This window comes from Thamnophis sirtalis, unplaced genomic scaffold (genome assembly GCF_051295495.1).
Source record: "Thamnophis sirtalis isolate CommonGarterSnake01/CBP01778 unplaced genomic scaffold, rThaSir2_p1.2 scaffold_3, whole genome shotgun sequence".
Lineage (NCBI taxonomy): Eukaryota > Metazoa > Chordata > Lepidosauria > Squamata > Natricidae > Thamnophis > Thamnophis sirtalis.
Window position 1 is genome coordinate 30,667,611 of NW_028261383.1, and position 143,543 is coordinate 30,811,153.

The 143,543-nt window shown below is 44.0% G+C and overlaps 3 protein-coding genes and 1 non-coding gene across 9 annotated transcripts in view; 2 read left to right on the forward strand and 2 right to left on the reverse strand.

Annotated features, from left to right (window-relative positions):
- The first annotated feature begins 16,997 nt into the window (after positions 1-16,997).
- Positions 16,998-17,104, forward strand: LOC148047822 (U6 spliceosomal RNA). Its single transcript, XR_015696192.1, has one exon. It is a non-coding gene; the product is annotated as a U6 spliceosomal RNA (small nuclear RNA).
- Positions 17,105-18,600: 1,496 nt separating this feature from the next.
- On the forward strand, positions 18,601-40,944 carry SAPCD1 (suppressor APC domain containing 1). 2 transcript variants are annotated; one of them, XM_087708499.1, is made up of 6 exons: positions 18,607-19,359; positions 30,212-30,342; positions 34,142-34,279; positions 36,887-36,988; positions 38,223-38,330; positions 40,806-40,944. In XM_087708499.1, exons 1-6 carry the CDS (start codon positions 18,960-18,962, stop codon positions 40,926-40,928), a joined length of 1,002 nt encoding a protein of 333 aa, XP_087564625.1. In that variant the 5' UTR covers positions 18,607-18,959; the 3' UTR covers positions 40,929-40,944. The 2 variants fall into 2 exon arrangements, with proteins under 2 accessions (XP_087564626.1, XP_087564625.1); XM_087708500.1 differs by lacking the exon at positions 36,887-36,988 and having other exon boundaries at positions 18,601-19,359.
- Positions 40,945-46,562: 5,618 nt separating this feature from the next.
- VWA7 (von Willebrand factor A domain containing 7) lies at positions 46,563-92,572 on the reverse strand. Of its 4 annotated transcripts, none has more exons than XM_087708503.1 (17): positions 92,378-92,572; positions 82,025-82,285; positions 78,003-78,284; positions 74,711-74,807; positions 72,417-72,530; positions 71,165-71,360; positions 68,856-69,025; positions 66,367-66,479; positions 65,840-65,956; positions 64,973-65,152; positions 63,225-63,402; positions 59,272-59,424; positions 58,195-58,287; positions 56,010-56,290; positions 52,539-52,675; positions 51,519-51,687; positions 46,563-50,290 (listed from the first exon to the last, which is right to left on the reverse strand). In XM_087708503.1, exons 2-17 carry the CDS (start codon positions 82,262-82,264, stop codon positions 49,850-49,852), a joined length of 2,961 nt encoding a protein of 986 aa, XP_087564629.1. In that variant the 5' UTR covers positions 82,265-82,285; positions 92,378-92,572; the 3' UTR covers positions 46,563-49,849. The 4 variants fall into 4 exon arrangements, with proteins under 4 accessions (XP_087564629.1, XP_087564628.1, XP_087564630.1 ...); XM_087708502.1 differs by having other exon boundaries at positions 92,349-92,572; XM_087708504.1 differs by lacking the exon at positions 92,378-92,572 and adding an exon at positions 92,060-92,265.
- Positions 92,573-100,533: 7,961 nt separating this feature from the next.
- VARS1 (valyl-tRNA synthetase 1) overlaps positions 100,534-143,543 on the reverse strand; it is a 53,497-nt gene continuing 10,487 nt past the window's right edge. For both annotated transcript variants that reach the window (XM_087708506.1, XM_087708507.1), the window contains exons 6-31: positions 143,062-143,146; positions 140,630-140,730; positions 138,145-138,272; positions 135,680-135,844; positions 132,158-132,239; positions 130,128-130,247; positions 129,935-130,043; positions 129,754-129,842; positions 128,859-128,949; positions 126,783-126,907; positions 124,455-124,558; positions 122,884-123,042; positions 122,042-122,132; positions 120,667-120,772; positions 117,757-117,827; positions 117,547-117,672; positions 116,274-116,378; positions 114,343-114,411; positions 112,887-112,965; positions 112,658-112,785; positions 110,939-111,094; positions 108,398-108,607; positions 107,008-107,119; positions 103,834-104,009; positions 103,482-103,631; positions 100,534-100,764 (exon numbers count right to left, since the gene is read on the reverse strand). In XM_087708506.1, coding sequence (XP_087564632.1) covers positions 100,696-100,764; positions 103,482-103,631; positions 103,834-104,009; positions 107,008-107,119; positions 108,398-108,607; positions 110,939-111,094; positions 112,658-112,785; positions 112,887-112,965; positions 114,343-114,411; positions 116,274-116,378; positions 117,547-117,672; positions 117,757-117,827; positions 120,667-120,772; positions 122,042-122,132; positions 122,884-123,042; positions 124,455-124,558; positions 126,783-126,907; positions 128,859-128,949; positions 129,754-129,842; positions 129,935-130,043; positions 130,128-130,247; positions 132,158-132,239; positions 135,680-135,844; positions 138,145-138,272; positions 140,630-140,730; positions 143,062-143,146 — 3,006 coding nt within the window. In that variant the 3' untranslated portion in view covers positions 100,534-100,695. The remainder of the gene's footprint in view (positions 100,765-103,481; positions 103,632-103,833; positions 104,010-107,007; positions 107,120-108,397; positions 108,608-110,938; positions 111,095-112,657; positions 112,786-112,886; positions 112,966-114,342; positions 114,412-116,273; positions 116,379-117,546; positions 117,673-117,756; positions 117,828-120,666; positions 120,773-122,041; positions 122,133-122,883; positions 123,043-124,454; positions 124,559-126,782; positions 126,908-128,858; positions 128,950-129,753; positions 129,843-129,934; positions 130,044-130,127; positions 130,248-132,157; positions 132,240-135,679; positions 135,845-138,144; positions 138,273-140,629; positions 140,731-143,061; positions 143,147-143,543) is intronic.

Sequence of the window (143,543 nt, forward strand, 5' to 3'; positions counted from 1 at the left end):
CGGCTTTTCTTGGACGCGGCGAGGTGGTGGCTGAGCAATTATTTGCGAGCCTTGTAGGGGCCGCAGATGACCTGGGCTTTTGCCCCAGGATGATGGTGCTTGTGGTCAAACTGGTCTCTCTCTCTCTCTCTCTCTCTCTCTCTCTCTCTCTGTCCCTCCCTCATTTGCTCCTTCCTTCTTCCCTTTTTCTATTTCTCTCTTTCCTCTTTCTTTCCTTCTTTCTTTCTTTCTTTTTCTTTCTTTCTCTTTCTTTTGCTTTCTCTCTTTTTTCCTCTTTCTCTTTTCTCTTTTTCCCTCTCCTCTTTCTCGTTCTCTCTGTTTAGCTTTCTTCCTTTTTCCCTCTTTCCTTCTGTTTTCCTTTCTTTCTCCCTCTTTTTCTCACTTGCATCTTTCTCTCCTTTTCTCTATTGTTTCTCTCTTTTTCCCTCCCTTTCCTCTTTCTTTCTTTAGCTTTCTCCCTTTTCCCTTCTTTCTCTTTCTTTCTTTCTCCCTCTTTTTCTCTTAACTCTTTCATCTTTCTCTCCTTTTCCCTTTCTCCCTTTCCTTTTCCCCTTTCGCTTTCACTCTTTTCCCCTCTTTCCATTTTCTTTCTCTCTTTAGTGTTCTCTTTTTCCCTGTTTCTCTTTTTCTTTCTTTCTCCCTTTCTCTTTCCTCTATCTTTTTCTTTTTTTCCTTCACTTTATCTCTTTATCTCTGACTCTCCCTCTTTTTTTTCTCCTTACATCTATTTTTATGAAATATTTTAGCACCAACAATAAGAACTAATACAATTTACAGCAGAACAAGGAAAACAAAAAGAAAAGAACTCAAAGTGCAATAAGAAAAAGAAGAGAAGAGAGCAAAAAAGAGAACAGTATGAAGAAGTGGCCTGAGATATTCTTCGCAATAATTATAAGTAGAATTATACTTTAAATTATTCTCACCAAAGTTAACATTCTGGTTTTTTCAATCTATCCTGTCTAATCATCCAAACCATAAATTGCAAATTCATTTTTTTTTTCATTTTTGTGCATAAGGGGCTTTAGTTACCAAAAACAAAAATGTACAGTGTGTGTGTATGTATGTATGTATGTATGTATGTATGTGTGTGTGTGTGTGTATGTATATATATATATATACACACACACACACACACACATACATACATACACATACACATTTGTCCACCTGGGCACGTTCTGTCAATTTGACCCGCCAATGCTCCATGGGAGGCAATGCCAAAACTTTCCCGTCAAACAGGTTTCTTAAAACACTGGCAACAAGACTCAAACCTGCCAGACCTGTTTTGCTATGGGTGATGATGGATATGCCTGTAAAAGAAGAGAGCCAAGAATCCTGTTTCCAATTTTGGAAGGGTTTCATGCAGAAAGACCCACCTGGAGGCTTGTCTAGCTTGGACTCAAAAGGCCAGTTGCTAGTTGTAAATAGAAGCTAGTAGGCCAGTACACAGGACTAGAAACTTACCTGTTTTGTCCTGATCCACACTGCATATACAGTAGTTCTCAACATACAACTGCTTGATTAAGCGACCATTCAAAGTTATGTCCTCCCCCCCCCAAAGGTACAGTACTTATGACCTTGTTCTGAAGTTCTGAAACAGCCTCCCCCCCCCCATGGTCATGTGACTACATTTAGGAAACTTACCAATTGGTTTGCATTGACGGGCATTTGCAGCATCTCATGGTCACATGACTAAGATTAATGACATTGCTGAAAACCAGCATTTAGTTCTGGTTTTTGGCAAACCAGTTTATTTAACAACTGTGGCATTTGCTTAACAAATGCTGCAAAATGTCATAAAATCCGGCCAGTTGCATGATGATCTGCTTTAAAAAACCCACAACTTATGACCATAATGAGCAACCTCCATTAGGTTGGAGTGGAGTGGAGTGGGGCATGACAGACTACCTGTATACTGATGGGTCACAGTCCCAATTCCAATACAGCTGAGGTTGTACTTTCTTAGAAAACCTTGTAGCTATTATAATGTAACTTCCATTAACCATTTTAGAATAATAGAGTGGAGTGGAGTGGAATGGAATGGAATGGAATGGAATGGAATAGAATAGAATAGAATTCTTTATTGGCCAAGTGTGATTGGGCACAAAAGGAATTTGTCTTCAGTGCATAAGATCTTGTCCATAAAAGCTATAAGTGATAAATTATGCTTTGAAAAATAGATTTATATATCTATCTACATGGGTTCCACCACAAAACCACGTTCGACTAAAGCGCGCTCGACGAAACCGCGTAGCTGACGTCATCAACAGGGCGACAACAGTGCTGAGACAGAAGCACGCTGCAAACACTAAACCTAAAATTAACCCCTAAACCTAACCCCCCTAAACCTAACTCTAAACCTAACTCTTAACCTAACCCTAAACCTAACCCTAAACCTAACCCTAACCCTTAACCTAACCCTAACCCTAACCCTAACCCTTAATCTAACCCTAAACCTAACCCTTACCTTAAGTTGAATCGGCTTGCTTTCAAAGCGCTATTTAAAGCGCCCTTCTTTCTCCGTGCTCGCTGTTGTTGTTGCCCTGTTGATGACGTCAGCGACGCGGTTTAATCGGGCGCGGCTTAGTCGAGCGCAGTTTTGTCGTGCCACGATCTACATGAGAGGATTTCGTAATGATCTGCATCCGATAATAAAGTATTTTCCCAAATGTCTCCTCAAATGAACTTGATATGACACTAAACTCAGACTACAATAAAATGTCATTTCTTCTTGAACATATCCAGTTTACAGAATGCAGTTTGATGTTGCATTGTCACTAAGGGCCTATTTCTGAATAATTAGCCAGTCTCCGTTAAATGAAACATTAACCTTCAAAAGCCATCTACTTTCTATTTTTAAAAATCCCACAGACCATTGAAAAAAAACAAGCATATTTAGTTACGAATTTTCTGTAGTGTCTAGCCAGGTTTTCTATTGGACTTTTATTTCAATTTTCCTTTTCTCCCACTCATCACTTGGGGGATGGATGTCTTCTATTATTCTATTTCGTTGCATCATCATTGTCAAAGTTGTTACGACTTCCATTCTGTCTGCAGGACAAGAATGGAGAAAATGTAAACATGCAGTTGCATTCAGCAGAATAAGGAAGTGCAAATGGAAGGAAACAGAAGACTTGAGGTCAAAGGAAATACGGCTTCACAGATGTGCAGGATTTGAACTATGGCTGTCTAGACGTTCTATACCTACTTTCCACCCTGCTCGGAGGCTACCATCACTTGGTTATGATGCTGTACTAGCAGTACAATAAAGATTTAGTTCCTAGAGTGGCTTATCTAAGGTAACCTAGTGGTGAAGATGCTCGCCTCCCACTCAGAAAGTTGAGAGTTCAGTCCTAGGTAGTGGCAGATATTTTTCTCCTAGGGCACAAAGAAAATATATATGCTGTGAACTCCATGTGGTGTCAGGAAGGGGATCCAGCCAGAAAATGCTCAGTTCCATCCAGTCATCCTGACTCTATCCTGAATTAAGGGATTACAGGTTCGAAAAAAAGGGAGTTAGTCTCTGGAAAATTAGTCCCTGGTTGGTTACATATAACTATTTCAGTATTTGAGGGGCTGCCACAAAGAGGAGGGGGTCAAATTATTCTCCAAAGCACCAGGAAACAGGACAAGAAACAATGGTTGAAAACTGATCAGAGAGAGAAGCAACCTGGAATTAAGGAGACATTTCTTAACAGTGAGGACAATTAACCAGTGGAACAGCTTGTCTCCAAAAATCGTGGGCGCTCCGTCACTGAAAAATTTTAAGAAGAGACTGGACAGTCACTTGTCTGAAAAGGGATAGGAATTCCCGCTTCAGCAGAGGGCTGGACTAGAAGTTGATAAAATGGACTGTGGTTTAACAAAGGCTTATAGGATCTTTAGGTTTTAAGGAACAAGATAAGATTCTGTGCTACTTTATTGCAAAAAGCTTAGCCCTCTAGGGGAAAAAATGTGTTATTCTTGCTACTGAATTATCTGAGTGTGTTAGGACAGGAAGAGGTCAGTTTTCAGGCAAGGGGCCCACCAAGAATTTGAACAGCCTGGCAGCTTCAGACAGAAAAGCTGCCATGGGAGATATTATTGTTTAGAATGGCCATTTGTCAGAAAGCTAACTTAAGTCACCCTGAATGCTACTTTGTGGAACACAAACTTTGAAATTAAGCTGCCAATATTATGCCCCCTAAACATATTTTATTAAAAGAAAACTTTTAAAACGCACATCCAGTCTGGGTAGACCAAGGGACGTGTCTGGAGGAACATTGGCATCGGTATAATCTACCCCTAGACTACGCCATAAATCGTTTGTATAAATAAACTTTTAATGCTTTTCCTACACGAAACATGTACATTTGACTTGGATCAGCTTGTCCAGGAGAATGAGTTCTTTATGCTTGCTCCTGATATGGGTGTCTGTCTTACTCAGAGATCTCACATGTTTCTGAGAGAATTAGAGTTTTCATTAGAAGTTAATTAGCCCAGCCTTCAAGCACTTGGTGGCTCAGTGGCTAAGATGCTAAGCTAGTTGATCAGAAAGGTCAGCAGTTCGGTGGTTTGAATCCCTAGCGCCGTTTAATGGAGCGAGCTCCCATTACTTGTCCCAGCTTCTGCCAGCCTAGCAGTTCGAAAGAATGTAAAAATGCAAGTAGAAAAATAGGAACCACCTTTGTTGGGAAGGTAACAGCGTTCCGTATGCCTTCGATGTTTAGTCATGCCGGCCACATGGCCATGGAGACGTCTTCAGACAGCGCTGGCTCTTCGGCTTTGAAACAGAGATGAGCACTGCCCCCTAGAATCGGGAATGACTAGCACATATTTGTGAGGGGAACCGTTATTTTTACCTTTAGCCCAGCATTTATCTCTACTATGTTGATTCCTGCTGACTGTAACTCCATGCAGTTGTTTTGGCAACATTTTTCAGAAGTGATTTGCTATTGATTTCTCACTAGAGCTAAGAAGGAGTGATGGGTCCAAAGTCAGCTATGTGCCTAAGGGGGGATCAGAATTCACATTTTCCCTTTAAAAAAAACAAAAACCTGATGCATTTAAACCACTGCACGGAACAGCTTCTAATTAATGCCTTTACCATTCCTGAAATGGCTCTCTTGCAGCTTCTACGTAGGAACCACTTGGGATTATGGCTGAGGCACCAAGCTAGAAACTGGGCGACAGTGAGTTCCAGCCCTGCCTTAGACACAAAAGCAGCTGGGTGACCTTGGGCCAGTCTCTTTCTTTCAGCTCCAGAAGAAGGGCAAGGGCAGAGCACTTTCCAAAAAATTTGTCAAGAAAAGTGCAAGGACAAATCCAGGCAATTGTAGGAAGTAGGGGTGGGATTCAAAATTTTTAGCAATCGGTTCTCTGACTGGCTGCTGGGTGGGCGTGGCCAACTCTGTCTCCTGCACCACGGGGGGTTAGGGTTAGTGTTTTCACCCTCCTGAGCAGGGGTGGGTTCATGCCAGTTCTAACCTCTTCTATAGAAGAGGTTCCACAAATCTACAGTGCCGCTTAGAACCGGTTCCAGCTCCCTCTCCCCACCCGTCCGCACATCATCAAGATGAAGATCGAGAGGAGGAATTCTGGGAGTTGAAGTCCACAAGTCTTAAAGCTGTCAAGTTTGAACAGCCCTGGGGGGTTTTTTCTAAAGGGTTAGGGGTGCAAGGGTCATGTAACTCAGTGTTTTTCAACCTTTTTTGTGCAAAGGCACACTTTTTTCATGAAAAAAATCACGAGGCACACCACCATTAGAAAATGTTAAAAAAATTTAACTCTGTGCCTATATTGACTATATATAAAGTGTTTTTCCCATGGCACACCTTACACTATGTCACGGCACACTAGTGTGCCACGGCACAGTGGTTGAAAAACACTGATGTAACTGGACAACTTTAAAACTTGCGTGCTTCAAATGCCAGAGTTTGTGAGCCAACATTTTGTTTGCTAAGCAAGAGCGTTGTTAAGTGAGTTTCACCACATTTTACAAGTTGGCCACACCCACCCAGTCACATGACTGCCAAGCCACTTCCACCCGGTGACATGGCTGGCAAGCCACTCCCACAAAGCAGGCCACACCTACAGAAGAGGTTCTAAAAAAAAGTGAAACCCACCACTGTTCCTGAGGCTCTGGGACTTTCCTTGAGCCTCCAGGAGGGCGAAAATGTCCTCCCCGGATGGGCTATGGGGGCCCATTTCCAGATTTCCGAACTTTAAGGAGGCCAATTTTTTGCCCTCGCAGAGCCTCCGTGTGAGTCCTGCACTTACCTGGCATCCAAAACGGGCTGTGTGGAGACTCCTGGGAGGGGAGGGGTGGGTGCAGACAACCAGTTCTTGCAACCAGATGTAAAATTAGCATCGAACCGGCTGAATCCCACTATTTATGGACCCTTTGAGGTTCCAGATGGAGCTTGGGGTTATTCCTGATACTCTCGCCCACAGTCCGGTAGAGACTCTGGCTGCCGCCTGGCATTCGGCAGCATCGGAGACCCTCGACCGGATTGCGCCACTACGGCCCCTCCGAGGCGGCGGATCCCGGAGGCCTCCTTGGTTCACCGAGGAGCTCCGGGAGAGGGAAGCGCCGGAGGAGACGCCTAGAGCACTTGTGGAGGTCCGATAAATCCGAACCGAACCGAGCACTCTTAACACCTGCACCAAGGATTACATCAGGGCACTTAGGGCAGCAAAGAGATCTTATATTGCCACCTTGGTTGCGTCCGCCGAGTCTCGTCCAGCCGCCCTGTTTAGGATAACCCGCTCCCTCTTAAATAAGAGGGATACGGGGGACCCCTTGCAGGGTAGGGCTGAGGATTATGCCCAGTTCTTGGCGGACAAAGTTGCTCGGTTTCGGTCGGATTTGGACTCCACCTTTGCAGAGCCAGCCGAGGCACGAGAGGACGATTTGGTTGACCATCGCTGGGTTGAGTTTCAGGATGTTACTTCCGGGGACGTGGACAAGGCCATGAGGGCTGTGAGTGCCTCCACCTGTGTACTGGACCCGTGTCCCTCCTGGCTGGTTGCTAACAGCAGGGAGGTGACACGGGGCTGGATCCAAGCGGTTATTACCGCCTCGCTTCGGGAGGGGCACTTCCCCGCCGCACTTAAAACGGCGGTGGTGAGACCCCTCCTGAAGAAACCATCTTTGGATCCAGCCGTACTTTAACAACTATCGTCCAGTCTCCAACCTCCCCTTTATTGGGAAGGTTGTTGAGAAGGTGGTGGCCTACCAGCTCCAGCGGTCCTTGGAGGAAGCCGATTACCTGGACCCCTTCCAGTCCGGCTTCAGACCTGGTTACAGCACAGAAACCGCTTTGGTCGCATTGACCGATGATCTCTGGAGAGCCAGGGATGGAGGCTATGCTCCATCTTGGTTCTCCTCGACCTCTCGGCGGCTTTCGATACCATCGACCATGGTATCCTTCTGCGACGACTGCGGGAGGTGGGGGTGGGAGGCACTGTCTTACAGTGGTTCTCCTCCTACCTCTCGGACAGGTCGCAGTCGGTGTTGGTCGGGGGTCAGAGATCGACCACGAGGCCCCTATCATATGGGTGCCGCAGGGGTCGGTCCTGTCCCCCCGTACTATTTAACATCTACATGAAACCGCTGGGCGAGATCATTCGGAGGCACGGATAAGATACCACCAATATGCGGACGATACGCAGCTGTATCTGTCCGCCCCGTGCCAACTCAATGAAGCGGTGGACGTGATGAACCGGGGTCTTGAAGCCGTTAGGGACTGGATGCGGGCTAACAAGCTTGTACTCAACCCAGAAAAGACCGAGTGGCTGTTGTGTTTCCCTCCCAAAAATTTGGCTAGTATTCCAACGATCAGGCTGGGGGGTCAAAATTTACACCCCTCAGACAGGGTCCGCAACTTGGGAGTCCTCCTGGATCCACAGCTGACTTTTGATCACCACCTGTCGGCTGTGACCAGGGGGCATTTGCCCAGGTTCGCCTGGTGCGCCAGTTGCGACCCTACCTGAATCGGGAGGCTCTCACAACAGTCACTCGCGCCCTCGTGACCTCTAGGCTGGAATACTGCAACGTGCTCTACATGGGGCTGCCCTTGAAGAGCATTCGGCGGCTTCAGCTAGTCCAGAATGCGGCCGCGCGAGTGATTGTGGGTGCACCTCGGTTCGCCCACATAACACCTATCCTCCGCGAGCTGCACTGGCTACCTGTTGGCCTCCGTGTGCACTTCAAGGTGCTTCTTACTACCTATAAAGCCCTTCATGGTAGTGGATCTGCGTACTTGGGAGACCGCCTTCTGCCAATTACCTCCTCCCGACCCATAAGATCCCACAGATTAGGCCTCCTCCGAGTGCCATCTGCCAGCCAGTGTCGGCTGGCAACTACGCGGAGGAGAGCCTTTTCTGTAGCAGCTCCGACCCTCTGGAACGATCTCCCCGTGGAGATTCGTACCCTCACCACCCTTCAGACCTTCCGCACAGCCCTCAAGATCTGGCTATCCCGCCAGGCCTGGGGGTAAAGACTATAGTTTGCCCCCGCCCGAATGTTGAATGAATGTTGTTTGATCTTAACTATATATTGTATTTTTATGTTATTGTATGTCTTCCCCTCCCATAAGTTGTTAGCCGCCCTGAGTCCCCTCAGGGAAAAGGGCGGCCTATAAATAAACGCAACTGAACAACTGAACTGAACTGAATTGGTAGGGAGCCAGCATTGATGCAAACACATACACACAAACATGCACACACACACACACACAACCTACAGGAATAGTTGAGAGAGCCAATGAACATGTACCGAGTGCATTTTCCTCCTTGTAGAGTTAGCCTTCCTCCACATACTAAAGTGGAGACAGATATGAATGATGCTATAAAAGTTAACAACTCAGCAAGATTCATTAGGGTACTGAAATATATTTCTTTTTTATTTGTTTGTCACATTTATTTGAAAATATCCTATTGTCCCCTTCTTGCCATGAGGTTGATCTGGGTGATTTACAAAAAAAAAAAGGTTAAATAATAAATGAATGGATAAAATGAATGGTGACAAAAATGTAAAATAGTAAAGGAATAAAACAATAAAAAATGGAAGTACAATCATGTAAAATTAAAAACCTGAGTGGAAGGGGAGCAGGAAGCACAGGGGAAAGGTAGGGTCAATTAATTGTGGTCATATGTAATACATACAATAGGTACATATTACATGCATTCAGTGGTGGGATTCAAATTTTTTTACTACCAGTTCTGTTGGTGTGGCTTAGTGGGCGTGGCAGGGGAAGGATACTGCAAAATCCCCATTCCCTCCCAATCAGCTGGGACTCAGGAGGCAGAGACTTAGCAATAGCAGTTAGACTTATATACCGCTTCATAGGGCTTTCAGCCCTCTCTAAGCGGTTTACAGAGTCAGCATATCGCCCCCACAGTCTGGGTCCTCATTTTACCCACCTCGGAAGGATGGAAGGCTGAGTCAACCCTGAGCCGGTGAGATTTGAACCACCGAACTGCAGATAACAGTCAGCTGAAGTAGCCTGCAGTACTGCACTCTAACCACTGCACCACCTTGGCTCTTGATGGGGACTTGATGGGGTGGGGGCCAGTCAGAGGTGATATTTACCGGTTCTCCAAACCACACTCAAAATTTCAGCTACCAGTTCTCCGGAACTGGTCAAAACCTGCTGAATAGCACCTCTGCGTGCATTATATAAGGTCACATAGAAGGAAAAAAAAGATCTGAACTCCAGCAGATTCTGTTCTGAGTTAAATTAACCCTCTTGATGCCCTGATCAAAGTCAGAAACACTCAGAAAGAGCCAGGCCTGGACTGGGAACATAAAAACCCCTCTATGCCATCCGATGAATGGAAGACTCATGGCCAGCCGCCACAACCTTTTAAAAACAACCCATCATTCATCCCTAGGCTTTTGCAGGAGAAAGGAGAAACGTGGAGAGGAACAGCAAGAACAACAACCGAAATAGCCAAGCAATTGAACATGGCGCGGTTGCCAGGGGTGATATTCACTTACTTTCCCTACCGGTTTGCAAATGTCCACACATGCGTTTTGGGCTTCTGTGCATGTGCTTTGATCGTGCATGGGGCTTGCACGCATGCGTGCAGCTTGAAAACAGGACGGTATAAAACCAGGGCGGGGGTGGGTGGGCCCCCATGCAATTGCCACTATTGGTTTGGGTGAACAGGTCCGAACCAGCTGAATACCACTTGTGTGCGGCTCCCTCAAAACGTCCTACTACAGGTAGTCATGTAGTGGACCTTACAACAGTTCATTTAGTGGCCATTCAAAGTTACAGCAGCATTGAAAAATGTGACTTACGACCACTGTTCACAGTTACGACCTTTGCAGCAGCCCCATGATCCTGTGATCAAAATTCAGATTTGCTTGGCAACTGGTTCATGTTTATGACCGTTGCTGTGTCCCAAGGTCATGTGAGCCCCTTTTGCGACCTTCTGACAAGCAAGGTTCAATGGGGACGCCAGGTTCATTTTACAACTTGGTTATTAACTTATCAATTGCAGGGATTCACTTAACGACGGCGGCAAGAAAAGTTGTACAATAGGGCAAAACTCACTTAACAACAGAAACGTTGGGCTCAGTCTTGGTCATAAGCCAAGGAATAGTAGCAGGTGCCAGATATGGAAGGAATATTATCATTGGAATTAAACTTTTCTGACATATTCTCCTACCGGATAATCCATGAAAAGAAGGATTATGGGGAGACATGATAGCAGTGTTCCAATATCTCAGGGGTTGCCACAAAGAAGAGGGAGTCAAACTATTCTCCAAGGCACCTGAGGGTAGAACAAGAAGCAATGGGTGGAAACTAATCAAGAGAGAAGCAACATAGAACTGAGGAGAAATTTCCTGACAGTGGGAACAATGAATCAGTGGAACAATTTGCCTCCAGAAGTTGTGAATGCCCCAACACTGGAAGTTTTTAAGAAGAGGTTGGATATCCATTTGTCTGAAGTGATGTAGGGTTTCTTGTCTAAGCAGGGGGTTGGATTAGAAGACCTCCAAGGTCCATTGCAACTCTGTTATTCTATTCTATTATATTCTATTCTAATCCCTCATATTTTTTTCCTGGGCACACCATTGTCTTAAGGTTGAAACATTTAACTTTATAAAGCACTTACATTTATACTACACTGTATCTGATCATTCTTGACCATGGTGACAAGCTAGACAAAAGGAGGAAACAGAAATCGTTGCAACACTGTTGCTTTGAGGGCTCATAAACTAGATAGAGATAGATAAATAGATAGATGGATGGATGGATGGATGGATGGATGGATGGATGGATGGATGGATGGATGGGTGATAGATAGATGATAGATAGATGATAGATAGACAATAGATAGATAGATATACAGTAGATGGATGGATGGATGGATGGATGGATGGATGGATGGATAAGTATAGGTATAGGTATAGGTATAGGTATAGGTATAGGTATAGGTATAGGTATAGGTATAGGTATAGGTATAGGTATAGATATATAGATATAGATATATACTAGCTGATAACCCAGCATTTGGGGGGTATTTATTTATAGGGGGAAAATGTCTGGACCAAACGTAATTTCTAATGTTGGATTTTCCCCCTTACCAAAGGAAGCCTCCTTGTGGAGTATTGTGAAGCCATTACTATGGCAACTCCACTGCGCTGTACAGTAGGAGCCACTTTACAGCAGTACAGTAGAAGCCATTTGAAGGCACGACAGGCTGTATCTTAACAGAACACCCCCTCCCCGAGGGGTGCTAGGGGTGTCTTACCCCTATAGTATTTGTCTCCAGAGAGTAAGTCATCTGTGTACCAAGTTTGGTTGAAATTGCTTGAGGTGTTCCAGAGTTATGCTGGAACATACACACCCACAAACACACACACACACACACAGGGGAGGAGGGAGGGAGGGAGGGAGGGAGGGAGGGAGGGAGGGAGAGAGAGAGAGAGAGAGAGAGAGAGAGAGCTATTTTTATATACAGCATATAGATGTATATTTTTTTGTTTTAAAAATGTACATTGTTTTTAAAAATGTACATTGGCAGAAATTGCAGCCACTGGCCTTGTAACAGCTGGCAGGAAACATCTGCAACCTAGTTCCCTCCAGATGTGCTGGGCTGTAATTTCCACAGTTCTTAGGCAGCCGATAAAATCATCTTGCCAGGCAAAGCAGTTTGCCCATATAAAGCTCAAGACAACCAACCCATCCTAAGCGGGCAGTGCCCAAAATAATATGGTTGTTACCAGGGGGGGTATGACAAACCTCATCTGTTGCCTTTTGCTCAGCCTGGAAGGGCTGGAAGGGGGGGGGAGAGAATGTGAGATCTGACACAGATCACACACACACACACACACACACACACACACACACACACACACACACACACACACATGGCAGCCCTTCTGGTTCCAACACCATAAAAGGCCATAACAGTCACCAGACACTGGTTTTAATACAAAGCGTACTCCATAGCTCTCTCAAGGAGGAAGTCATGTGCTTCCTCTGACTGGCTCCTTTTCACAGCTTTAGCACGCTGCTTCGGACCAGATGTTGCTTTCAAAAGCAGATCATTGTAATTCTTGGGGAGCAATTCTCTAGCCATTAGAGGCCAAGCCTCTAGGTCAGGGGTGTGGGCCGGATCCAACCCCCAGACCTTGAGTTTGACACCCCTGTTCTGGGAGCAGAGCCGGTGAATTGGTTGTATTATAGAAACGTAGACACCTAAGTGAGTTCCTCCAGTAAGATAACCTGAGGACTTACTTGTCCATGTGAGATTCTGGTGTATTTCTCCCAGGGTTTTCTTTGTATTTATGTTTGTTTTAAGTGGTTGTTTGAGACTGTTCAAATTGTTGGTTTTGTTGCTCACCGCCCAGAATCATGTGAGATGGAGGGCTCTGTAAATCTGATAAGTCAATAAAAACAGAAATAAATGGGAACAGTCAGCTCACCAACTTGAGTTAGATAAAGATGCTAGCTCACTTTCAACATTCTGCTAAGTTACAGCTTAAATAAGTAACCCTTTAGACTTGTCTGCAGAGATACAAATAGAATACTTTACTGGTCTAGTGTGATTAGCGACACAAGGAATTTGTGCATAAACGCTCAGTGTGCACACAAAACAACAAAGTAATCATAATCATAATCATAATAATGAAGGATAATAATCCTAATAATGATGCTAATAGAGAAGGTAATGAAAGGAGATGAGAAGGATTAAAGTAATAGGTAAAGCTAAAGGTTTCCCTTGCACATATGTGCTAGTCGTTCCCAACTCTAGGGGGTGGTGCTCATCTCCGTTTCAAAGCCGAAGAGCCAGCGCTGTCCAAAGACGTCTCCATGGTCATGGGGTCGGCATGGCTAAACGCCAAAGGCACACGGAACGCTGTTACCTTCCCACCAAAGGTGGTTCCTATTTTTCTACTCGCATTTTTTACGTGCTTTCCAACTGCTAGGTTAGTAGAAGCTGGGACAAGTAAACGGGAGCTCACTCCATTATGTCAGGCTAGGGATTCAAACCACCGAACTGCCAACCTTTCTGATTGGCAACCTCAGCGTCTTAGCCACTGAGCCACCACGTCCCTCATAAAAGTAAAACATCGTTACTAAATGGACAAATATACTTAGACAAAAGACAGAATGTGTCACAATGTGATTTTCAATTTCCAACTTACTTACAAGTTCTTCCTGGGTCTCTTAGCCAAGAACGAAGCAAGTCTGATTTTTATAAAATATTTTTTTAAATCCCACTTTTATTACTTTTTATAAGTAACTCATGCAGTGAGCATATTTAATATTCCTTCCTCCTCCTATTTTCCCCCACAGCTACAATCCCTGTGATGTGGGTTTGGCTAAGAGAGAATGACTGGCTGTCTCTCATTCCTAAAGTGGGACTAGAACTCACCATCTACTGGATTCTAGCCTGCTATCTTAACCACTAGGTTGTACTCCTAACTAGGGCATACAAAACCTTTGCCAGACCAATTCCTGAATACAGCTCATCTGCCTGGAGTCCACACTGTATACATCGGACATTAATACGATCAAGCGGATCTAGAGGTATTTCACGAGAAGAGTACTCCACTCTTCTGCTCCCGATCCCTTATGCCACCAGGCTTAAAACTTTGGGCTTGGATAACCTGGAACTACTTCTGACCTGAGCATAGTACACTAAATTATCTGCTACAATGTCCTACCTGTCAATGACTATCTCAGCTTCAACCTCAATAAGGGGAAACAATCGATACAAACTCAAGGTAAACCACACCAAACTCAATTGCAGAAAATACAACTTCAGTCCCAGAGTGGTCAACGCCTGGAATGCTCTACCTGACTCCGTTGTTACAGCCTCAAACCCCCACGGCTTCTACCCTAAACTGTCTACTGTGAACCTCACCCCATTCCTAAGAGGTCCTGTAAGGGGGGGGGGGGGTTTACTGTCCCCATTTATTTGCATTCATTTCTTTTGTTCATGTCCATGTTTATATTTATGCCCGTGACAAACAAATAAATAAATAAACTGCTTCTCCCAGTTGAACTTTGCTGAAAGGTGCTGATGGAACCCATCAAATTTGGCTAGACACTGCCACCTTCTGAGAGAACTTAGCTAATTTTATTTACTTTCAAAGATAGTAAAAATTGGACTTGTCTGGATTCTCTTTAACCTACATACTGTATTTTTCGGGGTATAAGACGCACCTGAGTATAAGACGCATCAAGATTTTGAAGAGGTAAATTTTTAAAAAAAGTTTTTGCACTCTGCAGGCCTCCCAAACCCTCTGCACGCCTCATGCAGAAAGTTTGAGAGGCCTGCAAAGTGCTCCTGGGGGCTGGGGAGGGCAAAAACGAGCAAAAACCAGTCCATTTTTCACAAAAATGGGCCTGATTTTTTTTGGAGGGGGGGGGGTTTGCAAAAAACAAGGCATGCATAGGCTTTGGGAAGCTTGTAGAGTGCTTCTGGGGACTGGGGCAAAAAATGAGCAAAAAACAGCTCATTTTTCATTTGTTTTTGCCCTCCCCAGCCCCCAGGAGCACTTTGCAGGCCTCCCAACCCCTCTGCACGTCCATTTTGGTGAAGGGGGCGGGGTTTCAGGGGCCAAAAATGCTGTATTCAGTGTATAAGGCGCACCCAGGTTTTCTCCCTCTTTTGGGGGGGCAAAAAGGTGTGTCTTATACTTTGAAAAATATGGCACCTTGAAAACTCACTTTTCGTATATTAGTACAGTATAAAACTATTTGCTTTCTTTCTGCATGCACTTCCCACCTCCCAAGAGAGTTGTCGGTTTTATTTAAGGAAGGAGAGATTCATGTGAAAGCAGAAAATTGCATTTTCAGAACTGGGTGATTAATGTTTACATCATTGTATCATCAACATCATGAAAGGTAAAAGGTAAAGGTTCCCTCACACATATGTGCTCGTCATTCTGAAGGTGCACGGAACGCTGTTACCTTCCCACCAAAGGTGGTTCCTATTTTTTTAAATTGAAAATTTTTAAAAACAAGCTTTTACAAATATTTGCTTCCCTCCCCCCACCCTCCCCCCCAAACCCCCCAACCTTCCCTTCCCCCAGACTTTCCAGAACCAATACAAGGTATAAATCTTTAACAAAAACATACCTAAATAAGCTTAAAAAGAAAAAAAGTTAATAACATCTTTCACTTGAGCTTTAACTCCTCCTTGCTAGGCTAACTCTAAACAGTTTATATCATTCTTAATTTCTTTAATCATAAGCTATCTGAAATTTTCTTAGTTCTTAGCTGCTACCTTCCCACCAAAGGTGGTTCCTATTTTTCTACTTGCATTTTTTACGTGCTTTCGAACTGCTAGGTTGGCAAAAGCTGGGACAAGTAACGGGAGCTCACTCTGTTACGCGGTGCTAGGGATTCGAACTGCTGACCTTTCTGATCGACAAGCTCAGCATCTTAGCCACTGAGCCACCATGTCCCACTATCAACATCATTACTATAATCATTTAAATCTACATGCAGCCTGTCTCCCAGTGACTCAAGCCTTTTTCCTCCTTTCCATCCTACAGTAAAGCACTTCGAAGCCATAGTAGCATCCAATGGAGACACACTGAGGCTCTCTCAACTTTCTTCCTCATTTCATCCTATGAATTAAGGCTTCCTCAGTTTGGGTTTGGTATGTTGTGTGAACTTGGTCATTGTGATTCAAACGAAGGGATCGCTTTGGGCAGAGCATCCCAAAATGTGACAAAGATGCCAGGGACCCACCACAGACTCTACAACTTCAACACTTTAAGTCATCTTCTCCCTTGCCTTCTGCATTATTATTTTTTTAAAAAATAAAACTATCTACAGTAGTGAGAGAAAGTATTCTGGAAACAGGAAACTCTGCAGATAATTTTGTGAACGTGGTTAGGCTTGATAAGGAATTTCCTGATGTAGATTTGGAGATGACAGTTTGGGAAGGAGCAGCAGTGTTCCAATATTTATGGGGCTACCACAAAAAAGAGGAGGGCCAGCACTATTTTCCAAATCACCAAAGCAGGTCAAGAAACAATGGAGGGGAAACTACCTTAATCAAAGAGAGAAGCAATCTCAAACTAAGGAAAATTTCCTAACAGTGAGGACAATCAACCAATGGGATAGTTTGCCTTCAGAAGTTGTGGGGGCTTCATCACTGCAGACTCTTAAGAGACTGGACAGCCACTTGTCTCAAATGGTATATATAAAGTCTCCTGCGTAAACAGGAGCTTAGACTAGAAGACCTCCAAGGTCCCTTCCAGCTCTATTCTGATTACATCAATCTAAGGAAAAGAAGAAGTATGGTGACATCACAGCAGCGTTCCAATATTTCAGGGGCTGCCACGAAGAAGAGGGGGACAACTTATTTTCCAAAACATCAGACGACAAGAAGCAATGGATGGAAAATAACCAAGGAAAGAAGCAACCTGGAACTAAGAGGAAATTTCCTAACAGTGAGGACAATTAACCAGTAGTACAGCTTTACTTTCAGAAGTTGTGGGTGCTTCATCACTGGAGGCTTTTAAGAAGAGACTGGTGCTCGCTTCGGCAGCACATATACTAAAATTGGAACGATACAGAGAAGATTAGCATGGCCCCTGCACAAGGATGACACGCAAATTCGTGAAGCGTTCCATATTTTTTGGACTTGTAAAAAAGGTTAAAGCATTTTGGATAAAAATATGGTGGATTATGCAAAATGTTCTTTAAAAAAAGGATAAAGTTTACCCCTCAGTTATTCCTGTTAGGTATAACCACTGATTGTACTGTTATAGAGACTAACTTGATTTTGTACTTAATAACGGCAGCGAGACTGTTGGTGGTGCAATACTGGAAGAAGGAAGATTTGCCTACTATTCAAGAATGGACATTAAAAGCAACAAACTTAGCAGAGATGGCTAAAATATCAGCATATCTTAAGGACCATTCAGATGAGAAATATAAACTGGAGTGCAGAAGATGGATTGATTATATTCAAGATAAATATGGGACTAAGAAATTCCAGATAGTTTTTGACTGAAAAAGCGAGGAATGATATAATCTGTTTAGAATTAGCCTAACAAAAGAGGAGTTAAAGCTCAAATGAAAGATGATACTAACTTTCTTTAAGTTTATTTTAGAACATCTTTGTTAAAGATTTATACCCTGTATTTGTTCTGGGAAGTGGGGGGGGGGGAGGATGGGGGGGTGGGCTTGGGAGGGGAGGGTGGGGGAGGGGAGGTAAATATTTGTAAAAGCCTTTTTAAAAAAAAATTCAATAAAAAAAGAAGAGACTGGACAGCCAGTTGTCTAAAACGAGGATCTCCAACCTTGGCAACTTTAAACCTAGCCAACTTCAACTACCAGAATTCCCCAGCAAAGCGATGCTGGCTGGGGAATTCTGGGAGTTGAAGTCCTCCAGGCTTAAAGTTGCCAAGGTTGGAGACCCCTGGTCTAAAATGATATAGGCTCTTCTGCTTGAGCAGGGGTTGGACTAGAAGACCTCCAAGGCCCCTTCCACCTCCATTATTCTGTATTCTGTAAATCAGAGAAAAGAGAGAAGAGGAAAAGAAGAAAGAGGCTACAATTCGGTTAACAACTTCCAACAACAGAAGGCGAAGGAAATAGGTAAACCCAACAACGGAAAGAGGGAATGAAATAGGGAGAGGAGAGGAGAAAGGGAGAGGGAAAGAAGAAAGGGAAAAGGAGAGGAAGAACTGGAGGGGAAGTAAGAGTAGGAGAGAGGGTAGGAAAGGGAAGGAGTGGTGGAGAGGAAGGGGAAGTATGGAAGGAAAAGGAAAGAAGAAAGAGAGAAGGAGAGAAGAAGGGAGGGAAGGAAGAAGAAGTACGGTCGTTGTAAAATAAGACGGGCGACCTAGATGGCAGAAAAGCAATCTCGATTATAATTTTAAACGTAGGGAGAGAAAAATTGCTATAAATGTTAAAAGATAACAAACGTTATTAATAATAGCTACGAGATTGTATATTTGGGGATGTATGTAGAAGAAATAACATTTTTAAAACAAACTTTTTTTTTTTAAAAAGGAGAAAACTCTCCCCCACCCCTTCCCTCCCCGGTCACTCCAGAGAGACAGGAATCCACCTCATTAGCAGAGCTGCTAATCGTCTGGCATCCAGGGTGATTATCCGAGAGGATCACATGACTCAATCCCATCAGATCTTTCGACTGGGTCAAACCAGAGATCTTCCACTTCTGGCTGCCGGGGCCGGACAGGGAAAAAGAGAGGGAGAAGCGAAGGAGGGGAGCTTTGGTTGCCCGCTTCTTCTGCCCTGACCAACCCGCTCGCCGGCGTCCTTCCCACGGAGCTCCGTTAACTCTGATTCTTTGGCCGGGCAGAATTATTGCACCCCCCCCCCCAAAAAAAAGAGCTTTCCACAGCTTCATTCCCAGAACTTCCAACTTTCTTTCGCCCCTGCCAGCGGGCTGCTTAACCCCTCGCTCCAAATCTAAGCCCCCGTCCCCGCCTTTCGGGAGACACCACCACCCCGGCCATTCCGATGACTTCTGGGGGGCTGGCGACCCCTTCTCTTCCCCCCATCGCAGAAGACCCTCCTCCCAGTGGCCCCCGCCTGCCTCGCCCCTTCCTCCAGAGCCTCCGGATCCTCTTCGAAATCTTGGACGATCAACGCCAAGGGACCGTCCACATCTCGGAAATCGAGAGCCGCTGGGGTCGGGGCGGCTCTGGGGTGGCCCCGTCAGGAGACCACCAGGAGATCCCAGCCGGGGTCTTGCAAGCCCTTCAGCGGGTGGCGGAGCCGTGCGGGGGCTTTTTAAGTTTCCCCCGCCTAGTGGCCGGGTTGAGAATCGCCCTCCTCCAAGCCGAAGGGGAAGGAGCCGCGGAGGCGGAGGCGGAGGGAGGACGCGGAGCTGCCCAGGTGAAGAAGACGAGTCGGACACGTAAGTGGGGCGGGGGGAGGAGGAGAAGGAAGAAGAGGAGGAGGGCAGGATTGGAATGATGGGGTTTGGGAATCGGGGTGGTTGAGGGGGCCTTCGTTTTTTGCAAGAGAAGCAAAATCAAGCAAGAGAAATTCTTTAGAGATTGGTGGTCCCAAAGGTGCATTTTTTTTCAAGAGGCAACTGGACTTTCTGTTTTTTTTTCCTTTTGAAGACGTTTCGCTTCTCATCCAAGAAGCTTCTTCAGCTCTGATAGGATGGAAGGGAATGGGAGGATTAATATTCCTAGCAGAGAGCTGGTCATTTGCAGTCTTTTAGAGGGTCCTTGAAGCACCTGGAAGCTTGCTGATCAGAAAGGTCGGCAGTTCAGCAGTTCGAATCCCTAGTGGTGCGTAACGGAGTGATCTCCCGTTACTTGTCCCAGCTTCTGCCAACCTAGCAGTTGGAAAGCATGTAAAAATGTGAGTAGAAAAATAGGGACCACCTTTGGTGGGAAGGTAACAGCGTTTTGCACGCCTTTTGGTATTTAGTCATGCTGGCCACATGACCACGGAGACTTCTTTGGACAGTGCTGGCTCTTCGGCTTTGAAACGGAGATGAGCACTACCCCCTAGAGTCAGGAACGACTAGCACATATGTGCGAGGGGAACCTTTACTTTTACCTAAAGCACTTTATCTGTGTCCTTTAGCTATACAAATTGGAATGAACACCCTTTAAAATAGTGTGAGTAGGAATGGATTTCCAGAGAAAAAAAAATTGCATACTACAGGAACCATTTGCACCACTCAGGTGACCCTGAGGACACAAATAAACCTCCAAGTGGTCTCAATGACTCTCTAAAAGGATGCAAATGACCAGCTGTCTGCAAGGAGTATAAATCCTTCCAATCCCCTCCATCCAATCAGAGCTGAAGAAACTTCTTGGATGAGAAGGGAAAGTCTTCAAAAGAATAAACGAAGAAAGTTCAGTTGCTTCCAGAAAAAGCATCTTTGGGACAAGCAAGAGAAATGATAAATCTCGAGGTGGCCACCAACATCCAGAGATGGAGTGGCAAAGGATCAAAGGAGGACTGGACTACAGATAGTTCTTGACTTACAACCTTTCCTTTAATGACCGTTTGAAGTTACAAAGGCAGTGAAAAAAGTGACTTTGGATCATTTTTTACACTTAGGACCATTGGTGCCTCCCCATGGCTACATGATCAAAATTAGGATGCTTGTCAACTGACTGATATTTATGACGGTTACAGTGTTCCGGGGTCACGTAATCACCTTTTGCCACCTTCTGACAATGGAGAAGCCAGATTCACTTAACAACCAGGTTAATTTAACAACGGTAGTGATTCCCTCAACGACTGTGGCAAGAAAGGTTGTAAAACGGGGCAAAACTCACTTAAAAATGATCTTGCTTAGCAACAGAAATGTCATATGGTCATAAGTCAAGGATTACCGGTATTTAATTTTTAAATTCATCCTGCAATTTTAGAATTCTAGATTAAATCTGGAAATAAGTGAGATAAGAAGAGACACATAAGAAAAATCCTTCCCCCCCCCCAACTTATGGGGGACTCTTCCTAAAATGCTTGTTTTATGGATTCTTCTGTTTCATCTTTGGATCTTTGTTCAAACCTCGTTTCGAAAATTGTGCTGGGCTTTTGCCATCCAGCCTGGGAAAATGCTCTAACCCAGATTGCGCAGAAGGATTTCCGCTGGAAGAGTTTAAGAGGGAAAGTGTTCCCGTTTTCTCTGCGGGAAATTAATTTAGATTGCCTTCTGTTTCTTTCCAATTTGCTGGATCAATAGGCCTGCAGTTGAAAATTGGGAAGCTGACATCTGAGATTAGGGACTGGCAGAATGGATGAGTGCCATGCCTTTAAATAACAGGAAAGTAGGCCAGAAAAAAATGGCTAATTAAAACAAAAAAGCCTTGAGCTGGAAGAGTTTATTTTGTGGAGTGCCATCGGATCAGGCAAAAAAAGGAGAAAAGAATACAGAGCAATTTGGACTGCATGACTATGGAGATTCTCAGTCATCCAGGTCATGGTTGCCCCAAAGGTGCTTTTTCAAAAGGCAACTGGGTTTTCTTGGTTTTTTCCTTGATCCGAAGAAGCTTCTTGGATAAGAAGCAAAATTTCTTTAAAGAAAAACAGTTGTGTTTTGAAAAAGCACTTTTGCGAAAATTTGGATTGCAGAAAATCCAGCAGGTGACTTTTTTTTACAGCAAGGGAAATCTATATATATATATATAAGCCAAATACCATTCATTCATCATGAAATCTCCAGAACCATAAAGCCTAAAAACATGAAATTTGGCATCCATGTTCCTCTTGAATTCTAGGTGCTTGCTAAGAAAGGATTTTTCGAAATAACCATCAGATCATCAGTATTTCTTATACAGTATTTCTTATAGTATTATATATTAACACGCATCAATGCTAAGGAGTTAGACATTCTACTCCCCCTCCCCACCTGAAAGGACCTCTGTTCCTACTGCCAGTTGCCTTATATGGGCATGGCATGGCAGCGTGTGACTCATTCAACCTGCGAGCTGGGAATTTAGACATTCTACTCCCCCTCCCCATCTGAAAAGAACACTGTTCCAACTGCCATTTGCCTTAGTTTCACATTCTACATTAATTTTCAAGCTTTAAGTGTCAATTTATCAAGCCTGATTGTAACTACTTATTAATTTTCAAGCTTTAAGTGTCAATTTATCAAGCCTGATCACATAGTTTCTTAGCGGAGCACGGGTATCCAGCTAGTAATATTCTACTGGGGTCCTTTGAAAATGGGCAAATGCAATTCAGATAGTCCTCAATTTACAACAGCATGTTTAGTGACTGTTCCAAGTAACAATGCTCCTGGAAAAAGTGACTTATGACCGTGTTTCACACTTATGTCCATTCCAGTTTTCCCTGTGGTCATGTGATGCTTGGCAGTTGGTTCATATTTATGACAGTCCCGGGATTATGTGATCACCGTCTGAGACTTTCCGACAAGCAAAGTCAATGGGGAAGCCAGATTCACTTAACAACCACCTTACTAACTTAACAACTGCAGGAATTCATTTAACAACGGAAGCAAGAAAGGTTGTAAAAAATGGAGCAAAATTCACGTAATGACTTTTTTCACACTTACAACCATTGCAGCATCCCCGCATAGCAATTGGTTCATACTTATGACCATTGCTGTGTCCAAGGACCATGTGATCCCCTTTTGCAACCTTCTGACAAGCAAAGTCAATGGAGAAAGCCAGGTTCACTTAACAACTGTATTACTAATTTAGCAATTGCAGGGATTCAGTTAACAACTATAGCAAGAAAGGTCATAAAATGGGGCAAAACTCATTTAACAAATGTCTCACTTAGTGACAGAAATTTTGAGCTCCGTTGTGGTCATAAGTCAAGGACCACCTGTCTTGGCACCCAAACCATAGTAAGTAACCATTTAAAATGAGCCAGTTTCATTCACGCAATAAGGCCAATCAGTGTACAATGAGTTCTTTGATTTTAATCTTTCTTTAAACCATAAAAGTACTCTTTAAATAAATCAGAAGATTTAAAAGTCAGAAAGTGTGATCATCATTACAGGTAGTCCTTGACTTACAACCACAATTGAGCCACAAATATCCTTTGCTAAGCAATGCAGTTTTAAAGTGAGCTTTGCCCCATTTTACAACTATTTTTTTGCTATGCTTGTTAAGTGAATCCCTGCAGCTGTTAAGTGAATCAAGCAGTCATAAGTATTCATCAGTTGCCAAGTGCCCCAGTTTTGATCCTGTGATCATGGGGAGGCTGTAATGGTCGTAAGTGCCAAAATTGGCCATAAGACACTGCCACTGCAACTTTGAATGGTCAGTGAACGAATGTTGAGGACATTTTTATATTTAAATCTTCATGGAAAACGATATCTTGGAGTTGGCCAGCAGTGCATAACACAGGCACAAAACTGTTACTGTCGCTCCCCTCCCTCTGTGGTCTGTTTCAAGTTATTTTCCTTGACTTTCCTCCAAATTAAAAGGAATAAAACTAGCACAGACATGTCAATCACGTGGCCCACGGGCTGGATCCAGTGCGTGATAGGCCGCGGAGTTGCCCTGGAGATGGCAAGGGACCAGCCCCTGCCATCCTGGGCCTGGCCACGCCCACCCAGTCAACTGTGTTGACTAAGCCACGCCCACCCCATCTCCCCAAGGACAAGCAAAACCGTGACGTGGCCCACGATGGGATTGTATTTGACACTCCTGAACTAGCAGATTTCACATGCCTTCAGGTTGTCTCCAGGTTAAGAACAGAGGGGGGGGGGGAACTGCGCCATTGTGAGTGCAGCTCAGGATGACTTTGGCTTGCATCCATAGCAGCAGTGGCGGGATCACCGGTTCGGTGATTGCGTGCTTCACTCCGCATGCGTGCACAATTTTAACAAAACATACCTTCCACATTACTTCTGGGGAGTAACACAGCTGAGGCGCGGCAATCCTCTCTGTCACACGAATCAGTTGAGAGGATATAGGTAAGTAAAGTGCAGGGGCGGGCGGGCACACCTGATCGTTGGAGCAAACTGGTTCGCTCCCCAGCTGATTGTCGGAGCTACCGGTTCGGTCGAACCAGCTGAATCCCACGGCTGCATAGCAGGCTATGAACCAGATAAAGTCATTGTCATGGGGACATGTCAGAAAGAAGGCCCTTTGGGCGAGGTGGAAAACGGGGGAAAGGCCTGTGATAGGATAAGAGAAGGGAAGACTTTTCAGATGGAGAGATAAGGAGGAAAAGACAAATAGTACAAAGAATAAATCAACCAGCCAAAAAGGGAACAAAAACACCACCAGCAATCACCACACAGATGAGCATAAATTAACTCCAAGATTAACATCAGGCCCAGAGGTGGTATTCAGAAGGTTCTGACCAGTTCTGGAGAACCAGTAGCGGAAATTTTGAGTAGTTTGGAGAACCGGGAAATACCACCTCTGACTGGCCCCGCCCCATCTATTCTCTGCCTCCTGAGTCCCAGCTGATCGGAGGGAATGGGGATTTTACAGTATCCTTCCCCTGCCACACCTACCAAGCCACGCCCACCAATCCATGCCACGCCCAGAGAACCAGTAGTAAAAAATATTGAATCCCACCACTGATCAGGCCAACAATCAAAAAGTAAACAATACCCCAATCAATGAACTGCCAAACAAATAAACAGTCCAAACAAAGAACTTGTAAAACTACCTTCACCAACATTGATAGGGTAACCCATTAGAATATAAACTGAGAGGAAATCCCACTCCTTACTAGCCTTGATGCTGTTACCTAGTTTGGTAATGAAAGGACTGTAAGAAAACAAGGAAGCCCAGAGAACACCGAGGACCCCTCATTCCAACTCTGAGCTACAAATACTCTCCTTTTACTAAGACAAATACTAGCTAGGGATGTGATGGTCTAACTTTCCTTCTCATACTACCAAAGCCTTTTCTCCTCCACCCGGCATCAACATGACCCCAACAAGCCGACAACATACGGCCAGGGATTGAGTGCACCTAAACCGGGCTCCCTAGACTGTAGAGATAATCAATCCTCTTACCAGATGCTCTGATCCAACTCCCAGCCGCCCAAGGATAAGGAGCTTTCCTTAATGGGCCATGCAGAGACCGGAGGCCGGCAGGGTGGGAGTGGGATTAGAAAACTGCAGAATTAACAACAAGGGGGGGGGGGCTCTCCTTTCTCTCCCAATTCTCCATTCCTTCTGGTCAGCAGATGGGCTTCCTTTATTCTGCACTTTCTCCATTGGACACCCCCTTTGCCACTTCCTTATGCTGGACTGGATTTGTGAAAGAAAGATCAATACTGTCATCTTTCTTTCCTTCCTTCTTTCCTTCCTTCCTTCCTTCCTTCCTTCCTTCTCAATTACTCCTTTCCTTATCCAAGAATAGATTTGTTAAAGAAAGATCAACACCATAATCTATCTATCTTCCTCCCTTCCTTCCTTCTTTCCTTTCTTCCTTCCTTCCTTCCTTCTCAATGACTTCTTTCCTTTTCCAGGAATGGATTTGTTAAAGAAAGATTTACACTGTAATCTTCCTTCCTTCCCTCCTTCCTTCCTTCCCAATTACTACCTTCCTTATCCAGGATTTTGATTTGTGAAAGAAAAATCAATACCATAATCTTCCTTCCTTCCTTCCTTCCTTCCTTCCTTCCTTCCTTCCTTCCTTCCTTCCTTCCTAACTTCTCAATTACTTCTTTCCTTATCCAGGAATTGGATTTGTTAAAGAAAGATCAACACTGTAATCTTCCTTCCTTCCTTCCTTCCTTCCTTCCTTCCTTCCTTCCTTCCTTCCTTCCTTCCTTCCTTCCTTCCCAATTACTACCTTCCTTATCCAGGATTTGGATTTGTGAAAGAAAGATCAACTCCATAATCTTTCTTCCTTCCTGCCTTCCAGCCTTTCTTTTCTCTTTATTAGTTGTGTTTGTATATCACCCCTTCATTGTCTTTGCAAAATGATTTGCAAGCAATGTAGCTACAGAGGAAACATAAAGAAAAATAAATAAATAAAAAGAGCACAGAAAACAGACAGCATAAAACCGTCAATGAGATTCCGATCGGAACTATGTGTGCCTGAGTTTTTGCAAGCAAAACAACCCAACACATTACTTCCTCCAATTGGTTAAAGCATAATTTCTACCATCCCAGCGAGTCTTTAGCTAAGCAGGATGGAGACGACATAAGCAACAGATGGGGAACGGTTGAAAGTAGCTCATGATATATGGGATTGACCTACACTGTTTCTGGAAGTCCAATTTATCTGTCTGATAAATATTATTGTTTTGAAGCTGGGCTCCAATTCCATTCTTTTGGACTTCTCATTTCTGGTTTAGGAGCTGTATCTAAATCTGTTTTTCCTTGTGTTATGGACAATACTTGGATAATGGAAATGCACACAGTTAAATCAACTATTTTTGCTGATTTATCATTTTTAAGTTGAGAGGAGGTAAATCACTGGGAGCCTAGGGTGTCATCCTCTTTTGAACTGATTGGAATTTTAATTTAAATAAAATCTAATGCTGGATTTGTCCTTGCCTCACTCACTTTTGGGAATGTGATCCCTGGGTAGGGCTTTCAAACATCCAAGAGGGAATTTGATCTATGCCAATTATTTGGTTGGGAGTAATGGAGCTTGTATTTAACAGAATAACAGAGTTGGAAGAGACCTTGGAGGTCTTCTAGTCCAACCCCCTGCTCAGGCAGGAAACCCTATACCATTTCAGACAAATGATTGTCTAATCCCTTGTTTAAAACTTCCAGTGTTGGGGCATTCACAACTTCTGGAGGCAAGTGGTCCCACTGATTAATTGTTGTAACTGCCAGTCAATTTCTTCTTAGTTCTAGGTTGCTTCTCTCCTTAATTAGTTTCCATCCATTGCTTCTTTTGATGCATCTGGAAGGCATCTTAGATTGGGGCTCATAAGAAAAGTTTACCATGATATTTTTGGATTATATTGGTGGATTGTGAATTGCCACCCCAACCTTTCTGGGGTTCAGGAAAAAAATATATTATTAAACTGGACAGAGAAATGGACAAAGTTAGTATAGGTAGTCCTTGACTTAATTGAGCCCAAAATTTATGTTGCTCAGTGAGACATTTGTTACGTGAGTTTTGACCCATTTTACGATCTTTCTAGCCACGGTTGTTAAGTGAATCATTGCAGTTGTTAAGCTAGTAACATGGCTGTTAAGTGAATCCATCTTCCGCATTGAGTTTGCTCGTCACAAGTGGTCGCAAAATGGGATCACGTGATCTCAGGACACTGCAACCGTCATAAATATGAACCAGTTGCCAAGAATCTGAATTTTGATTACGTAACCTTGGGGATGCAATGGTCGTAAGTGTGAAAAATGGTCATAAGTCACTTTTTTCGGTGCCGTTGCAACTTCAAACGCTCACTAAATGAAATGTTATAAGTCAAGGGCTACCTGTAGTTTCCTCCTAGCGGTCTCATTGCCTCGGCCTGGCTAGCCAGAAGCCTGATTTGCGTTTATTTTTCCAACTGTCAGTTCCCCTTAATTGAATTCGCGGAGGAAGGGAGCCTGATTCTTCGCACGACTTTGACCCAAGAAGATTTGCCCAAATGCCTGCCAGGATGAATTAAGTCAAGAGCGGGAAGCAGCAAAGCAGAGCGCGCTTCCGATTGGGCAAGGGATTTAAGAGGCCTGTCAGCCTCGCAGAGAATATCCCGTTGGCAACGATGGAAGGGCTTCGGTAGGCCTTCCGGCCGACAGCTGATCCCTCAGCTGCGGTCTGTGCAGTGAGGAGACGGTGGCTGCGGCTTCAAGCATTTGGCAACGAGCCTCAGGCGTCCTTCCATCTGTCGAGCTGACCCAGAGTTGCTTCGTCGAGCAGCTGCCGCACGATCCGTGGCTGATGGCTGGCATCCCCCCCCCAATCCCATGCCCAGGAGGCCTTGTGTATTGAGGGGTGACCTGGGTGGCCTTCCCCGTTTCACGCACCTGTGCCCCTTCATTTTGTGGGCCCTTGCACCATACGTAACTAACGTATCTTTGTGCACCAACTCAGGAAGCTCAAACTGCCCAAGGAGCTGCTGATTCAGTTCTACAGTGACCAAGCTCAAATTACAAATTATAAACAACCAAGCTTAAATTATCCCACTTTGGATACATTATGTGAAGGCCCGGCTCTCTAGAGAAGTAGAATAAAAGAGCAGAGTTGGAAGGGACCTTGGAAGTCTTCTAGTCCAATCTCCTGCTTAGACAGGAAACCGTACACCACTTCAGACAAATGGTTATCCAGCATCTTCTTAAAAACTTCCAGTGTTGGGGCATTCACAACTTCTGGAGGCAAGCTGTTCCACTGATTAATTGTTCTAGTTGTCAGGAAATTTCTCCTTAGTTCTAAATTGCTTCTCCCCTTGATTAGTTTCCACCCATTGCTTCTTGTCCTGCCTTCAGATGCTTTGGAGAATAGCTTCATTTCCTTTAATGATGGAAAAGGTGGAAAGAGAGAGAAAAGGATGACCATTATCAACTAGCAGTAGGGAGATCATTGGAAGATTTGAAGGACCAGTTGAGGGACAGATCATCATGGAGAAAAGTGATGTAGTTGCTAGGAAGTGGCACTGACTTGATGACACGTAGTCAATCTATCGATCTTAAATAAGATAATAAACAGGAGATCACGAAGCAATGAAGAATCTTCATGTATGTGATGAACAGCTTTTTACTCATTAATTCTGTCTGTAGGAGATCAGCAATGAATCTCATCAGGACCAAGGCACCTCTAGCTCAGTTAATCAATTATTAGCCCTTGTAACTAGCAGCTTTAATTAAAGGGCTAATTAGATATCAAAAAGGACCTCAGCACCCTTTTTACCAGCTCTGTAATTGTATCTTTAATGTCAGGGTTGTTGGGAGAAGTGAGGATTCCCTTCTATTTTTTTTCATGCCCATTCTCATTCTATTTCACATTGGCTTTTGAAATGAATTTTGTGAAATATTTATTTTGGTATGAGAACATGTAGTGGTATGTGATTCTGAAGAAGCTCCTTGGATGAGAAGAAAAACATTTTCAAAGGCAACCCCCCCCCCAAAAAAGAAAGTCCAGTTGCCTTTTGGGGGGAAAAACACCTTTGGGACAACCATTATATGGATGACTGAGAATCTCTATACATACTCAATATATAGGAGGTTGCAGGAACTGAGTATGTTTAGTTTAATGAAAAGAAGGACTAGGGGAGACATGATAGCAGTGTTCCAATACCTCAGGGGTTGCCACAAAGAAGAAGGGGTCAATCTGTTTTCCAAAGCACCTGAGGGCAGGACAAGAAGCAATGGATGGAAACTAATCCAGGAAAGAAACAACTTAGAACTGAGGAGAAATTTCCTTACAGAACAACTTGCCTCCAGAAATTGTGAATGCTCCAACACAGAAGAGCCGAGGTGGCACAATGGTTACATGCAGCACTGCAGGCTACTTCAGCTGACTGCAGTTCTGCAGTTCGGCTGTTCAAATCTCACCTGCTCAAGGTTAACTCAGCCTTCCATCCTTCTGAGGTGGGTAAAATGAGGACCCGGATTGTTGTTGGGGGCAATATGCTGATTCTGTAAACTGCTTAGAGAGGGCTGAAAGCCCTATGAAGCGGTATATAAGTCTAACTGCTATTGCTATTGCTATATTGGAAGTTTTAAAGAAGAAATTGGGCAATCATTTGTCTGAAATAGTGTTTCCTGCCTAAGCAGGGGGTTCGACTAGAAGACCTCCAAGGTCCCTTTCAATTCTGTTATTCTATTCTATTCTATTCTATATATCTCACCAGGTTTCCTCAACTGGCTACTGAGGAAAAGAAAGATAATTGTGTTTAGCAAAATCCCATTTGAGGGTGTTTGGGCAGGACAAAAAAAAAGGGGATGCATGAGGTCCACTCAAGATTTTGGTTTCCTGACAAGAAAGATGATAGGAGTGAAGAAGGCTGGCTTGGTCCAAATCCACCACCTCAATGTGCCACTTAGAATCTCCAGAAACCTATTGGAAGTTGCAGCTTTCAGGAAGAGAACAGTCCGTGCTAGTTTTATTGAATTAAATGTCTCAGGCACTGGATCCTGTCAACAAGAACAAAACAACAGATTAAGAAATTTCATTTAGAAGAAGTCTGTTGCATCTCAGAATTTGTGTTTTTAATGCCTTCCAACCTGTACCAGCGCCTATGTTTTTGTAAAATCATCTGGCAAAAATATAACCAAATGATTCATAGTTGAAGGGAAGAGGGGAAATCTAAATAAAAAAGGCCTCCAGTAACCTTTTCTCTCTCTCTCTCTCTCTCTCTTTATCTCTCTCTCTCTCTCTCTCTCTCTCTAGGAGAATCTGATGGGAAAGGAGTCACTCGATCCAGGAGCACAAACAGCTTCTTGTCCCAAAGTGGACGGTGCAGGATGATCCCAAAGGAATCACGTAGACACACCATTTCTGGTGCCGTGGAATATGAAATGGTAGGAGGATCCAGAGAATGATTCCATGGGGCTAACTAAAAGTTTAGTTTCCTCTCCTTTTCCTTTTCCTTCCCTTTTTCCTCTCCTCTTCCTTCCCTTCCTTTCTTCCTCTCCTCTTTTCTCCTTTTCCTCCCCTTCCTTCTTCCTCTCCTCTTCCTTCCCCTCCTTTCTTCTTCTCCTCTCCTTTTCCTTCCCCTTTTCCTCTCATCGCCTTTTCTTTTTCCTTTTCCATCCCTTCTTCTCCTCTCCTCTCCTTTTCCTTCCATTCCCTTCTTTCTCTCCTCTCCTCTATTTTATTTTATTTGGAGTTTTTTTTCCTCTTCCTTTCCCTTCCCTTCTCTTCTTCCCCTCATTTTCCTTTTCGTTCCCTTCCCTTCTTCCCCTCCTTTCCTCCCCTCTCTCCCCTTAAGAAATACAAATTACTTTTATGCATGGCACAACAAAATCACGCATACTCAGATACACCTGTATGCTCTGCTCTCTTAAAGGTTTCTAAGTTAATACTTCAACAAGCCACAAGGACAGGGAAATAGAAATTGTGTAATTTGGGCTGATCTGAAGTGCAGTCCTCTTGCATTGCCACCTTTCCCCAAACCTTTCTCCATCCCGTTCTCGCGAGCCATTGTCCCTGTCCCACTTGGGTTTGAAAAAAAATATATACGGGATAAAATGCTCTGAATAAATCCACTCCATCAGCGCCTGCTGATTCAGTATCAGAAGTCTGGTGGCAAAGTTTTTAGACATTCAAAGAAGTTAATCCTCACCCTGCTGCTCACCTCTTCCATTTCCGAGCTCACGTGGGCAGCTGAAAAGGCTGGGCTTAGAGGTCCTATTATCCGGGGCAAGTGAAGCTTGAAGTCTAAGCTGGCCTGCTTTGAGAACTGCTGAGTTCAGCGGAGTGGGGCCAAAACCCGAATTTTCCAGACATTGAGTATATACACCCTCTACCGGGGCAGGGGAAGGGTCACGGGGTGGGAAAGGAACACAGAATAAAGCAGAGGGTTATGAGTTGGGGAAAAGGAGGAAAAAAAGAACAGGCAGCACAAATCAATGGAGAAGAAGAGCGCAGATGGAGAAGCCAGTGGGAAAAGCAGAGCAGAGGGGGCAAAAGCTAGAGAGAAAGCCACCAGGAGTAGGGCGTGAAAGTGTGGCTACAGATGAAGAGGCAGCAGGGGTTGGTTTTGGGGCCGCTAAAGAAGGAAAGGGATAGACAGATGGAAGGAAAAAGGGGGGTTAGAGGGGGAGAAAGTCAAGGGGAGGCTAGGAAGGGGTGGTGGTTTAAAAGTGGGCACGGAAGTTATCTGTTGAAAGAAGGAGGGCTAGCAGGATTTAAGAAGGAGAAGGGTGATGGTGGAGTGGTCCGAAGGAGCTGATGGGTGGGTTGCAGGAGAAACAGGAGGAGGAGGAGTTGTCCATGTGGGTTTTACACCCCTGAGTAGTGTGATGGTTGCAGCTGGAAATCTAAGCAGACCAAAGAAGTGGTTTACAGAATCCTAGAATTGGGAGGGACCTCAGAAATGATTTAGCCCAACATTCCAGCTCAGCGGAAGGTCTACCAGAATGTCTATGACAGCTGACCAGCCAGCCAACTGAAAGACCTTCAAGCTCACCACTCCATAGGTCAGCCAGTTGCTTTGGCTGGCAGCTGGCACAGTCGGGATCTTCCAGTTTGAAGTCCAAAGTAAGGGTTCTCTGCGTTTCTCCTGCCTGCCACCCCGGGGCCAGCATGGCAGTTCAAGGAGGCTACACCATCCTCATCATCCCGCTGGGAACGGCCCTCAGCAATCTCCACGCCTTGCGCTTCTTTCTCTGGGTAAGCTTAGGGATTCATGCATTCGTCCATCCGGCATGTGCCTTAAACAATATTTATTTGCTGTGGAGTTCTGGAACGACAGGTACGCAGCAGGTGAAATGAGGAGGACATTGCTTTTTCTCCATAGAAGTCCTTAAGTGCTGGAAGTGTCTTCATTGATATTGTGCTCATGCCTAGCAGGCACCAAGCTCTGTCTTGGAAGCTTCCTCGAGAGTTGTATTTTCTCGATCTTCTGGAGAGAGGCTGAGCTGGTTCCTCTTGGTATAGATTTGTGTTTGTGTGTGCATTTGTCTCTGTGTGTTCATGCTCATGTAGACTTAATTATTAGTTTCTTCAGTACTGCTAACATTGCCAACAATTGTTTAGTTTGGTAATTATGGTTCTCCAGTGTTTATTGTGGATGTTGATGCCATTGCAAGCTACTCTCAAAGCTGATTTTGATAGAATTCCATGTGCAGTTTTACCACGCTGTAGAATTTTACTTTAAAAGTAAAAATAAAATAAAATACCGGAGGTTCAAATTAGCTGTTCAACCAACTGAGCTTCTTCCAAAGAGCCAAAACCCTTCGAATCTGCTTCTGGGTATGAAGAGGAGAAACATTGGGGTTTTTTTTGTTGTTGTCATGGGTAGACAGAATGAGGTTATGAGGTCGAGCGTCTTCTGTAACTATAATACAATAGAAGAGTTGGAAGGGACCTTGGAGGTCTTCTAGTCCAACCCCCTGCTTAGGCAGGAAACCCTATACCATTTCAGACAAATGGCTATCCAACATCTTCTTAAAGATTTCCAGTGTTGGAGTATTCAAAACCTCTGGAGGCAAGTTTTTCCACTGATTAATTTTTTTAACTGTCAGGAAATTTCTCCTCAGTTCTAAGTTGCTTCTCTCCTTGATTAGTTTCCATCCATTGCTTCTTGTTCTACCCTCAGGTGCCTTGGAGAATGGTTTGACTCCCTCTTCTTTGAGGCAACCCCTGAGATATTGGAAGACTGCTATCATGTCTCCCCTAGTCCTTCTTTTCATTAAACTAGACATACCTAGTTCCTGCAGCCGTTCCTCATATGTTTTAGTCTCCAGTCCCCTAATCATCTTTGTTGCTCTTCTCTGCACTCTTTCTAGAGTCTCCACATCAGATGGGAGCTTATCCAAGAAAGATCCATTCTAGAATTAAAGAGAAATTTCCTGTCAGGGAGGACAATTAATCAGTGGAATGGCTTGCCTCCAGAAGTTGTGGGTGCTTCAACCCTGGAGGTTTTCAAGAAGAGATTGGACAGCATTTGTCCAGAGTGGTCTCCTGCTTGAGCTGGGGGTTGGATTAGAAGACCTCCAAGGTTCCTTCCAACTCTGTTGTTGTGGCTATCAGCCCCTTTTGTGTCTCAGATTAAGTACACCGCCCCCTTGGTGCTTTCAGTCCTTGGAACTGTGGGCTGAGCATTAACTCTTCTGAATTCAAATCCATCTGCTCCTAAATTATGGATCTTGGGGGAGATGACTTAATACTGTAGGTCTCTTTTCAGAGGATCTTGTGTCTAGTTAAAAGTGCTCAGGGGTCATTGTAAAAAAATTCTCCTGGGAGTCAAAGAAGCAGCAAGCTGCACTGATTAGTTTCTCTTTCTTTTCCTTCCTTTCTCGCTCCCTCCCTACTCTTTCTTTCTCTCTTTCTTTTCCTTCCTTATTATCTTTTTCTTTCCCTTCCTTCCTTCTTTCCTTTCTTTCTATCCTTTTCCTTCCTTTCTCTCTCTTTTTCCCTCCTCCCTTCCTCTTTCTCCTTCCTCCCTTCCTCTCTCTTTCCTTCCTTCCTTCCTCTCTCTCTCCTTCCTTCCTTTCTCTTTTTTCCTTCCTTCCTTTTCCTTCCTTCCTTCCTCTTTCTTTCTTTCTTTCTTTCTTTCTTTCTTTCTTTCTTTCTCTTTCTTTCTTTCTTTCTTTCTTTCTTTCTTTCTTTCTTATCTTCCTTCCTCCCTGCCTCTGTCTCTGTTTCTCTCTGTAGATGAAGCAGATGCAGCAGCTGGAACGAGAACGGGATGCCTTGTTGCAAGGCCTGGAAATGGTTAACCAGGTACGCGACTGGTTACAGTGCCACCTGCTGGAAGCTCAAAAACGCCAGAAGCACATGGGAGCCCAGGCGGTAAGTCAGGACGGGCAGCCTTTTTGTCTGCCACGACTGTGGTGGGTCTTCAGGCACAAGCTGAGCATCGCAAGCAGGGCTCCAATAAAGAACACGTGGTTGCCGGGCCAAGTGCGGCCTGATGCAGCTCTAAGGTGGATGATTGCCAACCCCCCTGTGAGTAATAACAAAAACACACAGAAATTGGCTTTGTACAAACATACCCTAAACTTTGCAGGTTTTGCACTTCCTAAAAGCTTGTCTTTGTATTTACTTGTGGAGTCAGCGAACTCCTGATTGACTGCAATATGTCATACGGTCTAGTACAGGTAGTCCTCGACTTACGACCACAACCGAGCCTCAAATCTCCGAGACATTTGCTAAGTGAATCTGGCCTAATTTTACAACCTTTCTTGCCACAGTTGTTATATGAATCACTGCAGTTGTTAAGTTAGTAACCTGGTTGTTAAGTGAATCTGGCTTCCCCGTTGACTTTTGCTTGTCAGAAGGTCGCTAAAAGAGGATCGCGTGACCCCCTGCAGCCGTCATCAGTCTGAGTCAGATGCCGAGCGCCTGAATTTTGATCGCGTGACCACTGGGATGTCGCAATGGTCGTAAGCTTGAAAAAACAGTCCTAAGTCACTTTGTTTTGTTTCCCGTTAACATTTTAATTGAGTTACAAGGTAAAATAAGATACAAAAGAAAATGGGAAAACAATGAGGAGAAAGTGTGTGTGTGGGGGTGCAGGGGAGAAAAGTGAGGAAGGATTAAGATAAAGAAAAAGAAACATTGACTTCCGACGCTCTCTCTTGTAGTAAAACAAGGCATTAATAAGGGACGCAGTGGCTCAGTGGCTAAGACGTTGAGCTTGTCGATCAGAAAGGTGGGCATTCGACGGTTCGAATCTCTAGCGCTGCGTAACGGAGTGAGCTCCCGTTACTTGTCCCAGCTTCTGCCAACCTAGCAGTTCAAAAGCAAATAAAAATGCAAGTAAAAAAATAGGAACCACCTTTGGTGGGAAGGTAACAGCGTTCCGTGCGCCTTTGGCATTTAGTCATGTCGGCTACAGGATCACGGAGACATCTTCGGACAGCGCTGGCTCTTCTGCTTTGAAACAGAGATGAGCACTGCCCACTAGAGTCGGGAATGACTAGCACATATATGCAAGGAGAAGCTTTACCTTTACCTAAGGCATTCACATCAAATCACAACTTTTTGGTTTCTTCCATAATAATAATAAACTACAGATACTAAATGAACTGTTGCAAATTGAGGTCTACCTGTAGTTAAGGCAATAGGCCAGAAACCCAGAGTTAGTGAGTTCAAATTCCACCTTAGCCACGAAAGCCAGCTGGGTGACCTTGGGCCAGTCCCCCTCGCTCAACTCAACCCAACTCAAAGGGTTATTGTTGTGAGGAAAATAGGAGGAGGAAAGAGTATATTAGATGTGCTCACAATGTTGAGTTACCCATGTTACGGGGTCTTTCGGGCCTCAAAATATGCCCTAGGCGCAGTGTTTCTCAACCTTGGCAATTTGAAGATGTCCTGACTTCAACTCCCAGAATTCCCCAGCCAGCGAATGCTGGCTGGGGAATTCTGGGAGTTGAAGTCCGGACATCTTCAAGTTGCCAAGGTTGAGAAACACTGCGCCTAGGATTTTTTGTTGGAGGGGGGATGCAGGGGTGAAATCCTCCCGGTTCAGCGCAGTTTGGCAGAACTGGTAGGGATGATTGTCCTTTGTTCTGCGAACCGGTAGTAAAAAAAAAAACAACTTCCGAGGATCGCGCAGCTAGATGAATACATAAACGAATAAATGAAGTGTTATAATACATCTGGACAGCATTGGGTGGCTAACGAATCCAAATAAAAAATAAAGTGATTTTTTTAAAAGGTAGAAAACCATTAATGCGATTTGCCTAAAGCAAACTATTATACTAAAGTATTATCAGCGTTATTTATGCTAAGAGTCCTTTACTGAATACCTAATCTTATTGTCGCTTCTTATTGTGGGGGAAAGCAACTGCGCCAAAGTGGAATCCGAAATTAAAACAGGAAGGGAATATGCAATTAAATCACAAGTAATTATATGTAACTAAGTCTTCCGACTTCCATGGTAGATAGCTAGTCCTTGACTTACAACAGTTCATTTAGGGACCATTCAAAGTTACAGCATCACTGAAACAAGTGACTTATGGCCATTTCTCACACTTAATGACCTTTGTAGCATCCCCATGATCATCTGATCGGAATTCAGAGGCTTGGCAACTGGTTCATACTTACGTCCGTCCCAAAGTCATGTGATCCCCTTTTGCGACCTTCTGAGAAGCAAAGTCAATGGGGAAACCAGATTCGCTTAACGACCATGTCACTAATTTATCAATCGCAGCGGTTCACTTAACAACTATGGCAGGAAAGGTCGTAAAGCGGGGAAATGCTCACTTAAGAAATGTCTCACTCAACAACATAGATTTTGGACTCAATTATGGTCATAAGTTTGAGGACTACCTGTCGCGGTTGACGTCTGAACTGCAAAAATTCTCTTTTTCCTTATTTCTTGAACTGGAATGTTTGGGATGCACATGGGATTTCCAGTTTTGAGACTTGTTGCTCTGTTTTGCACAACTGCAGAATGAGTGTCGAGAGTCTTACTCTAAGCAGAGCTGCTTGCTGCTGGCCAAGATCCAGGAAGTCAACCTGTGCTTGAAAAATTTACTCACTTCTTCTGGAAAGGTCAGTAGGCCTGAAGGGGTGGGATTAGAGAAGACAGAATACAGGTAGTCCTCAACTTACAACTGTTTGTTTAGTGTAGTGTTTCTCAACCTTGGCAACTTGAAGATGCCCGGACTTCAACTCCCAGAATTCCACAGCCAGCATTCGCTGGCTGTGGAATTCTGGGAGTTGAAGTCCGGGCATCTTCAAGTTGCCATGGTTGAGAAACACTGGTTTAGTGGCTGTTCAAAGTTGAAAAAAAAGGAACTTATGACCGTTTTCCCCACTTAACCATTACAGCATCTCCACAGTCATGTGATCAACATTCAGAGGCTTGGCAACTGGTTCATATTTATGACGGTTGTTGCAGTCCCATTTTGGGACCATCTGGCAGGCAATCAAGGGAGCCAGAGTCATTTAACAATCGTATTACGCACTTAAGAACTGCAGCGCTTCACTTAACAGCCAGGGCAAGAAAGGTAGTAAAATGAGGCAAAACTCACTTGACAAACGTCTCACTTAGCAACATAAATTTTGGGCTCAATTGCAGTCGTAAGTCGAGGACTACCTGTAACAGATTTGGGAGGGCTTTGGAGGTCTTCTAGTCCAATCCCCTGCTCAAGGCAGGAGACCTTATACTATCCAGGCCGAATGGTTGTTAGCAATAGCAATAGCAGTAGACTTATATACCGCTTCATAGGGCTTTCAGCCCTCTCTAAGCGGTTTACAGAGTCAGCCTATTGCCCCCAACAATCCGGGTCCTCATTTTACCCACCTCGGAAGGATGGAAGGCTGAGTCAACCTTGAGCTGGTGAGATTTGAACCGCCGAACTGCAGATAGCAGTCAGCTGAAGTGGTTGCAGTACTGCACTCTAACCACTGCGCCACCTCGGCTCAGTGTTTTTGAAAAACTTCAGTGATGAAGCACTCACAACTTCTGGAGGCCATTTGAAGTTACGAATTCGCTGAATGAGTAACTTTATGAGTGGTCCTTGCATTTATGACCCGTGCAATGTCCCAAGCTGTCCATCTTTCCAGCCAACTCTGGATGGCTCTCAATGACATTTTAATTGTACCACGTTCTTAGAACGTTTCGCAAATGTGTGGATGAATAGGGTCGTGGTTTCTCCTGAATAGATATTTGTGGTCAGAATTTGGCCAGCAAAATAGCACTTCTTCATATTAGAGACAAGCGTGGCGATGAGTCACACATAAATTGTGTTTTCCCCCCCCCCCACAACCCTTTTCTTTGCAGAATGAAGTGCCACTCAAAAATTGGGGGGTTCCCTGTTCCTCTCCAGAAAATCCATTTCACCAGCAAGCCATTGTTGTGCTAAAGGAGCAGAACCATCTGTTGACCAAGGTAAACTACCAAGTGTCAGGATTCCAAGTAACACCCACTCACCCCCCAACGAAAGAAGACTCCGAGGCTTGAGTTCCATTTTATTAGAGATGTCATATTGGCACATCTGGGAAAACCCGAATCTGAAAGTTTCCAGGTTTTCCCCACCCAAATGAAACTCCAACCCCTGCCCATCACCACATGATCCAATCAGGCACTGTCCAAAACTGGAGATGCCTCCCAGTCACACCATCGGCAGCTGCAGGGAAAGATGACCTTGACTCTCTGAGAAAAGAATGTTGTTATGACTATATATCTCCCCTACTCCATATAATCCCCCCTCCTATTTCCCCACAGCAGAAAATGTGGCAGGCCTGAAAGCCCAATGCAAAAGATGGCTTCCAAGCCTGACACCAAGGCTGGCTGATCTCCTTTAGATGGAAAAGGGGATATTTGATTTAAATTGTATTTGTAATGTGTCTATGGAGATTCCCAGTCATCCAGATCATGGTTGTTCCAAAGATGCTTTTTTTCAAAAGGCAACTGAACTTCCTTGTTTTTTTCCCCTTTGAAAATGTTTCCCTTCTTAGCCAAGAAGCTTCTTCAGTTCAGTTTAGTGAAGAAGCTTCTTGGATGAGAAAGTGAAGTGTTTTCAAGGTTAAAAAAAATGAGGGTGACCAGTTGCCTTTCAGAAGAAGCACCTTTGGGTGCCAGATTGATCTACTAGAAATGGAATCCAGGACTGTCCCACAAAGAAAGTGTACCTGTGGGTTTTAGGGTGTACATTGGTACAATATTAAAAGGAATTCACCTGACCCAGTAATTCACTTTTGAGGGTTTGACAATTAAGAATAATTCTTCTCTGGTAAATGAACAAGGACTTTTTGGTGTGCTGTGTGAACAAATCTAACAATAGAAGAACTGCTATGGATCATTATTTTTATTATTTTATTTTATTATTTTATTTATATTTTTATTTTATTTTATTTTATTATTTTATTATTTTATTTTATTATTTTATTATTTTATTTTATTATTTTATTATTTTATTTTATTATTTTATTTTATTATTTTATTTTATTATTTTATTTTATTATTTTATTTTATTATTTTATTTTATTATTTTATTTTATTATTTTATTTTATTATTTTATTTTATTATTTTTTTAAAAATTATTTATTTATTTTATTATTTATTTTATTTATTTATTTATTTATTTTATTATTTTTATTTATTTATTTATTTTATTATTATTTTATTTAATTTGTTTTATTTTTATTTTATTTTATTTTATTTGGAATGTTTGGTTGTTGCTTATTTCTCCCTAAGAGAAAATAGTACTTTTCCACCATCTGGAACGGTCAGGAGAAATAAAATTTTAACCCACTGAGAAATCTTTGATGGACTGCAATACTAAGGAATCTGTCAATAGCAGGTAGAATTTAATATCTCCCTTTGTCATAACTGCTCCTTGGGAATCATTTATAGGTTCAGTTCAGACAATCTATTCTTCTCCTGTAATATGATTTGCCTTTGGAATATAAATTGGTCATCTTAAGTTTGAACCACTCATCTGGCTATCCTGCATTTTGTATTGGAATCCATGATAGGGGTGTGGTGTGTTTGTGTGTGTGTGTGTGTTTGTGTGTGTGCGCGCGCGCGCGCTTGAACATGGGTAGTTCATGGGTAACAATTAATTTGCTGTAAAATTAGTGGCTGTAAGTCAAGGACTACCTATAGCCAATAATAAACCAAAAGATTCTGATTGTTTGCAGTATTTAAGAATTCAGCTTGCATCTATGACGTGAAATTGTTTTATGAGGTCCTCTGGCAAGATATTTTTTTAAAAAAATATAATCTTTATATAAAAACACAAATGGTTGCATGAGCCTCAATGGGGCCTCCTGATGTAGTTGAAAAGAGAAATAGAAATAGCACTTATGTACTGTTTTACATTTACCTCCCTAAGCGGTTTACAGAGTCAGCCTTTTGCCCCCAACAATCTGGGTCCTCATTTTGCTGACCTCAGAAGGATGGAAGGCTTGAGCCTGGTGAGAATCAATCTGCCAAATTGCAGTAAGCCGGCAGTCAGCAGAAGTTGCCTGCAGAGCTGCATTCTAACCACTGCGCCACCAACATGCAACAAAGGTTGCGCTCCATTCTCTTTCCCCTCTCATGCATCCTGGTATGAAAACATAGTAGAGAGTGGACAGTTTGTGGCCCTCCAGAAGCTACTGAACTGCCATTCCCATCCTCCTCACACCAGCCGTGTAAGATTGATGGGAGTTGGAGTACATCAATTCTGGAAGGACCAATGCTTGTCCTTCTTTGGTTGCTCAGTAACATGGCCCCAAAGGAGGCCGAGGGAACCTCTTGAATTGGGAAGTAAGCAACCACAAGCTCCTTCCAAGAGCAGGAAGGCTCCGAGGATGTCAGATGGATGGAAGAAATGATGCTACTTATGTCATAATCATTGATGTCTACTTGGTTAACAGGAGGTGTCCCAAAAATGCCATCGCATTGCACAATTGGAAGAAGAAAAGGCATCCCTTTACAAGCAGCTGAAGGAGAGCTGGGGTTATAAACTTCCCAGCCACAAGGAGTTCACCTTCATCTGACCAGAAGCTCAAGGATGGGTGACCATAAACTCTTCTGCTTCACAGTTGGCCGTGCTTGGGACATCACTTTCTTTGGGGACTCCAAACGACGGCCCACGTCAAGTCTTTTGTTAGGAAAGAGGCCAACAGCGTTCCTGTCTGTCCTCTAGGGCTAGGTTTGTTGGAGAAACATCTCGAGATGGTTGGTGATTGTTAGAATGGAAAAGGTGAACACGAGGCTCTTTTGAGGTTCATTGAAAAAATAACCGGTGGAAGGGAATGGATCAGGAGATGGACCAGAGGGCAAACAAGGCAAAGCTCACAAGTGCTTGCTTTTTTGCCTCCCTTTGTTCCAACATGTTTCAGATTCTTACTTCGGCTATGAGGTTGAAAACCTTCTCTTACAACAACTTCAGGACTTTGAATCCTGTAGCTCTGGACCACAGATTCGGGAGCCCAGAATTCACATCATGGCAGTACATTTCCCCCCTAGGATACCTGTGTTGAAGTAACTGCCCTCTGTATTATTATTATTATTTTTCCAACCCAGAAAAAGAGCACATACCTATCAAAGGCCTTTTCATTCAGAGACCAAATACGTTGGTGATCTCCTAGGTTAACACATTTTGCAATCTCTCCTTTGATATAACCTGCAAATATTGAGCCGTAGTTCTGTTGTTCAGTTTTGTATTTATACCGGAGTGGGGCTGAGTGACTACAGTATTACTTTCCTGTAGCTAAGGGAAATGAAACCAAGAGATATTTATGGCAGAAAAAGAACGATGAAGTATGGCCTACAGTCTGCATTTAGCTGTATTTCCTTTCCACATTTTGGAATATTGTTTCTGTAATCCAAATAGCAATAGCACTTATACACCATAAATAAGTACTTAAGTAATTGCACTTATTTACCACAAATAAGTGCTATTGTAATATAATAAAGCACTTCACAGTGCTTTTACGGCCCTCTCAAAGTGGTTTACAGAGTCAGCCTCTTGCCCCCAACAATCTGGCTCCTCATTTTACCCACCTCGGAAGGATGGAAGGCTGAGTCAATCTTGAGCCTGTGAGATTTGAGCTGCCGAACTGCAGCTAGCAGCCAGCTGAATTAGCCTGCAGTGCTGCACTCTAACCACTGCGCCACCTCGGCTCTTACATCTAGATCAGTATTTTTTACACTTGGCAGTTTTAAGTTGGGTGGATTTTAACCCAGCGTGTTGGCTGGGGAATTCTGGGAGTTGAAGCCCATCTTAAAGGTGCTGAAGTTGAGAAACACTGTTCTAGATCAATCCTGCACTTGTGGGTATGGTGCCAAGGTGGCGCAGTGGTTAAATGCAGCACTGCAGGCTACTGCTAGATCAGCAGGTCAGCGGTTCAAATCTCACCGGCTCAGGGTTGACTCAGCCTTCCATCCTTCCGAGGTGGGTAAAATGAGGACCCAGATTGTTGGGGGCAATATGCTGACTCTCTGTAAACCGCTTAGAGAGGCCTGAAAGGCCTATGAAGCGGTATATAAGTCTACTGCTATTGCTATTGCTATTTACATTTTCTTTACATTTTCTTTCTGTTTTCCTGATTCCATTTGATACTTTTTCTATTCCTTTCTTCCTTCTTTTGTTCTTGAAACAATAGTGACATCCCCAATTAATAGGATCAAATATAAACTGACAGGTAGAAGTTCCCCAACCTCACCTGAACACCGTAAGCACCTGGAGGGGAAGGATCAGTCAGATTAGCCAGTGTTGGATGGACGAAATCTTTGATTTTTCATTAGTGGTCTTCTTGTTTTCAAATTGTTGGGAGACAGAGGTATCCTTCGTAGGAAAGAGCATTTGCAAGAGTCAGAATCCTAACTCCGACCTACAATTAGCAACGCTGGTTTTATAACTAACAGGAGAGAGTTACAGATAGTCCTCAACTTACGACTACCACTGAGCCCAAATTTTTCTGTTGCTAAGTGAGATATTGGTTGAGTTTTGGCCCCATTCTATCACCTTTCTTGCCACAGTTGTTAAGGGTTGTTAAGTTAGTAGCACGGTTGTTAAGTGAATCTGGCTTTCCCGTTGACTTTGCTTGGCAGACGGTCGCAAAAGGGGATCATCTGACCCTGTGGGACACTGGGACGGTCATAAATAGGAACCAAAATTTGATCATGTGCCGCTGCAATGGTCGTAAGTGTGAAAACGGTCATAAGGCATTTTCAGTGCCGTTGTAACTTTGAATGGTCACTAAATGAACTGTTGTAAGTCGAGAACTACCTGTATTTCAAGAAATACAATGCAGAGATAGGCTGAGCCCAATATCTGGTTAGCTGCATCCTGCCAGGAGGAGAATTGGAAAATTTATGCTCCAGAGGCCTGTGCTAGAAACCGGGGCAAAACGAAGTGATCTCACATTAACAGCACTTTAGGTGAAGTGAGGGACGAGGTGGCTCAATGGCTAAGACGCTGAGCTTGTGGTTCAGAAAGGTTGGCAGTTCGGCGGTTCGAATCCCTAGTGCTGTGTAACAAAGTGAGCTCCCGTTACTTGTCCCAGCTTCTGCCAACCTAGCAGTTCAAAAGCACGTAAAAATGCAAGTAGAAAAACAGGAACCACCTTTGGTGGGAAGGTAACAGCGTTCCGTGCGCCTTCGGCATTTAGTCATGCCGTCCACATGACCACGGAGATGTCTTCGGACAGCACTGGCTCTTCGGCTTTGAAACGGAGATGAGCACCGCCCCCTAGAGTCGGGAACGACTAGCACATATCTGCGAGTGGAAACTTTACCCTTACCTTTTAGGTGAAGTGGAGCACACGATGGATCACTAAATATCTATGTCCCACTGCTCCCTTGGGGGTCTCAGAAGTGCTAACAAGTGACTCTTTCTGTTGGATTTGACCTCTGATCTCAATGCCAAGGCAGTGAACCACAATTCTACATACTAGATCTTTCACTTGTTTTGAAGTGCAATTCGACTCTCCTTGACTCAGCCAAAAATCTTCCTGACATGTTTGGGGTCCCTACGATCAGTTCCCAGCCTGACTCCATCGACTCTCCTGGTTTTTCTGTAGTTACTTGAGTTGCCTACAGCATAATGGGCAAGGGTCTCACCAATCGGACGCTGGCCAGTGGCCTTTGGATGCTGTCTAAATACGACAGCGAGAAAGACTATTTAATTCTGGTAGTGTGAAGGGCAATTGAAGGTTTTCTCCCTCATGGGCAGGTGATCAAATCATAGGGACGCTGAAGAGCTAAATAGTTACCAGTGCTTATTCTGCTGTGCAAGAAGGACTCTAGATCCGTGATTGCGAACCTATGGCACGCCTGGCACACAGAGCTCTCTCTGCGGGCATATCAGCCATCACCCGAGCCCAACTCCACTGCACATGCGCCCGCCACCTCCCACTGGCCATCTGGTCTTCAGCTCTCTGCTGCGCATGGGGCGGATGCGGGGGACGCGCACACACATGTGCGGGGTGCTCACATTGTATTTTGGGGCCGAAAATGGGAAAGGGTGTGTGTGGAGGAGCTCAGGAGAGGGTTGTGCACGCATGCGCAGGGCGCAAGGGGCGCGTGCAATGCATTGTGGGTGCACGCTTTTGGCCCACAATGGCAAAAAGGTTAGCCATCACTGCTATAGATTCTTTCTGTGGCAAATCATGGGGAATTCCTGGTGCATGGAATTAATTGTTGACAATTGGAGAGCCGCCTGTCAACGATGCCTTTTAAGCCGGGGTTCCTCGCTGTGCAAGGTGACTTGAGATCCTGAAGAGAGGTAATTATTTGACTATTGATTCTACGTTCTGCACCACTGGCACCTGTCTCACTTCTCAGGCCCAACGCATGGAGCGAGTCATTTTAAAATCAATCCTTGGTAAACTTTCTAGTTGATTTCTCCTTCATTAGTTGCTGCCAACTCCCTGCTGGCTTAAATAAAAAAGCGCACGAGGAAAAATCGCAAACCCGTTCACAGAGTACAATATCGTATTACAGGTAGTCCTCGGCTTACGACGACAACCGAGCCCTGAATTTCTGTTGTTAAGCGAGACATCGGTAAAGCCGAATTTTGCCCCATTTTATGGAACTTGCTTGCCTCAGTGTTTAAGTGAACCACTGCGGTTGTTAAGTTAGTCACACGGTCGTTAAGTGAATCTGGCTTCCCCATCGATTTTGCTTGTCAAGGAGGTCGCAAAAGGGGATCACGCGATCCCAGGATACTGCAACGGTTGCTAAGCGTGAGTCAGTTGCCAAGGGGCTGGATTTTGATCATGCGACCACAGAGATGCCACACGGTTGTAAGTGTGAAAAGTAGTCATAAGTCACATTTTTCAGTGCCATTGTAACATTGAATGATCACTAAATGAACTGTTTTAAGTCGAGGATTACCTGTATTAGTGCTTTCTCCTTTTCCTTCCACCAGGTCCCCTAATTATTGAGCTGTTATTACCTTCTTTTTAAAAATAATGTTGTATTTATTCTGAGGTAAACCTCTTGAAATGTGTTGAAGCGAAGGTGTCATTAAAACATTAACGTATCTGACTGTCTTTGAACTGGTTCTTAGGGCTGTGTAAGGAACAATGTGTTCTGACTGAGGCTTCTCAAGAGCATGAAACAAACTCCTGGTCCCAACGAAAAACCCTTTTATTAATTGACTGTGAATTCTGCTCATTCACATCCACAAAGTCTTTCAAGGGAGGATTTACAGTTACAGACCTTATCTGGCTTGGAGAGCTGCCAGGCCGATATCTGCAGGAATCTCAGAGAGTCACGAACCAATTAAGCGACCTAATTGTCTCCTGCAAACTCCACTCCCTTTTTGCTCCTCTTTTATTTCCTCTGGGAGGGGCCATTCACTGTCCACCTGTGGCCTTACTCCCAAGTCAACCCTTGTTCCTTAGCTGTTCCCTTCGTCTGGCAACTCTGTGCATGCACACATTGGGAACAGGCTCCAGCTGTTCATCTGCCTCACTGATGTCTGACTCCGAAGGCAGCTGATAACTGGCATACAACTCTGGCCTCTTCTCTGCCTCCGACACAGAGCCCTCATCAGAGCCTTCCCCAGACTTCAGGACTGGCCCATGTTCCTCCTCAACCTCCTCACTGTCCGAATCTGCTGCACAGCTCCGCTAGCCGCTGGCGGCCACAACACAATGGGTGATGACAAAGACATGTGTTCTCTCATGCAAACTTCCCTTCTTGTACCATATCCATTATCGGACGTTGGCGATTATGTTAGCGATCCTATTTTTATCAACAGCCACATGAAAAAATGCTGCTGAGTTTTGTCCAAAGCAGTAACTTAGGTTTTGAAGCCCTGATGTTCTTCTTCTGCCTGGATCTCGTTTCCCTTCAATCTTTCCTTGGAAGATTAAGTGAAGGATGCCGTATTTTCCAGGTGTTGCTTCACATGTCCAAAATATTCTGTCGCTTTTTAATAATTTTGACGATTTCCCTTGGCTTTCCCAGGTGGCTTATCACCTCCTCATTTCCGATTTTGTCAACCCAATTTATACGTAGCAGCTGCCTGTAAAACCAGATTTCAAATGTTTCTAGTCCCTTCAAGTGGCTTTCTGTCAGAGACCAACTCTCCACTCCGTAGAGTACGTTAGAAAAGATGTAGCATCTTCCCTGTTCGCTGGCAGAACAATAAATATGAAAGAAGCCAATGCTTTGCCTTGAATTGAGATTCACTTTATTGAGCTCAAATTTCCAAAATGCCGCTTACATAAATCTCTATTTTCAATACTCGCAAAAGGTGCCTGCCATAGACAGCACAACCAAAACAGAACATCTGGAAATAAAAAAATAATTTGCATACAAATATAAAGAGATTTGTCAGTAGGCAAAATATATATATATATAGATCAGCTTTATTAGGAAAGGCTTCAAGGAATGGGAATAGATTTGTGCAAACAGGCATCAGATGGAGACTACATAAACACCCAGATTAAGGCTTAAAAAGTCCAGAATAGGATCAGGTCTAAGGCTTTCTTTTTTTATTCAGAGCTGTAGAAAGAAATTCAGGGTAAACACTTTCCCCAAATTCTACTTCCAGGGGGACTGCCTGTGGAGAAACAGGTACCGTATTTTTTGGATTATAAAACACACCAGAGTATAAGACGCACCATGACTTTGAAGAGGTAAATTTAAACACAAAAGTTTTTGCGCTGCAGGCCTCCAAAACCCTCTGCACGCTTCATTTTTTGCAAAAAAAGGGGGGGCATGCAGAGCTTTGGGAGGCTTGTAGAGTGCTCATGGGGGCTGGGGGGACAAAAACGGCCCGGTGTTTGCTCATTTTTGCCCTCCCCAGCCCCCAGGAGCACTCTGCAAGCCTCCCAAACCCTCTGCATCTCCATTTTTGCAAAGGGGGTGGGGTTTCGGTAGGCCAAAAATGCTGTATTCAGTGTGTAAGACGCACCCAGGTTTTCACCCTCTTTCTTGGGGGGGGAGGTGCGTCATATACTCCGAAAAATATGGTAGTTCTTGATTTACAACTGGTTGTTTAGTGACTTAAAAATTATGATGGACATACTCTGGAATACTTAGGACCCAGATTTGAAGTTTGTCTGGTCCAGTGTATGAAATCCTCTTACTTTTGCTACCAGTTTGCAACGAAGAGCACACACACAAACAGACTGGTTTGCTCGCATGCGGCACTTCTGCGCTTCTGCCCATGCGCAGAACCTCTGCACATGCACAGAGCGTCCATTATAACATCTGAGCAAGTGGGTGGAGCGTCCTCCCGCTGCCACCACTACCAGTTTGCCTGAACTGGGTCGAACCAGCAGAATACCACCTCTGGTTCTGGTCACATAACTTTGGGCGCTTTATAAGTGTTTGCAACATCCATGTGAACACACTTTACGAAAACCAGCGCTTAACTTTCAGTTTTTGCCAAACTATGCTCATCGCAAAGCCTGGGTTTGCTTCACGACTGCTGCAAAAAAAAAGATTGCAAAATCTTTTTTTTGCAAACATTTCTGACTATAATGGATAGGCTCCATTAGGGCCGACTAGCAAGGACGATCTGTAAACATTAAGGAATCTGACCTGGAAAAGCTTCCTGAATTAAATTAGCAAGGTCTTTTGGCTATTCCAAAGATAACAAAAAATAAAAAAGCAAGAGGAATTTTAGTTCAGAAGCAGTTTGGAGCAGCCATGGAAAGGTGGGGGGAGTTAGATTGCGAAAGCCTCTGGAGCACAATTATCCCAGTCCAGGTCTAAGAAGAAACTTATGAAAGGCGTTCTAGCACTTAATTCCTAGCACCAGCAACACAGAAGAGGCCTGAATTCAGGCCTCTTCTGTCCCCTAGAATCCTCTTGGATCTACTTCTCTATATAAAAAAACTGGAAGGTTACCACTAGTAGCACTTAAGTGTTAGCCTTAGCACTTAGACACATATTTTACAATCCAAACCATTCTCTCTTCAATATTAAAACATTCTCTTCCTAAAGGATACTTCAAAGTGGCATTCTAGATACTTTGAATTAATGCTCTCTATACTTCAGAGAATGTTGGTTGCCTACGTAAAAACCCTGTAAATGTTATATATACCTATCTGTTCACAGTTTAATCATTACAGTGTCATTGACTTACCTGTAAGCATTTCTATATCAAAAGCATAATCACTATGGAGTAAAACTGAGATGAATCTCCATTTAGGCATGGTGTGTACAAGGAATTATCCACCCGCTTTCCAGAACATGCTGTGGTGGTTGAACTTCTACCTTCTAATGAGCCTCGGTGACACAGTGCTTAGAATGCAGTACTGCTGCCTGCAGTTTGGCAGTTCAAATCTCACCAGGTATCAAGGTTGACTCAGCCTTCCATCCTTCCGAGGTGGGTAAAATGAGGACCCAACATTGTTGGGGGCAATAGGCTGACTCTGTAAAACCGCTTAGAGAGGGCCGTAAAGCACTGTGAAGCGGTATATAAGTCTAAGTGCTATTGCTACTGCTATTCTATGAGCCTTCATTTCAAATTTCCCCACATTTTCCCTTGTGCCTTTCAGTTATGTTCCCTTCATGCTCAGAGGAAATGTTGGATTTCCAACACATCTCAAAGAGACCAGGTTGGGGAAGGCTGTTTTAGCAGAAGCGGCTCCAAAACAAAATTAATCCCACTTCTAGGGAGTTAAGAGCAAGGAGGGGGAACAGGCAGCATGTTCCTGTGATCAGAAAGGAGTAAATATCTACAACTGAAGACCAGAGACATTTGGAGAAGCTGAAAGAATTGCAGCAGACTCCATGCACCGGTGGCAGAATCACCTGGGATGGAATGATGCCAAGAGATGGGGTCAGCATGCTTAGCCTGTAGGACTAGCAACCCCAAAACTAGTACTGCCCATCAAAGCATGTGGTTACTAGCAGCAAGACTGTGGGTTCAGGCCCCACATAGGCCTTTGGACAATCCCTCTTGGGAAATCACATCCTAGGTCTAAAGCCCATCGTCTGCATATAGATACTATCCTACCATGTCCAGTTAAAAAAATTTTTTTCAAGGAGTCCATCTCACACTAGAGAGCAAGCTCATAGTTAGAAAACACCACCAGATAGATGAACAGTCCTGGCTACCCGGTCAAAAGCCACAAGTTTATGTTAATGGATGTTCTGCCCCTTTAAAGAAAAAAAAATCTTGTTCTCTCTCTAATTCAGCTCTTCAAATCAGGTAGGAGAATTTTAGTGACTTTCCCTTTCCACTGGCCAGGCTTTCCAATGTGACATCTTACAATGGTCCTTTGAGGACTTCCTTCCTTCCTTCCTTCCTTCCTTCCTTCCTTCCTTCCTTCCTTCCTTCCTTCCTTCCTTCCTTCCTTCCTTCCTTCCTCACCCAATGTTAGATTTTGCTCTCCTGCTCATCCCATCCTCTCTTTTTAACTTCACTCTCCAATAAGGTAAAATACCACCATTTGCCAGCAGAGGGCAGCCAAAACACCAAGAACTGCTCCCATAAATGGCCGCCTTATGGTCCTACCCACACAATGACCAACGAGATTGTTGAGATCCACCACCAGATGGTGGCAGAAGGAGCAACAGCCGTATCATCAGCATCAGCAGCGTCTGCCACCATCCTAGAATCATCTGGAGGTGTGGTTACGGTCTTGCCAGGAAGGACAGGAGGCATTACTTCAACTTGGCATCGGTATTTCTCCCCAAGAAGGTTGGTGACCACCAGTTCCGCCTGCTGTGAGCAGCAATCTGAGGTGTAAGTGACTACTTCCACCAGCCCGTGGGCTTGGTGAGGAAGCACCAGACCATTTTCCACCTGCACGGAGTGAATACCGGCTTTGTCCCAGATCTGCAAGGTGGCTGTCCATCTTTGGCTGTGACAAGGGGACTGTGGTGGACCACAGGAATTCTCTGAAGATGTAACATTGCATACTGGGGATGAGATGGTCTCCACCTATGATTAAAGAACAAAAGGGACAAGTTGCAATAGATCAGGGGCGTCAAACTCAAGGCCCGAGGGATGCTTAGATCTGGCCTGTGGGGCTAACCTGGGAATAGCAAAGGCGGTCGTGGATAAACCCCCCCCCCTTCCATTTTCGCTGGCAGAGACCTAGTAAAGCAAACTAAAAACCAAACAAAAGGAGAAATGTTTCCCCTTTTCCATTTGAGCATGGAAAAAGAGACAGGAAAGGAGAAAGGGAAAGAGGAAAGAAAAAGAAGAAAAGATGGGAAGAGATCAGGAGCAGAAAAATAAGGAAAGAGGGAAAGGAAGAAGAAATTAGAATCAAGAGGGAAGGAAAAACAAGAAAAGGATGGATGGAATGGAGGGAGGAGATTATAATGAGAGTGAGGGAGGGTCTGAAGGAAATACTGCCTTAGCACTTGTCCACCACAGATGCCAACATGAGTGATGCTGAACTGGCCATGTCCCCTGGCCACACCCATCCCAGCCCCACAAGGTTAAACACAATCCTGATGCGGCCTTCAATGAAACCGAGTTTGACACCCCTGCGACTGGCAAGTGTTCATGAATAGTCAATTGATTTAAGTATTGTAGTCTTAAATAATACACCTGGGAAAAGCAGATGCAGGTTTATTGCATCATTCGAAGCCAGGTGCCCATATGATTAAAAAAAACATTGCTACTTTACAGCATTGCTTAAGAATGCATGCAGCCCAGTGAGGTATCCTGTGAATTCCCCTAGGCTCCAAATCCTAGATGTTTATAAAAAGTGAGCAGATGTTCATCAACCTTTCCCAACTTGTTGCCCTCCAGATGTAGTGGGTTCTAGTTCCAGAAGAACCCCTTGTGTGTTTAATTCAAGACGTCAAGAAGGATCCACTCACTTAGAGTGGGACCCACCACTTAATTCATTTAGCTAGCTGCGAGAGTCAAGAAACACCCAAACGGCACAGATCAAGCATGTCCTAACAAGATGGATATTCTCCATCTCTTTTCTGATGTTGCCAAAGGCAGCAGATTCTGAGAACAGGCAAACATCTCACTGTCCTTAAGAACAGAGCTAAACTTCTATAGCAGACTCTATAATCTTCGCTGCTCAAGGCAGAGTACTACATGAAAAGGCTCTCCTATCTGATCCCATCAAATTGTTTTCGGTAGAAATGAAGGACCTCTCTCAAACCATCCAAGTAGCTCTCGTCTTCAACGTGGCGTGACTCACCGGAGGTTGAGGCATCACCAGAAGATCGATATGGGCAAAATCGGGATCTGCAGAGGAGTTGAGAGAGCTGGCCTGCAAGGTTATCGTAATCAGTGACCCAGGTAGAGCAGAATCAGGAATATTCAGGAATATCTGCCCTGTCCCTGTTTGGTTGAAGCCTAATTGTAGTCTGTAAGAAAGACAAGTTGAAAATGACAATCCTGTTTACATTAAAAACAGGGGAGGTAACTTGATTGGACCTAATGCTGGCTGCCTCCACAGACCACCTGAAACATTCCCCCAAACCTTCTGTATCTGCAAATGATTGAATCTGGAGACACCTGCCTGAAAAGCAACAGTAGTAACTGTGAAAGGGATCTTGGAGTCCTAGTGGACAACCATTTAAATATGAGCCAGCCGTGTGCAGCAGCTGCCAAAAAAGCCCACACAGTTCTAGGCTGCATAAACAGAGGGATAGAATCAAGATCATGTGAAGTGTTAATACCACTTTATAATGCCTTGGTAAGGCCAGACTTGGAATACTGCATTCAGTTTTGGTCGCCACGATGTAGAAAATAAGTGGAGACTCTAGAAAGAGTGCAGAGAAGAGCAACAAAGAGGATTAGGGGACCGGAGGATAAAACATATAAAGAACTCATTGCTGGAATTGGATATCTCTAGAAAACAAGGACTAGGGGTGACATGATAGCAGTGTTCCAATACTTAAGGGACTGCCACAAAGAAGAGAGAGTCAAGCTATTCTCTTCATAATAGAAGACTGCTATCATGTCTCCCCTAATCCTTCTTTTCATTAAACTAGACCCAATTCCAGCAACCGTTCTTCATATGTATTATTAGTTCCACCAAGGAAATGCAGATAGAGTTTTGCAGATACTTCTATTTTATTCTTGTCTACAGAGTAATTTTGAAACATAAACGGTTTTGACTCTAGGCACGCAAGCAGGAAATACTGCATATCAAGCCTCGACATAAGCAAAATACCTTCTAATGTTGCTTAGCGTGAACACTTAGAAAAATTACCTGGCATTAGAGATGTCGGCTGGAATCCGGGGAAGGCTGATCACTTTTAGTCCATAATATTTAGGTGTACCTGGATTTGTGACCTTCCAGGAGATGGAAACATGTCTTCCTGGGAACACGGGAGTCTCCCTGCTCAGCTGGAACAAATCAGGGTTTAAGTTACAGAACTAAGTTAGAGAGAGACTGTAGGAAATTAGCACCCACCCCTCTCCTAGAAAAATGAAATATTTTAGGAAATATTAAAAGGGCAGAATATTTCCCCTAAAAGGGAGGCAGAAACTCAGCCTCTCCCACCTTTGTCAATGGTTTATTAAGGCCTGAGCCAGCCTATTCTACATAACAAAGATCTACCTCCTTCAAGCAGAGCCATAATAGGAATCCCAAAGCCATTTCATTACATCATCACCCAGCAAGGCTCAACCAAAGCTGGGACTCAGGACAAGCTATAGACGTGCCCCTGCATGGCCCCATGGGAGTCTGATAACCAATCAGAATACAAGCTCAAATTCAAAAACCCAAAGAGGGCATAAAACTTGGCGCTCTCAGCATCTCCTCCCTTTCTCCCCCAGGACTTCAAGCCATGTGATCTTATTCATCAATAAACCTTCTTTCCAATCAACTTCCATGAATCCAATGTTGTTTTCCCCATTTGGAACTGAACCCAGATGGACATTTCTTCCAACAAGACACCACAAAAGGAATTGCCATGAAAAGATAATTCCTTAAGTATCTGCTGATAGATTTGTTAGCAGGTCAGTTTCAAAACATAAGAGATCTCAGATGAACATTAAATTAGCTAGGAAGGCCGATCAGGGACCGATTTGAGGGAGGAGATTTAAAAACTCATATTAGATGGTAGGAGAAAAATATTCGCCCAGTCCTGAAGAGGAAATACCTCAAAAAGTGGAGAAAGGGAAAAGCAGCATGAAAAACACAGAAAGTCATGTCAGAGGTTCTGTACTGAGAAGGGACAGAATTGGAGAGCAAAAAGGCAAAAACTGACATGATTGTTTAAATATATTTCTCTTGTCCTTTGTTAAGGAGCTGCTTTTTTATTTGTGGCAATCATGTGGGGTCAGTAGCATTTGCTGGTAGAAGAAACATATCTAGAAAAAGTTGTTAGGAATATAATCTAATGGTTGGGTTGGCAATATATAAATCATGTAACAATGCTATATCTGTTTCTTTAAATCATACTGTAAAATGTGATTGGTTGCTATTTTCCTCAATCGGTCATAAGAGAGAGCCAGAATGACAGTTAGCGCTCTGTTTGCTAGATGCTGGGCTGATCTGATCTGAGTGTTTTGGAAGCTGGCTGTTAGAAAGTGCCGTGAGCTATTGTAAGTTTTGCAACTGCTAGCAAACTTTGATTTCTGAACTGATTATATGATACTGGACTATGTTATTTGGATTATCCCTTAACTGAAAGACGTTAATGACTGACTGTCTTATCCGCGTATGACTTGGACTGTTTGATGGACTCTGATATACCTCTATTTCCAGAAAGTAAAAGCCTATTTAAACTGCATTGTCTCTGTATGCTGATTTGTGTGTTCTCCAACACAACTCTCACAACGCTTCTCTGAAAGCACTCGCCCTCCCAACGGGGAGCTTACCTAACAAAAGTCATTTTGAAACTCCCCACCACTTCCAAGGGACTGAAAAAGGTAAAGGTCCCCTTTGCCATATGTGCTAGTCGTTCCCAACTCTAGGGGGTGGTGCTCATCTCCATTTTAAAGCTAAGGAGCCAGCGCTGTCGCAGGACGTCTCCGTGGTCATGTGGCCAGCATGACTAAATGCCAAAGATGCATGGAACACTGTTACCTTCCCACCAAAGATGGTCCCCATTTTTCTTTTTTTTTCTCCTTAAAGTTTGTTTGTTTGTTTGTTTGTTTATTAATACAGCTTTACACATATTATAGAAACAAAGTGTTGATCAGATCTTCCCTTTTACATCCTCTCATTTACATAATCCATTTTACATCATAACTTGGTTTTCACTTTCAGCCAAATTATTTTCTTCCATCATTTTCCATTTTTTGTACTCATTTTTTTCTTACTACATAAACAATATCTTCAATTGCCCCCTCAAAAATTGCACTAAATTATCGTATCATATTTCTCTATTGGTCTATTTTACTATAAACAATATATATCTTCTAGTTACGTTCTGACATAGAGAGCATTTCTTTCAATTTTTTTCTACAATTAACAATGTATTATACTTTCTTTATTTCTTAATTAGTTGCATAACAATACCAATCATGCTACTATTCCCCTTAATCTACAAATACAACCCTTTCCCCCCTTCTTCCTCTTTTATCCATCTTCTCTTGGGCTCTCACGAATTCTACTTTTAATCATTTTTCTTCTTCTCCCCCTATCTCCTAACTCCCCCCCCCTCTGTTTTTATGGTTGTAGTATCTTTTCTTCAGTGTTTTCGTTCTTATTATTCTGGTCTCTTTCCCCAAGGTTTTCCCTATTTTCCTCCCCTTCTTACTATCTTGTGGTTTCTTTTTGGGGGGCTATCTTCCCCTTTGTCTGCTTTTACTTTGTAACTATAAATCCCAGTAAAATCATCTGTCTGCATTTTATTTTACAATTTTCTTTCTTTCTAAGGTGGTCCCTATTTTTCTACTTGCATTTTTACATGCTTTCGAACTGCTAGGTTGGCAGAAGCTGGGACAAGTAACGGGAGCTCAGTCCATTAAGTGGCACTAGGGATTCGAACCTCCAAACGGCTGGCCTTTCTGATCGACAAGCTCAGCATCTTAGCCACTAAGTCACCGCGTCCCTCTTCTAAAGGACTGACTTAATTTAGTTCTTCAACTCTGTCTCCATTCTGACGGGTTTGGGTGCCAAAGATTTGCTACAAGGAAATTATTCATACATAGCCACATGGGATAGAAAACGTGGGTGTATGTGTTTGTGTGTGTTTGTGTATTCCTTGATTTATGACCTTAATTGAGTCTGCAATTATGGTTGAAAATCAAGACAATTTTTAAGTGGGGCATCAAATGACCATGCCCAATTTTACAACTTTTTTGTAACAATCATTAAGCAAACACTTCAGTTGTAATGTTATTCCATTGTTAGCTATGAAGCATTTTTTGCTGGAAACTGGAAGTAAACACCAGTTTCTGGAAAAAAAGTCATAAATTCCAGTCAAGTAACTGCGGGATGCTGCACATGGCCATAAGTGTGGGCACCCAAAATGCAGTCATGTAACCACTGGGGAGCATGGCCATTGGAACTCTGAACTCCTTTGGTGGTGGTGGGGTGTCCATCATAACTTCTTTAAGTCCTACGTCAAGGGCTATACATCTACACACACACCTATTAAAAATGTTAACTTCCAAGGAACAGAATGCCTATAGTACAACAACGGCAGGAGAAAGGAGAAACCTGTAAAATACAGCTGTAAAATACAGGTAGGCACTCCAAATCTTCCACCTCTAACTTTCATCTTACCTCTAGGAGGGATCCTGTGACAGTTGCAACTTGAGGAGCAGATCTCTCCAACTTCTGGCCCTCACCGTCCATTCCATGTACCACGATGGAAAAGCTGTTGGTGGTTAATAGAGTCGGAGGCAGCTTGGCCACAAACAGGTCCATCCGACCGTCTCTTCTCTGTAGTTTTAACTCCCCAAGGCTGCCTGTTCTTGCTTCTAAGTTCACCGACTGTAGCTGAACAGAGCCTGACTTGGTCTGGTTCAGACCAATTGCCATGACAACCAGGTAGATAGGCAAACCTGTTGGGAAGCAAATGATAATTGTACCAGGCATCCAATCTCTAAAGGACCTGGTGTGGCCTGGTTCCTTTCATCCTCAACCAAGGAACGTGTGTGTGTTTGTGTGCGTGTGTGTATAGATAGTTTTAAGGAACAACTGGATGTCATCTTGCAGGATCCAATCTGTGTCGGTCACTAGGGCCAGAGGTTTTGTTTTTGAGCTTTTGGACTTGTGCTGGAACCCATCTATAACACAGGATCTTATTTTTGGGGAAGCACAGGTACTTGCATCGTTAAACATATGCTCTGAGAATTTCTATGGAGGAGCTATCTCGACTCTCATTCTCCCAAACAATCTAAACTTTGCTGTCTCTTGGTCCTCTGGAATGCAGGTCCTCCCTCCTGGGAATCCAAATTTCATTCTACCACAATCAGCTATGATTGCCAAATATGTAAGGGAAGCAGTGGTCAAATTCAAAACTTTTTACTACCAGTTCTGTGGGTGTGGCTTGGTGGGCGTGGCAGGGGAAGGATACTGCAAAATCTCCATTCCCACCCCACTCCAGAGGTGGCATTTGCCGGTACTCCAAACTACTCAAATTTTCTGCTACTGGTTCTCCGAACTACTCAATTTTTTCACTATCAGTTCTCCAAACTACTCGAAATTTCTGCGGCCGGTTCTCTGAACTACTCAATTTTTCCGCTACCAGTTCTCCAAACTACTCAAAATTTCTGCTACCGGTTCTCTGAACTACTCAAATTTTCCACTGCCGGTTCTCCAAACTACTCAAATTTTCCGCTACCGGTTCTCCAAACTACTCAAAATTTCTGCTATCGGTTCTCCAAACTACTCAAAATTTCTGCTACTGGTTCTCCAAACTACTCAAATTTTCCACTGCCGGTTCTCCAAACTACTCAAAATTTCTGCTACCGATTCTCCGAACTACTCAAATTTTCCACTACCGGTTCTCCAAACTACTCAAAATTTCTGCTACCGGTTCTCTGAACTACTCAAATTTTCCACTGCCGGTTCTCCAAACTACTCAAAATTTCTGCTACCGGTTCTCCGAACTACTCAAATTTTCCGCTACCGTTTCTCCAAACTACTCAAAATTTCTGCTACCAGTTCTCCAAACTACTCAAATTTTCTGCTACCAGTTCTCCAAACTACTCAAAATTTCTGCTGCCGGTTCTCCAAACTACTCAAAATTTCTGCTACCGGTTCTCCGAACTACTCAATTTTTCCACTGCCAGTTCTCCAAACTACTCAAAAGTTCAGCTACCAGTTCTCCAAACTACTCAAAATTTCTGCTGCCGGTTCTCCGAACTTCTCAAAATTTCTGCTACCAGTTATCCAAACTATTCAAAATTTCTGCTGCTCGTTCTCCAAACTACTCAAAATTTCTGCTGCCGGTTCTCCGAACTACTCAAAATTTCTGCTACCAGTTCTCCAAACTATTCAAAATTTCTGCTGCCGGTTCTCCAAACTACTCAAAATTTCTGCTGCCAGTTCTCCGAACTACTCAAAATTTCCGCTACCAGTTCTCCAAACTACTCAAAATTTCTGCTACCAGTTCTCCAAACTATTCAAAATTTGTGCTGCTGGTTCTCCAAACTACTCAAAATTTTTGCTGCCGGTTCTTCGAACTACTCAAAATTTCCACTACCAGTTCTCCAAACTACTCAAAATTTCTGCTACCGGTTCTCCAAACTACTCAATTTTTCCACTGCCAGTTCTCCAAACTACTCAAAATTTCTGCTGCCGGTTCTCCAAACTACTCAAAAGTTCCGCTACCGGTTCTCCAGAACCTGTTAGAATCTGCTGGATTTCACCCCTGAATGGAAGGCTACCAATAGATAAGAGCTCTCTGACTTATGTAAGAGCAAACGTGGATCTTTTGAACAGAAACCCTCTCCATACTTACCTTCAACAGGAGGACTATCCAGCATGAATAACCCTGGATGACGTCCATCAACAGGAACAGCAAAATAATACAAGAAATCGAGGGTGCTCCGACCTGTCAAAACATTTGCATAGCTTAAAACAGATCCAGTAGAGCCCTGGTGGTGCAGTGGTTAGAATGCAGTATTGCAAGTAAACTCCGCCCCACAGCCTGGAGTCAGATCCTGATGGAGCTCAAATTAACTCAGTCTTCCATCCTTCTGAGGTCAGTAAAATGAGGACCCAGATTGTTGGGGGTTAATGTGCTGACATTATAAATCGCCCAGTGTGCTATAAAGCACTGTGGGGTGGTAGATACAGTAAGTCTAAATGCTACTGCTATTGCCATGACCAGCAAAGGACTAGGGCCGTGATGGCGAACTTGTGGCACGCGGAGCCATGCCACCTGATATGCACAGCGTTGTCCTTTCCTCTTCCGGGTGTCTGGCACGCATGCACGTGGGAGATAAGTGTGGCCTTCACGCATGCAGCAGTGCCAGAAACTGAAAGAGCTGGTCTTCTGGTTTCCGGTGTGCACATGTGCAATGGCTGATAGTCATGTGCGTATGCATACCAGAAACTGGAAGACCAGCCATTCGGTACACATGTGCATGCCTGAAACCGGGAGTTCATTTCCTGGCACACGAATGACCCCATGCCACCTCCTCTTCCGGGATGTGGCCCTGACGAGCGTACAACACGCATGTGTGCATGCTCCCTTTTCAGTGCCAAAAAGGTTTGCCATCACTAGACTAGGGAGTGTGACTTTTTTACAGACAGGAAATGATACTTTTTCTCCATTGATTTTTTTCTTAGAACACAGAACATGATTTCCCCGTTACATACCAGGACTATTCAATTGCCCTACCTTTTTTCACCCCCCCCAACCCTTAATTTTTTGAATTGACTTGTTAAATGAACTTGGCCACAAAGAATGACAAAAGACTACTGCAGCTTTATATTGGTGGAGACAACCCACACCCTGAAATCAGTGTCCCTGTGCTTAATGGAAAGACTGGTTCCGCTGAGCAAAGAGCCCAGTTTAAAATCCATTTCTCACCTTGAATGTGTACCAAATAATGCCCTTTGGACCAAAGTTTCAAAGTCCATTCACCAGGATGGACAGGAGCAGAAAGGAATGCTCTATAAATTCCACCAATGTGCTCGATCTTGGCTAAGGGACCGTGAATTGTCGTACCAGTTTGGAATCTATCTGTACGAAAAAGGATGGGAAGAACATCGGTGATATTTAAGAATAAACTCAAGTATAGGTAAAAGGAAAAGATAAAGGTTACCTTCACACATATGTGCTAGTCGCTCCCGACTGTAGGGGGTGGTGCTCAGCTCCATTTCAAAGCCGAAGAGCCAGCACTGTCTGAAGACATCTCTGTGGTCATGTGGCTGACATGACTAAACACTGAAGGAGCACGGAATGCTGTTACCTTCCCACCAAAGGTGGTCCCTATTTTTCTACTTGCATTTTTTTTACATGCTTTCGAACTGTTGGGTTGGCAGAAACTGGGACAAGTAATGGAAGCTCACTCCGTTACGCGGTGCTAGGGATTCGAACCGGCGAACTGCCGAACTTTCTGATCGACAAGCTCAGCATCCTAGCCACTGAACCACTTCGTCCCCAAGTATAGGTAGTACTCGCTTAACAACTGCTCACTTAGTGACCATTAGACGTTTTGATGGACCCTCCAAAAGCAATCTCATTTCAAAGTTCTGATGAGGGGGGCATCCTCCATCTCACGTTTCACTTTATTGATGGTTGCAACGTTCCACAGTTGTAGTGGAATATAGTCTGGATTCCCAGGAGTATGTAAACCCAGTTCCGGAGGCCTGCATTGGTTACTGGTTGGTTTCCAAGTTAAATTTCAAGCACTGGTTTCCATCTAATAAAACCTGCCAGACCACTTATACCAGCCAGAACTGGCCCGATCAATTAGATCAATTAGAAAGTAACTACCACATGTTCCTCATTTCTGAGACCATTAAAAAAAGATTCAACTTAGGGCTAAGGAGAAATTTCCTGGCTATGAAGGACAATAAATCAGTGGAACGGCTTGCCTCTGGAAATTGTGGGTGCGCCATCGCTGGAGGCTTTTAAAAAGGGACTGGACAGCCACTTGTCTGAAATGGTATAGGGCAGTGATGGCTAACCTATGGCATCCGTGCCAGGGATGGGACAGGGAGGCCTCTATGTGGGCACGTGCACCATCAACAGCTGCTCTTCTGGTTTCCCAAATGCATATGCACGCTGGCCAGCTGGTCTTCGTTGGTGCCAGAGTGCTGGAAAATGGCCTAAAAACAGCCAAAACTCGGGCTGTTTTCAGGCCGTTTTCCAGCACTCTGGCACCCATGAAGACCAGTTTGCACCTGCGAAGAGTATTACAAATATGGCCTGAAAATGGCCCAAAAAACAGCCTAAAAATGCCCGAAAAACAGTCTGAAAACAGCTCAGAAAATGGCCCCCAAAACAGCCAAAAGACAGGCATGTCCGTGCTGGCCAGATGGTTTCCGGGTTTCTGCCACGCAAAAAATTTAGCCACCAAATGTACAACCTAAATATTGAAGATGTGGTTCTCTCGATGCTACATATTTTCATATATGGTGGACTTGTCAAAAGGTTAAGGCATTTTGGATAAAAATGTGGTGGATTATGCAAAATATCTTTAAAAGAAGGATAAAGTTTACTCCTCAGTTATTTTTACTAGGTATATGTACTGACTTTACAGCGGTAGAGACTAATTTGGTTCTACACCTAATAACGGCAGCAAGACTGTTGGTGGCGCAATACTGGAAGAAGGAAGACTTGCCTACAACTCAAGAATGGACATTGAAAGTTACAAACCTAGCCGAGATGGCTAAAATATCGGCATATCTTAAAGATCATTCAAATGAGAGATATAAATGAGACTGGAAAAAATGGATTGACTATATACAAAACAAATATGGGACTAAGAAATTACAGATAGCCTATGCTTAAGATTAGGAACAATCTAAACTGCTCAAAGTTAGTGTAACAGAAAGAAGCTGAGTTCAATGCAGAGATGTTATTAATTTCCTTTTTTTAAATTTCCTTTGTCTTAATATATTTTAGACTGTGTTTGTTAAAAATCTATACCGTGTACGGGCTCTGGGAAGTCGGGGGGGAAGGGAGGTGGGATGTTAGGGGGGAGGAGGGGAGGAGGGGATATATAGTATGTGTTAGATTTTAAAGTAACGTGACTGCACTTGTATACTGTTGCTCTTTAATTCCACTGTAAAAATAGGATAAGCTGAATATATTAATAGATAGTAGAAATACACCGAAGGGAGGAGTAGAGGGATAGAAGAAAGAGGGGTAGAGAGGGTGGGAGAGAGGACTGGAGGGAGGGTGAGAAGGAAGGGAGGGAGTGTAACGGGAGAGGGGAGTGGTAGAGGGGGAGGGGAAGTAGGGTGGAGGGGAATGATGGACGGAAGATGGAAAGTTGGAGGGGGGCGAAAGAAAGGGTGTATGGAGGGTCGAAGAGGTACATTGGGTCTTTATTTTGGGGGGTTTTGTTGACAAGAGGAATGGCTGTTTTTATTGTTTAATGTTATATGACCCCGGTTATGCACAGTATATATGTGACTGTATGAAAATGAAAATGGAAAATAAAAAACACATTTACAAGGAAAAGTTTAGCCATCACTGCACCATAAGTGGCTGTCCAGTCTCTTCTTAAAAGCCTCCGGTGTTGGAGCCTTTCCCTTAATTGACATGGTCTCATTTTTATCTCCAATTCTTAAATTATCCTTATGTTTTTCTTCCGTTGTTCGGTATTACAATTTTTGATCCCGGCTGTCCGTTTTCTTAACTGTGCTGTGAATATTTAAACTGTGTTATTTATTCTAAGTAATTTACCAGGAGTATTTTTTAAAAAATTCGGATGAATACTAATAAACATTCATTTGTTAGATACTATATAGGAAGTCCTTGATTTATGATGATAATGGAGCCTGCTCATTATGGTTGTAAGTCACAAGGGTCATAAAACAGATCACCCACTTAACCGACTAAATCTTTTGACCTTTCGGCAATTGTAAAGCCTTTTTTTGCTCCAGTCAAAAAATGAATCCTGTAATCATTATGCAAACTTATTTTCTTTTTGCCATGGTCTGGTTTTGCCACAAACTGGAAGTAAATGCCAAAATGTGGTCATGTGACTGTGGGATGATGCAAACCAGCATAAATGTGAGCCAATTGTCAAGCACCCTACATGTGATCATGTGATCATGGAGTATGTGTGGCCACTGGGACTTTGAATCTGATTTGTAAGTAATTTTTTTCAGGGTCTATATCCTAAGTTTAAATGTTTGCTAAGCAACAGGTCATTTAGTAGATGACACCTTATAATTCACATTTTTGTACAGGACTTTAGGTGAAATCTGAATGAAAAGAAGGACTAGGTGACACGATAGCAGTGTTCCAATATCTCAGGGGTTGCCACAAAGAAGAAGGAGAGAAGCTATTCTCCAAGGCACCTGAGGGCAGGACAAGAGGCAATGGGTGGAAACTAATCAAGGAGAGAAGCAACTTAGAACTGAGGAGAAATTTCCTGACAGTTAGAACAATTAATCAGTGGCACAGCTTGCCTCCAGAAGTTGTGAATGCCCCAACACTGGAAATCTTTAAGAAGATGTTGGATAGCCATTTGTCTGGAATGCTGTAGGATTTCCTGCCTAAGCAAGGGGTTGGACTAGAAGACCTCCAAGGTCCCTTCCAATTATTCTACTCTATCTTTTTTATTTTCCTCCCAACCATCCTGTGAGACAAAAATGATTGCCAAAGGCCCCTGTGGAGTTTCTACAAGTGAAAGTAGGCTATATTCTGATCTCCTCAACTGTTAATCCAGCGTTGTAACCATACACTCATTCCCACGAAGTTAAGAAAAAGAAACATTTTGCAAAGTATAAAAGTGGTTTGTAACAAGTTCAAAACTTAAAACATGAAAGCAAATCGGTATAAGAGGGAATATAGATGGCTACCTGTAGGGTCCCTTATTTCAAAGAACTCCACGGAGCCTTGGATGGTCACCACCACGTGGTCCACCAAACTGTCAATCCAGAACTGGTGGTTTGCCAATTGGGGAGCCTGCTTCTTTGTCCTCCGTTGAGTCCCTTTAGGTCTCAGGATGTTTCCTTTGTGGTAGCGAAAGAGAGTCACCTAGAAAAATATCACACACGTAGTCCTTGACTTACAACAGTCCAGTGGTGGGTTTCACATTTTTTAAGAACCGCTTCTGTGGGTGTGGCCTGCTTTGTGGGAGTGGCTTGCTGGTCATGTGACTAGGTGGGAGTGGCTTGCCAGCCATGTGACTGGGTGGGAGTGGCCAACTTGTAAAATGTGGTGAAACTCACTTTACAAAGCTCTTGCTTAGCAACCAAAATGTTGGCTCAGAAACTCTGGCATTTGAAGCACACAAGTCTTAAAGCTGTCAAGTTACAAGACCCTTGCACCCCTAACCCTTTAGAAAAAGAACCCCAGGGGTGTTCAAACTTGACAGCTTTAAGACTTGTGGATTTCAACTCCCAGAATTCCTCCTCTCGCTCTTCATCTTGATGATGTGCAGATGGCGGGGGGAGGGGGGGGAGGGAGCTGGAACCGGTTCTAAACGACACTGTAGATTTGTGGAACCTCTTCTATAGAAGAGGTTAGAACTGGCAGGAACCCACTCCTGCAACAGTCCATACCTGGAATCCTGCACCCAGTTTTGGTCACCACATTACAAAAAAGATGTTGAGACTTTGGGAAAAGTGCAAAGAAGAGCAACTAAGATGATTAAAGGCCTGGAGAACACAACATTTATGAAGAGGGTTAGATTAGATTAACAGAGTTGGAAGGGACCTTGTAGGTCATCTAGTCCAACCACCCACCCATGCAGGAGACCCTACACCATTTCTGACAAATGGCAGCCCAGTCTCTCCTTGAAAGCCTCCAGTGATGAGGCTCCCACAATTTTCGAAGGCAAAGCTGTTCCATTGGTTGATTGTTCTCACTGTCAGAAAGTTCCTCCTAATTTCCAGGTTGAATCTCTCCTTGATCACTTTCCATCCATTATTCCTTGTCTGGCCTTCAGGTGCCTTGGAAAATAGGTTGACCTCTTCCTCTCTGTGATATCCCATCAAATATTGGAACACTGCTATCATGTCACCCCTAGTCCTTCTCTTCACTAGACTAGCCAGGCCCAGTTCCTGCAACCATTCTTCATATGTTTTAGTCTCCAGTCCCCTAATCCATTGCTTGTGACTGATGACTGCTTTTCACCCTTATGACCGTTGCAGCATTCCCATGGTCATGTGATGCTTGGCAACTGGCATGTAATTATGACGGTTACAATGTCCCAGAATCGTGTGATCATCTTTTGCCACCGTCTGACGAGAAAAGTCAATGGGGAAGCCAGATTTGCTTAATAACTGATTTGTTTAGCAACCACAGCAAAAGAAGGTTCTAAAATCACTTAATGACGACCTTGCTTAGTAACAAAAATTGGAGTCCCAATTATGTTTGTTAAGTTCCTGACTAGTGGTGGGTTGCCAATTTTTTTACTACCGGTTCGGGGGGCGCTCCCACACATGCTCACGCATATGCACAGAAGAGTCCGGGCGGGTGGGCGGAGCCTCCTTCCACTGCTACTACCGGTTCGCCTGATCCAGGTCAAAGCGGGAGCAACCCACCTCTGTTCCTGACCTGTATGATCTAAGTATTCATATACACACATGCACCTTGCCATTACCGAAGATAAACTGGATTCGCCAATAATCTCTGCCATCCGCCGGATGTTATCGTTGTCTGTGAATATAATCTGGCCTCCCGAACTCTCAGCCAAGTGAACGTACAAGTCGAATCGGTTTGGGGCAAGCGTTTCCCGCTTCGTTCGAGTCTTGGATGGATCTTCTGTGATTAGGAAGGTCACCTGATATTGAGAAAGAAAGAATCCCAGGCTTAGGATCCAGAATGCAGAATATATTCTAAATTTTCTGCATCGAAAGGGTTCAGAAATGTGGATCGATTTTGCATGAAAATGGTAACGTTGTGTTTGGAAATGGTGGCTGGGGACACAATATATCACACTGGAATAGTTTTTCTTGTTTTTGATTCTCCTCTTGTCATAAGATTTACCTGCAACCTTTCTGCTAGCAGTTCGAGATGACATATGTCTTCTCCTCCAAGTGGTAAATTGCTGGGAGCAGAGGCCAAAGGGTGGGGGCCGGCGGGTGGGTGGGGCTACATTCAGTGTATAAGATGCACCCAAATTTTCACCCTCTTTTAGTGGGGAAAAAGATGTGCCTTATACTCCGAAAAATACGGTAATATAAGACCTGGTCTTATTTTCGGGGAAACACGGTACTTGTGTCCCAATGGTTCATGAAAGTATCTAAGTTGCAACATTTGTGTGATGATACAATCACACACACCATCATTTCCTCCTGCTGCCTTATCCCCCCAAACACCCATTAGCCTGGCTTCTTAGCATCTGACACCCCAGTGCCTGGATGTTAATAGGATGCGGGAAGGAAGAAGCTGGCATATTTTGCACCAGCATACTACACAACTGGAAAGAAATGTCCCCAAAAGGATAAAAGGAAGAGGCCCAGCTGACCTTGCACTTCTTTTCCTGAATTAGGGAGTCCACACTGTTTTTCAGGTGAGCATCTTTAGCAGATGCATCAGTGAAGACAAAGATCTCAGAATAGGGAGGCGAGTTCTGGAGGGCAAGCTAAGTCAAAAAAGAGAGAGAAAGACAAGGAAGATTCATATACGTCCCCTGAGCATGACATTTATTGGAATAGAATAACAGCTGGAAGGGATCTTGGAGGTCTTCTAGTTCAACCCAGTAGGACACTCTATACCATTTCAGACAAGCTCTTGAAAACCTCCAGTGTTGGAGCGCTCACAGCCTCTGGAGGCAAGTTGTTCCACTGATTAATTGTTCTAATTATCAGAAAAGTTCTCCTTAGTTCTAGGTTGCTTCTCTCCTTGATTAGTTCCCACCCATTGTTTATTTTCCTGCCTTCAGGTGCTTTAGAGAATAGGTTGACTCTCTTCTTTGTGGCAGCCCTCCAATATCTAAAGGGCTGCCACAAAGAAGAGATTACAGTATGAAAAGGGTGTTTCATGAATAACTACCTCCAGGGCTGATAGACACATTTCAGGCTCATCTCCACCACCCAACGGGCTGATGGTGTTTAAGACTTCCCAGAATTCTTCAGGGTTACTGGTCTTACTGACTGGTCCAAAACCTAGAAGAGAGAGAGGGAGAGGGAGAAATAGGTGACATGATTAGAAGTTGGGTAGGATAGAAAGAAAATGTTTTTTAACAATAACAGTAGACTTATATACCGCTTCATAGGGCTTTCAGCCCTCTCTAAGCGGTTTACAGAGTCAGCATATTGCCCCCAACAACAATCCGGGTCCTCATTTTACCCACCTCGGAAGGATGGAAGGCTGAGTCAATCCTGAGCCGGTGAGATTTGAACCGCTGAACTGCTGATCTAGCAGTCAGCCTGCAGTGCTGCATTTAACCACTGCGCCACCTTGGCTCTTAGAAAGAGTGACATGATTAAAAGTTAGAATGAGAGAGAGAAATAAGGGAAAAGGGAGAAATTATTGTATACGCTTTTATATAATAAAATAAGAGCAACAGCAAAAGAAAACATGGAATAGTCGAATAATGACAGATTGCAACTTTATATAAACATGTATTACTATTAGAAATATATAAGTTGGTTGAGAAGTAATAACTATGACTAATGCTATTAGTTTTATTTGTACTAGAATGTAGGACACCCTGGTGCCACACTGTTCATGCATTGATATTTGTAAAAATAATAAAAATAAAAAACTTAAATGGGAGGGAGAAAGAGAGAGAGGGAAAGAGATTGAGAATGGAAGAGGGAAAGAAGAGAGGGAGAGAGAAAGAAACAGGGAGAGCAGGAAAGAAAAGGGAGAGAGAGGGAGAGAGAAAGGGAAGGGGAAAGGAGAGAGGGACAGAGAAAGAGAGAGGGCGAGAAAGGGAGACAGAAAGGGAAAGGGAGAGGAAAGGGATAGAGGGGGACCAAAAGAAAGGGGAAAGAAGAGAGAAAGGAGAGAGGGAGAAAGCAAGAAAGAGAGAGGGGGCAGTGAAGGCGAGAAAGAGAGACGGAGGGAGAGAAAGAAGAAGAGAGTGGGGAGGGGGGAGAGTAATGGCCAATTCTCAAAACATCTGATATTATTTCTTAGTATTTTCGTATAGAATTGCTTGGATGCCCTCTGCAGAAAAACACACCTACAAGTACCCAGTACTAGGTGAAAACTTGTTATATTTTCCAAGACATTTTAGAAAACCATTTTAGAATTGCAATACTTATCCTGATGTTTTATGATGATTTATTGCTATTAATATTATTGCCATTGGTGGCGTTACAGTGTTTTTACTGAGAAACACTAAATTAAGAATCTTTCAGGGAAACTCCTCGCCACCATCACCACCACACACACAAATTTTCTCAAATGAGTTTCCCTGAGTTTTTAGATCATTGGGACAGAGCCCTCTTTCTGTTCTTGTTGTTCTTAGTTGCAAAGTCGTGTCCGACCCATCACGACCCCATGGACAACATTCCTCCAGGCCTTCCTGTCCTCTACCATCCTCTGGAGTCCATTTAAGCTCACACCTACTGCTGCGGTGACTCCATCCAGCCACCTCATTCTCTTTTGTCCCCTTCTTCTTTTGCCCTCAATCGTTCCCAGCATTAGGCTCTTCTCCAGTGAGTCCTTCCTTCTCATTAGGTGGCCAAAGTATTTGAGTTTCCTCTTCAGGATCTGGCCTTCTAAAGAGCAGTCAGGATGGATCTCCTTTAGGACTGACCGGTTTGATCGCCTTGCAATCCAAGGGACTCGCAGGAGTCTTCTCCAGTCCAGCACCATAGTTCAAAGGCCTCCATTCTTTGGCACTCAGCCTTTCTTATGGTCCAACTTTCACAGCCATACATTGCAACTCTTTCTGTTCTATGAGCCAAGGTGGCGCAGTGGTTAAATGCAGCACTGCAGGCTACTGCTAGATCAGCAGGTCAGCGGTTCAAATCTCACCGGCTCAGGGTTGACTCAGCCTTCCATCCTTCCGAGGTGGGTAAAATGAGGACCCAGATTGTTGGGGGCAATATGCTGACTCTCTGTAAACCGCTTAGAGAGGCCTGAAAGGCCTATGAAGCGGTATATAAGTCTACTGCTATTGCTATTGCTATTGCTATTGTTCTGCAAACATCCAGAGCTTGTTGATCAGAAATCCCAAATCCTTGCAACAAGAGCCTCATCTCCAAAATCCATCTTCCAGCTGGGAAAGATTTTTTTTTATTTCAGCAAAGACTTTGGTCAAATAGCCAGAAGTTCTGTCAACTTGGTATATACGGTAGGTTGCAATTCCCTATTTTTCTCAAGGTCTCTCATTTTAAGCTTTATTTATTTTGTATTCTTCACTTTTAATTTTGTGTTCTACTCACTTTCATTTTTAACTTTGTATTCTACTTTACTTTGTATTCTACTGTTCTACTTCGTAAAGCTGGGGACAAAGTTAACAAGCAAGCAATAATATAAAAAAAATGAAATTCAAGTAAAAAAAGAGACTGTGTCAATAATCTTACTGGGATCGTGGAAAGGCACCAAGAGGTAAAAATCTGGTTGTTGAGGGGTGCCTTGGCGCCGTTCAATGATCTCCCGTGCCTGAAACTTAGCCGCGCTGATCTCTTCCCCCATACTTCCAGTGGTGTCCACAACAAAGCTCAGGCCTGTGGTTGGGCTGATATCTAGCAACCTTCAAACAAAATTGTGCAAATTGTGATTTAATAAATTATTCTTTAAATTATTCTCTGATGCTAAGAGATAATGTGGTTTATTTGGAGCTGGCTTAGCATGTTATGTATGTTATGTAGGCTTAGCCTGTTAAATAAACTTAGTCCTTCTGGTCTGTAATATAAGAGTTGCAGTTTACCAGGCTATGCAAAAACCACCAATTGTGGCTTAGTGTAATGAACCAGTGTGGAACTCTGGAAACTTACAGAGAGAAGGCCTTCAACTTTTTTCTCAGTGAGGAGATTGGGGAGGAGCATGGGCCAGTCCTGGAGGCTGGGGAAGGCTCGGATGGGGGCTCTGCATCAGAGGCAGAGATGGGGCCAAGGCTGTCTGGCAGTTCTCAGCTGCCTTCGGAGCTAGACAGCAGTGAGGCAGAGGAACAGCTGGAGCCTGTTCCCAGTGTGCGCATGTGCAGAGTTGCCAGAAGAAAAGAACAGCTAAGAAATCAAGATCAATTTGGGAATAAAGCCACAGGTGGGAAGTGAATGGCCCCCTCCCATAGGAAATAAAAGAAGAACGAAAGGGGAGTGGGCTTTTTCAGGAAACAATTTGTTCATTCGTTAATTCATTCATTCGTTTCAGGAGTCTGAAGATCTGTCCGTGAATCCCAGAGACTCTGTGCCAAGTCTTTCCTTGTACTGCACTGCATTTGGAAAATATGGCAGTTTTCCAAGCTAGATAAGGTCTGTCGTCATAAATTCACCTTTGAAAGACTGTTTGCCAGGCCTTTGCTGAACGTGAATGAGATGAATTCACATTTGTTTAATAAAAGAGGTTTTGTCATGACCAGGAATCTGTTTCATGCTTTTTAGGGAAGCCTAAGTCAGAAAACCTCCTTTCTTTTTTTTCTCTCTCTTTTCTCTCTTTCTTTCTTTCTCCTTCCTTTCCTTTCCTCTTTTCTTCTGCTTTTTCCTTTCCTACTTTTTATTAGTTTACATTCATTTTTTCTATGTTTTGTAATAACCCTTAATAAAAATTACATTTTAAAATGGGATGCATGTAATTCGGTGTGTAATTGCTGTGTTCAGCCAATGCTCTCTCTTGACTGTTATCTCTATTGACTTACAGCAACTGTTAAACTGTACAGTGCAAGAGAAGAGATGAGATCTGAAAATGAATATCCTGAAGATCAAGAGAGCCTTGTTTGAGAGTTGCATGGAATTGATGAACAGGGAAATTTTTCAGAGTATTAGGCAGCATGTGGCCTATCATAAAGAATTAACGATTGTCAAGACGACTGAAAATGTGAGTAATTGATGTTTGTTTAAAGAAGCTGAGATGGCTGGATATAAAAAGGACACTTCTGCTTGCTTTGTTATGCGTAAATGAAAATTGAAGTTGACAGGAGAAAGTAATTTGAATGTGATGGGGAAAGGGAGTGTTACGAAACGTGCTTAATGGAACGAGAAGAGAAAGGCTCAAAAATGAATGACTGCTGAAAGAATGCGGATTCATACAAAAGCAAGGATGAAAGAGGAACATTGATGTGGTTCAGTCACATAGAGAAAGCAAATAGAGAATTAAAACACAGAACAAACAGATAAAAGAATAGCCAATGGGTTGCAAGGAAGGAGATGAGAAACATGAGAAACATGATGGAGAAAGGGGTTGGTGAAATCCTCAAAAAGAATGAGATGAAAAATTTAAAGAAAATAAAAAAAGCAATGCATGAATCAGTGTTCAGTAGAAGCAAAGATAATTGGCAAGGATGGAAAGATACGGCAAATGAGGCTGATGAAAAGTAGTTTTAACTATGTTTTCTTCTTCGTTTCATTTGTCCCTGTAATTTCTTTGGCTTGCTGTTCCTTAATTCTTTTCAGCCACTTTACACAATGCTGCTTACCACAAGAGACAGGTATGGTCTTTTAATTTCTTTAGAGTCGCTCTCTTGTAAAATGGTCAGCATATCAATTTATTAATTTATAGGCTTTCTAATCTGCCTTGAGGGGAGTGTAAAATCAACATAAAATGGCCCTATACCTAATTTCAGGACTAATGGTTGGAGATTTCAGAAAAAGGCCCCTGGGACTATCTACGGCCAATCCACATATCCATAGGTGACAGTTAACTGTAAGAACCTTAAAAGAAGAGACCAGATTACCTCATAAATTGCCTGTCCCCTATTTCTCGCCACATCTTCTCCAGGAAGTGTACGGAGGCCTCCTGGGCCAGCCTAGCTGCCTTCTGGTGCAGGTAATGGTGAGGTGAGAAGAACTTGGAGGCGCTGTCCTTATTGATGCCGCCTCGAGGTTCTTGATGGCGGCTCTCATCAAACCTCCCGCCATGACTGCACTTCCCTGAGGAGAAAGGAAGGAGGAAAAAGACTGTCAGCCTAGCATCTTCAACTGCAAAGGTGGAGACGGGTAGAATAATACCATTTGGAGAAGGATGGAATAATACCATCATCATCATCGTCATCATCATCTCCATTTAATGACCTCATTATCCCTTGCGGGGTGGAGTCTGGGCAGCTGAATGGAGCTGTGTGTTTACTGGCCGGATGCCCTTCCTGTGGCCAATGCGGTGTTATATTCAGCAGATATGGAATAACACTATTCCTGTAGAAAACTCTGCTTCTTATTCAACCATTTATATGGGTTTTTTAATATGCTTTTTTTAAAAACCTCTTAGACTTCCTACTAGAATGAGCTGTGTCACAATATCTTTATGGAGGTCTGTTAGCTACAGGTATTCTCTGCTATATAATTTCATCCAGCCTGACCAACCCTTTTTAACAATTCTGCATAAAGGTGCATATTTGTTTTGTGCAAAAATAATAATTATTGCATTAAAAAAAGAGATCAGAGAATTTTTCCCAGGATGGACTGATAAAGGAACTGATTTATTTATGGAGCAATCCAGAAAGCTCTTTTGCTAGAGGCTTCCGTTATTCTATTTTTTTTCCTTCTTCCTCTGTCAGAGAAACAATAATGGACGGCTCCAGACTAAGCTTCAGAGGACAAAAAAAAAAACCTCTACAAATCCTGAAGCAGAAAAGATTCATTCATTTCCCCATCAATTAACTATGAAAAGGCTCAAAAATTCTCCACAGTTCCTCCGCCCCCCCACCCTCACACACACATACAGAGGGCACAAAATACTATAAATAAAGCAGGCAGCTGATGGAGAGAACATCTCAAAGAAACACATTTGGGAGAAAAAACGTTTTTGGAAGCTGTGCCAAAACTCATTCCCCCCTCTTTATAGATTTTAGCATCAACTCTCTAAGGATGCAAGAAGAATACAAATGAGGCTTTCGGCTTTGATAGTATTAAGGGGAAGGGGGGGGGGATCTCCTTGGCTTTCAAACAGAGCCTTTCCCACCCACCCCTCTGTTGGCCACAAAAACATACCAATAGGCTTTTCGGGACGGGAGCCATAGTAACCCGTGGTGAGAACAGCAAGCTTGTCCAAGAGATTTCCTTTGCAGGTCCATTCAGAGCAGTCTTGGCAAGTCCGGAGGCCAGCTGAGAAGGCACAAGAGAAATACTGTGGAGTAAAAAAAGGGGGGTAGGAAAAAAGGCAGTGGAGGTGGGGGGTCTGGAGACCCTCCTCGGTCTCAGGCAAAATGGACTGATGAACGCAGGTTCCGTTTTTCCCTCTCTTTGACTTGGCAAAATCTTGCAATAGCAATAGCATTTTAGACATACATAGCACTCCATAAGTCTTTACAGCACTCTCTGGGTGGTTTACAATGTAGAAGCATTATTTGCATATTCCCCCCCCCCAAAAAAAAAAACTTGGGTCCTCAGTGTACCAACCATGGAAGGATGGGAGGCTGAATAGAACTGGAAGGGACCTTGGATATCTTCTAATCTAACCCTTCCTTAGGCAGGAAACCCTACACCTCTTCAGACAAACAGTTATCCAACATCTTCTTAAAAACTTCCAGTGCTGGAGCATTCACAACTTCTGGAGGCAAGCTGTTCCACTGATTAATTGTTCTGAGTTAACCTTGAGCTTCGTGTCAGGATTGAACTCCAGGCTGTGGCCAGAGGTTGCTTGCAATACCGCACTTCAATTACTGCATCACCAGGCCTCTTTGTGCTGAGACTTTCCCCATGCCAATTTCACAACCCTTTTTTGCCACATTGGTTAAGCGAATCATTGCAGTTGTTAAGTGAAGCATGTAGTTGTTAAGTGAATCCAGCTTTCCCTATTGGCTTACTTGCCAGAAGCAAATGGTTAGACTTAGAATAACTTGTTGATGGTGATCACGTGATCCCAGGATGCTACAACCATTATAACCATTTGTCTGAACCATTTGTCTGAAATGATATAGGATTTCCTACCTGAGCAGCGGGTTGACTAGAAGACCTCCAAGGTCCCTTCCAACTCTGTTATTCTATTCTATTCTATTCTATTCTATTCTATTCTATTCTATTCTATTCTATTCTACTCTACTCTACTCTACTCTACTCTACTCTACTCTACTCTACTCTACTCTACTCTACTCTACTCTACTCTATTCTATATTCTAGTCCAGTCCTTTTTCTATTTCTATTTCAATTCATGCTGGTTGCAAAGCACTTGAATTTTAGAATATAGAATAAGAGAATTGGATGGGATCTTGGAGGTCTTCTAGTCTAACCCCCTGCTCGGGCAAGAAACCATTTACCATTTCAGACAAATGGTTGTCCAATATCTTCTTAAAAACTTCCAGTGTTGGAGCATTCACAACTTCTGGAGGCAAGTTGTTCCACTGGTTAATTGTTCTAACTGTCAGGAAATTTCTCCTTAGTTCTAGGTTGCTTCTCTCCTTGATTAGTTTCCATCCATGGCTTCTTGTCCTGCCTTCAGTTTTGATCACGTGACCTTGGGGATGCTGGACAGTGTTAAGTGTGAGGATTGTTTGTAAGTCCATTTTTTTTTTCAGTGCCATTGTTAACTTCAATCAGTCACTAAATCAAGGATTGCAAATCAAGGATTACCTGTAATTCTCTCGGTTGCTATCTATTTCAATTTTTATAGCTAGCATTCTAACTTTTATTTTAAATATTGTTCACAACCCCAAATCGTTTGTTGATATGGGCAGCTATATAAATTGAGCAAATAAATAAATAAACAGGCTGAACCAGTTAATTCTCTGTGCCATTGTTAACATCAAACGATTGCTAATTTGAATGCTTTTAAGTCCAGGATTATCTGTATTTCTCTCAGCAGCTTTGTATTTCAATTTTTGTAGCTGGGATTCTAATCGTTTTAACTTCTATTTTGAATATTGTTCACCATCCTAAATCATTCAACACTGGAAGCCTTTTAGAAGGTGTTGGATAACCATTTGTCTGAAGTGGTGTAGGGTTTCCTGCCAGAGCAGGGGGTTGAACTGGAAGACCTCCAAGATCCCTTCTGCTATTCTATTCTATTCTATTCTATTCTATTCTATTCTATTCTACTCTACTCTACTCTACTCTACTCTACTCTACTCTACTCTACTCTACTCTACTCTACTCTACTCTACTCTACTCTATTCTTTGGCATGGGCTGCTATATAAATAGACCAAATGAATAAATCAACAGGCTAAATCAATAAATTCTCAGCAGGCTGGAAACAGGCTTCTCTGAGAGTGAATCAGGGCCTGATACCCACTAATAATAATATATCTCATGTGGAGGCAAACTCAGAAAAATTGTACCAAATCCATACCTTCAGCGACAGACTGAATTTGGCGGCCAGGCTGAACCAAGTCAAGGAGTATTCCTTCATATCCCAGTTCTACCCAGTTACTGTGGCTGTAGAAATCCTGGCCGGAGAGAAAGTGGGTGAACAGCTGCTGTATTATGATTTTGTTACATTATGGATTGCGATCCTCCATTTTGATTTAAAAGTTAACAAATTTAAGAGCTTCTTGCTCTTTTTGGTGTGATTTCAGTACAGGCTGTCCCTAAATTACAACTACAAACGGGGCCATAATTACCATCCGCTATTCTAGGCAGTTACTAAGCGAGTAAGGTGAGATTTTACAATCTTTGGTTGATAAGCAAATCACTGCCATTGTTAAATGAATCATATGTCAATAAAAAATTTGATTTCCCCCATTGACATCACATGTCGCAAGCCACCTGGGAATTAACACAGGATCTTGAGATGCTGCAAATATTATAAATGCATGCCAGTTAGTTGCCAAGGGCTCAAATTTTAATCACATGATGTTGGGGATGTTGCAAAAGTTGTCCATGGACCAGTCCTAAATTACTTTTTTTCAGTGCCGTTGTAACTTTGAACAGTCACTAAATGAATGGCTGTAAGTTTTTGCGGAACAGCAAAATTAAAGACTATTTGAAAAAGCAGAAAGATGAGAGTGCATTGATTCATAATAGACAATACCGTATTTTTCAGAGTATAAGATGCACAATTTTCCCTCAAAAAAGAGGCTGAAAAATCTGGGTATGTTTTATACAATGAATCCAGCATTTTTGGCCCTCTGAAACCCCACCACTTTGCAAAAATGGCCGTGCATAGCCTTTAGGAAGCTTCCTGGGGGCTGGGGAGGGCAAAAATGAGCGAAAAACATGGAATTTTTTGCCTCCCCAGCCCCCAGGAGCACTCTATAAGTCTTCTAAAGGCTATGCATGCCCCCTTTTTTTGACAAAAAACAGGCCCGTTTTCATGAAAAACATGCCATTTTTCGGAGGTCTGCAGAATGCAAAAACCTTTAAAAAAATTGCCTCTTCAAAAACCTGATGCATTTTATACTCCGGTGCGTCTTATACTCTGAAAAATACGATATAAGGGAGTTAGTTGAGGGGTGTAATTGGTTATACCCCCAGGCGCAACTGTTAATTCTCGTCTCTCTGGATATTTAATCCCTTAGTCAGGACTGGGGTAGTTGGCATAAAGTTTACAGACATGCCTCAGCAAGTTTAGTCTATTCATTGGATAAGAAAGAAGCCGCAGAGTCACAGATTTATCCATTGGTGGGAGTAGAATTCAAATTCCTTATATAGGTCTAACGACCTAGCTTTAAATTCTACGCTCTTTTCCCACTGCCTTTCCAAGTCAACAGATCCTTGGTCATTTTCCTGACGGCCACGGAAAGTACCACATGGCCCATGGTTCTCTTTCTGGCCAGAGACTGTTCTATCTAACCTCGCAAGCTTCATTTCTTAACACGTACAGGTATCCTCTACCTTACGACCACAGTTGGGACTGGAATTTGGGTCATAGGTTGATGTGGTTGAAAGTGGAGTCAATATGTCACCAGAGATAATTTTGTGATCATTTTTTACCACAGTCGTTAAGCAAAACGCATGATTGTTAAGCGAATCTTGGTTCTCCAATTGTCTTTTTTTTTTTTTACTGAAACCAGCATTTATCATTTATGATCTTTGTAGGTCTGTAAAGCATAAGTAAGATCATAAGCACAGGTGCTGTTTCACTTAGTGACCACTTTGCTTAACCACTGAGTTGCTGGTCCCAACTCAGTTCGTTAAATAAGGACTAACTGTATTTAACCTGTATATCTGGGTACTACATGCTAAGGTATGGTTTTACGACTGTTATGACCAGAGGTGGGTTCCTACCAGTTTGCACCTATTCGGTAGAACCGGTTCGTCAAATCTACCGAACCGATTAGAAGCGGTTCCACCAGTGGACCCGGAAAGCAGGCCACACCTACAGAAGAGGTTCCAAAAATTTTTGAAACCCACCACTGACACACAGACACACACACACACAGACAGACTGACACACACAGAGAGAGAAAGATAAAGAAAGGAATAAATAAATAAATAAATAAATAAATAAGAAAGAAAAAAGAGTGAGAGAGATGAAAGAAAAAAGGGACAGAGAGACAAAAGGAAGGAAGAGAGAGAGAGAGAAAAAACACATGGCCGGCAAGCCACTCCCACCAGGTCACATGGCCGGCAAGCCACTCCCATAAAGGAGGCCACAGAGTAGGTTCCAAAATTTTTTGAAACCCACCACTGGTTATGACTTATGACTATAATGAGTAGGCTGCATTACAACTGCAGTTCAAGGACTATATATAAAAGAATCTTGTCAAGTCGGAAAACACATCTCTTACCTCTGTGATGGCGAACCTGTGGCACACCAGCCGTTGCCCTTTGCTCTTCCGGGTTATGGCCCGCACATACGTGCTGGCAAGTTGGTCTTTGCATGCATGGGAGCACCGGAAACTGGAAGAGCAGCTCCATGGCACACATGTGCATGCCGGAAACTGGAAGCTCAGCTTCCCAGTGCACACATGTGTTTCAGGGAGCTTCTCTTTCAGTTTTTGGCTTCCCTGTGCACATGCGCTTGGGTTTTGGCACTTGGGGCCAAAAAAGTTCACCAACATTATCTTACCCCCTCACTTTTACAGTCCAAGAAACCAAGTGTCCCTTCTGAGATGTTTTCCATGTCCTACTTCCTTCTGTGGGTCGAGATATCTCTTATCTTATCTGCACCTCTTCCTTCTCCCATCTCTCAAGTGTCAACCCTGAAGCTGACCTGACCGGAGCCATCTTGGAGCTTCAGTGTTGCCACACTGGAGTTGAGGGATAGGGAGGGGGGATTAGAGAGAGCTGGGATTTCTAGCCAAAACAAAATACTTTCTCTTGGGAACCAAGGACATTCTCACACCTGGTCAGAGGAAGGAGGAGTGATGTCACCAGGCAACCAGATGGCGCCTTGATTGGACCATGTGACTGATTGTTTGGGGTTGAGAGAAAACTTTCTCTTTTAATTAGGTGAAAACCGCAGGAACCTTCAGAGTCGGTTTTCACCAGATTTGTGCCAATATGATATCTCCAATAAAACTATTCTTTGAGGAATTCATCTGCCTCAGAGTTTTCCTTGCTATGGATCTATTACTTGGAACCCTGATATTAAGCATATTCCCAATGATCATTACATCTATAGAACTGGGGCTACCACCAAGAAGGCTGCCCTCTTCCCTGCTATCTTAATTTCGAATTTAATATATTTTGGTAGATACCTGCAAGGAATGGAGCAGCTGTCCCAGCTTTTTTCGGGCAATGCCATATTGCTCAGAATGCACAGCTTGAAGGATCTCTTTGCGAACGTGCAACAGCCAGCTATTGGCAGAGTGAATGAGCTCCGAATCGAAGTGGAAAATGGGGTCATCCCGGGTCGTATTCCCAAAGTCCATGGCGGCATTGGCGTTGGCCACTTCTGCAATGGCTCCACGGAAACGCTTGGCCGACACCTCAGGACCATAGAAAGCGGCAAAGATGTCATCAGCCAATAGGGTCTTGTCCTGTTGAGGTGGAATCAGAAGTAAAGTCAAACAACATGTTAGATAAGCCCACCCATTCCCCGCCCCACCCCAATAATGTAGAGAAGGAAGAGTGTGTTGAGGGGAAATGAAAAGATAGGTCTCAACTGAAATATATATATATATATATATATATATATATATATTATATTTATGCTGATAAATATATATATATATATATATATATATATATATATATATATATATATATATATATATATATATATATATATATATATATATATATATATATATATATATATATATATATATATATATATATATATATATATATATATATTAGATTTTTTACAACCCCTGGTAAGCCCCAATTATGGGAGGAAGCTAACTGCTTCCATTCTCTGTCCTTCGGCTCGTCACAAGAGTCCATCACAACAGAAACCCAATATTTTTACTGTTGCCTTTGTTATATTTGTGTTTTTTTATTTGTGCTGATAAATAAATAAAGGGAGACTAGTATAGATCTATTTCAAGCTATTTAGCTCTCATCAGCTAGCCATACCTTTATGGTATATATATACATATATATATATATACATACACACACACACACACACACACACACACACACACACACATACATACATACATACATACATATATAAAAATATATAAATATCAAGATATTTAGCTCTCATCAGCTAGCCATACCCTTACTGGGATTCAAACCTGGGCTGTATTACATATTAGGCAGATGTGTTAACCATTAAGCCACAAGGTTCTCCTCCTTTATCAGCTGAGCCAGGGAAATAGGTATGTATTTATCTAAAATAGCTTGAAGTAGATCTATACTAGTCTTCCTTTATTTATTTATCAGCACAAATACAACACAAATGTAACAAAGGCAACAGTAAAAACATTGGGTTTCTGTCTGGATGGTCTCTTGTGACAAGCCAATAGACAGAGAAAGGAAGCAGTAGGCTTCCTCCCATATTTGGGCATACCAGGGGTTGTGACACTAAATACATACATACATACATACATACATACATACATACACACACACACACACACACACACACACACACACACACACACACACACGCATATTTCATCAAGCATGAATTAGATAATAGATATAAGTATAAGCATGATTATGAATACATGAAATAAATACGAATACAAGGGAATATTAGGACAGGAACGGTAGGCTCGCTGGTGTGCTTATGCACGCCCCTTAAAGACCTCTTAGGAATGGAGTGAGGTCAACAGTAGACAATCTAAGGTTAAAGGTTTCTTCCTGTCAATGCCACTTCCCTTCCAATTCTTCAAAGTTTTTTATTTGGCAGGTAGTCCTCGCTCAATGACCGCTTTGATTAGTGACCACTCAAGGTTCCAACAACACTCCAAAATCTTATGGCCCAGATTCAAAGTTCTGACACTGCCCCCTCATGGTCCTTTATGGCCATTTGTGGCATTCTGTGGTCATATGACCTTGATTTACGACTTGTTTTGCTAGGAACTAGCAAAACTACTTCCAGTTTCTGGCAAAAGTTACTCATTACAAACAATGGCTTTGCTTAACAACTGCCATGTTCACTTAATGACTGCCCCATTCATTGAATGACTGTTGCAGAATAGGTCATAAAATCATGTTGGTTGCGTAATTGAAAACATCAGTATCAGCACTAGCAACCTCTGTCACCTACAACAATAAAGGAACTGACCTCAACTGGGAATTGACAATTACGGTAATTGGCAGTAAAAAACAAGTAAGCTGGCCAGACTGACTGTTTTTTGGGGGGTAGGTTTGCTGATAAGCAATGAACAAGATGCAATTTGGAGGTGTTTGAGCAAGATTCCCCCCCACCCCCTTGGTGGCATTGCAACTCAGGTAAATAAAGGAGGGCTTTCTACAATGTCATTTGAGCTACAAGCAATTCTTACTTCCTGATATTAATTCCGAAATAACATATAAGATTACCAGGTTCTGTACGGTGGCGTACAAAATTAGACAAAGACTAATTAAAAGCAAATGAACATGTTTGAGCGGAAAATGGCTCCGTCTCAGCATTACCCATTGGTAATTTTTTTTTTTATTATGCCAGCTGTTGTATTGTACCTTCCTCAGGTTTGTTAGGGGCTCTATAATTCTAGAGTTTAGGTTAATTTCATCTGATAAGAACGATGCTTTTAAGCGTTTTTTTAAGTGCATCATTCCTCATTATTTATTACTGAATGTTCTGGATATTCAAAAACTATTTTCTTCTGGATAGATTAACACTTAAAATTAAAGAGAAGGAAGAAACAGAATATTTTTTAACATGGGATGCGTTTTATCAACGGCTAACTAACAGAAGCACAAGTTAGAATTTTAAAAGCTTAAGAGAATGATTAATTATATAAGGAAGGTATATTGAAATGGATAAGCAAATATTATATGATTATTAATGTTATGAATATTATCACTATTATGATTATTTCTCAAAATTAATTGTACTCAGACAACACACTGTTCATGTGGACATTGATTTTTTTAATGTTTACTAAAAATGTATAAATATCTCTATCTATCTATCTATCTATCTATCTATCTATCTATCTATCTATCTATCTATCTACCTACCTACCTACCTACCTATTTATCTATCTATCTACCTACCTACCTACCTACCTATTTATATATCATCTATCTATCTATCTATCTATCTATCTATCTATCTATCTATCTATCTATCTATCTATCTATCATCTTTCATCTTTCATCTATCTACTTACCTATCTATCTATCTATTTATCTATCATCTATCTACTTACCTACCTACCTATTTATTATCTATCTATCTATCTATCTACCTACCTACCTACCTACCTACCTACCTACCTACCTATTTATCTATCATCTATCTACCTACCTACCTACCTACCTACCTATTTATATATCATCTATCTATCTATCTATCTATCTATCTATCTATCTATCATCTTTCATCTATCTACTTACCTATCTATCTATTTATCTATCATCTATCTACTTACCTACCTACCTATTTATTATCTATCTATCTATCTATCTATCTATCTATCTATCTATCTATCTATCTATCTATCTATCTATCTACCACCTACCTACCTACCTACCTACCTACCTATTTATCTATCATTTATCATCTATCTACTTACCTATCTATCTATTTATCTATCATCTATCATCTATCTACTTACCTACCTATTTATCATCTATCTATCTATCTATCTATCTATCTATCTATCTATCTATCATCTATCTATCTATCTATCTATCTTCTCCTCTTTTTTATTTCGGCTGATTAAAGGCTGCAATAAAGTTATTTGATTTGAATGTCATTGAGGGAACTGAATTGCTATAATTCAGATTTGGACATTTAATGGCCTCCAGGCCACATCCAGCACATTGGCTGTCCCTGTCCCGCCGGCATGAGGTCAATTGGAAATCTGAAAACAAATGTAAATAAGTGAACACTATGTATGCAATACAACTGCACTGCTTTCATTTTGAAGGTGACCACTATTTTTTTCAATTTACGCATGTCCATGTGTGGGGCTCAACGCATCTTCACCGCTCTGTTGGTTCAGCCCTCCTCAACAGTAAAACTCCTCATGTGGTCCCTTGGGAAAATTAATTGTCCACCCCAGCTGTAACCTGTCCCACTTTCCTGCAGATATCTCTGTTCCTTCCACCTCGCGTTCCTTTCAGGTATCCACATCCAGTTCTCTCTCACCTTAAAGTCCTCTTCTTGGATGCGATTCCCCTTGGTAGGGTGAGGTATCTCCAAAAAGAGGCGAAGAGTGATGTTCAGAATTGCATCTTCAGTCATGTCCTGGTGGGTGATGGATCCCCAGGTGAAGCCCATGGTCCGAGACCAGATGTTGGGGAAAAACCCGTGGACTTCTTGCAGTGGCAAATGAACCAACATCAGCATCCACAGGAGATGCCCAAGGCAGTCCAAGGGATGGTCCATATTGGATACATTTATCTGAACCTATAGAAGAAAGAGAATTGCTGTGAGACGAGGTCCTAGTTTCTGTATTGTCATTGTACAGTCAGTTGTGCAGTCCTTCCTTGCTCCCTCAGCCATTGAAGGCCACCCCACCATTGTGGTGAAGAGAAGCAACTTTGGATTTCAACCATAGAAAGGAACAGAGAATGACTGAGCACAGCAGAAGCTTAAAGCTGAGCCCTTCAAAATGGAGGAACGGATGCTGAGGCGCAAAAGGAGATTAAAATGGCCCCAAACGTTATCAGACGTTAGTGAGGCCCTAAAACCCTGGTTAAGTTCCCATGTCCGGGACACTGACTGTGCTGAAGAGCCCCTTTCATGGTTATTTTGCTAACTGGCCAAGTATCTATCTATCTATCTATCTATCTATCTATCTATCTATCTATCTATCTATCTATCTATCTATCTATCTATCTATCTATCTATCTATCTATCTATCATCTATCTTTATTTATTTATTTTGGACATTTCTGTTGTTTTTATTGTTTTAAAAAGCTGTACTAGAGCGTTTAAATTCTAAGCCACTGAATCATTGACTGAGACGGGTGGCTACAGAAATTGAATGAATGAATAAATAAATAAATAAATAAATAAATAAATAAATAAATAAATAAACAAACAAACGTAAGAATGCAGGTAGTCCTCGACTTACAATTTGAGGCTCAATTGAGCCCCAAATTTCTGTTGCTCAGTGAGACATTGGTTAAGCGAATTTGGCCCCGTTTTACGACCTTTCTTGCCACACTTGTTAGTGAATCAACGGCAGTTAAGTTAGTGGCACAGTTGTTAAATTAATCTGGTTCCCCCATTGACTTTGCTTGTCAGAAGGTCGCAAAAAGTGATCTCAAGCCAAGGTGGCGCAGTGGTTAAATGCAGCACTGCAGGCTACTGCTAGATCAGCAGGTCAGCGGTTCAAATCTCACCAGCTCAGGGTTGACTCAGCCTTCCATCCTTCCGAGGTGGGTAAAATGAGGACCCAGATTGTTGGGGGCAATATGCTGACTCTCTGTAAACCGCTTAGAGAGGCCTGAAGGCCTATGAAGCGGTATATAAGTCTACTGCTATTGCTATTGCTATTGCTAATCTCACCTGACCCACAGACCAGGGGTGGGTTCTGGCCGGCTTTCCTGCTAGTTCGCTTCTGCGTGCGATTTCCGTGCATGTTTCAATTAAGCATGCACAGAACTTAAAAACAAGATGACAGCACTGACCAGGGAACCGGTTCGGGGGCGTGGCAGGCCTGGGTCACTGCCAGTTCCAGTGACCCAGGCCACTATGCCACTACCAGTTCGGCTGAACTGGGCCGAACCAGTAGGAATCCACCTCTGCCTGGGACATGGCAACCGACAGTTGCCATAGGTCTGGATTTTGATCATGTGACCATGGAGATGCTGCAACGGTCAGAAGTGTGAAAAACGGTCATATGTCACTTTTTACAGGGCTGCAGTATCTTCAAACAGCCGCCAAAGGAACTGTTGTAAGTCAAGGACTACTCGTATAACTTTTATAAAATATAGCCGCCCAGAGTTGTTTGGAAAAGATTTTGGTTTATTTGGCTTCTGTTATTCTTGCTTTTTTTTTTTAACTACATTTTAATCATGCATACAGAAATAAATACCAATCTTCAGTTATAGTGATGTTAGGCGATGTTCCACAATGATAGGATGCTGGGTTATGCTTTCCTAAGATCCACATGGGGACACGAAAAGGGAAATGCTATTTTTGAATAATCACATCAGACGGTAAGACCAAAAGATCCAAGTGATCTATTTTCTGTGATGGATTGATCATCAAACTCCCTGAATTACAGCCCCCTCAGCGTGTTCATTTCACTGTATATCTCTAGCAGTGGTGGATTTCTACCAGTTTTACTACTGGTTTGCTCATGGGTGCGCATTCTCTCGCATGCGCAGAAGCGCCAGGCGGGTGGGCGGAGCCTCCCACCACTGCCACTACCAATTTGTACGAACCAGGCCGAACTGGGAGCAACCCACCTCTGCTCTCTAGATCCAGTAACATTTTGACATTTTTATTTTGTTCGTTTAAAAATCGTGTGTCCTTCAACAGTTTACCACAATCCCATCAGCAGATATGTTTGCAGGGGGCAATATGTTTGATTAGGTTGATAAGTAACTTTATTGTTGACCGAACTCAGCTATTTTGAGTACACATCTTGACCAATGGCAAACTACAGCAGATATTAGTCCTTAGAGATGACCTTGCTTGAACTTGTTCAAAAACTAAGCAGCATCAGCTTGGCAAGTATTTCAGTGGGAGATTATGCTACAATCCCCAGGCGATTATTATTTTAAAAGAAATCTGCGAAAAAAGACAGTAACAAGAAAACTTCATAAGTACGTTCCCATACTCACTAATACCTGACCTAATCCTAAGGGAGATTTCAATCAGTTGCAGAGCTTTTTGAGCAAATATTTACATTTTTAAAGTAGCTTTTCGTCTGAATCTATGCTACAGAAGCAGAAGGGAAACAAGGAAAATCTTAAGTAGGTGCTTAGATGTATGTGCCTCTCTCCTTACAAGTGACATTTCTAGAGAAATTGGAAAAGAGATGAATGTTTAAAAAACCAATTCCTAGTAAACTATTTAAGAAGACACACCCAGACGTTTTGCAAGATAACAAACCTGAGCATATTTTGCCCATGAATGTACTATATACCAAAATAAAGACTCTGGGCGGCATGAAAAATTAATGGTTGGATGAACTAACTTATACCACTACAATCAAATAACTAGTTTTCAGAGAATGTCTTATTGGTCAGAGTAGAAATATAAAGGATTGTATAGTGGGGAACATTAAAATTCAAAATGCGTATTGAAATCTCCCAGAAGTTCAGGAAACACTTTGCAAAATCATTGGATAAGGGACATTTCATAGGCCTCTTCTACTGGAAAATAATTTATTGTTTGTTCATTTAATTGCATATCCTAGAATTCCCATGCAGTCCCCATCTATGTACAGATCACTCACTGATTTCGCTCCAGCAAATCATCTTACAAACTGCCTTGCATGGGTTTTATATTTATAAACAAGACCTCAAGAGCCTGCAGTCACGTTGTATAATTAATCTGTTTTATGGGACTATGAGTAAGTCCTCTTATTTAAGAATGGAAAACACATCATCGATGAACCATCTTTAGACTTGAATGGTTGAAAGGTTAATTTTAGATGCAACTGGACATCAACTCCTTTGCGAGAATATAATAATTCTAATTGATCATAAGGACTAGATGTTGCACCATCTTATCATAAGGAATTTTATCAACTTTCTAATCTACCAGCATTATCAACTGCTTCAATTCCTCCATATCTTTCTTTATGGCATTCATTTCTCTTAAAAGAACCTCTTTGTTTACAGAATTCCTCATTGGATCAATTGCCACTGAAGTTGAGAAATGTAAGGATTTGTGGAGATTGAGGGAGAAGAGCAGGGAATGACACAAGTAAAGTTAGAAGATATTCCCCTAAAATTAGAAGAAGAACCAACAAGACCAAGTACCTTCCCCCAATTTTTTGGATGTCCCCTTATAACTGTGATGGTGAACCTATGGCATGCGTGCCAGAGGTGGCATGCAATGCTCTCTCTGATAGCATGCGAGCTGTTGCCCCAGTTCAGCTCTGCTGTGCAAGCACGAGCACCCCCCACCAGCCAGCTGGTCTTTGGGTCTCTGCCGCGCATGCACTGGGGATGGGGCATATGTGGGGGCCATGTAGTGGGGTGCACGTGCTTTGGGCACTCAGTCCTGAAAAGGTTAGCCATCACTGCCTTATAATATTTAAACTGGATGCAGGCCAGGCAGGGAGGTAGAGATCAACTCGAGTAGGAGCTAAGTTTCACTTCGACTTGGTCCATATCCCAGTCTTCTAAACCTTCCTAACCATTTTCACCATCCTCTGCCTCAGACTTTCTAATGGTAAGGCTGGCTCATAGTAAGATGAGAAAAGCAACATCCCACAATTGTTAATAGCAGGAGTGAATGATTGTAGGTCACTGAAGAATTTGGAGCCAATTTGGTGCAGTGGTTAAGACGTCAGTCTAGAAACCAGAGGACTGTGAGTTCTAGTCACACTTTAGGCATGAAGGCCACCTGGATGACATTCGGCCAATCTCTCTCGCTCTCTCAGCCCAACCTAACTCACAGGGTGGTTGTTGACAGGAAAGTGGTATCGAGTATGGTTGCTGCTGTTATATATTTATATATATATATGCCAAATACCACTCATTCATCACAAAATCTCCAGAACCGTAAAGCTTACAAACATGAAATTAGGCACATATGTTTCTCTTGGCTTCTAGGTGCTTGCTAAGAAAGGATTTTTCGAAATGTCCATCAGATCATTAGTATTTCTTATACAGTAATTAACGCTCTGATGCTAAGGAGTTCTACTCCCCCTCCTCACCTGAAAAGTTCTCTGTTCCAACTGCCAGTTGCCTCACATTCTGTTACCTTAGTTCAAACTGGCAGAGGTTCCACTCCTTCACTCCGGAGCAGCTTGGGGCTCCTTACATACTAAACGTCGGTACCTCCCCCAAAATGTCTATGCCTTCCACGTATGGAACTGCTTCTGGACTCAAGGTTGTGGGAGCGATATTCCCTTATGTGTTTCAATCACCGACCACCACTGAGCCAATGGATAGAACTGGAGTGAACCGGATTTCTCGTGCATTGCCCGATCACATAGGTTTCTCGCAAAGTACGGGTATCCAGTTAGTAAAGTAATAAAGGCGAAATTAACATAGGAAATCATGCTTATCAGAGGGGGTAAGCCATTGGGTTGAGTTTGGGGGGCCCTTCTGTTTAATTAGCCAATTGGAAGATTAGATTTCTGCCTTCAAGGCCAACTCTGGAGGGAGGTCTGAAGCCCTACCCAGCGTATGACATGCATGTGACCTAAATTGCTACAGGCACCTGCGCCAAATTGAAGCATTTCTGGTCTGTCTGCTTTCTTGCCCTTACCTCCCCTCCCGCTGGACTTAACACATACCAATCTGGGCAACGTAACAAGAAGTGAGCAATAAAATCCAGCCAGAAGCAAATTGTTCTGGAATTGAGCAAGTGCAATGTCAGACAGTGGAAGCTACAGAGAGTCTCCCCGCCTCGCCCCCCCCCATGTCAACAGTTTTATTCCCCAATCTCACAACAACTCTCATTTTTTGTGAGTCTCCGTCTTGAATTTTTTTTTCCTTTCCCTCACTTTGCACAAACTCCCTGCATGTTGACAGTTAAGATCTGGCCTGTTTCTGAGAACTTGGCTGGCAAAGCAGTCAGTTTGGTTGGTTAAGATAACAGCCCCTAGGAGTGAAGGCACATAAGCACGAGTGTGCGCACACAAACACACACACACACACACAAACACGCCAACTGTAAAACTGCAAGGAGCAGCTGATAAAGGGCTCATTCTCTCTCTCTCTCTCTCCTCTCTTCCCCTCTATCCCTTGATACATAGTAGAAAATGCTCCACAACAATGAACCTGATTGTTTGTTTTTCCTTTCTCTCTCTAAAACTTGCAAAACTAGAAGCTGTATGAGAATCTGGAACCATCATCTTGTATACATTGACTGATTTGACAGAATAATAAGACCACAGAGTAACAGAGTTGGAAGGGACCTTGGAACGCTTCTAGTCCAACTGCCTGCTCAAGCAGGAAACCCTACATCAATGATGGCTAACCTTTTTGTCCTCGTGTGCCGAAAGCATGCGCGCGCCCACACCCACAATGCAATGCGTGCACAACACCCTCCCACATGCCCCACCCCTGCGCATGCATGCGCTGCCCTCTGTGCTCCCCCCAGCCCACCCATGAATGTGCGCACGACTCCACCACCCCGTTTTGGGCCTAGCAGACCTCCCTGAAGCCTCCTGGGACCAAAAATGGGCTGTGGGGGTGTGTGCAGTCCCCCTACCCCGTTTGGACCTAGCAGACCTCCCTGAAGCCTCCTGGGAACAAAAATGGGGCATGGGGGCACGCTGCACCCCCTGTGCTCCCCCGCATACGTGCTCATCTCCCACATGCATGGCAGAGACACAAAAATCAGCTGGGCGGCAGGGGGCGCAGGCACATGCATGGTGGAGCTGAGCTGGGCAGAATAATTTGATTCCCTCTTCTTTGTGGCAACCCCTGAGATATTGGAATACTGCTATCATGTCTCCCCTAGTCCTTCTTCTCATTAAACTAGACATATCCAGTTCCTGCAACCGTTCTTCATATGTTTTAGCCTCCAGTCCCCTAATCATCTTTGTTGCTCTTCTCTGCACTTTTTCTAGAGTCTCCACATCTTTTTTACATCATGGTGACCAAAACTGAATGCAGTATTCCAAGGGTGGCCTTACCAAGGCATTATAAAGTGGTATTAACACTTTGTGTGATCTTGATTCTATCCTTCAGTTAATGCAGCCTAGAACAGTGTTGGCTTTTTTGGCCGCTTCAGCACATTGCTGGCTCATATTTAAGTGATTGTTCACTAGGACTACATGACCTCAATCCCCAGTCTGTGCAATCAGGCACAATGGCTGTTTCTCATGTCCCTCTTAGCTTTACCTTATGGTTTAGTATTGCAAACAACTAAGTTCTGTTAGCTCACTAAGCCAAACTCACATTTTGGCTTCTTACAAGCACATTTTCCCTGCAATAAACAATGTGATCAACTCTATACAGGTATTCCTCAACATGACCATAATTGGGATCAGACCTTCTGTTGCCAAGCAAGTTTATTGTTAAACACTCAATTTTATGACTATTTCTGCCAAGGTTAAGTGAATCATTGATATTGTTAAGTGAATTAAGCGGTCGTTAAATGATTCTAGCAACTTCCATTGACTTTGTTTGTTTAGATGCCATTTGGGAAGGTCACAAATGGCAATCACACAACCCTGGGGATGCTGCAACTGTCACAAATACATGCCGGTGGGTTCCGGATCCCGTTGCAACCGATATGCTGCAACAGGGCCGGGCGTCCACCATGTGCACGCGCCCAGCACGCGCCCAGCGCATGCATGCGTACTTACTGCCTGTGATGCTCCAGCTGCTCGGTGGAGCATCGCGCAGGTGCCGTACGCTCCATGCGCGAAAGCCCCGATCGGCTGAAATACAGGCGAGGAGGGCGAGTGGGTGGGTAGGCCCTCTGGAGCACCGTACCGAAATGGTACCTGGTGCTCCCAGCAGGCACTTGTATGCCTGTACCGGGGCGTATCGGTCGTATCCCACTGTGTCAGTTGTTAGTGCCCATATTCTGATCACATGACAGTGGGGATGTTGCAACTGCCATAGGTGTGAGGACTGGTCATACGTCACCTTTTTCAGTGCTGCTGTAACTTCAAGCAGTCACTAAATGAATGATTGTAAGCCGAGAATTGCCTGTAGCAGTCTTTCTCAACCTTGGTGGCTTTACGAGGGAAGGACTACAACCCCTGGAATTCCCATCCACCTTAAAGCCACCAAGGTTGAGAAATATTGCACTAGAGAAGGGGTGTCAAACTCGATTTCATTGAGGGCCGCATCAGGGAACCCGGGGGGGGGGGAGTATCATGTGGACAGGAGGGCCTGACCAGAGTGGGTGTGGCCAGCTCAATGTCAATCATGTCTGGGGCACCTGTAGTGGCCCAAGCCCCTCCTCCCCAGTTCCAATTTCAGTTTGATCGGCTTCCTGCAGAGCTCTGAGAGTGAAAACAGCCGCGTCTCCCACGAATTCTGCTTTCGGTGGCAGAGGGCTGCCGGAGGCCATTGCAGCTGAAAACGGAGCTTGGGGAGGCCACCTACTAAGGCCCCATCCTTAGTAATGTAGACATAAAATTAAATGAACATTGCATATTTTGAAATGCTTTATCATGGGAATGATTTCCAAAGAGACAGATTTCAGCCTCCTAGAGCATCTCCAGGGATTTGCTGCACCAGTTTCGCTAAAATGGCTTTAAGCTGAATATCACCAATATCAAATTTTTAAAAGCTTCAGTCTCATCCACATTCCGTATTTCTACTCATAATTAGCCCATGTAGACTGAATAGGGAGATTACTAAAAAAAAAAAAAAACCCTGTATCATTCCCTCAGAGATGTGAATGTGAATGTTAAAACATAACAAGCTGCAAACAACAAGAAGCTTAGAAAAATGTGGGGAGGGAAGCTATTTAGAACACAGAGTATCAATTTAAACACCAATCTAAAAACAGAGCTGACTTTCAAAATTGGCAAAAATAATTGTAGGAAAGTAGAATCAGCAACGTCGCCGTTAACTCCCTTTTCGCTGGCAGAGGCTCCGCGGGCTGGTCCTTCGCTGTTTCCAGGGCAGCCCTGCCGGCCAGATCTAAGCACCTTGTGGACTGCATCCAGCCTGTAGGCCTTGAGGTTGACTCCATAACACTAGACGCAGAGGTTCCCAAACTTGGCAACTTTAAGATTTGTGGACTTCAACTCCCAGAATTCTCCAGCCAGCTCGAGCTGGCTGGAGAATTCTGGGAGTTGAAGTCCACAAGTCTTAAAGTTGCCAAGTTTGGGAACCACTGAGGGATTATGCATTTTGAACTGCGTTAACTACCATCAATTATCATGAGGAAAATGTCTCAGTGACAGCATTTTCCATTCTGATCCTTTCTTCTGATTACCATTATACAGTACATTAATATGGTATTTGCCGATAAAGTTTCAAAACAATCTATATTTGGCATTACATCTATAGCATTTAATCATCATAATATATTAACTGGAATAGATCCACGTTTGCAAATTCATAATTTGTTGCAAGCGACTTGTTTTGCGTCCCAACCTATAGATAGAAAAATGCCTGCAAGACTAAACTAAATCAAATTCCCAATTCCATGCATGAGTCACTTCGTTAAAAACAGATTACAATCAGCAGAGGCGGGAAATAATTCCAATTAGGTTCTTATGCTTGCAATTTAATCCCTAAAATGGTGGCTTTTGATTACAGAAACACCGTATTATACAACACTATACAACTTTTGGCACCTTAAAGAGGAACAGCCTTTATGGCACAACATTTTGCTTACCCGAGCCAGGATTAGTCAACCTCTTAGAATATAGAATAGAGTTGGAAGGGACCTTGGAGGTCTTCTAGTCCAACCACTTGCTTAGGCAGGAAACCCTACACCACTTCCAACAAATGGTTATCCAACATCTTAAAAACTTCCAGTTTTGGAGCATTCACAACCTCTTTTTAATTGTTTGTCTGTTTGTTTTCAACTGCAACGTTTAACCTAGGGTGTTGTAAGTAAACAGTGCCTCTGACTATAATCAAATAATCAAAGTTTGTCCCTTTCTTGAGATGCAGCTCCTATCACAACTGAACAACCACAACCAAAACACTCAATGCAGCTCTTCCATCTTCCCTGGCTATTTAGACATGCAAACAAGTTGGAAAACAGCAGAAAATGCATCCGATGATATTCTATGGAGTAGCAGCCCAGCCTACTGCACAGCCAAAACTGTTACTGCATAATAAACATGTTGACTACTGTAAAAAGCTTTCCAGGATTTTTTTTTTAAAAGATGACCAGTGCATAAGGTAGGAAAGTGGATAAAATACTAAGTTTGAATTGGCACAGAGGGGCTGAACCCGAAACACAATGCGCTTGGAACTATCTTCCATCCAGAGTCGCTTCAATAGTAAAATGGGTGGCATATTACTTTAATAAATAAATATGTAACAATCAAAGGAAAATGACACTCTGGCTCCTTTTCAGGTGTTTGTGAACAAACGAAGACAGCAGCATGTGAACTACCTTTAGAAGGAGAATAATCCATTCTCAAAGGTCTAAGGGCTCAGGTGCAAAACCACGAACAAGTGTTGCGTTTAAAAGCTCGCTGATTTATACCAAGGCTACCCTTCCGTCACCCTGGAGCGGGCTGGATCTCGACTCTCATCATCCCCAGCCGGCAATCCGGGAAGGCGACTTTAAGCAGGTGCATCCTTCCCACCCGAAGATCTCCCGCTCCCGATCCGCGGGCCCCAAAGGATCCTTCCCTAAGGCCTCCTCCCACCCCAGCTGCAAAGTTCTCGGCCAGACCCACCAGCCAGCTTGGGGTGGGGCAGAAGTCACCTTGAGCGCCCGAGCGCGCCTGCCGCCTCTGCCTTCTCGGCTGCTGCTGCTGCGCTTACGGGCGGCGGCGCTCCTCGGCCGGAGCCTCCGATCTCCCTTACCAGCTGGGAAAATAGCGGGCGAACAGCGCCAGGAGCTCCCCAGGCAGGGAGGTCGCTACAGGAGCCGACTACAATTACAGCACACGTGAGCAGAGGGCGGAGAGGACTCTGCAGGACCTAGGCGCTCTGGCTCTCCTTCCCTCCCTGCCTCCCCCTCCCTCCCTCCCTCCCTCCTCTTCTCCTTCTCTCCTTGCCTCCCTGCCTCTTTCTCTCCCTCTCCCTTTATTTCTCTCCCCCTCTCCCTTTCTTCCTGTCCTCCCTTTCTCTCTCCCCCTCACTCTCTCCCTGCCTTTCTCCCGCTCTCCCTCTTTCCTTCCCTCTATTTATCTCCCTGCCTTTCTCCCTCTCTCCCTGCCTCCCTTCCTCTATTTATCTTCCCCTTCCCCTTTCTCCCCTCCCCCTCTCCTCTATTTCTCTTCCCCTCTTTTCTTCCTGTCCTCCCGTTCTCTCTCCCCCTCCCTCTCTCCCTGCCTTTCTGAGGACCCAGATTGTTGGGGGCAATATGCTGACTCTCTGTAAAACCGCTTAGAGAGGCCTGAAAGGCCTATGAAGCGGTATATAAGTCTACTGCTATTGCTATTGCTATTGCTATTTCTCCCGCTCTCCTTCCTTTCCTCTATTTCTCTCCCTTTCTCCCTTCCCTTCCTCTCTCCCTGCCTTTCTCCCCCTTTCCCTGCCTTTCCCCCCTCTCCCTCTCTCTCTACCTTTCTCCCTCTCTCCCTACCTTTCTCCCCCTCTCCCTCTCTCCCTGCCCTCCTTCCTCTATTTCTCTTCCCCTTCCCCTTTCTCCCCCTCCCGCTCTCCTCTATTTCTCTTCCACTCTTTTCTTCCTGTCCTCCCTTTCTCTCTCCCCCTCGCTCCCTCTCCCTCCCTTTCTCCCCCTTTCGCTCTCTCCCTGCCTCCCTTCCTCTATTTCTCTCCCTTTCTCCCTGTCCTCCCTCTTCCTCCCCCTCCCTCCATCTCCCTCTCTCCATTTCTCCCCTTCCCTCTCTCCCTGCCTTTCTTTAGGTGGGTAAAATGAGGACCCAGATTGTTGTTGGGGGCAATATGCTGACTCTGTAAACCGCTTAGAGAGGGCTGAAAGCTCTATGAAGCGGTATATAAGTCTAACTGCTATTGCTATTGCTATTGCTATTCTTCCACTATTTCTCTTCCCCTCTCCTTTTCTCCCTGTCCTCCCTCTTCCTCCCCCTCCCTCTCTCCATTTCTCCCCTTCCCTCTCTCCCCGCCTCCCTTCCACTATTTCTCTTCCCCTCTCCTTTTCTCCCTGTCCTCCCTCTCCCCTCCCTCCCTTTCTCCCCTTTCTCTCTCTCCCTGCTTCTATTTCTCTCCCTTTCTCCCTGTTCTCCCTCTTTCTCCCCACTCCCTCTCCCTTTCTCCCCCTCCCTCTCTCCCTGCCTTCCTTTATTTCTCTTCTCCTTTCCCTTTCTCCCTGTATCCCTCTTTCTCCCCCCACCTTCCCTCTCTCCAGCCTTCCCCCAGTTTTAATGGCCACTCAGGGTGCAACACCTGCAGGAGTCCCGACGGAGCTTCTCTATCCGCCTTAAATGCACCTGCTGCCGCTCCCCGTCGCCTTGAAGCGCTAACCCCACCGAGTCTGGAGCCGTTTCCTCCCACCCCCTTCGCAGCAAGGCGTCTCTTTCGGGGTTTCCCTGTTAATCCAAAGATCCTCTCCCTCCCCCTCTTCCAAAAGTTATTTCCAAGAACGCGACCACCCACCCGGACCTTCCCCCTCCCCTTTCTGAAGTTTGCGGGCGGGGTGGGGGTGGTGGAGAAAACGCGCGCGCTCCCACACAAACACAGACACGCGCGTCCCTCTGTACATTACACTGGTGGTTATTTTCACCGCGCCTTCAAGGTGCGGCTGTGTCTAACAGGAAAAAGAGTGACCCACACAGACATTTCTTTACAGAGGTTTTTAAGTCTCTCATCTGCCCCCAGAGTCCAGACCTTCCTGGTTCACACAGATGTCGCCTTATCGCAACTTTGATAAGCCCCGGCAGACCACGCATTCATTTCGGATTCCTGCTTTTTAGCCAAGGGAGGAAAACCGAAAGAGGGAATCAATGTATTATTATTTTATTCTGCCTTTATAATTGTTTATAAGGACAATATACTTCCACACAACAACCCTGTAAGGTGGTGTTGGAAAAAATGTCCTTCTGGGTTCAGTTCAGGGGTGGTTCCTGCCAGTTCTAACCTCTTCTAAATCTACAGTGCCATTTAGAACCGGTTCCAGCTCCCTCCCCCTGCCCGTCCACACATCATCAAGATGAAGAGGGAGAGGAGGAATTCTGGGAGTTGAAGTCCACAAGTCTTAAAGCTGTCAAGTTTGAACACCCCTGGGGTTTTTTTTTTCTAAAGGGTTAGGGGTGCAAGGGTCTTGTAACTTGACAGCTTTAAGACTTGCGTGCTTCAAATGCCAGAGTTTCTGAGCCAACATTTTGGTTGCTAAGCAAGAGCGTTGTTAAGTGAGTTTCACCACATTTTACAAGTTGGCCACACCCACCCAGTCACATGACTGCCAAGCCACTCCCACTCAGTCACATGGCTGGCAAGCCACTCCCACAAAGCAGGCCACACCTACAGAAGAGGTTCTAAAAAAAATTGAAACCCACTGCTGGTTCAGTTCCAAGTGGGGAAAAAGACACTGGATTCATGGAAGTTGCTTGGAAATATGGTTTTAATGGTGGACAGGATCACATGGTTTGAAGATGTTGGGTGAAGACGGAAAAAAAAGGGGGAAAGATGCTGAGAGAGCCTGAGTTTTATGCCCTCTCTGGGCTTTTGAAATTGAGCTTGTATTCTGATTGGTTGTCAGACTTCCATGGGGCCACGCAGTCCCAGGCTTGGTTGAGCCTTGCTGGGTGATGTAATCTTCCCAGGTGCCATATGGCAAGATGGGTAGAGGGCAGAGGTGGTATTCAGCAGGTTCTGACCAGTTCTGGAGAACCGGTAGCGGAAATTTTGAGTGGTTCGAAGAACTGGTAAATATCACCTCTGACTGGCCTGGCCCCCATCTATTCTCTGCCTCTCAAGTCCCAGCTGATCAGGAGGAAATGGTGATTTTGCAATATCCTTCTCCTGGAGTGGGGTGGGAATTGAGATTTTACAGTATCCCCCTGCCACACCTACCATGCCACACCCACAGAACTGGTAGTAAAAAATTTGAATCCCACCACTGATAGAGGGCTAATCCTACCTTTGTTGGATCTTGAGGGCATTTGCCTATGAACAGACCTAGCTATCTCTTTATCTCTTAAGTGAGGACATCTGCTCTGGGCTATTGAGGAGGGTGGGGGCTATTAAGAGTGAGTCTGTTTCCTGCCTAAAAACATCTTTCTCCATTTTTCATCCAGGGAGAAATATACTACTCTACCTTTTTAATATTTCCTAAAATATTTCATTTTTCTAGGAGAAGGGTGAGTTCCAACTTCCTACAGTGGGTTGACGAGAGAGTGAGTGAGATTGACGCAGGCACCCACTCAGTTTTTTCATGCCTAAAATGGGACTAGAACTCATGACCTCCTGGTCTAGTTATAGGCCAACATCTTAACCGCTGTTGGAAGAAATGTCCTTCTGGGTTCGGCTCCAAGTGGGGAAAAAGACACTGGAGACATGGAGGCTGCTTGGAAAGATGGTTTTAATGGTGGACAGGACCACATGGCTTGAGCCCTGAACAGAAAAGGGATCACATGCTTCAATGTTGGTGGAGAAGAAGAGAAGAGAAGGACTGAGATGCTGAAAGCCCCTGGTTTTATGCCCTCTCTGGCCTTTGATCTTGAGCTTGTATTCTGATTGGTTGTCAGACTCCCATGGGCCCATGCAGGGGCAACTCTCTAGGCTGCGTTTTGAATCCAGGTTTGGTTGAGTTCTCAGATGCCATGTGGGGAGTTGGGTAAAGGGCCAATATTATCATGCCTTAATCACTCTGGAGCTGAAGGGGAAAACTCTTTATTATGTAAAGTGGACTAGCTCAGGCTTTAATGGCTCATTGACAAAGGGGGATGGGCAGGAAGCTGCAGGCAGCTATTCTGTCTTTTAAAACATGTTTCTTTCTTTTCACATCCAGAGAAATATTCTGCCTTTTCAATATTTCCTAGGATATTTCATTTTTCTGGGAGAGGGCTGGATGATAACTTCCTATACCGCTAGACCAAATTTTCCTGAGCTTCTTACATGGGTATCCAGTCAAAACAAACAAGATGGCAGCAGCCATTCAATGAGCAATCAAACAAACAAAAAAAAATGTTAGAGCTTTGATCACATTATTGAAGCGGTGCTTTCCACCAGACAGTCTGTTTTGCAAAGGGGGTTTCCTGAACCTGCTCCATCCTCGACAGGTCCGTGGACATGACCTCGAGGAAGGAATGGATGAGCCATTAAAGAAGAAAAAAAAATAGGTCTGGGAAAGTGCAGAGAGAGAAAAAGGGCCCTGGGTCCAGACAGCCGTTTGTTTGTTCATCTGCAGTGTGACTAATCCACAGGAGAGAAAAATTGGCCCAGCGGGGAAAAGATGCTTCCACATAATACAGAACAATAAACTAAGTGGAATCTTGGCTCAGGAGAGAGAACTGAGTCATGACAGAAAAGATCACTCCAGGGAAATAGGTGGGAGCAGATTAGACTGGAAAGAAGAATCTCTGTTTTGAACACGAGCAGAGCAATTTAGAACTGCGCCGCCGTCTGTCGGTCTGACTTAAGTGTCGTGCATAAAATTATCTGCTACAGTATCCCACCTGTCAGTGGCTACTTCAGCTTCAACCACAACAATACACCAGCACAAACTCGACTGCAGAAAATACGACTTCAGCAACAGAGTGGTCAACGCCTGGAAGGCACTACCTGACTCTGTGTGGTTTCTTCCCCAAACCCCCATAACTTTAACCTTAGACTGTCTACTGTCGAACTCACCCCATTCGTAAGAGGTCTGTAAGGGGCGTGCATAAACACACCAACGTGCCTACTGTCCCTGTCCTAATATTTGCTTTTATTTCTAGCCATTTCATGTATTCATAATCATGTTTATACTTATATGCTATCTAACACGTGCTTGATGAAATAAATAAATAAATGTGGGAAAATTTAGGATCCAACACTTTGCGGCTACTCAAATAATACATGTTTAGTAGTGCAGAGGTGGGGAGCTATGGCCCCCTTTGTGACTTGTGGACTTCAACTCCCAGAATTCCTGAGCCAGGCATGACTGGCTCAGGGATTCTGGGAGTTGAAGTCCACAAGTCACAAAAGGGGCCATAGTTCCCACACCTGTTTAGTGGGATTATGATTAATCCAGAAATTCTGGGTACTTTGGGAACGAACGTAGAAATACTAAGCTTTTTTAATACCTACGATGGCATCAGGTTTCAAGAACCATGCTTGAAAAGTTCCTTCTGTGTATTACAGCACAGCACAGCCAGCCATGCTGGGTGAGGAATTCTGGGAGTTGAAGTCCACAAGTGGCCAAGTTTGGAGACCTCTGTTCTAATGTAAAAACTTATTTTATATATGTATATGTATTCCTTCCCCTTTTCATTTGATTTCGCCACTATGGATTAGATGCCCTTATTCTATGTTCCAGAGCAATGAACATGAACTGGCATAACAATAGACTTGGCATGTTTACTATATGCCTAGCGAGGCTTAGCTTGGAAGCCTCAACTTCAAACTTACCTTTATTCAAAACCTGAGATAATAATATTGAGATAATCTGCTTCCCCAAAGCCATTCCCCATAAAGGTAAGGATCCTGATCACAGGGAGTTTTCCCAAATACCAGCCCTCTGCCATTTAAACACATTTTTGATCACCTGGTGCATTGAAACATTTTAGCAATGTGATTTAAGACTGATAAGAATTGCTCTGCTGTTGCTATTATTAAACAGCTAAGAGTTGGAAATATTTTCATTAATCAGCTGCAAATGGATCAGCAGATCCATAGAGTTTCAAGAGACTGTGCGATATAATTCAACATTCATAATAAAATAAATAGGGCTGGTTAGAGTTCAAATGAGTGAAGCAGCAGAAAAGCATTCGTAATAACTAAATGTAAACCGCCAGCTACAAGCTCCTCCATTAGCAGTGAAAAGAACTGGATTATAGGAGGGCTTTTAAGATGAAATTCAAAACCTCTGCTATAAATATCTGGCATCTATTGGTCCTAAATGAGAAATAGTTCAGTGGCTGGAATTGTTCCTTTTTCTTCTCCATAAATCTTGCTAGAGAGAACTCCGTCAGAATTGTGCTTGGAAATAATTGCTTTTGGCCTTACCAACAACCCTGAGAATTATGCTGAAGTAGGAAAGGCATGGAATCACATAAAAGTCTTTTTGAAGGATGCTTAGAAACAGATAAATTTACCAGGTGCTAAACACATAGCCTATTTGGTCATATAGTGTTAGGACAAGTGTTAAAAGTGAGTGTGATCTGGAAAGAAAACAGTTGCCTACTGCATGCTTGTCCTAAATCATTTCTGTGACCTGAGTTCTACACTAACTCTGAACCACGGTATTGCAGTGAAAAAGTGGAAATGTTGAAAACTCTGAAATCTCCCAATTTTTGCCCTTTCATAAAACAATATTTTTCACACATCTATATTTGCAGTTGCTATAAATAAAAAAACCGACTCGATGGCACACAGAGGTAACTCTTGACTTACAACTGCAAATGAAGCCCAATATTTCTGTTCTGACCTCGGCTTCCCCAAAAAGCATGAGGCAGAATCCTGGTCCGGACAAAACCCCTTTTATTAAGCGAATGTGAATTCCTCTCATTCACATTCAGTAAGGCTTGGCAAACAGTCCTTCAAAGGAGTATTTATGACTACAGACGTTATCTATCTTGGAAATCTGCCAGGTAAATATTTTCCAAATGAGGTGCTGTGGAAGGAAAGACGGGGCACAGAGTCTCTGAGATTCACGGACAGATCTTCACACTCCTAAAACGAATCTAACGACCGAATAAACAAATTGTTTCCTGCAAAAGCCCACTTCCCTTTCGCTCCTCTTTTATTTCCTATGGGAGGGGCCATTCACCGTCCACCTGTGACTTTACTCCCAAGTCGACCCTGATTTCTGAGTTGTTCTTTTCTTCTGGCAGCTCTGTGCATGCGCACACTGGGAACAGGCTCTAGGTGTTCCTTTGCCTCACTGCTGTCTAACTCCATAGGCACCTGATCACTACCCAGACAGCCTTGGCCCCATCTCTGCCTCTGATGCAGAGCCCTCATTCGAGTCTTGCCCAGCCTCCAGGACTGGCCCATGCTCCTCTCCCCAACCTCCTCACTCTCCGACTCTGCTGCCAGCTTTGTTGTCTGCTGGCAGGCCACAACGATTTCTGTTGTAAGCAAGGCAGTTGTTAAGTGAGATGTGTCCCACTTTACAACCTTTTTTGGCTGCAGTTGTTAAGCAAATTGCTACAATTGTTAAGTGAATCAAGTGGTTGTTAAGTGAATCTGGCTTTCCCCATTGACTTTGTTTGTCAGAGGCCAGCTGGGAAGGTTACAAATGGTGATCGTATGATCCCAGGACACTGCAAACATCGTAATTACATGCCAATTTTCAAGTGCCCAAGTTTTGCTCACGTGCCCTTGGGGCTGCTGAAAGTCATAAGTGTGAAAAATATAAGTCAGCTTTATTAGTGTCGTTGTAACTTTGAAAGGTCACTAAATGAATGGTTGTAAATCAAGGACTACCTGTAATCAATCAATCAATCAATCAATCAACCAACCAACCAACCAATCAATCAATCAATCACAAGGCATCTGTGAAATCTAAAGGACAACTGAGGCTTTCCAATGGAACTTCATCCTTTTCTCACCATTGGCCTAAGTCTAGAGGTCAGGTCAGACAAAGAAAGAGATTTTCAACCTTGGCAGGTTTAAGTTGGATGGACTTTCCGTGGGCAGCCTAGATGGTCTTTATAGCCCCTTCCAACTTCCCAATTTTATGGCTCTATGACTTTATTTAATTCTTGCACCTTGAGAGCAGGATTAAAGGACACACTTTGCTGGAGGCCACTCAGTCTCCTTTCTGCAAACACCAAGGATGATTCAGTCTTTCTAACTGAGCAAAATAGTTTAATGTCTTCACAGAAAATATAACGAACTAAGAACAGCTGAACAGAAACAGGTCCTCTGGCTTTTGCTCTGAAAAGGTTTCTTTCCCAACCCTCAAACCTAGAACAGGCCCATCCGAGCGGCTTCGTATCTCCTTCAACTTCAGATCATCTTCTTGAAATTCTGAACGGCTTCGTCTGCCTTCTGCAGTTCTGTCTCACTTTGTTTCAGCTGGGGAAAAAAAATGTCCAAGACAGATGTGTTGATAAAAGTTGTCCATATGCCCTATCTTGGGTGACTGCAGCCTGTGGCTCCAGAGCCACATGTGGCTCTTTGGGGCCTCTGCTGTGGCTCCCTGTCGGGTGATCCCACCACAAAGAGAGAAGGGGGAGGAAGAGAGAGACAGAGAGAGAGATGGGGAAAGAGTGGGGGGGGGAAGAGAGGCAGAGCGAAAGAAACAAAGGGAGAGAGAGGGAGAGATACACAGAGAGATACAGAAAAAGGGGGGAGAGAAAGAGAGAAATACAGAGAGAGGGGGAAGAGGAGAGAGAGGGAGAGAGAGAGACAGAGACAGTTAGATGTCAAAAGGTTTTTGTGGTTCCAGTTGTTTTTTAACAACCGGTTTTTTGCCCTAATGACCGGCTGGGTAGGCGTGGCTAGGGTGGTCACGTGACTGGGTGGGAGCGAATGACATTGAGTTGGCCACACCCACTCAGGTTTTGTGGCTCCCGGTGTTTTATTTTTTTGTGGAAAATGGTCCAAATGGCTCTTTGAATGTTTAAGGTTACAGACCCTTGCCCTATTTCTTTTTTATGAGCCTAAACATCTGGCTCTGGAACTTGGGGAGCCTCAATTGGGGAGTTCAACTCTGGAGCTGGCTGTTAGATGGACAGCAGACTCCACCCCTCCCCGCCCACCGCACTCACTGCTCTCCATCTATTTTACTAGTCATATCAGTGTATTATTTTTGTTTCTTTTTCCTTATTTAATTTATTGTTCTTTTATTTTACTTTCATTTTATTTAAACTTCTTTTTTATTCCTTCATTTTTTTAAATGGTTGTGAGCTGCCTCGAATAGCCCCATGGTCAGATAAGTAGTAAATAAATTTAATAATAACCATCAGTCAATTGCAAAAGGCAGCTTTACTCTGAACACCTTACATCCTCTAGCACCAGTAATCATCAGCATCTGGCTATCCCAGGTCCTTGGAAAGGACTTGATAGGTGCATACAAATGCCAAATCGAGTCTGAACATCTGGCTGTGTGTGATGAATCAATAGTAGTAGTAGTAGTAGTAGTAGTAGTAGTAATAATAATAATAATAATAATAATAATAATGGGTGGGGCCCGACTAGTAACCAATGCCAAATCCGGTGAAAAAACTGGCCGCTGTGATACAATTGTATAATAATAATAATAATAATAATAATAATAATAATAATAATAATAATAATAATAATAATAATAATAAGCAAGAAACAAAAAGAAAAAAATCACAAAGTACCGGGACCTGCAAATTGAAGTTGAACGACTGTGGAAAAAGAAATTGTGTGTTGTCCCGATTGTAATTGGAGCCCATGGAGCAATACCTAAAGGGCTACCTCACTATTTGGAAATTCTAAATTTATCAGACTTGAACATTCTGATTCTACAAAAAACCACCCTACTTGGAACAGCTTATACCCTCCGAAGTTACCTTAACAGTTCCTAGGTCCTTGGTTAGGACTCGAACTGTTGAGCTACCAACCAGCCCCAAAGGCTGTGAATCTCACCAAAGATGATGATGATGATGACGATGAATATGATGATGATTATTAATGCATTACACTTCTTATTCATGTTATGAAGGGTCTTTTTTGTAATTACCCTCAAGAAATATGCAGAATGGACAATTTATGGCGCTCAAGCCTCTTTTCTGTGGTCTTTCTGTGGCCTTTCATTTAAACAGTGTGGTTTCCTGCCTTTTTTTAGATGAAAAGCATGTACAAAGTAAAACCACCTAAAATAAGCCTCTCAGGTTAAAAGGCAAGTAAAACTCAAAAAACTTTCTAAACTGCTTGTCCCAAAGGTGCTTTTTCAAAAGGTAGCTGGACTTACTCCCCCTCCCCCTTTTGAGGATGTTTTGCTTCTCATCCAAGAAGCTTCTTCAGTTTTAGAAGAAGTTTTGCTTCTCATGTGATTCAGTTCTGAGGAAGCTTTTTGGATGAGAAGCGACATGCCTTCACGGAAAAACATAGTCCAGTTGCCTTTTGAAAAGGCACCTTTGGGACAACCATGACCTGGATGACTGAGAATCTCCACAGACTTCTAAACTCCTTCCCACCATATTCCAAGGAAAGCAAGGGCCACGATGTTAAAAGTCATCACTGACCATCAAAATTGTCCATCTATGACTCAGGATCTTCTGAAGGAAGCAGGAACTTTTCTGGCCCCGAGTCCTGAATGCTACCATCTCCCAAATGGCTAAAATCTCTCGGTGTCTTATGATCATGGAGTTTTCAACATTAACAAAACAAGAAACTATCTTTTGGGACAACTGGTCTCTTGGCACCCACAGGTGATGCAACGGATCAAACATCATCCCCAACCTGATTTATTACAGAGCAAGCCCGCAAATCAGAGGTGGGCTCCTACCAGTTCGGACCGCTTTGGCTGAACTGGTAGTGGTTTGGCGGCCTGGTTCGCTGGAACTGGCAGCAACCTAGGCCTGCCACGCTCCTGAACCGGTTCTCCTATGGGGACGCCATTCTGATTTTCGGTTCTGTGCATGCACAGAAAAATTGTAATTGCACAAATGTGTTTTTTTAAACATTTTGCGCATGCTCAGACCTATTTTTGTGCAAATGCGCATGTGCAGAAAGCGTGCATCAGGCGTGCGTGCGCAAACTTTTAAATGCCGTGAGCAACCCACCCCCCCTGCCCCAAATGCCAATCCTGTACACGTTACCTTGGCTGCGTCCAGTTCTTGGACTTTGGCCGGTACCTTCAGAGCATAATCTTGATTCCCCATACGCTGGCGTAACAGTAGGATTTGTTTCTGCAGCTCCGCCTTTTTCCCGGTCAGTTTCGCTATTTCCTTCTCCGCATCGATCAAGCCCTGCCAAGGAATTCAGAGAGTCGGCAATGCTAGAGTGCTACCTCATGGGTAAGCACTACGAGTTGAGAGTCACTGGTGAGCCACCCACTTCAGGATTCCCTGCCTCGTTTGGAAAAAAAATAAAATCTGTACCCCAAAACTAAGGACCCCACTGGTTCTCCACTGCCGGTCAACATTTTGCAGCCTGTTTATTTTTTAGTACCTTCAGCAGTAGATGGACAATGCATTTGTCAGAGGCTATAGCTACAGCACAGCCAGGGGGAGCAACTTTTCCAGGTTCAAGTACCAAGACTTGCTTGGAGGAGGAAAGAATGCAGATATATTCGGAGCAACAAGTCACAGTCCCCGCCGTCTGAAGATCCAAGCACTGTAGGTAACCTGGGAACAGATGAATAGGAAAGGAGTGTCAAGGAAGCTCAGAGGAAAGTGTGGCCCATTGTCCTGTTTATATGGTCCCCTGCAGCTTCACTGTAGAGAGCAAGGAAGCTCTTGACAGAAATATGCAGCAGCCTAGATCAACAAGGGCACAGTGGCTAAGATGCTGAGCTTGTCAGTCAGAAGGTCGGCAGTTCAGCGGTTCAAATCCCTAGCGCCGTGTAACAGAGTGAGCTCCCATTACTTGTCCCAGCTTCTGCCAACCTAGCAGTTCAAAAGCATGTAAAAATGCAAGTAGAAAAATAGGTACCACCTTTGGTGGGAAAGTAACAGCGTTCCATGCGCCTTTGCCATTTAGTCATGCTGATCACATGACCACAGAGACATCTTTGGACAGTGCTGGCTCTTCAGCTTTGAAATGGACATGAGCACCGCCCCCTCGAGTCAGGAACGACTAGTACATACGTGAGAGGGGAACTTTTACCTTTAGCTATGGTCTAGATCAGAGGTGACCATTTTGGCAACATTCAGACCTATGGACTTCAACTCCCAGAATTCCCCAGCTAGCGCAGCTCCCAGAATTTGAGGTCACACCCACAAATCTAAACGTTGCCAAAATGGGACACCTCTGGTCTATACAAAAGGGCTGAAACATTTTAAAGTTCAGAACTGAACGCTTCCTCATTTACAGCAGTATAACGAGCAGGGAGTTCAGATTTGCAAGAGTCTACTATGATAACCAATAATAATGAAAGCAATCTTAGTCTTCTTAGGGAGTTAATTTTCTTGTCTGGTCATGACTCTAAAGATCAAGAAGAAGCAGCTTGTTTGAGATGGGAAGTTGCATTTTCGGACTCAGTGCTTGATGACTTAAAGGCTACAAAGAGAGTGAGGGAAAAGAAAGTTTGAGAAATAGAGAAGACACTCAAGCTCATGTCTCAAAGAAAAGTGGAAGAAACCGCTACTGGCTTTCTCCAAGTAGACCTTTTAAATTCACCCAGCCATTCGAAAAAGCTCAGATATGAAATAGTTATCCTCCCTAATGGAGAACTGACCCATTCTCTCGAAAAGAAGGAGAATGCAAGGCCCCAAATCAGAAGCTTCTACTTTTCAGGTGTCTTTCTCTTTAGTTAGATGCATCAATTCATGGAATAATTCAACAGAACACAGCATCAAAGAGGCAAATGTAAAGAAACGAACCTTTCTCTCTACTGCATTGGGGTCCAGTGTTTGTCTTTGGACTGTAGTTGTCTGCAACTACAGATGGGCCCCTAGCTCTCTACACAAAAGGTATTAAGCTAGCAGAGGTTTAACAGTAATTTAGCATTTTGGGAGACCATCGAAAATTGTGCTATGGAAAAGTGGCAATTCTGAGCAGCATGTTCTTGCAGGGAGAGAAATATTGATGGCTCCAGACACTGAACTGAGCGTGACCCATCAAAAGGGTGTTCCACAAAAGCGCGGTCGACGAAATCGCGTATGTGACGTCATCACAACGCGACGAAAAAGATTGAAAAATTGAAATAAAAATTAAATTACAGCAAGCCGATTCACATAAAGGTAAGGGTTAGGTTAAGGGTTAGGGTTAGGCTTAGAGCGTTAGCGTTACGTTTAGCGTTAGGTTAAGGGTTAGCGTTAGGTTTTTCGTTACGTTAAGGGTTAGGTTTAGGGTTAGGTTAAGGGTTAGGTTTAGGGTTAGGTTTGGGGGGGTTAGGGTAAGGTTTTAGCTTTATTTTTACATTTTTCTATCTTTTTCGTCGCACTGTGATGACGTCACATACGCGCTTTCGTCGTCCGCGATTTTGTCGTCCGCGGTTTTGTGGTGGAACCGAACTGAGATGTTGTAAACTAGCGGTCCATCTCAAATCTATGAAATCACTAAAATCACCCTTATCTCCCACTATAAAGCTAAGACTAATATTGGGGAAAAGATTTGTTGCTACAGAGATATAGCAATAGCACCTACCCGTGTTTCCCCGAAAATAAGACCTGGTCTTATTTTGTTTTGTGCCCCAAAATAAGCACTAGGACTTATTTTTTTTGCGGGTGTTATTTTCTCCCCCATGTACGGGAGGTCCACTTTTTCTACTTGCATATGGGGTATAGGAGATGACGTGGTGCACCAGTGCTGCTGCCACGGGGTGGGTGGGTGAAGCTGCCCCATGTGCACTGCACCAGCTTATTCAGGGAACCTGCAGCCAGGACACCCTCACCCTGACATCTGCCTCGCCTCCCGGCTGTGGCACCAACACCCCACTTAGCTTCCTGCTCTGTTGCGGCCACGCAGCAACAGAAGTGGACTGGTGGCCGCGTGGGTTCCTGCTGCACTTGGCTGCTGGTGGTGCGAGGCAGGTGTTGGGGGGTGGATGGCCTGGCTGCGAAGGCCCTGAGGCAAGCCAGTGCAGGGCATGTGGGGCAGCTCCACCACCACCCCGCCTCGTGCCACCACGAACAACCAAACTAAATGGGGGGAGGGCAGGCGAGCAGCTGCACAAGATCTTGAGCAGGGCTTATTTTGGGGATAGGACTTATATTAGACATACGGGGGAAAACATGCGAGGTATTTTCAAGATAGGTCTTATTTTGGGGGGAACAAGGTAAATACCGTTTCAAGATGCTTTACAGCCCTCTCTAAGCGGTTTACAGATTCAGAATAGTGCCCCAAACAATCTGGGTCCTCATTTTACTGACCTCAGATAGATGGGAGGTTGAGTCAACCTTGAATCTGGAACTGCCAAACTGCACTCGTCCGGCAGTCAGCAGAAGTAGCCTGCAGTACTACGGCATTCTAACCACTGCGCCACCATGGCTATGAGTCTCCAAGCTAAGTGATTTCCAAAAGTTGGCCTGGTTCGCTAACCCATTTTAATTGTTCAGGCAGGCAACTTTCTCCAAGCTAACGTTTGGCAGGCCTGCAGATTCCAGAATTTCAAGCCAAAGACAGAACCTGGATTCACAGCCTCTGCAGGCATTTGTGAAAAGCCTTCAGTGAAAAACTCACAATCAGCTTTGGTTTTGGTGAGGTTGTAGTCTGCCCGGAGAAAACGCACAGCCTTGATGATGTTTAATACGAAGTCAAAAGTGCGGTCCAATTCTTCATTCCTCCAACGGAACTGGAAAGAAGGCAGAAGCATCAGCGGCTTGATTTAGTTTCCAGTTCAACATCTGACCACAATGAAAACAGACTAAGACAAGAACTTAGTTGGTTTTGAAACATCTGACCACAATGAAAACAGACTAAGACAAGAACGTAGTTGGTTTTGAAACAGGTAGTCCTCCATTTACAGCTGGACATTTTACAATCTTGTCACAGTAGATATATTCATGAACTGGAATAGGGCTTAGTAACAAGGTCAGCCAATGGGAGCTGCAACAGATTGGAGCCTGGGCATGGCTTAGCTCAGTAGCTCTGAGTCTGTGCAAAAGCTGCAAACTAGTCTGTTGCTCGAACTGAAACCAATCTCTCCTCTCTATCGTGTTTCCCCGAAAATAAGACAGGGTCTAAGCCTCGGCCTTATCTTCGGGGAGGTCTTATTATTTTTGGGGTGCAGGAAGCGGCGAGCGTGGTCACCTCATAGCTACTGCTGCGTTGCAATATTTTCAGGGAGGGCTTATTTTTGGGGGAGGGCTTCTTTTAGCGCATGCGCTCACTAGCCCCGATTGGGCTTATTATCCGGGGAGGTCTTATATTCGGGGAAATAGGGTACCACGTTGGAAGAACCACTCTTGGTATTGTATATATGTTTCGCGTGTTATTATGTATATAAAGAGAAGTCAAAGAATCCTGCTGCATCAGTTACCTGTGTGTGCTTTCTGGATTTGATTGCTGCAACAAACTCTGACAGATCCTTGGAAGGTATGACCAGTAGTGGATTCCTAACCGGTTTACTACCGTTTCGCTGAGAGAGGGTGTTTACAGATTCAGTTTACAGATTCAGAATAGTGCCCCAAACAATCTGGGTCCTCATTTTACCCACCTCGGAAGGAAGGAAGGAAGGAAGGCTGAATAAACTTTGAATCTGGTGCGATTTGATCTGCCAAACTGCTGGCAGCGGTCATCAGCAGAAGTAGCCTGCAGTATTGCACTTTAACCACTGCGCCACCGTGGTGCAGATGTTGAGTCTTTATAGAGACTCAACATCTTTTTTATATCATGGCGGCCAGTGGTGGTGACTTTAAGACTGGACATACCCAGTTCCTGCAACCATGCATTGTATGTTCTATCCTCCAGTCCTCTAATTATCTTTCTTCCTCTTCTCTGCACTCTTTCTAGAGACTCAACATCTTTCTGGTATCATGATGACGAGAACAGAGCTCACCATTCCAAGTATGATCTTCCCAAGGCATTGTATGTTGCCAGCCACAAGCTTCAGATTCTCTTACTGACTTACCTGCTCAGTAGTAGGGTAAGGGGTGACACAGATGCTGGGAGGGTCAGAGGAAGGAGACCGCCGGGGCAGCCGCTGGAACAGTTCCTCCGTGACGAAAGGCATGAAAGGACTGAGGAGACGAAGCCCAGCATCCAAGCAGGTGTAAAGAACATTCTGGGCTGTCTGAATTGCAGCCTGGTCCGATCCGGCAAACACAGGCTTTAGGCACTCCTAAGAGGAATTTTTTTAAAAAAAAAAGAATAAAAGTGTAGCAGGTGATCCTTATTCAGCCAAGCAGATAACTTCACTGACTTTTATGTTATGGGTAATCCTTGGCTTATGACCACATGCTAAGAAAGATAGCTGTTAAGTCAGTCATGCTCGATTTTACCAACCTTTTTTGGGGGGGGGGCATGGTTGTTAAGCAAACTATTTGTAGTTGTTACGTGAATTGCATAGACACCCCCCAATTGATAATGCTTGTCAGAAACTGGCTAAGAAGGGAAGCTAATGGGGATCACATGACACCCCCCCCCCCAGTTCATGCAATTGTTGTTAAAGTCCAATTTTGATCCCGTGACCTCTGACGTCACCTTTTCCAGACCGAGAGCCCAAAGTGTACGCATGGGCACCCGAATCCCCCAAACGGAAGGTACATGCGACCGCCGTGCATGTGCCCCACTCCCTGCACATGCATGCATGGCCCCTGCACATGTGCTTACGGCCCCTGTGTATGTCCACCCCCTGCACATGCACACACGCCCCACCTCCTGTGCATGCGTGGCAGAGACCCGATGACCAGCTGGCTAGTGGGAGGCGTGTGCGCATGCATGGCAGAAATGAGCTGGGGTGATGGCTCATGTCATGCCACAGAGAGGGCATTGTTGGCAATGCGTGTCACAGGTTTGCCATCACGGTACTAAATGGATAAATATGGTTTCGGGCATTGACTCAGTAGCAAAATCAGAGCTAGCCTTCAACTAATTAGGAGTTTCCCAAATATAATGTGACAATGAATGAGAGAATCCCCGCTAGTTAGGAATTCTGGGAGGAATGGAAAATAGAATGCAAGGACCTTGGAGGTTTTCTAGTCCAACCCTCTCCTCAAGGCAGGAGACCTTACACCAGGGGTGTCAAACTCGATTTCATCGAGGGCCTTATCAGGATTGTGTTTGACCATGGGTAGCCGAGTGGCTGGGGTGGGCGTGGCCAGCTCGACGTCTTGCAGCCCGCACACGGCAATCCCAAGCTCCGTTTTCACTGGCAGAGGGTTGCAGGAGGCCATTGCAGCTGAAAACGGAGCTTAGGAGGACTGCACGCAGCCCTCCCGAGCTCCCTTTTCGCTGTCAAAGACACCGCAGGCTGGCCCTTTGCTGTTTCCAGGAAGGCCTCATGGACCAGATCTAAGCATCCCGTGGGTCGGGTCTGACCCGCAGGCCTTGAGTTTGACACCCCTGCCTTACATCATCCCAGTCAAATGGTTGTCCAGTCTATTTTCGAAAACCTCCAGGGACGGAGCACTCACAACTCCAGGAGGCGAGCTATTCCATTGATTATTTTTTCTCGCTGTCAAGAAATTTCTCCTTACTTCTAGGTTGGCACTCTCTTTGACAAGCCTTCACCCATTACTTCTTGTCCTGCTCCTCAGATGCAGTTGATCCCATATAGTCCAAGAGACATGGGGAAATTACTCAAGGCCGATGATGACCAACCTATGTCACGCATGTCAAAGGAGACATACCATGAAGTTTTGGGTGACACGCTAGTGTTCGCCAACACCCAACTATTCTCGTAATCACGCCCCATTGTCACATTATTTTCGGGGGCAACAAGCCTGCATGAGAACGGGGTGTGCTCTCACACAGCCTCTGGACTCGCCAAAAATGAGTCTGTTTTACTCATACTTCATTTTTGTAATTATTTGACTATTTTTTAGGTAGATATGTTAAAATATTCATGCCTGGGAGAGACATGGGAACAAAATCAGCCAATGAATAGGCATAGCCAATGGGAGCTTAAACAGATCTGTGTCTGCGCAGAGAATTGAAACAGAAACTTAAACAGTCTGCTGCTCTGAGAAGTAAACTAGCAGTCTATCTGGGCTTGTCTGCTAATGTGAAACTAACTGCTTGTGTTTGCCTGCAATTCTCCTGCCTGGTGTTTACTTGGAAGAAACACCTGTTGGTGTTATACATTTATTCATCTATTTTTATGTATATAAAGAAGTTAATGAATGCAGCTGTATCAGTTATCGGTGTGTGCTTCTGGATTCAAATTTATGCAATAAACTCTGACAAGATATAATTGGACTGTATTTTTTTTTTCAATACATAAATAAGTAAAATTGTTTCTCTTTTGTTTGGAAGGGGCAGTGACACACCAGCTAAGTTAGGCCTTTCCTGACTTTTTAACACACGGAGACCAAAATGTTCACCATCACTGATCAAGGCATTACGCCTTATATGTTGATAGTGCAATATTTGTAATGGGGTGTAATGGAAATATGACGCCTCCCAAGATGAAGGGGGAATGAGAGTTTGGTGGCTCAGGGGCCTCACTCACAAGGTAGACGTCACACAGCTCATACAGCCAGAAATTGTACACGGCGGTGGTGATGCCAGAGAAGTCATAGGCCTGAAATCCCACATCGCATAACTCCACGGCGTGGCTCAGGCGACTCAAGATCCAGAGGTCTACGTGGCTCTCGGAGCCACTGAGCTGCAACAAACAAATCAGATTAGTAAAGAAGGACTTTTGCAAAACCCAGAATAACAAACGCTCTGTACCTTTAAGGAATATTTGTAGTTCAGGGTTGAAACAAAGGGTTTCTTGGGGCTCTGTGAGCTTGCTTGTTTTCTTGCAGACGTTTCATTCAGTGCTAGTCCTGGTGTGTTGATGATGTTTGAGACTAGCACTGATGATGTTACCTAGTTTGGTAACGAAACGTCTGCAAGAAAACAAGCAAGGTCAGAGAGCACCAAGGACCCACTCAATACCATGGATGGTCATTCTATGGAGAATATCTAAGGAAAATTGTCAGGCATATAGGATCAGGACCATAAATTGCAATTCAGAAATACAAGTAAAGGTACCCCTTGCACATATGTGCTATGTTCCCAACTCTAGGGGGAGGTGCCCATCTCCATTTCAAAGCCAAAGAGCCAGTGCTGTCCAAAGATGAGCTTGTGGATCAGAAAGATCGGCAGTGATGGGTAAGATACAAATATGATGTATGCAGAAGAGCCAATAATTGTTTTTTTGTGAGTTGATGGTAAGATGAATTGATGTAAACATATAATAATATAATACGATGTTGGTTATGTAATAGTGTACATGTGGTTATATGTTATGAAAATGAAAAAATAAAAAAACTTTATATGTATAAGAACCGAGACACAGAACAGGACAACGGCATCGCCCTCCTCCCTTACATCAAAGGCACCACAGATAAAATCAACAAAATTCTCCACAAACACAATATCAAGACAGCCTTCAGCACTGACCAAAAAATAGCCAACATCTTAAGAAACCCCAAAGAAAAGATCCAGCTAGAAAACCAAAGAGTCTACGAAATACCATGCAAAATCTGCCCTGCAACATACATAGGACAAACGAACAGGAGAATAAATGCACGCATCGCAGAACACAAGAACACAGTAAGAAAAAAAGAAAAAAATTCCTCCCTTTTCCAGCACCTTAAAGCTACAGCACAAAACAACAACGGACACACAGCTAGCACCAATCTACCAATCATGATACAACCACACAGCCAATCAATCCACTTACTGAAACAAAGCCAGCACTCCACACACTCCCACCAAGATTTATAGAAAGACGGCAGCTCCGACCACTCTTTACTCACACGAACACAAAGCCGAAAACACCAGCCTGAAGATGGCAAATGAGACCTCGCCGAAACGTTGCCAAGACAATCTCAATCCTACACGGGATATCCCGTATAAGATTGAGATTGTCTTGGCAGTTCGAAAGCAGGTAAATAATGGAAGTAGAAAAATAGGGACCACCTTTGGTGGGAAGGTAACAGCATTCCGTGCGCCTTTGGCATTTAGTCATGCCAACCACATGACCAGAGACGTCTTCAGACAGCGCTGGCTCTTTGGCTTTGAAACGGAGATGAGCACCATGACTAGCACCTATGTGCGAGGGGAACTTTACCTTTACCTTAAGGATTCTAAGCTGGCGACATGTTTAACTCCGCCCATCCCAGCATCACCTGCTCGTCTGCATAATGGAAAGGAGAATCTAGAAGAATAGGCTTACCTCTGGGCTGGGGGGTGGTTGGAAGCCCTCCCCAAGACCACGGATGGCAAATCTGGTGGCGTTCCAAAGTTTGTTGCAGAAATACCGGTAGCCCAGAATCCGGTTCACATCCAGGTTTATATCACGGCCTGAAGAGGGAAAAGCAAAAGAGAGAAGCCAACATGAAAGCAAGGTTAAGAATTCTGTCACAACCTTGAGCCGGGCACTCAAGTGGAGGCCGGAAATGTACCTTGAGTTGTGTAAGCACAGAGAGCAAACCGAAGGGCATCCGTCCCGCATTCTGGGATCCCATTGGGGTAATCTGATTTCTGCAAAGCAAGTACCAAGATACCAGTGGTGAAATTCAATTTTTTTTTACAACCGGTTCCGTGGGCGTGGCTTGGTGGGCGTGGCAGGGGAAGGATACTGTGAAATCCCCATCCCCTCCCCTCTCCTGGGGGAAAGGATATTGCAAAATCCTCATTCCCACCCCACTCTGGGGGCCAGCCAGAGGTGACATCTGCCAGTTCTCTGAGCTACTCAAAATTTCCGCTACCGTTTCTCCAGAACCTGTCAGAACCTGCTGAATTTCACCCCTGCAAGATACACATTTGATCTTGTAAGTTTTTTGCTCCAGTTCCAAAGCCTTCTCTCTAAAAATGTATACAGGTAGTTGTCAACTTTCGACAATGGAGCCCAAAATTCCCATTGCTAAGCCAGACAGTTGTTAAAAATTCCCATTGCTAAGCCAGACAGTTGTTAAGAGAGTTTTGCCCCATTTTATGGCCTTAACAATTGCCACAGTTGTTAAGCGAGTCGCTGTGGTTGTTACGCAAGTAACACGGCTGTAAAGTGAATCTGGCTTCCCCATTGACTGTCTTTGTTGGAAGGTTGCAAAAGGTGACGTCATGACCCCGGGACACTGCAACCGTCATAAATATGAGTCAACCTGGGGATGCCGCAATGGTTGTAAATGTGAAAAATGATCACAAGTCATTGTTTCCACTGCTGTCATAACTTTGAACGGTCACTAAATGAATGACTGTCAAGGAGTACTCATACAAACCTTACATTCAAAGCGTCAAACACAAAACAGGAAACTCCATGGATCTCCACCCAAGATGTACAAATAAAATACCGTATTTTTTGGAGTATAAGACACACCAAGATTTTGAAGAGGCAAATTAAAAAAATTTTTTTTTGCACTCTGCAACCTCCTATTTCGCGAAAACGGGCCCATTGTTTTGTCCAAAAAAGGGCACACATAGCCTTTAGGAAGCTTACAGAGTGCTCCTGGGGGCTGGAAGTGAAAAACGAGGAAAATACGGCCCATTTTTCACTCATTTTTGCCCTCCCCAGGCCCCAGGAGCACTCTGGAAGCCTCCATAAGGCTATGCACAGCCATTTTTGCAAAGTGAGTGGGGTTTCAGGAGGCCAAAAATGCTGTATTCAGTGTATAGGATGCACCCAGATTTTCACCCTTCTTTTGTGAGGGAAAAAGGTATGTCTTATACTCTGAAAAATACGGTAATATATTCTGGACGAGTGTGACGTATGAATGCTATTCAAACCTAAAGCTACTGAAGGAAAGAGGGAATATATTCAGAGAGATACCATACTGTGCTACCACCCAATGCAAAGGAAGAACATATGTTTGAGGTCTGTCAACATGAAGCAAAGGTTAAAGACAATAGAAAAATATATACCTGTCCCTTTTTGGCTCGCTCCAGCTCAAGGGGATCCAAGTTGCTGTCTAATAACTGAGCATGTAGACCCTACAGAAACAGAGGAGAGAAAAAATGATGATGTATATTATAGTATAGCTGTGTTACTCTCATTACAGGACACAATTTTCTGCAAGGGGGGTGGGGGTGTTAGCCTGTCAGGCCTGGAAGCCATCTTTTGCATTGGGCCTTCAGGCCTGCCACATTTTCTGCTGTGGAAAAATGGGAGGGGGGATTATATGGCGTATGGGTGATATATAGTCAAAACAACATTCCTTTCTCAGAGAGTCAAGGATACCTTGCCCTGCAGCTGTGATGATGTAACTGGGAGGCATCGCCAGTTTTGGAACGGTGCCTGATTGGACCATGTGATGGACATGTGGGTGCTGGGCAGGGGCTTGGACTTTCATTTGGGTGGGGAAAACTTGGGAGCTTTCGGATTCGGGTTTTCCCAGATGTGCCAATATGGCATCTCTAATAAAATGGAACTCTAAGGAAATTCAAGCCTCGGAGTCTTCTTTCGTTGCGGGTGTTGCTTGGAACCCTGACATTAGCATCATACATCTTTCATAAGATGTGAAGATGTGTATAAGGCTAGGCTAAGAGAAAACTCATTTGCAATCTTTCTCCAATCTGTGGGAGGGGGAGGAGGAGGAGAAGGGGAAGAGGAGGAGAGGGAGGAGGAGAAGGGGAAGGGGAGGAAAAGGAGGAGGGGGAAGGGGAAGGGGAGAAGGGGAAGAGGAGGAGAAGGGGAAGAGGAGGAGAAGGGGAAGAGGAGGAGAGGGAGGAGGAGAAGGGGAAGAGGAGGAGAGGGAGGAGGAGAAGGGGAAGGGGAGGAAAAGGAGGAGGGGGAAGGGGAGAAGGGGGAGGAGGAGAAGGGGAAGAGGAGGAGATGGAGAAGGGGAAGGGGAGGAGGAGAAGGGGGGAGGAGGAGAAGGGGAAGAGGAGGAGATGGAGAAAGGGAAGGGGAGGAGAAGGGGAAGGAGAGGAGGAGAAGGGGAAGAGAAGGAGGAGAAGGAGAGGGGGAGGAGGAAAATAGCAATAGCAGTTAGACTTATATACCGCTTCATAGGGCTTTCAGCCCTCTCTAAGCGGTTTACAGAGTCAGCATATTGCCCCCCACAACAATCCGGGTCCTCATTTTACCCACCTCGGAAGGATGGAAGGCTGAGTCAACCCTGAGCCGGTGAGATTTGAACAGCCGAACTGCAGTCAGCTGAAATAGCCTGCAGTGCTGCATTTAACCACTGCGCCTCCTCGAAGAAGGAAGGAAGGAAGGAAGGAAGGAAGGAAGGAAGGAAGGAAGGAGCAGATGAACCTAGTTGTTTCCCTGTAATGTCCTTATATCCCTGCCCATACTCCTTGCAGCCTTTGAAAGTCAAGCAAAGTAGCCTCAAGAAACCTTCCCATGTCTGTCATACGAACTGTGACAAAAGCTAAAGGCAGCCATATCCTATCCCGGCCCTTGCAGCAACTGAGACAGAGGCCACAACGACTGGAGTGAAAAGTTGAAGCTGTCTGACTCTTAACCGCAGCTGACTACTGCTGCTTTCAGCCCAGCCCAAGCTTCCTCTTTGCAGCCACTCATATGTTTCCCAACTGATCTGACGAAAGAACCAGATTTCCGATTCTCAGGGGAAAGACAGGTCTCCTGACTGCCAACCACAACAGGAATCGAGGGGTCCTTGGGGCTCTCTGAGCTTGGTTATTTTCTTGCAGACGTTTCGTTACCAAGCTGCACTGCACTGAGTGCATTACCTAGTTTGGTAACGAAACGTCTGCAAGAAAACAACCAAGCTCAGAGAGCACCAACGTTTCAACTCTTGAGCTACACATAGTCTCCTCTATCAATGCAACAGGAATCTAAAGCATCTTGCAGCTCCATCTTCTGACAGCCATGAACAATGGGTCACCTCCAGAGTGATGCCAGTGATCACATCCAAGGGATCTATGACATTTCCCAGTGATTTGCTCATCTTCCTGCCGTGGGCATCCCGAATGACAGCATGGAGGTAAACCTGGAAAGGAAATACGGAAAAGTGACACATTTTTAGGTAGGTTGGAAAGGGGCAATGCAGTTTGGAAACCATATATATATATGGTATTTTATTTTATTAATATACTGTGAATTCTGCTCATTCACATCCAGCAAAGTCTTTCAAGGGAGGATTTATAGTCACAGACTTTATCTGTGCCAGGCCGATCTCTGAAAACTTGGCAAGGAGTTTCAGAGTCACGAACCAATTAAGTGAACTAATTGCCTCCTGCAAACTCCACTCCCCTTTTGCTCCTTTTTTATTTCCTCTGGAAGGGGACATTCACTGTCCACCTGTGGCTTTACTCCCAAGTTGACCCTTGTCCTTTAGCTGTTCCCTTCATCTGGCAACTGTGCATGTGCACACTGGGAACAGGCTCCACCTGTCCATCTGCCTCACTTATGTCTGACTCCGAAGGCAGCTGGTAACTAGCATACGGCTCTGGCCCCCTCTCTGCCTCCGACACAGAGCCCTCATCAGAGCTTCCCCAGACTCCAGGACTGGCCCATGTTCCTCCCCAACCTGTCTGAGTCTGTTGCCGGCTCCGCTAGCCACCGGTGGGCCACAACAACAAGAAGTCACAAAGTTTGACTCAAGAATGTTTTGAGACTCATCCCGTAGGTTTACCTGCGTGTCAGTTGACTCAAGGTTTTTGTGTTGCCTCAAGGAAGACTAGTGCCTTGTGATTTAGACCGGACACCCTGTTCTGTTGGGGGTAAAATTGGCCTTCTCGCAATTAGGGATTCCCTGATTTGGCCACAGCCAGAAGGGGCGATGGAAAAGTGGAAGAGAGCTCATACAACCTGGCAGGAACAAACTGCCTGTCAGGTTTCTGAAAGATGCCTTAATTGATTCATGAGCCTTGAGCCAAGTTTCAAAAGAAAACCAGTCATTTATTGGGAGCACCATTTTGGCAATACCGCATTGCAGTCAGATCTGAGCCTCATTTGAATTATAGCTGAACTTTACCCCTGTTCCTTCCCTCCCCTCAGTCTCTGTGTCATAAATCACATTCCCCAATGAGGTGCACCCCTCCCAAGCCTGCTGTAGTGATCTGAGATCCGACTGTAGCTGAAAGTATGTGTGGAAGAGCTCCCCCCGCCACTTTCCTCATCATGGCAACTTTATGAGTTGACAGTCTGCTTCTCACCTCTCTGAAGGGTAGCTTTCCTGTCAGCGTGAGGCCCAACATAACCATACGGGCCACCCAAAAGAACAGAATGTCATGTCCAGTCTCCAGGAGAGTTCCAGGGTAAAAAACCTGAAGATCTTCACCCTTGAAAGAACAAGATGGAAAGGGTGAGCAAGATTTTAAGAGCAAAGAAATGCACGCCAACATCTTCACCTCATGTTCACTTACTGAATTGGGCCACCCAAAGATGGAGAAAGGGAATAGGCCAGAGGAGAACCAGGTGTCCAGGACATCCTCGTCTGGGAGGACATAAGAAAGGCACACAGATTAGAGTCCTATTTGGTTTTCCATGTTTAACTTCTTTTTTTTTTGGCATATTTTTTTTATTTTCAACATGTCAAAATTTCATTTTCAATTAAACAGTGTGTTGTCTGCATATGAATAGTTTGAAAGATAGTAATCATAACGTTTACAACAATATTCATTACACTATTAATTCTATAATAATAAAAATAATAATCACAATATTTACTTTTCTATTTTAACAAATCTCCCTTGTTCCCTTAATCTTTTCTTATATTTCCATGTTTCTAACTTCCGTTTTTGTTATCTAACCATTGCCAACATAAATCCCACATCATAAAATATTCAGCTTGTTCCTTTTCCTTAATTGCAAGTGTTAATCTATTGATTTCTGCACATTCTAATATTTTTTTTAATCACATTTCATCTAAAGGGATCTCTTCACTTTTCCACTGTTGTGCAAATACAATTGTGGCTGCAGGTAATACATGTAGGATCAAATATGTATTCCCCTTATTATAATTACCCAGTAGAATACCCAACAAAAATATTTCTGGTTTTAAATCAGTATATTGCATTATCATTTTTTCCAACCATGTATGTATTTTTGTCCATTTTTATTTATTTATTTATTTTTGCTTTTGTGGATGTCCACCACATATTGTCAGGCATGCAGCCATCTTTTCTTTTGGATCTTTGGCCTGCCATACTTTCTATTATTCTACTATGCATTTTCAATTGTGGGAAAATGGGAGGGGGGGATTGTATGAAGTTAGATGCTATGTAGCCATAACAAAATTCTTTCTAGAAAGCCAAGGTCATCCTTTGTCTTTGCACCTCTGCACCTGGCTGGAACTGGATGGGTGGAACTTAATACGCATAGTACGAACCAGGTATCTTATGACATTTCTAGCATTTAACTGACATATCCTTAAACATCTTTGCCAACCTTGAGGGCAAGAAGTGCCATCTATAAAACATTTTATATAAATTTTCCTGGGGGCTGGGGAGGGCAAAAACGGGATGCATGGGGATTTGGCAGGCCAAAAGCGGGCCCGTTTTTCACAAAAATGGGATCCTCAGAGGGTTTGGGAGGACTGCAGAGTGCTTCTGGTGGCCGTGGAGGGGAAAAACTATTTTATTTCTTGTTTTCCTCTTTGAAATCTTGGTGCGACTTATAGTCCGAAAACTACGGGGTAATTCCTTTTGATAGATTAAAATCACACAGTAGCAGATATGAATTGGCCAAGGGGAGGTGAAGGTTCCTTAACAAATTCAGAACCCAGGAAAAATTTGACTAATCTTAGAAGGCAAGAAGTAAGAGGGAAAGCTGGCATCATCAGGTCAGGAAACTGAACTAGTAGAATTTGATAAACTCTGGAGTTCTTGGTGCTGAGCTTGGTTGTTTGTTTGCAGATATTTCATTACCCAACTAGGTAACATCATCAGTTGCTAGAAGGGAATGGGATTTGCTCTCTATGCATATATACAAGTAGTGTGCCCTGTTAAGCGTTAACGTGAATTTTGTTCTCTTCTTAGTAGTTTAGAAAGAGCTGAGGTGGCGCAGTGGTTACGGTGCAGTACTGCAGGCCACTTCAGCTGACTGTTATTTGCAGTTCAGCGGTTCTAATCTCACCGACTCAAGGTTGACTCAGCCTTCCATCCTTCAGAGGTGGGTGAAATGAGGACCCAGACTGTGGGGGCAATATGCTGACTCTGTAAACCGCTTAGAGAGGGCTGAAAGCCCTATGAAGCGGTATATAAGTCTAACTGCTATCGCTATTGCTATTCTTGATTACATTGTTATTTATTCTCTGAGTTGGTAGTTCCTTGATTGGGGTCTATAGAGATTCTCGGTCATCCAGGTCATGGTTGTCCCAAAGTGGCTTTTTCAGGAGGGAGGCAACTGGACTTTCTTGCTTTTTCTTTTGAAGATGTTTTGCTTCTCATCCAAGAAGCTTCTTCAGCTCTGACTGGGATGGTGGGGAATGGAAGGATTTATATTCCTTGCAGACAGCTGGACGTTTGCATCCTTTTTGAGGGTCGTTGAAGCACTTGGAGATTTATCTGTGTCCTCAGGGTCACCTGAAGGAATTCTCCTGGTTCCTGAAGTCTGCAATTTTGTCCTCTGGAAATCCATTCCTACTCCCACACCATTCAAAGGGGGTTCATCCCAAATAGTATAGCTAAAGGTCTGTAGAGATTCTCAGTCATCCAGGTCATGGTTGTCCCAAAGATGGTTTTTCAGGAGGCAACTGGACTTTCTTGTTTTTTTTCTTCCTTTGAAGACGCTTCTGATCCAAGAAACTTCTTCAGCTTTGACAGGATAGTCAGAGCTGAAGAAGCTTCTTGAATGAGAAGTGAAACATCTTCAAAAACAACAACAAGAAAGTCCAGATGCCTCCACAAAAAAGGACATTTGGGACAATTTTGACTGGGGTATTGTTTACTGCCAGTAAATAATATTATCTATCGTTGGTTGCATATTAATCCCGGTGTTAATCCCTGATTATTTGAGTGTTGATTGATAGAGAAGAGGTGTTTGGGTCTTTTTGTTCATTTTTCACTTAGTGACCACTTTGTTTAACAACTGTGGTCACTAAACGTGGACTACCTATACATTCTTACAGTGCAGTGTTCTTCTACGGAGAGATAATATATGCTGACCTTGAAAGAATTAGGAACAGAATTAGAACTGCTCACCCGCTCTCTTGTAAGAGCACATGTAGTATGGGGTGACCCTTTGTGGTTCAAGGTTGCAATACAGGAAATGTGACGGCAGACCCAGCTTCCTAATTCCCTTGCCCACACGTTTCCCATTTCCGGTCTCCCTACCTTGTTGGAGGGAGATTTTATCCGGGCTGACGTTGAAGACTTTGGCTGCCTTTTCTTTCGCTTCTTCCTTGCTCCGACCACTCACCCAGTATTTGCCATCCACATCCTGCAGAATTTGGGAAGGTAAATGACCCATCAACAAAAAATTTGTTCAACGTTAAATAATGTCAACATTATCCAATAAAATCATCCTTCTGGATTTTCCAAGCTGCACAGAGTCCCAAAAAATTAATATCCATCATAGTTTACTGTTCTTAGTCACCCCAAATAACTTGCTTCAAGGAGAGTCAGTTTGGCCTACAGGTTAAGGCACCAGGCCGGAAACCGGGAGATCATGAGACTGAATCCTGAGTTAGCCATGTGTTGTAGCCCAGCAGGAGCCGTTGGAGCTGCCACCAGACTCCGACAGCGAGGGGCCCTATGAGTCGGCTCTGGAGGATGTGGAGGACCCTGGACAGGGTTCCGACTCCGAGCAGGGCGCAGAGAGACTGGTTGGTCACCAGGTGGCGCCTGAGCCTTGGACCAGTGGGGAGGAGACAAGGGAGAGTGATCCAGAAGCCAGCAGTGAGTTGTTCCTGGATGCACGCCATCGAAGAGCTATTCAGCGTCAGGAACAATTACTCAATTACAGGAGGTAATTGCGCTCAATTGGTGGTCATTAGACTATAAAAAAGACTGCTTGTGACATGCCCCTCTTGCAGAAGTCAACGCATTGACTAAAGAGAACGTAACTAACTTGGCAGGCTAGATTATTGCCAAGGTTTGTCTGACTTGCTGCCAAGGTCCTTATCTGTTTGTTTGCTTGGCTTTCAGCCACCGAGATTTTGGCTTCTTGCTATTAAAAGTACATTCTAGTTAAGCTTGTCTCGGCTGTCATTACTGGACGGAGGAGGGGGTCAGAACAGCCATGAAAACCAGCTGGGTGATTTTGGGCCACTTCCTCTCTCTCAGCCCAACCAACCTCACAGGGTTGTTGTTGTGGGGAAAACAGGAGGAAGAAGGAATATTAAGAATATTCACCATGAATTACAATATTTGTAAAGATACTAGAAGTGAAATATAATTAAATGAGAAAAAGAAATAAATGGTTTATGCATACTTGAGCTAAGTGTATGAAAAATCGGAAATTAAATTAATTTTACAAATATTGACTATTTGATGTTAATTTTTAAGGTCACCTGTTGGAAGTCTAAGTGAAAATGAAGAAAAAAAAATCTTAGCTCTATTCCCCCATTATTACCCTCTCTATGAGTTCAGTGGACATGTAGATGTCTATATTTGCACTTCAGTGTCCCGAAGATTCATTACATTTCTTTTTCTTGGGAATCAGGGCTTTTCTACCAGTTTGTACCCCAAGTGGCCCAGAAAATCCTACCTCTCCCGCTGGCACAGAAGGGTCATCAATAGTCACAAAATATGCTGGAATTCGGTGGCCCCACCAGAGCTGCCGAGAAATACACCAATCCCTATGAAAAAGGAAAGAATTAGCAAAGCTGCAGTCCGAGATTACTCAAAGTTTTAGCAATTTAACAAACACAGATTAAAGGGGAAAAGGAAAAAAAAAAAGTCCAGTAGCACCCAAATAATCAATTCCTTTTACTGCCAACCTGCCTTCCATTGAGGACCTGTACACTGCATGAGTCAAAAAGAGGGCCATGAAAATATTTACAGACCCCTCGCATCCTGGACATAAATTGTTTCAACTCCTACCCTCAAAACGACGCTATAGGGCATTGCACACGAGAACAACTAGCCTTATTTGCATATTGTCCCCAACAATCTGGGTCCTTCATTTAACCTCAGAAGGATGGAAGGCTGAGTCAACCTTGAGCACCATCGGGATCGAACTCCAGGCTACAGGCAGAGATTTTTTCCTGCAATAATTGCACTTTAACCACTGCGCCGCCAATGGCATTGCGGTGATGTATACAAGAGGTGGCGTTTACAATGCAGAAGCTGAAGGTGCTTTCATCCCTCCAATCATTTGATAGACATTCATCGTGTTCCCGTGCATTGCTAAAAATCCACATTTAAAATAAATTTTAAGAAAAAAAAACTTCAACAGCAGCTTTGCTCACTCGCAGTATTAAAGACGAAGCAGCAGGGGAATCCACATGGTTCACTGAGCCAAAAACCAAACAAATCTCAGAATGGGTTAATGGGGGTGCATGAAGTGGTCGGGGTCAGAGCCGTTAGCTGTTTATGCAAGAGCCTCACCTGATATTATCCATCCAAGTGAACCAGGTTTTGAGATGGAAATCTGGCACAATGCGCAGATCGCCCCGGCGCACGGCCTCGGCTGCAGCCTGGGCCATTGTGTCACAGCGCACGTACCACTGAGGCTTCAGGAGGGGTTCTACCACGTCTTTGGAGCGGCTTAAAAGTATCGGGGATTGAAAGTCAAAAATATAAGTTAGCTGAAACCCTCAAAAAACAACAGGTTTAAAACAAGTACCGTATTTTTCAGAGTATACGATGCACTGGAGTATAAGACGCACCAAGATTTTTTTTTCAAAATTTTTTTATTTTGTTTATTCTCTTACATACCATTTTAAGTATACATTCACATCATTGTTATTCTTCTTTACATTTATCATTCTTATACATTTATTATTTCATTTATAATGTACAGTTTGGGTAGCTTTATTTACCATCCCTTCCTCCTTTTGTAACTCCTCGTTTTCCCTTTCTTTTCTCCCTCCCTCCCTTCTCTACTTTCTTCCTTCCTCCTCTCCTTCTCCTCCCTTCTTCCTTTACCTTTCTCCTACTCCTGCTCGCATCAAGATTTTAAAGAGGCAAATTAAAAAAAAAAGTTTTTGCACTCTGCAGACTTCCCAAAAACGGCCCATTTTTCATGAAAATGGGGCCATTTTTTGTAAAAAAAGGGGGGGATCCGTAGCCTTTAGGAGATTTGCAGAGTGCTTGTGGGGGGTGGGAGGGAGGGAAAAACTGCCTGTTTTCCGCTCATTTTTGCCCCCCCCCCACACCCAGGAACACTTCTAAAGGCGATGCATGGCCATTTTGGTGAAGGGGGCGAGGTTTTGGGAGGCCAAAAATGCTGTATTCAGTGTATAAGACACACCCAAATTTTCAGCCTCTTTTGTGAGGGAAAAAGGTGTGTCTTATACTCCGAAAAATATGGTAGTCCTCATTTAGCGATTGGCTTGTTAGTGACAATTCGCCATTGCAACGGTGATGAAAAAGTAACTTTTGTGACCAACTCTTCCATCTGTAATGTCGTAAGCATGGTGACAGTTTCACTTAGTAACTGCTTTGCTACTAGGTAGTTGCCAATCCCAATTATGGTCGCTAAGTGAGGACTACGTGTACACCTGACTATCATGTATGGCCTGATTGCTCGTTACTAACTTCTGCTGCAGAACTCTAGTCTCCTAACGGGGATAGACTCAACAGGCTGGACAGCCATCAATCTGAAATGGTATAGGGTCTCCTGCTTGAGCAGTGGGTTGGACTAGAAGACCTCCAAGATCCCTTCCGGCTCTGTTCTGATTGACTGACATGCAACTTAAGAGTCCAGTAAGAGTCTGAAACCCGCAGCTGTTTCTACCATCCAGAAGATATACAAGACTTCACACCAAAGATTCCTAAAATGGTCATCTAAAAAAAAAAGGGCATCATTTTTCACATGAAGTCTGACCCCCCTAACTGAGAATAGCAGAAATGGTGGGTCTTACTTCAATTCTCAGCCACGCTGGCTGGGAATCCTTGGGACTGGTGGCTTGAATACCTTTTGAGGAAGACTGCCTTACTTTGCAACTGCTGCTCACCTGCACACTGGTACCACCATGGGGTTGTCCTTCACCTCCTTGAAGAGCTTCTTTTCCTTCAGCGCTTCCAGCACTGCTTGGCGGGCTTCAAAGCGCTTCATACCCTGGAAGAAGCAGCAAATAAAAGTGGAACAGTTGGAAAGCACAGAAAGGCCTCCTGACACAAACAAGCTAACAATAAACAACAGTCTAAAAACCACCAAGAAGAAGACTCCTACCCAATAGTGACAGGGCACTATTGTACCGCGATGTTGAACCTACGGCACGGGTGCCAGACATGGCATGCAGAGCCCTCTTTGTGGGCACACATGTCGTTGCCAGCTGCTCTTCTGCTTTCCAACGCGCGCATGCGCATCGGCCGCTGGAGCACAGGAAACCGGCCTGAAAACAGCCAAAAACATTCCCAAAACAGGCCATTTGGGGCCATTTTTCAGGCTGTTTTTCAACGCTTGAGAAAAAACAAAAAACAACATGTAAAAAGCCCAAGGAACGGCCTAAAAATGGCCCCCAAAATGGCCTGAAAACAGCTCCCCTAATGGCCCGGGAAACGGCCTGAAATCGACCCAAAAAACAGACCCCAAACCAGCCCCAAACAGCCAAAAATAAGGCATGCATGCACCGGCCAGCTGGTCTTCAGATTTCCGATGTTCTGGCGGGCGTGAAGACCAGCTGCCCGGCATGCATGCACATGCTGGAAACCCGAAGACCAGCTAGCCGGTGCGTGCGCACATTCCAGTTTGGGCACTTGTTGGCGAAAAGGTTTGCCATCACTACACTAGTATATATAAAGCTAGCAAGCCCTACTCCTTAAGGCAGGGGTGTCAAACTCAAGGCCCATGGCCTGCATCCAGCCTGCAGGGTGCTTAGATCTGGCCTGGAAACAGCAAAGGACCAGCCCGCAGTTCCTCTGCTAGCAAAAATGGGGCTCAGGGAGGGGGGGGCGTCTGTACCATCACCCCTGCACCCCATTTTCAGCCTGGACAGCATCCCGCAGCCCTCTGCCAGCAAAAACAGAGCTCGGGGGGGGGGGCTCCCAGCTCCATTTTTCTGGCAGAGGGATATCAAAACAAACTGAAAGCAAAACAAAAGGAGAGATCCCCCCCCCTTTTGCATTTGAGCATGCAAGAAGGGACAGGAAAGGAGAAAGGAAAAGGGGAAAGACAAAGAAAAAGATGGGAAGAGAGCAAGGAAGGAAAAATAAGGAAGAGGAGAAGGAAGAAGAAAGGAGAAGGAAGAGGGAAGGAAAAAGAAGAAAAGGAAGGAAGGGGATTATAATGAGAGTGATGGAGGGTCTCAGAGAAGTCCGGCCTTAGCACTGGGCTCCATGTCACATCCACCATGCCCCCCCCAACCCCCCCCCCGGCCAAGCACCCACGCCCCTCTGAGGCCAAACACAACTCTGATGTAGTCCGCAATGAAATCCCGTTTGACACCCCTGCCCTAATGGAACGGATGTTGTTTAATTGGGTAATGAAATGTCTGCAAGATAACAACCAAGCTCAGAGAGCACCATGGATCCCATGCTGGGTGGGAAATTCTGGGAGTTGAAGTCCACAGGTCTTAAAGCTGCCAAGGTTGAACTTGCCTGTACGAGTAAACCTACTGTTCCAATTAAGGCTAAATTCCAGTCGATAACAAACAGAGAGACAACCAAAAAGGATGCCTTGAATTCCAGCCTCCCTCCCAACTGCATCCCGACAATACCAAGAAAGATACAGCACTATTTGAGGATACCAGTCTGGCTTTCGACAATGGTTAATCCAAATGTTAACATAGAAAATATTGTTAGGTACAAAGGCATACTGAATGAGAAGGGGGAACTAAAAAAAAAAACAAGAATTGAGCGATCAAGGGATTGTTTTGACACAATATTCACAACTGCAGATCCATTCTAGATTCGAGAAAGACGCAACACTATATGGTTTCTATAAAAAAACCAACAAAATTAGATAAGGTATTAACAGGGATAGAAGAAAATTTGATTACAAAAACTGAAGGGACTGTACAAACTGAACACTACATGGTATGGGATCTATTTTACCAATGGTTAAATAATAAAAATGGAAGTTAGAAATAGGGAAGCAAAATAAAGAAGAAACGTTAAAAGAGATGGGTAGATATAATGACTAGTATGTTGAATATTATGATGTTAATATTGTAGAATTAATATGTGGAATATTATTCATGTTAAAGATTGCAGAATCAATATTAATCTAACGAAGGATGTTGTCATTTTGATTATTGTTTAACAAAGATATTTGCACCCAGACAACACACCGTTCAACCGAAGATGGAATGATTATATTAAAAATAAAAATATTGCAATACCAGGAAGGGTGGAGGAACGTTGATGAGATAGCCGTTCTCGTTCATAATGTTGATGAACTCAAGTCCATGACGCAGGCCAACCTCATAATCGTTCTGATCATGAGCCGGTGTGATCTTTACGGCACCTGGAAGCAGTGAGAAGGGCGAGAAGATTATTTCAGTTCTTGCCGCAGCCCAATATTTCCTGTTAGAACCTGGTTTGTGATCTTTGGAGTTGCTCCGCACCTATGTTGTTGATTCAAAGAAGACCTGAAGATCTAAAGCTGTAGGAGATGACCAGGCTGAGGAGAGGGGGGGGGGGGTGTCAACTGCTTCCTCAGTTTGGAATCTGTTTGCGTTCACAAGAGATCTTAGTCCAGCCCTCCTTGAATTCTATTGATCCTTAAAGGTAAGGTAAGGGTAAAGGTTCCCCTCGCACATATATGCTAGTCGGTCCCGACTCTAGGGGGCGGTGCTCATGTCCGTTTCAAAGCCGAAGAGCCAGCGCACGGAACACTATTACCTTCCCACCAAAGGTGGTCCCTATTTTTCGACTTGCATTTTGTACGTGCTTTTGAACTGCTAGGTAGGCAGAAGTTGGGACAAATAATGGGAGCTCACTCTGTTACGCTGCGCTAGGGATTCAAACCGCCAAACTTTCTGATTGACAAGCTCAGTGTCTTAGGCACTGAGCCACCGTGTCCCATGAGCCTTATCTACAACCACTTTGCTTTGACCATTAGTAGTTCAGATTCTTGTAGAGAATGTAGGCATACAATTAAACCTATATTCATTTGAACTAACCCTAACCTTAATTCTGGATTTATTCCACATGGCAAAAACATTTTTCTGATGGAAGTCTTTACTGGGTACTTTGGACCTCTTCAAGTGATCCTTTCACATGTGTTGGAATTCAATCCCAAAAATTATCCAACACAACCAAGGCGTCAGGTTGAGGAATGCTGAGTTATAATTGCCCATTTGATTCCTTCGGACTGTTCTCTTATTAATCCTAACTAACTGAGTTTGAGTTTGAGTTTATTAGGACTTGTATGCCGCCCACTCTTGAAAGACTCAGGGCGGCTTACAGAAAAGGAAGGGAGGGGAACATATAAAAATTAAAAAGTACAAACATTAAAATCACACAACATTCATAACATAAAATGGGTCTGGATAAATCAACAGCCCCAGGCCGGCTGAAAGATCCAGGTCTTAATTGCTTTGCGGAAGACCGGGAGAGTAGTAAGGGTCCGGATCTCCATGGGGAGATCGTTCCATAAGGCCGGAGCAGCTACAGAGAAGGCCCTTCCCCGGGGGGTCGCCAGCTGACATTGGCTGGCAGATGGAATCCGGAGGAGGCCTACATCTGTGCGATCTTATAGGTCTCTGGGAGGTAAATTGCATGCATACATTTCTTTCATTCAAGGTTTCCTCATTTTATTCAAATTCAGGTCACCTGTTACCTTCCACCTTCTTCATAGACTCTCCACTCTAGCTCTTCACCAACAACTCCATCCTTTCATATACAGTGGGGCAAAAAAATTAGTCAGCCACCAATTGTGCAAGTTCTCCCACTTAAAAAGATGAGAGAAGCCTGTAATTGATATCATAGGTAGACCTCAACTATGAGAGACACAATGAGAAAACAAATCCAGACAATCACATTGTCTGATTTGGAAAGAATTTTTTTTTTTGCAAATTATGGTGGAAAATAAATTCTTGGTTACCTACAAACAAGCAAGATTTCTGGCTCTCACAGACCTGTAACTTCTTCTTTAAGAGGCTCCTCTGTCCTCCACTCATTACCTGTATTAGTGGCACCTGTTTGAACTTGTTAGCAGTATAAAAGACACCTGTCCACAACCTCAAACAGTCAGACTCCAAACTCCACTATGGTGAAGACCAAAGAGCTGTCGAAGGATACCAGAAACAAAATTTTGTCTCTCATAGTTGAGGTCTACCTATGATGTCAATTGCAGGCCTCTCTCATCTTTTTAAGCGGGAGAACTTGCATAATTGGTGGCTGACTAAATACTTTTTTGCTCCACTGTAGGAATTGCTGCATTTATAGTACCTAGCCCATAGCCCAGAACATACCGGTTCCAAACTCCATATCAACGAAATCATCACAAACAATGGGCAGGAGGCGTCCCGTGAAGGGATGCTGGACTTTCCGGCCATGCAGATGCTGGAAGACGAAGCAGATCAAAGGAAGAGATTTAATCATCATTTTTAATGACCCCATAATCTTTTGCATGGCAGAGTCTGGACAACGAAATGGAGCTGAGTGTTAAGTGGCCGGATGCCCTTCCCGTCCCCAATGTGGAGTTATATTCAGCAGATATATTCTCATTGTGCCAAGAGAGAGAGAAATATCTGCCTCTACCTAGGATTGAACTCGCAGCCTCGTTATAGAGAGGGCGAGAGCTCCACCTCTAGGCCACCGCACCACTTTTGGAAGAGACTCCAAAATTACCTATATAAGCAACAGTCTGATAGTCCCAAAAGTGCTTTTTCAAAAGGCAGCTGGATTTTTTTCCCCCCCCTTGATGACATTTCGCTTTTTATTCAAGAAACTCCTTCCGTTCTGAACTTCAGAACTGAAGGTCTATGGAGATTCTCAGTCATCCAGGTCATGGTTGTCCCAAAATTGCTTTTTCAAGAGACAACTGAACTTTCTTGTCTTTCTTTGAAGACATTTTGCTTCTCATCCAAGAAGTTTCTTCAGCTCTGACTGGATGGTGGGGAATAGAAGGATTTATACTCCTTGCAGACAGCTGGTCATTTGCATCCTTTCAGGAGAGTCGTTGAGGCCACCTGGAGGTTTAGTTTAGAACTGAAGAAGCTCCTTGGTTGAGAAGCAAAACATTTCCAAGGGGAAAAAAAGATGAAGAAAGTCCAACTGACTTTTGAAAAGTGTCTTTAGGACTGTCCTTCAGCATCTGAGAAGTCACCTATCCCAACCAAAACTATAGTGTCATGTCTTTCATACCTGGTATCGGAGGTCCTTGGGATGGACTGCAACTGCTGTGTCTCCCAGCATCGTCTCAATACGGGTGGTAGCCACCACCACTTCCTCCTCTATCAAAGAAAATGGACAAGGTTCATGGATGGAGCAGAGACAACCAAGAGTCGAGATGTTGGAACCATCAGCCAAGAACTTCATACTCTACCTGAGTCCTCAATCTTGTAAGCGAAGGAGACCAGCACCCCAAACTCAACCTTCTCTTTGTAGCCTGGGACGGGCAGGAGCGTCCGGCCTGTTAATTCCTTCTTATCCACCTGGGAGGAAGGAGACAGGAAGTTGCATTGTCACACCTGGATCCAAATGCCGGGACAGGAAATAGGTCATTCTAGGCTAATCACCTCTATGTCAGAAATGGCTGAGTTGAGAGTGCAGGACCAGTTGACGAGGCGCTTGCTTCGGTAGATGATCCCTTTCTCGTGCAACTGGATAAAAGCTTCTTGGACAGCATAGGAGAGTTTCTGTTGGTGATACAAGAACACAGTTCCATCAGCAGGACATAAACATCCCATGGTTCTCCTGTTGTCCAGATTGCAAAAAATGGTTGCTTTTGCATTGTGTTGAAAACTAGACTATAGAATAACAGAGTTGGAAGGGACCTTGGAAGTCTTCTAGTCTGCCTAGGCAGAAAACCCTATACTGTTTCAGACAAATGGAAATCCAACATCATCTTAAAAACATCCACTGTTGGAGCATTCACAACTTCTGGAGGCAAGTTGTTCCACTGATTAATTGTTCTAACTGTCAGGAAATTTCTCCTTAATTCTAAGTTGCTTCCCTCCTTGATTAGTTTCCACCCATTGCTTCTTGTTTCACCCTCGGGTGCTTTGGAGAATAGCTTGACTCCCTCTTCTTTGTGGCAACCCCTGAGATATTGGAACACTGCTATCATGTCTCCCTTAGTCCTTCTGTTCATTAAACTAGACATACCCAGTTCCTGCAACCGTTCTTCATGTTTTAGCCTCCAGTCCCCTAATCATCTTGGTTGCTCTTAACAGCTACACCTGAGCTTCCATTCCACCCTAGGATGGCAATTATTCTTCTCCATTCTCTGATCTGGGTCATACCGAACAGTGGTCCTCAAACCACTGGGCACCAGGGACTGGAGAAAGGTTTGATGAGCCGAGGTGGCGCAGTGGTTAAATGCAGCACTGCAGGCTACTTCAGCTGACTGCTAGATCAGCAAGTTCAGCGGTTCAAATCTCACCGGCTCAGGGTTGACTCAGCCTTCCATCCTTCCGAGGTGGGTAAAATGAGGACCCGGATTGTTGTTGGGGGCAATATGCTGACTCTGTAAACCGCTTAGAGAGGGCTGAAAGCCCTATGAAGCGGTATATAAGTCTACTGCTATTGCTATTGCTATTTCTGTGGACCAGAGAGAGCCTGGTTCTGCAGTCTAAATGCTATTGTTCTTGCTGTTTATCAAAGAGTGGTATGCTGGCTTGACAACCGCAGATAGAAAGACATTAGAGAGAGTGATGAGCATGGCACAGAACATCATGGGCTGTTCCCTGACATCACTAGACAAAGTCGCTAGGACTCGCTGTCTTAGAAAAGTATGGAAAATCCTCAGGGACAACTCACACCTTGCTCAGCGCTTCTTTGATCTCCTACCATCGGGTAGGAGATATAGAAGCATAGCCAGTCGTACAAAGAGGCTGAAGAACAGCTTTTATCTATGGGCTGTCAAGACTCCTGAATGCAACATAACAACGTAAGTATGATAGACTTGCAGGGCTGGTGCAACATGTTCATATTGGTGCAATATATTATAATGCAATCTTGTGCACATATATAGCAACAGCATTAGAACTTAGACTTATATACCACTTGGCAGTGCTTTACAGCCCTCTCCAAGCCATTTACATTGTCAGCATATTTGCCCCCAACAATCTGGGTCCTCATTTTACCCAACTCAGAAGGATGGAAGGCTGAGTCAACCTTGAGCTGGTGGGAATCAAATTGCCAAACTGCTGGCAGCCGGTGATCAGCAGCAGAAGCCTGCAGTACATCACTCTAACCACTGTGCCACCGCGGCTCAAACACACATGGATTGTGTGTTTGTTAGTATGATTTATTGGGTTTTTTTCCCCTTTCTCTGTGAGTTATTGATATGTATTTATGTTGGGGTGGGGAGATGCACTAAGGGAGGCTCAGCCAATCTCATTGTACTCATGTTGTGCATTGGCAATGGAGGTTGAATTGAATTGAATTGAATCCGGGTCTTTGGCAAGAGAGGGAGAACTGCACCTTCAGACTTGCAAAGATTGCGAGCTAGTCAAGACAGTAAACATTGACTGTGAAGGGGTATATATAAGTCTGAGTGCTATTGCTTATTGCTACTCCTTTCCCTCTGATTTCAAAATCTTACAGGGTCCATAGTGAAACAAGCTCTGTCCCAGTCCATGGAGGAACCCAGTTTCTTCAGCTGATGGTAGATCCGATCCCCTTTTCTGCGGAGAAGAAAGAAAGAAGTGTATTGATAGCAAAGTATCACCATCACTGGGAAAGCACGGGGCTGATTATTATTATAACTTTTCCAATGATCTACAAAATCTAGAGAAAATAAGTAATTGTTCTATTCATTCCTATTCTATCTCTATTCTATTTCTATTCTAATTCTATTCAATTTCTAATTCTAATTCTATTCTATTCATTCTGTTCTAATTCTATTCATTCCTATTCTATTTCTATTTTAATTCTTATTCTATTTTAATTCTATTCTAGTTCTAATTCTTATTCTATTCTATTCATTCTATTCTAATTCTATTCTCTATTCTCTTCTCTTCTCCTGTTACCTTGGTGAGTGTCTACTTCAGGTAAAATACATCTATTCTACATGGCCTGGCAGCGGGGGATGTATTGTATCTATCTATCTATCTATCTATCTATCTATCTATCTATCTATCTATCTATCTATCTATCTATCTATCATCTATCTATCTATCTATCTACCTACCTACCTACCTACCTACCCACCCACCCACCCACCCACCCACCCACCCACCCACCCACCCACCCATCTATCATCTATCATCTATCTAGATCGATCTATCTATCATCTATCTATCTATCTATCTATCTATCTATCTATCTATCTATCTATCTATCTATCTATCATCTATCATCTTTTCTATCTTATATGATGCCCATCTCACCAAAAATGCTTCTATTTCTATTCTAATTCTATTCAATTTCTAATTCTAATTCTAATTCTATTCTATTCATTCTGTTCTAATTCTATTCATTCCTATTCTATTTCTATTTTAATTCTTATTCTATTTTAATTCTATTCTATTCTAGTTCTAATTCTTATTCTATTCTATTCTATTCATTCTATTCTAATTCTATTCTCTTCTCTATTCTCTTCTCTTCTCCTGTTACCTTGGTGAGTGTCTACTTCAGGTAAAATACATCTATTCTACATGGCCTGGCAGCGGGGGATGTATTGGTTGCCAACCCGTGAGATGTTGAGGGTCAGGACCCAGAGAACAGTGGTCTGCCTAGCAGTGCCTTCATTCTGGAGCAAGAAGTCTCTGAGATCAGGTGGGTCTCCACCGTTTGGTCCTGGGACAAGTAGACTGGTAAAGATAGTTCTCTCCACCAGAAGGCTATCTTTCTTATCTTTCTAACATCTATCTAGCCATCCATTCATCTTTCATTTTCTCTGCCTGCCTTCCTCTCTCTCTATCTCTCCATCCATCCATCCATCCATCCAATCTATCCATCCATACCTACCTACCTACCTACCTACCTACCTACCTACCCATCATCTACCGTGTTTCCCCGAAAAATATGACATGTCCTGAAACTAAGGCCATGCCATATTTTTCAGGTGGGCAAAAATATAAGCCCTCACCCTGAAAATAAGCCCCCAGGACACGCAGAGCACTGCTCACCAATCTAGGGGGGCAAAGGCGCTCGTGTTGCTTGGCGCTTTCAGGATATCGCTAGGTCGGTGAGCAGTGTTGTGCCCAGCTGGAGGGGGTTTGCCGGGCAGCTATTCCGCTCCCCGATCGCACGCCTCCCAGCCTCACCATGCCCTGGCCCAGCTCTCCATGTAAAGTCGGCGTACCTCCACTGCCGCCACCTGCCCCTGCCATCCCAGCATGGCTTTTTCTGCGGAAGTAGGCTGCCAAGTCTTCCAGCAATGGCCACTCTGGGCGTACGCTCTATGATTGTACGCTCTGCTGGCAGCCGGCCCACAATTTCTCTGTCTTTCCTCTGCCTTCGTTGCCCTCCCCCCATTCTCTCATTTATTTGGAGTCTCACAGACTCATTTCTAGCAACTTTTACCGATGTAGAGGAGAATGGCAGGTTGGGGGGACGGGACGCAAGGCGCATGTCCTAGCGCTACAGGAGACTGACAGGTTTACTGCGTTCCTTGCCCTTTCATCCAGGGAAGCCCCTTATAAAAAAAACCTCGCGAGTTGAACTCTACTATCCCTCGCTAAAGGGACGTCGGGGAAGGGAACCTATTGCGTGCCTCGCACCCCATTCCCTCCTGCACAAAAAGAACACCTCCCACCCCCAACCCTTCCAATGGTAACGGCTGCCTGCCTGCTTCCCTTCCCCAACCTCCCTTTAGCGAGGGGTAGCAGAGGGGGGAGAAGCGAGACACGTGTCCTAGCAGCAGAGCTGTCGGTCTCTTGTAGCGCTAGGACACGCGTCTCGCTTCTCCCCTCACAACCTGCCACCCCTCGCTAAAAGGACAGCGGGGAAGGGAACCAGGCAGGCTGCCTTTAGCATTGGGGCGGGATGGGAGGTGTTGGGCCGCGAGGCGCGCCTCTTACCTTTCCAGCTTCATCGCGTTCCTCGCTATTGTGTCCAGGGAAGCCCCTGGTAAAAAAAAAACACCTTTCTTGCGAGTTCAAAAAGTTTGATTGAACTCGCGAGGTTTTTTTTTTTAAACCAGTGGCTTCCCTGGACACAATGGCAAGGAACGTGACGGAGCTGGAAAGGTAAGAGGTGCACCTCGCTTCTCGCCCACCCCAGAAAATAATAACCCACCCCCTCGATAATAAGGCCAGGGTCATATTTCGAGGGTCAAAAGAAAATAAGATCCTGTCTTATTTTCGGGGAAACACGGTATCTATCTATCTATCTATCTATCTATCTATCTATCTATCTATCTATCTATCTATCTATCTATCTATCTATCTATCATCTACCTACCTACCTACCCAACTATCTAGATCTATCTATCTATCTGTCTGTCTGTCTGTCTACCAAACCCACCCACCCACCCATCTACCTGACTGTCTGTCTGTCTGTCTATCATCTATCTACCCACCAACCAAACCCACCCACCCACCCATTCATCTACATCTGTCTGTCTGTCTATTTATCTACCCACCTACCTACCTACCAAACCCACTCACCTACCCATTCATCCATCTACCTGTCTGTCTGTCTGTCTACCTACCTACCTATCATCTACCTACCTACCTACCTACCCATCTATCATCTATCTAGATCTAACCATCTGTCTGTCTGTCTGTCTGTCTATCTATCTACCTACCAAACCCACCCACCCAGCCACCCATTCATCCATCTACCTGTCTGTCTATCATCTATCTACCCACCAACCAAACCCACCCACCCACCCATTCATACATCTACATCTGTCTGTCTGCCTGTCTGTCTGTCTGTCTATTTACCTACCCACCTACCTACCTACCAAACCCACTCACCCACCCATTCATCCATCTACATCCATCTATCTATCATCTATCATCTATCTATCTATCATCTATCTATCTATCTATCTATCTATCTATCTATCTATCTATCTATCTATCTATCTATCTATCTATCTATCATCTTTTCTATCTTATATGATGCCCATCTCACCAAAAATGCTTGGAGAAAGAGACACAGGAAAAAGACTCACTCGTTTTTCCATCTCCAGACTTCCTCGATGAACGGCTCGCGGCCAAGGTCATGCCGTGTTTTCCCTTGCTCCTTCCAAAGCTTTTTCTCCACCACCACCTGGGTGGCAATGCCCGCGTGGTCACAGCCGGGGTTCCACAAGGTGGTCTCTCCCCTCATTCTGTGCCTGCAAGACAAGCATAGGAGCAGGAAGCTCGCTAGAACAAGGGTCTTGGAGACTGCACCCTTATCAGTATCCCCACGGAATCAAACCACACATGTGGCCAAATAATTCCAGAGAAAGTAAGAGGAATTAGAAGTGGGTTCCCAGACCGATAAAAGATTCAGGACAGCATTATGTACAGGTATTTCCTCAACTTATGATCTCAACTGGGACCAACATTTTGGTTATAAGGCGTGAGGGTCATAAATTGAGACATGGATGTGATGATCTCATGACTGATTTTACAGCAGTCATTAAGTGAATCGCATAGTTGTAAGTCTAACTACATTCTCCCAAATGGATGTTTTTTTGCAAACTAGCAAAAACATTGGAAGCTGGCAAAGAACGTCGCAAATCACAGTCAAGTGACTGTAGGATGCTGCAACTATTGTACTTTTCAGAGTATAAAACACACTTCCCCACCCTAAAAGAGGGTGGAAATGTCAGTGCATCGTATACATCGAAAACAGCCATTTTTGGCCTCTTGAAACTACACCCCGTGCCTCCCGTTTTCACCAAGAACGGGGCATGCAGAGGGTTTGGGAGGCTGCAGAGTGCTCCTGGGGGCCTGAGAGGGCAAAAACGGGATCCGTGGGGGAAGCCAAAAACGGGCCCACATTTTGCAAAAACGGACCCATTTTTTTTCCAAAAACGGGGCATGCAGAGAGTTTGGGAGGCCTGCAGAGTGCTCCTGGGGGCCAGAGAGGGCAAAAAAGGGATGCATGGGGGAAGCCAAAAACGGGCCCATATTTTGCAAAAACGGACCAATTTTTTTACAAAAACGGGGCATGCAGAGGGTTTGGGAGGCTGCAGAGTGCTCCTGGGGGCCTGAGAGGGCAAAAACGGGATGTGTGGGGGAAGCCAGAAACGGGCCCATATTTTGCAAAAACGGACCCATTTTTTGCAAAAATGGGGCATGCAGAGGGTTGGGGAGGCCTGTAAAGTGCTCCTGGGGGCCAGAGAGGGCAAAAAAGGGATGCATGGGGGAAGCCAAAAACAGGCCCATATTTTGCAAAAACGTACCCATTTTTTTACAAAAACGGGGCATGCAGAGGGTTTGGGAGGCCTGCAGAGTGCTCCTGGGGGCCCGAGAGGGCAAAAACGGGATGTGTGGGGGAAGCCAGAAACAGGCCCATATTTTGCAAAAACGGACCCATTTTTTGCAAAAATGGGGCATGCAGAGGGTTGGGGAGGCCTGTAAAGTGCTCCTGGGGGCCGGAGAGGGCAAAAACGGGATGCGTGGGGGAAGCCAGAAACGGGCTCATATTTTGCAAAAACTGACCCATTTTTTGCAAAAGCGGGGTATGCAGAGGGTTTGGGAGGCCTGCAGAGTGCTCCTGGGGGTTGGGGAGGGTAAAAACAATTTTTTTCCTTGTTTTCCTCTTCGAAATCTTGGTGCGTCTTATACTCTGGTGCATCTTTATAGCCCCAAAAATACGGTAGTCATAAATGAGAGCCAGTTGCCAAGCGCCTGAAAAGTGGTCATGTGGGCCGCAAGATGGGGAATAAAGCAACGTTTTATGACGGCTGGAAATGCTATACAACAGCAGCTTCCAACCTTTTAGATACTGGGGACTGGTTCTGCGGAGAGAGGTTTTTCCACGGACTGGAAGGGACATGCTTTCCTATGCTGCCTGCATCATGCAGATGGGGCTTTGCTTGTTTGTGCGGCCCAGTTTCTGGCATGCTGCAGCCCGGTGCCGGTCCATGGCCTGGGGATCCCTGCTGTACAAGCTGTAAAGTACCTTTTCCCCGGCCGTTGCAGCTCCTAACGGTCATTAAAAACGACTGATCATTAGTGGAGGGCTTCCTGTAAACAGCTTGCTTTAAATTCTCAATTTTTAGGGCCAAGACCCTTTTCCTCCACAAGATCATAAGCAACTTGTTAGAATCAAAAATTCTTCATCACAATGTAGAAGAACAGGAGTTTCCAACCTTGGCAACTTTAAGACTTGTGCACTTCAACTTCCAGAATTCCCCAACCAGCATGCGCTAGCAGAGGAATTCTGGGATTTGAAGTCCACAAGTCTTAAAAGTTGCCAAGGTTGGAGAGCCCTGTACAAGAAAACAGAAAACAGTACAGCTACTATACTTCTTGTAACCTCTTCTATTTGTCCTTATTAATTTCACCAAAGAGATTTGTGCTTAAGAAAAGATATATTTGGACTGGGAAGCTCTCAAAAATCTACTGGAAGATGGAGAAGGCCCAAGATAAGGCCCAGAGGGGTGGGGGTGATGTACCCAGAAAGGCAGAGATATCTCACCATCTTGTCAGAGAGTCCTGGATGGAGTTGGTGAGGGCATGGCCAAGATGGAGCGATCCAGTAACATTGGGTGGAGGAATACACATCATAAAAATGCCTTTGGGGTTTGGCTCAGATACGCTGCGGCGCTGGGAAAAAAGAGAAAAAGATGGTTTAGTGGTGAGATTTGCAGTGAGGAGGGTCTTCCAGGTAAAGAAGTTTATCTGCTAAGGGGGAAGTTATCCCATGCGATTAGCAGTAAAAACACAGAGGGGAAAAAAACTGATAGCAGAAAAAGACCTTGTGGTCCTGTCAACTGTTCTGTTTGCCTATTCAGCAAAAGAAATTCCCGGGATATTATTTTACCGAGAGCATAACTTTACTGATCGATCCATACAAGTACAGAAGAAGCAAAGCCAGCTCTGAAATATTCCCGCAAAAACTTAACTACAGTGTTAAAATTCCCCTTTTTTCTCCCCTGGGCCAACCACTGTCCATTCTCCACCAATCCAGAGCATACTTTTTGCTTTGGGAAACAGTTTGCTCAGCTCAGAAAGCTCTCATTGTTTGACCTTGAGGTGTCGAGAGTCTCCCAGGCTACAGACGGAGCACATGAATGCCTCAATTCCTTCCCAGCCACCCATACCTTCCAATTATACCCCACTATCCTCCATGTTGTCTGGCTGTGAGCAAAAGTTCACAGCGAGTCGGCCATGGCAGCTCCAACGAATCTGCCCTTAGAGGGTTTTTAAATTTAATTTAATTTAAGTCAGATGATAGACATGTGTCCGTCCCAGGCATGGGTTTACACTGGCACATTCACAACTGGTAGAATCACAAGAGATATGTGAGCAGGCTGAAAACTTGCAAGATTTTACTACCTGGTGGGATAAGGAGGATCTTCTAGGTCAGGGTTTACCAAACTGTGAGGAGAACCTCCCTTAGGAAAGTGAGACAAAATCCAGGAGAGGTCTGAAGTACTTTTAGTTGTATATTAATAACTCTGTCAGACCCAGACCTAAGTAGCGTAGTGATTATTCCAAGCGGAGTCCTTTATTGTTTTCCCACCTGTAGACAAAAACTGGCCAAACTAAAGACTCTACTACCTGACTACATGTACAGAATAACATTAGGTTGCAGCAGCTAGCGGTGGAACAGAGTCTTAGTATAGCAGTGCTAGAATCCTCTACAAACACTGGAAGTGCATACATGAAGGGCGGATCACCACCTGTCAGGAATAGTTTAGGACAGTGATGGCAAAACTTTTGGCACTGAGTGCTGAAAATGGAGGGGGGCCTGCGCGCATGTACGCATGGGGGACGCGCCCTGGAAGAGAAACTCCCTAGTAGGCATGCACGCGCCAGAAAATGAACTTCTGGTTTCCAACACATGCATGCGCCCCAGCCAGCTATCTTCCGGTTACTGGGGCGCATGCACACACAACGATCAGCTGGGCAGCACGCATGCACACAACGGAAAACGGAAGACCAGCTCTTCCGGTTTCCAGCACTGCCACATGTGCAAAATTCAGCTGATACTTGCGTGCTAGAAACTATGGAGAGGACCGGGCGACGTTGTGTGTGCCATCCAACATAGCGTTGTGTGCCACTTTGGGCATGCTTACCATAGGTTCGCCATCATGGGTTTAGGAGATTCCTATAATGATTAGCACTTTGGATTAGATGGCCTCAAAAGTACCCTCCAACTCATATATTCTGCAATGCTCAGACGCAAATAGATACTTTTAAGATCCCCGTTTGGGCAATTTCTTTTGGGTGTAAAGAATCAGGACAATACATTAAGTTGTAATGCAGAAGATGTATCACTCAAGCCCATACGTAACCTGATCAACTAAAGTTCAACACTAATTTGGCATCAGGTAAGAATTCAAGAGGGGTTGGGCTTCAACCCATGATGGCAAACCTATGGCACACGTGCCAGAGGTGGCACACAGAGCCCTCTCTGCTGGCACGCCAGCCGTCCCCCCAGATCAGATCTCTGTGGCGTTTCTTTCATGAGCTTCTGTTTCCCTTCAAACGACGAAACAGAAGCTCACAAAAGAAAAAGATCTCACCTCTTGCTGCGCTACCGGGGTTGGGATGCCCTACCTCCCGCCGGCCAGCTGGTCTTCAGGTCTATGTTGCGCATGTGTACATGCATGTATTAAGCACGCATGCGCACCTTTCAGTTTGGGCACACGTGCATGCGGAGTTTGGGCAATCAGTGGATAAAAGATTTGCCATCACTGGTTTAGACCCTTTGTGGGAACGTAAGGACTATAGGCTAATGACTTGTTTAACTCCACCCCCAGCTCTTTTTCTAAATTTCCAATTGAAGTTCAACGTAAGAACACTGCCTACATGTAAAGCATTATATTCTTCTGGCTGGTGCTCAGGGGGAAGCCCTAATGAAGCTTAGCTCAACCCTGTAATAAATGTCCAAGCCATGTGGGCAAAGTAATTCATGAAGAGATCTTGGGTTATGGCAATTCCTTGCCCATACTTACGCCGTACTCTGGCTTAAAGAAACCCTGGCTCTCCCACCATGAATACCAAGCTGCTTCGACATACTGCGGGCTGTAAGAGTCAGGCATTGGACCCGTCACATCTAGAAAGCAAGAAAAGTTCTGAGTTCAAGACAGGTGGAGTGTTGGGGCTCCCACCGTTCATTGTGAGCCACCGTGAAGTATAAACCAAAACGTATGAAGAACATCAGGGTCAGCAGAAGAGAAAGGGTCTCATGCAGAAGATAGCAATGGTTTTTGCCACAGGCCTTGAGAATGGCTGCCATCTACTAAAAGTCTCACCATCCTTTTGGTCCAATAACCCTGGGTTGTAAAGAGTTCTGAATCTGAAATGGTTGAAACCAGCTGCAGATAGTCCTTGACTTACAACCGTTCATTTAGTGACCATTTGAAGTTACAATGGCACTGGAAAAAAGTGACTTATGACTGTTTTTCACACTCACCACCATGGACATGGGGTTGAAATTCTGGTGCTTGGCAACTGACTTGTATTTATGATGGTTGCAGGGTCCCGGGTGGTGGTGGTGGTCATGTGATCCCCCTTTTGTGACTTTCGGACAAGCGAATTCAACGGGGAAGCCCGATTCACTTAACAACCGTGTTACTAACTTAACAACTGCAGTGTCTCACTTAACAACTGGTGGCAAGGAAGATTGTAAAATGGGGAAAAGCTCCTCCCTTGATAACTCTCTTGCTTAGCAATGGAAATTTGGGGCTCAATGGTGGTCATAAGTCAAAGACTACCTATATTCTGACCTTCTATGAAGTGTTTTGACCATTCTGGAAACAGTCCGGCCTTGAAATGCCCCGCGATTTGAATTGAGATGAATTATTTCAAACTTATGTTTTGATTTTCCAACGTTACCGAAAAAGAATTGGAAAAGCAGTGCAATATAGGATGGGCCAGCTTTTCCAAGCACAAAGCAGGGCGTTTAAATGAGTTCACTGAAGCCGGGCACTCCACAATTCCACCAACAGACTGTTGACCTACAAACCCCTCCGAATCCAAATCAACCAATCAGAGACAGCACCGACCTTCAGCCACGCAAGACCCTCCCCCAATAGCAGTTCACATCCCAATGACCCTGAGCTGAGGTAATCTCCCCATCACGAGACCCGTCTCAAGACACACCCACACCTGAAACCCTTATAAACAAAAGAACTACTGACATCCCCTAAACTCCGTTGAAGTTTTCCATTGAACCCACACTGCATATCGGACATCCACACAATCGGCGAGTCCAGAGATGTTTCACGAGAAAAGTCCTCCACTCCTCTGCTCGCAACTGAATACCTGATGCCACCAGACTTGAAATTTCTGGGATTAGACAACTTAGAACTACACCACCTTTGGTGTGACCTAAGCAGAGTACATAAAATTATCTGCTACAACATCCTACCTGTCAATGACTACTTCAGCTTTGACCACAATACATGAGCACATAATAGATACAAACTTAAGGTAAGCCGCTCCAAACTCGACTGCAAAAAATACGACTTCAGCAACGCCTTCAGTGGTCAACGCCTAGAATGTGTTACCTGACTCAGTGGTTTCTTCCCCAAATTCCCAAAACTTTAACCTTAGACGCTCTACTGTCGACCTCACCCAGTGGTGGGATTCAAATAATTTAACAACCAGTTCTCTGCCCTAATAATTAGCTGGGTAGGCATGGCTCGGTGGTCATGTGACTGAATGGGCGTGGCAACATGATGTCACTCATGTCGACGGGTGCTTCGCCTTAGCTGTTGCAATGTAACAAGGGTTAACCGGAGAGGCAGTTTCTGTAAGCAGGGCAATAAACATTAGGCTAGAAACAACACCAGAATGTTTCCTTCCTGCCTTCTTTACAGGATTAGCCTTGTAAAGTGGGAAAAAACCAAAAAGAGATTTCTTCCAACAACCGGTTCTCTGAACTGCTTAGAAAGTTAACAACCGGTTCTCCCGAATGGGTGCGGACTGGCTGAATCCCACCACTGACCTCACCCCACCACTGACCTCACCCCATTCCTAAGAGGTCCGTAAAGGGGGCATGCATAAGCACACCAACATGCCTACCGTCCTTGTCCTAACAACCCCATTTAGTCGTATCCGTTTCATGTATTCATAATTTTGTATATACTTATATCTATTATCTTGTAAACGCTTGATAAAACAAATAAATACATAAACAAAATAAAGATGTTACCTAGCCTGGTAATGAAAGGTCTGGAAACCAACCCACAACCTTGGAAAACGAACTTTCACCCTCATCCTACACTCGAGGTACAAATATTCGCCACTATTGTATTTAAATATTGTCCACCTTTACAGCAATCTCCCTGCCCTAGAAGTGTTTCTATGCAAGAATTGGTTCAGGGTCGTTCCCCAAAGAGTGTATGGCAAACTCCCCAATCCTTTACCTGCAATAACTTACCTTTTTTCTCTCCTGGTTTGGTGGGGATATCATAGGTGATGATCTCAAGATCCTTCTTTTCTTTCTTCTCAGCTTTTGGCTTCTTCTAACAAGGAATCAGGGTGTTACATAAGGTTAAAGCATAAGAAAACGACAACAAAACAATGTGGGGACAAAAAAAATATTGTTTCAGCCCAAAAAAAATAAAAACACCACCCCACTCCAAAAAACAAAAACAGATGGAAAAGAATATCAGTTAAGCTAAAATTTCTCTATTAGATTGTCTATTGAGATTCTCAGTCATCCAGGTCATGGTTGTCCCAAAGGTGCTTTTTTCAAGAGGCAACTGGACTTTCTGATTTTTTTTTTCTGTGTAGATGTTTCGCTTTTCAACCAAGAAGCTTCTTCAGCTCTGACTGGATGGTGGGGAATGGATATCTGTCAGATAATTATTCTAACAGAATTTGATCCATGAGAATGAGAATTTATTGCAAAATAAATAC

Excerpts from the sequence above, each read along its gene's own strand:
- SAPCD1 (XM_087708499.1), top strand. The coding sequence starts at position 18,960 with ATGACTTCTGGGGGGCTGGCGACCCCTTCTCTTCCCCCCATCGCAGAA. Across the intron at positions 36,989-38,222 it reads TACTCACTTCTTCTGGAAAG|AATGAAGTGCCACTCAAAAA; the intron begins GTCAGTAGGCCT and ends TTTTCTTTGCAG. Across the intron at positions 38,331-40,805 it reads AGAACCATCTGTTGACCAAG|GAGGTGTCCCAAAAATGCCA; the intron begins GTAAACTACCAA and ends CTTGGTTAACAG.
- VWA7 (XM_087708503.1), bottom strand. The coding sequence starts at position 82,264 with ATGGACCATCCCTTGGACTGCCTTGGGCATCTCCTGTGGATGCTGATG. Across the intron at positions 65,153-65,839 it reads TTCAGGAAAAGAAGTGCAAG|GTGACCTTCCTAATCACAGA; the intron begins GTCAGCTGGGCC and ends TCTCAATATCAG. Across the intron at positions 50,291-51,518 it reads TGGTGATGCCTCAACCTCCG|GTGGAGACCATCTCATCCCC; the intron begins GTGAGTCACGCC and ends CTTTAATCATAG.